The following is a 121,896-nucleotide window of genomic DNA, read 5'->3' as shown; positions in this document are numbered from 1 at the left end:
ATTAAACTAACCACTGGTGGAAAGGAATGGGATTGCTATAGCTGGTTCATGCTATGCAGGATTTACCAGTGAGCTGGGGCAGGGTCTTTGTCAATGGAAAGAATAGGGGAATGGCTGAGGGGGGCACATCCAGCCGGGTCTGCTAGGGTTGGCAAGGAAGTGGGTGACTTGAATATACCCCAATGCCTCTTCTCTCTCTTGGTGCCTCCAGCCAGGCCTGGGGTGAACAGCTGAAGCCATCTGGGTGGTGGCTGTCTTTAAGGAACACTTTAAGGTGGAGGGGACCCCTTCAAATATTTTCTGGTCTTTGGTTTTGGCTGACTGGCCGTTCTCTTGAGGTCACACTCCTGGCATCTCCCTCCTCTGAATCGGCCAGCAAACTGCTGACCCCCTCCAGTTCCGGCTGCACAAGACTTGTACGGTTCCCACTGCCACCAGGATGGTTCAGCTTCCTTGATACTGGCTCCTGCAAGGCCTCCTGCCTGTCTGCCCATGTCTGCTCTCACCCTGCTCGTCTACACTGGGCTGTGGAGGGATATGCTTAAAGGACTTCCTTGCCTGAAAGTGTGTTGCTGAGGCATAAAGGCCGACTCCTTGGCGTGTCACTCGAGGTCTTTTGTGATTGGCCTCACCTCCCGTCCCTGACATCCTCTGGTGCTTTAGCCACCCTGGAAATGGGACCTCCTGCCCCTCCCCCACCTCACATGTCCTGGCCTCTGGGCCTTGCTCCTGATGATCCTCTGGCTGGTCAGTCCCCCCACTCTGTTGACTCTCAGCACTTCTGAGGCATGAGAACCCCTTCTTCAGATGAGGTTTACATTGAGTTGCAATATGAAAAACAAAACAAAAACAATCCTTTATTAGTAAAATTATATTTTATACATTCAAATTTAAAGCATTTGCTCACTATAAAGTTAATCAGCGAGAACAATGACGCTTTCTCGATGAGCACAAACTGAACCGGGGGTGGCTGGCAGCTGCAGCCTCCCATCAGCCTCAGCATCCAGATCACTTCCCTCTTGTGTTCCGCAGCTCAGTGTCAAACCATTGCTGTTTCACAAAGATAAGAACTAGCAAATAGTCAAAGTTTTATGAGTCCTCCATGCAATACTGAGACAGCCTTCAATTAAAGTGAACAAAAGAGTGACTGGAGAATGTAGTTTCAGAGGTGACTCTCACAATATCTAACAACGGGACGGCAGGGGTGGCTTGTTTTCAGCTACAAACACGACAGTCAGACAAGCAGCAGCCAGGGCTTAGAGTAAACACTGAAGCAAACTTTGCCTTATTGCTCAGCACACCAAATGGAGAGCTGAGGGGCTGGGGCTGGGAAATTAAGAACCATCTAAATAATATGGACATTTCTCCCTAAAATCCCAAGAGATTTCATTCAAGCATTTGCGTCTGGTTGTTTTGGGCACTATGCTTTGGGAAATGCTGATTACAATGATAATGATAATTAAAATAATGGCAGCTAAAGAATGTTTACTGGTTCAGTGTCTAACAGGCACTTTGCTCAGCACTCTCTCACTCAATCTTCACACCAACCCTATAAAGTATTTTCTTCCCATTCTGCAAATGAGGAAAATAAGGGTTTAGAAAGGTTATCTTGCCTAAGTAGCAGAGCTGGGACTAGAGCCTAGATCTTGGACCCAATTCATCTAGAAATGTGTCATGACATGCCAACAAGGCCTCCTTGATCCAGGGAAATGTGACAGCTTCTAGTATGTTCAAGTAGGTGGAGCCAGTGCATGGTTCTGTTAAGAGGAAGTTGGGGAAGCTGTAGGGTCTATCCTCAACCATGGCTGCCATCAGCCAGCACAGCCCACTTGAGGGCAACTGCTCCGCCTTTGCAACAAGGAAAAGAATCCAAGATTATGACCCTTCACCAGGGAAAGAATTAGTTCATTTTAACTCAGATTCCCAGATGTGCTCAGAGACCAAGCCTCGAATTGAGAAATGCTACCCCATGCTGGCCACTCAAAGATCCATCCATGTGCCAGGTACTGCGATGGGTACTTGGGGCAGAACTGCAGAGAGACAGACATGGCCGCAGCCCTCACAGAGTCTAACCTACTCAGGGACAGCCACCCCTGGGTTTAAGTGGTCCCCCCTTCATAGTGGCAGAAGCAAGTTTCCACCTGGCTTGTTTCCATGAACCTGCCTCTCCTGCCTAGATTAACAGCTGGAACCTGGGGACAAGGGCTAAGGGTCAGCACAGTCACACAGCTCTGTGACAAAGAAGAGCTGTTACAGTCTAGGATTGTCTCCCTCTGAGAAAATTCTAGGGAATTTTACTGACCACTCCTGCTTAAAAAAGAGACTCGTTCAACATGAAACTCTTGAGAAGTTGTTGAAGAACAACTCCTAAAATGGATTCTTTGAATCCACTGTGCTTCCAGAAGTATAGATGGTAAGTAAAATAACAGATGATTTTCTACGTGTTTAAATGTTGTCACTAAAATATATTTTGGGAGTGGCTGTTTTCTGATTATGCTCAGTTGTGGGCTGAAGCAGGCAGCTCTATCCTTACTCTCCAAACTTGGGAAAGATATTGCAAAGGCTGGGTCAGATAGGGCACTGACAATCAAACGGATGTGCTTTCTCTCTCCTCCACTCCAGAGCCTGGTCTATTGCTGGGTTGGGTGGTCTAGGCCAGTTTTGTTCAGCCAGGGTCAACCTGCAGAAGGTCGTGTGTATTTGAGAGCTGGCCAAGGGCAGCTCGAGTAAGACCAGTCCAGGACACTCTGTACCAACCCCCTGTGGAAGCCCGCGTCGCTGTCGCTGACACAGATGTGACCCAGGGCAGAATTCCACTGTTCGCTGCGGTGAGGCTTGAGTGCCTGGGTTGCAGTGAACTTGCAGTCCACGGCTAGCCCTGTTTTGGGCAATGTCACTGTAGTAGAAGGGTATACTGCATGAGAATAGACAGTCTTTATAAGACTGAAGCCAGAACAGAGCCCAAAGAGAAGTCTTCTTTTAACAACACTGTTTTGAGATGAATCCCCTGCTCAGAAACTAGGTCCAAACTCAGTCTTCCGGGCCTTTGCTCAGCTCTTTCTGTGACCTCACCATCAACTCCACCCATGGGACTGTACCCAAAGGCCCTGCTCTTTGGCAATGCTGTCCTTGAGTCCCCAGCAGTGTGAGGTCCTCCATCCCTTGCACTCCTGCGGCACTCACCCCGTGCTTCTCTTGTGCTGTCACCACACTTGGCCTTGCAGTATCTTGCCCACTCTAGCCAACTGGAGGTCCCTGAGGGTGGACTCTGCACACTCCCCCTTGCAGTGCCCACCACACGCTGCTTTGCACTAGATCATGATGCATGCAACACACATGTCCCGGGGGACTGACAGATGCCTATGGGCTCACTCCATTCCTAAAGCCTCCTTTTCAGACACAACCGGAGGCCCTACAGCAACGCTGACCTCAGTGCTCATTGCCTTCTTCCACCAAATCTGAAGGCGGGGGGATGAGGTCTCGGGGATTCATCCTGGCCACCAGGCAGACATCATAGCTGTCATGCATGAGGACATTGATGGCTACAACATTCCACTGGTTTTCCCATGGGTCCAGCTCCAATATTTCTTTGGAGATAACTTCATGGCGATCTGAAAAACAGCAAAGTAGGAAGACAAAATATCATGGGGGTATTAAATTCAGAGGTCATTATCCTGTATTAAACAACTTGCTCCAAAAGGCATTATGCACCAAAAATTAATTAACAAACAATCAAATAAAGATACTTGAAATGGAAGACACAGTGTTCCTTATAATTAAGAAACTAAGAAAGGCCATGTTACAACTCACATTAAAAAATTATTCAGGACATACTGACAGGGCATACTATTGTCTAAAATTGAAAGGACGTTCCAATACCATGCTAACGATTTATTAATGATGGGAGAAAGGAATGAAATTGTCCTTATTTCTACACCTGTGAGAGGAGGTACAGCCAGAGTAATGTGATCTCGTGCATGTTGTTGACCTCCCTGAGCTTATGTTTCCTTAAATGTAGATGGGATGCCAATACACAGCCAGGGTCCTTGCAGGAGACAGATGGCACACTCAAACTGAGTAATTTGAAGAGAGTTTAGTAAAGGGACTGTTGGAAAGGTGTGGGCAGGGTTTAGGAAGACCCACAAGGGATGGCAGAGTACTCTAGGACTAAGAATAGCAAGGACCATTACCACCCCTGGATCTGAAAGAAAACAATGGGGAGGAATGGATACTAGAACTTGGAGAAGGCAGCTGTCTGGAGAGTGCTGCCTGGCAGGAACAGACTTAGCTAGGGGAAGACGGATGCAGCTGTCCTTGGCAACCCCACAAGGAGGGAACAGGGAGAATAAACACCCTACCCTACCCTCCTTTCACCCAACAATTTCTGCTGTTGCCTCCCACTGGCTGAACCCAACCAGAAGCCAGAGGAGAAAGGAGCCTATGAATGCAGCCCCTACAGGTCAGCCTCAGAGGACACAGAGCACGATAGAGAAGAGAACAAGGTGAGTCGCAAGAGACAAATGGAAGATTTCCAGCTCAGATGTGTATTTCACAATTTTATGATGATTAGAGGAGATAATGTATGTAAAGTGCCTAGTCCTGGCATATAAAAGTCAATATTTGAAAATGGTCTATGTGTGCTTGTAAAGGATGTGTATTTTGCAGTTGTTGGGTGCAGTGTTCCACATATGTTCATTAGGTCGTGTTATTCAACTCTTCTACATATTTATGACTTTTGGGGGCTTGTTCTGTCAGTACTGAGAGAGCTGTGTTAAAATATTCCACTAAGATTATGGATTTGTCTATTTCTTCTTTTAGTTCTGTCAATTTTTAGTGTATACATTTTGAGTTTGTTATTAATATAAATTTTATCATTTATAAATTTATCATTGTAAGTGATCCTCTTACTCTAGAATAAGTTCCATCAGAATTCTTTTGACTAATATTATAAATAGTAAAAAGTATGAATTTAAAAATTATTCTGACAATCTTTGTCCATTTACATTTCACGCAATTACTGATATATTTTGATTTAAATCTACCATCCCATTTGTGGGTTGTCCTTATCTCACTTGTTCTTTCTTTTCTTCTTTGATGCTGACTTTTGGATTGGCTGAGTATTTTTTTTTTTTTTTGTGAGGAAGATCAGCCCTGAGCTAACATCCCATGCCAATTCTCCTCTTTTTATTCTGAGGAAGACTGGCCCTGAGCTAACATCCATGCCCATCTTTCCTTCACTTCATATGGGAGGCCGCCACAGCATGGCTTGACAAGCGGTACGTCAGTGTGCGCTCGGGATCCAAACCTGCGAACCCTGGGCCGCCGCAGCACAGCGTGCGCACTTTGCTTGCGCCACCGGGCACACCCCTGGATTGGCTGAGTATTTTTTATCATTCCATTTATTTCCCTCCACTGATTCAGAAGTTATAAACCCTGTTTCTATTCTTTTGGTGGTTATCCTAGAAAGTAAAACATGCATACCTCAGCTTATCAAGATCTAAAGATAATCAATACCTGAGTCTCCTTTGGAGGCCCTTAGAATAGTTTAATTGTATTTACTTCCTCGCCAATTTATTGGCTATTATTGATGTACATTTTAATTCTATATATTTTTTAACTCCACAAGACATTCTTATTATTGTTTTATACAGTAAATGCTTATTTAGAATAACCCACATATTTACACTTTCATTCTTTCTTGCCTTTTAGACTTTTTATCAGAGATAATTTTCCTTACGCCTTAAGTATATACTTTAGAGGAGGTCTTATGGCAAACTCTTTCAGCTTTTTTCTGTCTGAAAATGTCTTTTTTCACTTGCATCTCCTGAAAGAAATTTCACTCCCAAAACACCAAAAAAATAGTAATTGATGCATTGTATGCTTACTGTGTACTATGTGTACTATGCTCACCTTGCGGCAGCTGCTTTCGAGGCATTATGTTATATCATCTTCATAATAACCCTGTGAGGCAAGTACTATTATTATCCCTTTTTTACAGATTGGGAAAAACTTAGAGAGATTAAATGCCATGCCTACAGGCATACAGTCAGAAGTGGCAGAGCCAGAATATGCAACCAGATCTGATTCTCAAAATCTGTGCTTTAGCGAATGAAGAAGGACATAGTGTAACTGTACTTTCCATAGCTAGTTGATGAGGCCAGGAGCAGAGAGGTTCTGTGGGACCTAGAGCTTATACAATTTTGGTGGCCCTCTTTAAGGAAAATATTACAAGATTACAAATACAAAATTAGGTATGAAAGTGAATATTTATTGTTAGCTTTATTAAGGTATAATTGACAAATAAAAATTGTATATATTTAGGGTGTACAATGTGATGATTTGATATATGTATATATTGTGAAATGATTACCACAATCAAGCTAATTAACACATCCATCACCTCATATAGTTATCTTTGTGTGTGTGTGTGGTGAGAATACTTAAGATCTTCTCTCTTAGCAAATTTCAAGTGTACAATACAGCATCATTAGATCTATGCTGTACCTTAGATCCCCAGAACTTATTTGTCTTATAACTGAAAGTTTGGAGACTTTGACCAACATCTTCTCATTTCCCTTACCCCCAAGTCCCTGGCAACCACCTTCCTACTCTCTGCTTCTGTGAGTTTACTATTTTAGATTCTGCATATAAGTGAGATCATACAGTATTTGTTTTTCTGTGTCTGGATTATTTCACTCAGCATAATATCCTCCAGATTCATTTTTGTTGTGGCAAATGACAGTATTTCCTTCTTTTTTATGGCTGAATAATATTCCATTGTGTGTGTGTGTATATATATATATATACACACACACAGGCATATATAGGAGATACTGCAGGTTCAGTTCCAGACCACGACAATAGAGTGAATATCACAATAAAGTGAGTCACATGAATTTTTTGGTTTCCTAGTGCATATAAAAGTTATGTTTACACTATATTGTAGTCTACTAAGTGTGCAATAACAGTATGTCTAAAAACACAATGTACGTACCTTAATTAAAAAATACTTTATTGCTAAAAAATGCTAACCATCATCTGAGCCTTCAGTCATAATCTTTTTGCTGGTGGAGGGTCTTCCCCTTGATGTCGATGGCTGCTGACTGATCAGGATGGTGGTTGCTAGATGTTGGGGTGGCTCTGGCAATTTCTTAAAATAAGACAAGTTTGCTGCATTGATTGAATCTTCTTTTCACGAGCAATTTCTCTGCAGCATGTGATGCTGTTGGATAGAATTTTACCCACAGTAGGACTCCTTTCAAAATTGGAGTCAGTCCCTCAAACCCTGCTGCTGCTTTATCAACTAAGTTCATGTGATATTCTAAATCCTTTGTTGTCATTTCAACGATCTTCACAGCATCTTCACCAGGAGTAGATTCCATCTCAAGAAACCCCTTTCTTCACTCATCCATAAGAAGCACCTCCTCATCCCATAAAGTTTGATCCTGAGATTGCAGCCATTCAGTCACATCTTCAGGCTCCTCTTCTAATTCCAGTTCTCTTGCTGTTTCCACCACATCTGCAGTTATTTCCTCCACTGAAGACTTGAACCCCTCAAAGTCATCCATGAGGGTTGGAATCAACTTCTTCCAAACTCCTGTTAATGCTGATATTTTGACCTCTTCCCATGAATCACAAATGTTAATAACATCTAGAATGGTGAATACTTTCCAGAAAGTTTTCAATTTACTTTGCCCAGATCCATTGGAGGAATCATTATCTATGGCAGCTACAGCCTTACAAAATCTATTTCTTAAATAATGAGACTTTAAAGTTGAAATTACTCCTTGATCCTGGCTGCAGAATGGATATCTTATTAACAGGCAGGAAAACAACATTAATCTCATTATGCATCTCCATCAGAGATCTTGGGTGACCAAGTGCACTGTCAATGAGCAGTAATATTTTTAAAAGAATTTTTTTTTTTTTTCTGAGAAGTAGGTCTCAACAGTGGGCTTAAAATGTTCAGTAACCCATGTTGTAAACAGATGTGCTGTCATCCAGGCTTTGTCATTCCATTTATAGAGCACAGGCAGAGTAGATTTAGCATAATTCTTAAAGGCCCTGGGACTTTTGGAATGGTAAATGAGCATTATAGCCAGCCCTGGTTGTCTAGGGGTTAAATTTCGGCACTCTCACTGCCATGGCCTGGGTTTGTTTCCCAGTCAGGGAACCACAGCACCCATCTGTTCATTATCATATTGTGGCAGCTGTGTGTTGCTGTGATACTGAAAGCTGTGCCACCAGTATTTCAAATACCAGCAGGGTTGTCCATGGTGGACAGGTTTCAGTGGAGCTTCCAGACTAGATAGACCAGGAAGAAGGATCTGGCCACCCACTTCTGGAAAAATTGCCTATGAAAACCCTGTGAGTAGCAGTGGAGCATTGTCTGATACAGCACTAGAAGATGAGAGGATGGTGCAAAAAAGACCAGGCATGGTTCCACTTTGCTGCACACAGGGTCACTAGGAGTCAGAATCAACTTGCGGGTGCTAACAAAAAAAAAGTGAGCATTGGCTTCACCTTAAGGTGACCAGCTGCATTAGCTCCTAACAAGAGAGTCAGCCTGTCCTTTGAAGCTTTGAAGCCAGGCACTGACTTCTCTCTAGCTATGAAAGTCGCAGATGGCATCTTCTTCCAATATAAGGCTATTTTGTCTATATTGCAAATCTGTTGTTTAGTGTAGTCACCTTCATTGATTATCTTACTTAGATCTGGATGATTTGCTGCAGCTTCTACATCAGCGCTTGCTGCTTCCCCTTGCGCTTTTATGTTGTGGACACAGCTTCTTTCCTTAAACCTCATGAACCAACTTCTGCTGGCTTCAAACTTCTCTTCTGCAGCTTCCTCGCCTCTCTCAGCCTTCATAGAATTGAAGAGAGTTAGGGCCTTGCTCTGGAGTAGGCTTTGGCTCAAGGGAATGTTGTGGTTGGTTTGATCTTCTATCCAGACCACTAAAACTTTCTCCATTTCAGCAATAAGGCTGTTTCACTTTATTATCATTCATGTGTTCGCTGGAGTAGCACTTTTAATTTCCTTCTAGAGCTTTTCCTTTGCATTCACAACTTACCTAACTGGTGCAAGAGGCCCAGCTCTCAGCCTATCTCGGCTTTTGACCTGCCTTCCTCACTAGCTGAATCATTTCTAGGTTTTAATTTAAGGAAAGAGATGTGCATCTCTTCCTTCCTTGAACACTTAGAGGCCATTGTAGGGTTATTAATTGGCCTAATTTCAATATTGTTGTGTCCCAAGGAGAGGGAGAGAGAAGGGGGAACAGCTGGTCAGTGGAGCAGTCAGAACACACACTACATTTATCTTATATGAGCATGGTTTGTGGTGCCCCAAAACAATACAATAGTAACATCAAAGATCACTGATCATGAATCACCATAACAAATATAATAATAATGAAAAAGTTTGAAATATTACGAGAATTACCAAAATGTGACACAGAGACCTGAAGTGAGCAAACGCTGTTGGAAAAATGGCTGATAGTCTTGCTTGACACAGGGTTGCCGCGAACCTTCAATTTGTAAAAAATGAAATATCTGCAAAGTGCAATAATGCGAGGTTTGCCTGTACACCACACTTTCTTTATACCAGCTCTGTCCAACAGAACTTTCTGTGATGAAGGAGATGTTCTATAATCCATGCTGTCCAATACAGTAACAACTAAACACATGTGGTATTGAGTAATTTGAAATGTAGCTAGTGATACTGAGGAACTGATTTTTAAGTTTTATTTAATTGCAATTAGCTTAAATTAAAATTTAAATAGACACAAAGCTCTAAATCTCTTTTCGCGTTAGGTTTTTTTTTTTTTTTTTTTGTGAGGAAGACCAGCCCTGAGCTAACATCCATGCCAATCCTCCTCTTTTTGCTGCGGAAGATTGGCCCTGGGCTACCATCCATGCCCATCTTCCTCCACTTTATATGGGACACAGCCACAGCATGGCTTGACAAGCGGTGCGTCAGTGCGCACCCGGGATCCGAACCTGCGAACCCTGGGCCCCAAAGCGGAGCACGCACTTACCTGCTGCACCACTGGGCTGGGCCCCTGCTTTAGTTTTTTATCTCTTTGCTCTGTCAATTTCTGAGAAAGGTGTCTTAAAGTCCATTTGTAGATTTATCCATTTATCTTATGATTTGTAATAGTTTCTGTTTTATATATTTCAAAGTTGTGCTGTTAAATGCAAAAGGGGTCATGCCTGTTGTATCAGAGTTCTTGGTGGCACAACAGAAACCAGTTTTGGCTGGCTTGAGCAAAATGGGGATTTATTGGAAGGAAGGTAGCTCACCAGACTGAGGAAAGCTGGAGGCTTGGCAGTAGGCCCAATCAGGCCAGAGTGCTACCTCCACTCCTACACACTGCTGGCTGCTGTGGCTGGGGGAAGCTACTGCTGGAAACACTACCATTCCCTTCAGAATCCTGGGAGTGAGAGGTTGATTGGCCCAACCCTGGGACTGTCAGAGGGGAAGATGAGGAAAGCTCCCACTTCCAGCCTCCCAGTGGTAGCAGGGCACTGCATCCTAACAGTAAAGGGAGACGGCTTGGACAACAGGTGGCTAAAAACATCACAGATGTCCAGTACAGCTGTTCTGGCTTCTTCTTTTTTTTTTGGCTTAGCCAACAGACATTTATTTCTCATAGTTCTGGAGGCTGAGAAGTCTGAGATTAGGGTGCTAGCGTGGTCAAGTCCTAGCGAAGGCCCTCTTCAGGGTTTGCAGATGGCTGCCTTCTTTCTGTATCCTCACATGGCAGAGAGAGGAAGCTCTGGTGTCTCTTCCTGTTCTTATAAGGGCACTAATCCCATCACGGGGGGCTCCACTCTCATGAAGTCATCTGAACTTAATTACTTTCCAAAAATTCCACCTCCTAATACCATCCCATTGGAGGTTAGGGCTTCAACATAAGAATGTTGGGGAGACACAAACATATAGTCCATAACACAAGAGTATAATGAACTTGTAATACTATTACTCAACTTCAACCATTATTAACTCATGGCCAATTTTGTTCCCACCTTGTCCTCAGCCATCTCCCCATGCCCCAAGCTCTGCAGATTATTTTGAAATAAACCTCAGACATCCTATCATTACACCTGTATTTCAATATGTATCTTTTTTTTAAAACTTTTTGTTTATTGCAGTAACATTGGTTTGTAACGTTGTATAAATTTCAGGTGTACATCATTATACTTCTATTTCTGCACAGATTACATCATGTTCACCACCCAAATACTAATTACAACCCATCACCACACACATGTGCCGAATTATCCCTTTCCCCCTCCTCCCTCCCCCCTTCCCCTCTGGTAACCACCAATCCAATCTCTGTCTCTATGTGTTTGTTTATTGTTGTTATTATCTACTACTTAATGAAGGAAATCATATGGTATTTGACCTTCTCTCTCTGACTTATTTCACTTTGCATAATACCCTCAATGTCCATCCATGTTGTCACAAATGGCTGGATTTCATCGTTTCTTATGGCTGAGTAGTATTCCATTGTGTATATATACCACATCTTCTTTATCCATTCGTCCCTTGATGGGCACTTAGGTTGCGTCCAAGTCTTGGCTATTGTGAATAACGCTGCAGTGAACACAGGGGTGCATGTATCTTCATGCACTGGTGTTTTCAAGTTCTTTGGATAAATACCCAGCAGTGGAATAGCTGGATCATATGGTAGTTCTATCCTTGATTTTTTGAGGAATCTCCATACTGTTTTCCATAGTGGCTGCACCAGTTTGCACTCCCACCAGCAGTGTATGAGAGTTCCCTTCTCTCCACATCCTCTCCAACACATGTTGTTTCCTGTCTTGTTAATTATAGCCATTCTGACAGGTGTGAGGTGATATCTCGTAGTTTTGATTTGCATTTCCCTGATAGTTAATGATTTTGAACATCTTTTCATGTGTCTGTTGGCCATGTGTATATGTTCTTTGGAGAAATGTCTGTTCAGGTCTTTTGCCCATTTTTTAATTGGGTTGGTAGTTTTTTTGTTGCCGAGATGCATGGGTTCTTTATATATTTTGGAGATTAAGCCCTTATCAGATGTATGGTTTGCAAATATCTTCTCCCAATTGTTAGGTTGTCTTTTCGTTTTGTTGATGGTTTCCTTTGCTGTGCAGAAGCTTTTTAGTTTGATGTAGTCCCATTTGTTTATTTTTTCTATTGTTTCTCTTGCCCGGTCAGTCATGGTGCTTGAAAATATGTTGCTAAGACCGATGTCAAAGAGCATACTGCCTATGTTTTCTTCTAGAAGTTTCATAGTTTCAGGTCTTACATTCAAGTCTTTAATCCATTTGGAGTTAATTTTTGTGTATGGTGTAGGGTAAGGGTCTACTTCATTTTTTTGCATGTGGCTATCCAGTTTTCCCAACACCTTTGTTGAAGAGACTTTCTTTTCTCCATTGTATGTTCTTGGCTCCTTTGTGTAAGATTAGCTGACCATAGATGTGTGGGTTTATTTCTGGGCTTTCGATTCTATTCCATTGATCTGTGTGTCTGTTTTTGTGCCAGTACCATGCTGTTTTGGTTACTATAGCTTTGTAGTATATTTTGAAATCAGGGAGTGTGATACCTCCAGCTTTGTTCTTTTTTCTCAGGATTCCTTTAGCTATTCGGAGTCTTTTGTTGTTCCATATAAATTTTAGGATTCTTTGTTCTATTTCTGTGAAAAGTGTTGTTGGAACTTTGATAGGGATTGCATTGAATCTATAGATGGCTTTAGGAAGTATGGACATCTTAACTATGTTAATTCTTCCAATCCAAGAGCATGGAATATCTTTCCATTACTTGTGTCTTCTTCAATTTCTTTCAGCAATGTTTTATAGTTTTTGGTATACAGATCTTTCACCTCTTTGGTTAAGTTTATTCCTAGGTATGTTATTCTTTTTGTTGCAATTGTAAATGGGATGGTATTCTTAATTTCTCTTTCTGCTACTTCATTGTTAGTGTATAGAACTGCAACAGACTTTGTATGTTGATTTTGTATCCTGCAACTTTACCGTATTCGTTTATTACTTCTAAAAGTTTTCTGGTGGATTCTTTAGGGTTTTCTATACATAAAATCATGTCATCTGCCAATAGTGACAGTTTCACTTCTTCCTTTCCAATTTGGATCCCTTTTATTTCTTTCTCTTGCCTGATTGCTCTGGCTAGGACTTCCAGTACTATGTTAAATAGGAGTGGTGACAGTGGGCATCCTTGTCTGGTTCCTGTTCTTAGAGGGATAGGTTTCAGTTTTTCACCATTGAGGATGATATTAGCTGTGGGTTTCTCATATATGGCCTTTATTATGTTGAGGTACTTTCCTTCTATACCCATTTTATTCAGAGTTTTTATCATAAATGGATGCTGTATCTTGTCAAATGCTTTCTCTGCATCTATTGAGATGATGATGTGATTTTTATTCTTCATTTTATTAATGTGGTGTATTACATTGATTGATTTGTGAATGTTGAACCATCCCGGCATACCTGGAATAAATCCCACTTGATCGTGGTGTATAATCTTTTTAACATATTGTTGTATGTGATTTGCTAGTATTTTGTTGAGGATTTTTGCATCGATGTTCATCAGTGATATTGGCCTGTTATTTTCTTTTTTTTGTGTTGTCCTTGTCTGGTTTTGGTATCAGGGTAATGTCGGCTTCGTAGAATGAGTTAGGGAGCTTCCCTCCCCCTCAATTTTTTGGAAGAGTTTGAGAAGGATAGGTATTAAGTCTTCTTTGAATGTTTGGTAGAATTCACCAGGGAAGCCGTCTGGTCCTGGACTTTTATTTTGGGGGAGGTTTTTTTTTTGTAATTTTATTTATTTATTTTTTCCCCCAAAGCCCCAGTAGATGGTTGTTTTGTCATAGCTGCACATCCTGCCAGTCGCTTATGTGGGACGCGGCCTCAGCCTGGTTGGAGAAGCGGTGCGTCGGTGCACGCCCGGGATCCAAACCCGGGCCGCCAGCAGTGGAGCGCGCGCACTCAACTGCTAAGCCATGGTGTCGGCCCCTTTGGGGAGGTTTTTGATTACTGTTTCGATCTCCTTACTGGTGATTGGTCTATCCAAATTCTCTACTTCTTCTTGATCCAGTTTTGGAAGGTTGTATGATTCTAAGAATTTATCCATTTCTTCCAGATTGTCAAATTGGTTAGCATATAGCTTTTCATAGTATTCTCTTATAATCTTTTGTATTTCTGAGGTGTCTGTTGTAATTTCTCCTCTTTCATTTCTATTTTACTTATTTGTGCCTTCTCTCTTTTTTTCTTGGTGAGTCTAGCTAACAGTTTGTCAATTTTGTATATCTTTTCAAAGAACCAGCTCTTGGTTTTATTAATATTTTCTACTGTTTTTTTGGTCTCTATTTCATTTATTTCTGCTCTGATTTTTATTATTTCCCTTCTTCTACTGATTTTGGGCTTTGTTTGTTCTTCTTTTTCCAATTCCTTTAGGTGCATTGTTAGATTGTTTATTTGAGATTTTTCTTGTTTGTTGAGATAGGCCTGTATTGCTATAAACTTCCCTCTTAGAACCGCTTAGAACCATATCCCATAAATTCTGGCATGTCGTATTTTCATTTTCATTTGTCTCCAGATATTTTTTGATTTCTTCTTTGATTTCTTCGTTGACCCAGTCGTTGTTCAGTAGCATTTTGTTTAATCTCCACATATTTGTGGCTTTTCTGATTTTCTTCCTATAGTTGATTTCTAGTTTCATACCGTTGTGGTCAGAAAAGATGCTTGGTATTATTTCAATCTTCTTAAATTTATGGAGACTTGTTTTGTGGCCTAATATGTGATCAGTCCTGGAGAACGTTCCAAGTGCATTTGAAAAGAATGTGTATTCTTTGGTTTTTGGATGGAATGCTCTGTATATATCTACTAGGTCCATCTGTTCTAGTGTGTCATTTAAGGCCAATGTTTCCTTATTGATCTTCTGTTTGGATGATCTATCCGTCGGTGTGAGTGGAGTGTTAAAGTCCCCTACTATTATTGTGTTACTGTCTATTTCTCTTTTTATGTCTGTTAATAATTGCTTTATATATTTAGGTGCACCTACATTGGGTGCGTAGATATTTACAAGTGTTATATCCTCTTGTTGGATCGTTCCTTTGATCATTATGTAATGCCCTTCTTTGTCTCTTTTTACAGTTTTTGTTTTAAAGTCTATTTTGTCTGATATGAGTACTGCTACCCCAGCTTTCTTTTCATTGCCATTTGCGTGGAGTATCCTTTTCCATCCCTTCACTTTCAGTTTGTGAGTGTCTTTAGGTCTGAAGTGTGTCTCTTGTATGCAGCATATATATGGATCTTGTTGTTTTATCCAATCAGCCACCCTATGTCTTTTAATTGGAGCATTTAGTCCATTGACGTTTAAGGCAGCTATTGATAAGTATGTACTTACTGCCATCTTTTAACTTTTTTCCCTCAGTGTTTTAGTAGTCCTTCTCTGTTCCTTTCTTCTTCTATACAGAATTGATGGTCTCTTTAGTTTGACCTCTTTCTGAAAGCTCTACTCTTTAACTCCCCTCCTCCCTCATTTTATGTTTTTGATGTCATATCTAACCTCTTTTTTGTGCATTTGTATCCATTACCCTCTTATCATGGAAATAGATAATTTTTCCTATTTGTGGTCTTCTCTTTTCCCTTTAAATCAGTCCCTTTAACATTTCTTGTAGCACTGGTTTCTTGGTGACAAACTCCTTTAATTTTTGCTTGTCTGGGAAATTTTTGATCTCTCCTTCCATTTTGAATGATAACCTTGCTGGGTAGAGTATTCTTGGCTGTAAGTTTTTTCCTTTTAGCACTTTAAATATATTGTGCCACTCTCTTCTAGCCTGCAAGTTTTCTGCTGAGAAGTCAGCTGATAGCCTTATGGGGTTTCCTTTGTATGTAACTTGTCTTTCTCTGGCAGCTTTTAGGATTCTCTCTTTATTCTTAATTCTGGACATTTTGATTATGACGTGTCTTGGTGTGGGCCTCCTTGGGTTTATCTTGTTTGGGGCGCTCTGTGCTTCCTGTACCTGGATGTCTGTTTCCTTCCTTAGGTTAGGGAAGTTTTCATCTATTATTTCTTGAAATAGATTCTCTGCCCCTTTGTCTCGCTCTTCTCCTCCCGGCACACCTATAACATGGATGTTAGTGCGCTTGATGTCCCAGAGGTCCCTTAGACTGTCCTCACTCTTTTTAATTCTTTTCTCTTCTACCTGTTCAGCTTGGGTAATTTCTTCTAGTCTTTCTTCCAGCTCGCAGATCCATTCTTCTGTATCCTCTACTCTGCTTTTGAGTCCCTCTAGTGAATTTTTCATTTCCAGTATTGTATTCTTCATTTCTGATTGGTTCTTTTTTATATCTTCCATTTCTGTGTTGACATTCTCACTGAGTTCCTCTATTCTTCTCCCCAGATCAGTGAGCATCCTTAACACTCTTTGTTTGAACTCTCTGTCGGGTAGATTGCTCATTTCTGTTTCACTTAGTTCCTTTTCTGGGGTTTTGTCCTGTTCCCTCACTTGGACTGTATTCCTTTGCCTCCTCATTTTGCCTCTTTCCCTGTGCTTGTGTCTACGTTTTAGGTAGGTCAGCTACGTCTCCTGCTCTTGGATAGGTGACCTTATGTAAGTGATGCCTTAGGAGGCCTGCAGTGTGCTTCCCTCAGTTCTCAATGTTCTAGGGGTGACCCCTATGTGGGCTACATGTGTCCTTCTGTTATGGCCTGTTTGCTCTCCCTGTAGGGACCCAGGGAGGCCGAGTTATGCTCCTGGCCAGCTATTGTAATGCTCAGCTGCTTGTAGTTGTTGTGGGCCCTTCAGTCTCTTTATCAGGTGTGGGGAACCCCAGCACAGTTGGCTGCAATTTCTAATACCACATTTGTGTTGCAGTATTTCTTTTAAGTGAGCAGGCCCCCAGCGTGGCAGATTGTTAGGCTCAGGGGCTTATAATTGTTATAAGCCTCCAGCCTTTAGGTCTCTTGTCAGCTCTCTGAGGATTGCAGCTGGGTGGAGCTTGCCTCAGGCACGGGAGCACCCAATTGTTTCAGGCTTGGGAAGGTGGGGCAAACCCCCATGTGGGTCTTTGAGAAGCACAAGTCTTCTGTAGCTGACAAGCCCTGCCGCCCACAGGTCCACACACACAGCCAACACAGTCCTGCCCCATGTGTGCGCCCTGACCTCCAGAAGCGGACCCAGTCTCTCCACTCCGGGAGCCCCACACACTCCACCCACTCCTTGTGCACGCCCTGCCCCACTGAAGTCGGCTCAGTTGCCAGGCTGCAGAGAATCCAGTCACCAATCTATGCAGGCTCACAAGTTGCCTGAGGGCTTGTTGTTGGGTGGGGCCAGTCTTTAGGGTGGGCTGCCCGCCCTGGCTGAGCTGGATTAAATCAATGCTCTAGTGGTGGGGCAGACCCTGGGCTAGCAGGCCTCAGGGAGAACTCCAATGGCATCTCTGTCAGCATGCCCACACCAGGCCACAACAATGGCTGCCGTCAATGTCCCAGTCCCTGGAGAGGTCTCACCTCTCACTGAGATGCACTCAGGGCCTATTAGGTGAGTCTCTTTTCACCAAAGCACTGTGCACCTTTCTTTCTGGTGATTTTAGGTTGCTTTCTGAAATGGGTGAGTTTGCGTGTGGGCCCTTTAAGAGCCAGTTTTAATTTCTTTGTGAACCAGCTTTTCTGGGGGTGCTCCCCAATGTTTTAGTAGCAGGCAAAGTCAGATATTATGCTACTCGCCTCGATTGTGCTGGGTCCACAAAATGCCCACAGTGGGGGCGCTCCCTGGCTCGGGGCCCGGCTCCTCCAGGGAGGGTGCATACCTGTGGGCTGCTCCCGGGCGGCTGTGAGGCACTGGGGCTTGTGAAGGCGGCGTTTTTCCTCTCCAGAAGGGAGTTTCTGCCTCTTCTACCTCAATTTGGATTGTCCTTTGTTGCAGGAGTTCCTCTTATCCAGTTTTCAGTTCTGTCTCAGTGGTAATTTTTCCACGATTAGTTGTAAATTGGCTGTGTCAGTGGGAGGAGGTGAGTTCAGAGTCTGTCTATGCCGCCATCTTGACTTCCTCCAATATGTATCTCTTTTAAAAGAGATATTAAGGTACTTCCTTTGAAAAAACATAACCCCAAGACCAACACCACCGCCCCCACCAAATTTAATAGTGATTCCTTAACATTATCCAATATCCAGTCAGCATTCACATTTCCCAGAATGTTTTTTTATTGTGATATGTTAATTTGTCTCTTTAGTCTCTATTAATCTGACGATTCCTCTTTCAGAATTTTCTTTTCATTGCCTTTTTTTTTTTTTTTAAAAGAAACTAAGGTGTTTGTCCTGTAGAGATTCCCATAATCTGGTTTTGCTGCTCGCATCCTCATGAGGTTGTTTTAACATGTCGCTTTCTTTGCTGTATTTCCTGTAAATTGTTAGCTGGATGCAAAACCTTAACTGGATTCAGGTTTGACTTTTTGGCAAGGGTATTTCAAAGGTGCTGTGCACTTCATCAGGAGTTAAATAAGGCCTGGTTGGCTTTCTGTCCATAACCTTTTTTAAAAATTTTATTGAGGTCACATTGGTTTATAACATTATATAAATTTCAGGCATACATCATTATATTTCCGCTTCTATATAGACTGCGTTGTCTTCACCATCAAAAGTCTAGTTTCCATCTGTCACAATACATATGTGCCCCTTTACCCCTTTCGCCCTCCCCACACCCCTTTCCCCTTTGGTAATCACCAATCTGTTCTCCATATCTATGTGTTTGTTTGTTTGTTTATCTCGCACATGAGTGAAATCATATGGTATTTGTCTTTCTCTGTCTGACTTATTTCGCTTAGCATAATACCCTCAAGGTACATCCATGTTGTCACAAACGGCAAAATTTCATCTTTTCTTATGAGTAGTATTCCATTGTGTATATATACCACATCTTCCTTATCCATTCATCCCTTGATGGGCACTTAGGTTGTTTCCAAGTCTTGGCTATTATGAATAACGCTGCAATGAACACAGGGGTGTATGTATCTTTTCAAATTAGTGTTTTCATGTTCTTTGGATAAACACCCAGCAGTGGAATAGCTGGATCGTATGGTAGATCTATCCTTAATTTTTTGAGGAATCTCCATACTGTTTTCCATAGTGGCTGTACCAGTTTGCATTCCCAGCAGCAGCGTATGAGGGTTCCCTTGTTCTGGCTTCTTGCTTGTTCTGCCTATCGAGGTGAAGTAGCCTTCTCCTTCCTATTTTCTGCCATTGTCTTGGAATGTGTCTTTTACCATTGCCACAGCTGGGTTTTTGGTTTTGTTTTGTTTTAGCCGGATGAAGGCTTACAGTGTCCTTATTCAAATTAATGCAGGCTGGGGCCTTTTAAAATTTAAGTAGACAGAGTTTTCTTCATTAATTTTTTTTGTGTGTGTGTGAGGAAAACCAGCCCTGAGCTAACATCCGATGACAATCTTCCTCTTTTTGCTGAGGAAGATAGGTCCTGGGCTAACATCCATGCCCACTTTCCTCTACTTTATATGGGACGCCACCACAGCACGGCTTGACAAGTGGTGCTTTGGTGCACACCTGGGATCCGAACCCTGGGCCGCTGCAGCGGAGTGCGCGCACTTAACCGCTGTGCCACTAGGCGGCCCCCTCTTCATTAATTTTGCTTCCTTTCACTCATTTCAGTGTTTATTGGGGAGATAATTTCATGCATATTGCCATCTTTCCTAGAAATCTCTTATTTTAATTACATGGAATGATAACTACCGCATTAGTGGCAAAGAAGTAAAGAAGATAATCAGCAAGCTTTCTTGACTGTGAAAGAGAAAGTGTACAAGATCCCAGACCTTTTGTGTGACGCAGAGACTTGAACTCTCAGGAAGAATGCACCCTAGTCCAAGCTCCCGCCCAGAGTCGTCTGAAAGCACTGCATATCCTTGTGGGGCATTCTGGGTGTCATCTTAAGTTTCTACCCTACAGAGCTCATAATGCAAGGAAACAATGGTGGCATTTGTATCTACCTATTTACGTAGTTTGGGTTCTTGAAATATTATCATACGAACAAGGAAAAAGAAATCTGGAAGTTGAACTCAATGTCAGCTCTTTTCAATTCTGTTAATTTTCTAAAAATAGACACACTTAATGCAACAGCATCTTAATTATTAAAGGAGTCAGCATCCTGCCACCTCCAATAGTAAGCAATTTAAAACATTATTTTATATGAAGTAAATAAAAAATTCACATGATTTTTTGAGGTAAATAATGAGATGTCAAAGAAATTTCATGTGTATGGTAGATTGACTTGGGCTGTATCCCTATGCGTTTTTGGGAGTGCTCTCTGTTGTTGGAGGTTCTTGAGTGGAAAAATTTGAGAAGCACCATATTAGCCTAAATTTCATCCTTGAATTCAATCAGACTATCAGAAAGCTGAAAACTTAGGATATTTTTTAGGCCCCTGTAGAGTTTTTTTTTTCTGACTTGCGCTTTGATGAAATGTTAACTTGCCATTTTATTTATTATAGGAATATTATTGAGGACATTTCCCACCACCGCATATGAGGCTAAGGGGAGAAACATCTCCCATGCATAAAAGATGAGCACCTTCTAAGCAGTGGTTTGTTCTTTCCTTCAGGACACTGCAAATCTCTAACATGGCATGCCTTCCTTTTTGCTCTGGTCTCTAGTCAGATCAGATATAAACTGTGGTCTATTTATAGCCAGTGCATAAGAGCTTTGGGCAACTTGACCCCTGTGTTGCTTGATTTTATTTTTCTATCTTTATTTTCCCTTCATCCCATTTCCTGATCTATTTTAATTTCTATCTTATTGTGTTGTACGCATCTCTATAAGCCATGTCAAATTCAATTTCATTTTGAATGAGTATGTGAATAGATAATAAATCATAAAATGAGTAACTGACGCAGGCTAAGTTGGCTTGTCCTCAGGTGACGGGTGTTATTGACCCTCTCTAGTGGTGAAGGAGCCACCAGTCAGTGAAAGGGGTAATTTAGCTGCCCTGACTCAAGCAGAAAGAAGAGGGTCATGAGTGTCACAAATAGGCATGACTAGCAGATGATTGCTTCGGCTAGTGGAGGAGGCCAATGGTCCATTCAAGTGGGCAAAAAAGAAAAATTAATGGCTGAATATATGTAGTTGCCTATCTGCAAATGAGGTGGGGGGAGCAACAATTCTTTATAGTCCTCTAGAGTATATCAGCATAATTATAATGTTGAACAGTAACATTCTTTCTCTGTCTATAAATCCAATTAGTTAATCAAAAATTTTATATTTGCCACCAAATTGAAGGAAGTTTAGGTAAATCCACTTTTGATCAAGGGATAATTGGCATCCCATGTAATTGATTGTAAACAAACTCCTACTAAGTATTCTGGGTTTATTTAAAAGAAATATAGAATGTGTTTTATGCTTAAAGTTACATGTAAGAGCTAAAATAGAAAATGGTTCTTTCAAGAAAATTATTTTTTTGATTTTCTTAAGAGAAAGATGTCTTTTTTTTTTATTTTTTAAATGAGATTAAGCTTTCTCTAAGCACAAGTGTAAGGTCTATGAGATTAGGTCTATCAGAAATTATCTGATAAAGACCATTATATTTAATGTAAATATTGATATGTTTGGATTTAGGTCTACTATTTTACTATTTCTTTTATTTTTGTTCCTCTATTTCCCCTTTCCTTATTCTTTTTTGGATTATTTGAATATTTTTAATATCCCATTTTAATTTATCTTGAGCTTTTAACTACACTTCTTTGTATTTATTTTCTTAGTAATTGTTCTGAGGATTACAATGTACATACTTAACTTTTAACTACTTTGAATTAATACTTTATCACTTCAAGTGGAATGTACGTACCTACCTTACCATCATATAGTCTCTCGCTCTGTCCCCTTCATGTTGTAATTGTCACCAAAGGGGAGATGATCCCCTCTGTGTAACATTAAGATACACTGAAAAACTATCAGACAATGTTAAAATTTTTGCTCTCAACTGTCACACATATTCTAAAGAACTGATGAGGAGAAAAATAGTCCATTATATTTATCTAAGTATTTACCATTTCTGTTTCTCTTCCTTGATTCCTGAGGTTCCAAGTTTTTCTATGGTGTCATTTGCCTTCCATTTGAAAAATTTTCTTTAAGTTTCTTTTTTAGAGCAGGTCTGCTGGCAATAAATTCTCTTAGGTTTTCTCCATCTGAGAATGTTATCATAATTTTGCCCTCAATCGCGAAGGATATTTTTACTAGATATATAATTCCAGATAGCTCTTTTCTTTTAGTGCTTAAAAATTTTGTTCCATTGCCTTCTGGCCTCTGTGGTTTGAGAAATCAACAGTTATTCTAATAATTTTTCCTTCAGATGTTATCTGTTGTTTTTCTCTGGCTCCTTCAAGATTTTTTATCTTTACTTTTTAGAAGTTTGATTATGATGTGTCTGGGTGTGGATTTTTTCAAGTTTATCCTGTTTTTAGTTTGCTGAGTTTCCTGAATCTGAAGGTTTATATCTTTGCTAAATTTGGCAAAATTTCAGCCATTATTTTTTCAAATATTTTTTCTTTACTCACATTCCTTCTCTTTTCCTTCTGGGATCTAATGACATTAATATTAGACATTTTAGTATTGTCTATAGATCCCTGAGGCTCTGTTTACTTTTTTCAATCTTTTTCTCTTTCTTATTCAGATTGGATGGATAATTTCTATTTGTATATCCTCAAGGGCACTCACTTCTTCTTGTCATCTCCACAGTGCTATTGAGCCATTCAGTAATTCTTTTGTTATTTTAGTTTTCAGTTCTAAAATTTCCATTTGGCTCTTTTTTTTTTTTTTTAATACTTTCTATTTCTCTACTGAGATTTTCTGTCTTTTCATATCTTTCAAAAGTGTTCATGCTTATTTTTTGGAGCACCACTATAATAACTGCTTTAAAGTATCTATATAGCTATTTCAAAATCTGTGCCATCTCAGGGTTGGTATCTGTTGATTGTCTTGTCTTCTTCCTTGTGAGATGTTGATATTTTCTTGGTTCTTGGTACGTCCAGTAATTTTGAATTATATACTAGTCATTTTGAATACCATATTATATGATTCTGGGTCTTGTTTAAATCCTATGAAAAATGTTGATTTTTTTCAAAGCAGAAAACTGACCCAGTTAGGTAGGCCACAAATCCCTACCTACCTTCTGTGGGCTGTTTCTAATGTCAGTTCAGTTTTCAAAGCCCTTGCAGTGCTATTTGGATCTGCTCCATGTGTGCATCACAAAGTGGCCAGGCTGGGATCAAGCAGTGGTTTACCTTTCAGGTCAGTTCTCAAAGACTTTGGTATATTGTTTAGGGCTAAATCATCCATGTGCAGCTTGAGTGTGAGCCCAGGAGTTCATATGCAACTTTATGGGCTCACTTTCTTGCGCTCGCTCCTGTCTACAATCTTTCTGATACTTTTCTGATCCTAGGAATTCCCTTATTCTCCTTCCTGGTCTTCTGGCTAAAAAGCTGAGGCTTTAGAGTGTGTTCTGCTGCACACTTTCCACAAACGTGTACGCCTCCAGGGCTAAGTGGCCAGTGGATTGAGAGAGAAAAGCAACGGGGACTTTCCTCATACTCCTTTTGGGACCAAAGTTCCCCTGGTCAAGAGAGAAGGGCCAGCCCAACCCCTGCTGCTATCACCTGGGATTGCCTGAGGGCTAGGGTGGGAGAGAATGGAAAAAGAAAAAAAACTTTCCCCTACTCTCTCTGACCCAAGGGGTCCTCTTTCTTGATGCTTGAAACAGAAATAGAGGGTTTGTCTTGGAGCTCTTTCTGTCTACAGTTGGTGTGAAGTTCCAGGTTTCAGGCTGCCTTTCAGTCCAGGTCAGGAAATATTGAGGGAGAAAAAACGGGAAACTTATCATTGATTTGGTGGTACTTCCAGTTCTGGTTTCCTTCCCCAGTCTTCCCACTACTATTTACTTTTCAGAGTTCTCAGATAGCTGTTTCATGCATTCCGTCCAGGGGTTTTATTTGCATTCAGTGGGAGAGACAGGGTGAAAGGTGCTACTCCATCTTGACTGGAACCCAGTATTCCAGTCTGTTAAAATCAGGAGGATGGCCCTAGTTTTTGGTCCAAAGATATGCTGGGATGCTGCCTTAGCAAAAAATAAAGAATAGAGTTCCTATGATACATACATACAATGGAACACTATACAGCTATAAAAATGAACACAGAAGATGTCTGATCTGGAATGATTTCCGGGAGATATTGCTAAGTGAAAAAAATAAAATGCATGGTTTTAAAGGATCTCCTTACACATTGCCTATTAGTTGCAAAGGAAAAATAGTAACTATATAGTGGTGAAATTAGACAATATCTTGACCAGGTAAATAAAATTAACATTGCCAGGGAGGGGCAGATTGCCTTGATTTGCCTCTAGACGTGATACCCTGCAAAGGACATAATAGCAGTTATGTGATATTCTAGCCAGGACTGTATAACTTGAATTTAATCACAAGGAAACATCAGATGGGCCTCAAAAGAGGAATATTTTATTTAAGAGGGGGGAAGATTGTATTATTTTAAAACGTCAATGTTATAAAAGGCAAAAAATGCTTGTAGAAATATTCCAGATTTAAGGAAACTAAAGAGAATGTCAACAAAGTACAATACATTATCTGAGACTGGTATGGAAAGAAAAAAAATGCTATAAAGGACATTATTAGGTCAACTGACAAAATTAGAATACTAAGAGTGAATAAATATAAGTATGGAATCAATGTAAAATTCCTAAAATTGTGAGTTATACTGCGGTTATGTAAGAGAATATTCTTATTCTACACACTTAGGTATTTAGGAGGAAAGAGTATGATGTATCCAACTTTACTTGCATATGGTTAGAACAGAATTATGTATCTGTCTGTCTGTATGAATGTATATACACATATAGCTAGATAGATTGAGTGACTGAGGAAATGTCAAATAAAGCAAACAGGGCAAAATGTTAACAATAGGTGAATCTATGTATTCACTATACTATTTTTATTTTTGCAACTTTTCTGTAAGTTTGAAATTATTTCCAAATAAAAAAAGAACAGATATCCCCTAAATTCTATTCTCTCATGACCACTGTGATGTCAATCAATATTGGAAATAGCAGTAACCAATCTCAGGCCTTTTCTGCTGCCTGAAGTCCAGCCAGTAGCAGACTTCTTCAGCCTTTCCTAGTTTGCTGGTGATTGGAGAGAGAATTCTATTTAATGCTTACAAATCAATGTCAGTCCTCAAATTTGAAAAAACTTACAAAACGTATAGATCTGTACGTCAGCTTAGCACAGAGCACGGAGGCTGAGTTCCTATTCTTGGATGCGTTCTAGAACAAAGAATGCAAAACCAGTGATTACATGGTAGGAAGACGCTGGTGGAAGATGAGACAATGACAGTTGGCTAAAACCACCACAAGCTGAATCTGTTCAGATATATCTTTTTAGTTAAAAGTAATAAACTTTCATTGTTTAAAGGTGGGTGGTTAAGATGGCGTAGAAGACTGTCAGTAATATCACTGACATAGCTGTCAGCCATGGCCCCTGTGTGATCACTGTTCCAGAACATGCTGATTACATCCACCTGCTACTCTTTGCCTGAGGATTTTCTCTCACCTCAAGAGGGGCAAATCGAGAGTGCCTAGAAATAAGTTGGAGGATAAATACCTCAGATTCCTCACCCTCTGGGTGGGAAAAACTCTGAGGCATGATCCATAGAGTCTCCCCGAGTTTTCCAAAGGGATTGAGCCCCAGTGGCCCACAGCAGTAACCTGCCAGTTAATACTCCCTTATGGCTCCCTTCCTTTTCTATCTCATTCTCTTCTCCCTCCTAGTGCCTCTGGGACTATTTACACTCAAATCCTGTTTCAGCGTCTGCTTCTGGGGGAGCTCAACCTAAGACAGATGATTACTTTTATTTATTGGAAACTTAATTGGAAAATGAAGCCAAATGGTGCGGAGGGGAAAGAATAGGTCCAACGGTGTGGCACAGGGAACTAGTCCCTTAGCAGTCAGGACATGAACTGATGCAGTGAGGCCACAGAATTTCAGGATGGCATTTTAGCTTCTCACTCTCTAGTGGCAGGTGGTCCTATCAGTTGTACGATATTACCTTCCTGATGGCCCACACATGAACTGATCTACAGTCTATTGCTCTAGCATCTAGAAGAGCAGTGCTGTAAGACCAGAGTGGCAGAGCAGGGTGAAATTGGTGGCTATTGAGCCATCTTGCCCTGTATCATGGAGGGTCCCTGAGAAGAACACAGATGGAAGAGAAAGAAAAGAATAAGGTACACTTGGGATGCGAAGCAGTAGAACACTCATAGGCCTCTCACAACAAGAGCTTTAGAACCCATCATTTTTCCTTCTTTGCCTTGGTGGCTAGGAAGCTGAGCTAAATTTTGGAAGTTTTCTTAGCTTAGGTTTTCTGATAAAATTACCCCCTCTATTTACTACTAAGCATGTTTTTAGTTTTATTGTATCTATGCTTATTCTAGAAATTGTCTCCCTTCTTTTTGGAAACAGATGTGGGATATATGATACCTACAGTATAAATATATAGAATATTTAAAGTTGAAAATAAAAGTAGCAACTTTCCTTGAGGATATCACAATTTCAGTACAATTTCACCAGGAAGGACGAAAATACCAAGTGTAAAACAGACAAATTCAACCATACTATATTTCTTTCTGTAGTCAATAGTTCTAGGGTAAAACAAAAGCTGATAGTGTAGTGGCCACCATAGCTAGTGGCCACTAAAACTTTGTTTCTTTCTCAACTTTTTATTTTGAGAAATTTTAAACAGACAAGTTGAAAGAATAGTACATGAATACCTGTAGATTCTACCTCTAGATTCAGTAATAGTTGACATTTTTCCATATTTGCTTTACCGCCCCCCCATGTATACACATACACACACATACTTTTTTTTCTGAAACTCTTAAAAATTAATTGCAGACATACACTTCACCCGTAAATACTTAGCATGCTTTTTCTATGAATAAAAATATTCCTTTACATAATTACAATACAATTATCATACCTAAGAAAAAACAACATTAATTCCATAACATTGAATAATATCCTGTTCATATTCTCATTTCCCCAGTTGACCCCAAAGTGTCTTACGTAATTGTTCTTTTCAAACCAGAATACAATAAATGCTCACATATTATATCTGGTTTTTATGTGTCTTTTGTCCTTTTTCATTTCATATAGCACTATCTTGTTTTTTTTTTTCCCCCCATGACAACGTTTTAAAGAGTCTGGGCTAGTTTTCTTGTTGAATGTCCCACATTCTGAATTTATCTATTTATTTCCTCATCGGGTCATTTACATTGTTCCTCTCCCTCGTATTTCCTATAAACTGGAAGTCTAGAGGCTTGATTAGATACAAGTTAAGTATTTTGGCTGTGCGGGAGGCAAGAACACTTCTAACTGTATTACACAGAAAGAAAATACTATAAAATTATCCCATTATTAATGATGATTATTTGGTCACAATGGTGGCCATACAGTTTTGCCACTGTAAAAGTATTTATTTTTTTCTCATTGTAATTAGTACTAGTATTGTGATTAATATTGGGTAATACTTTGGCACCATGTGAATATCCTGTTCTTCATAACCTTTCAACCATTGCTTTTAGCATTATTGATGATTTTGCCTGAACCAATTACTATATTAACAGGTTACAAAATGATGATTCTATCATTCCTTCTACACTTATTAGCTGGCTTTTTCTTTTTTTTTTTTTGTGAGGAAGATCAGCCCTGAGCTAATATCCATGCCAATCCTTCTCTTTTTGCTGAGGAAGACTGTCCCTGGGCTAACATCTGTGCCCATCTTCCTCTACTTTATATGGGACGGTACCACAGTATGGCCTGACAAGCGGTGCATCGGGGTGTGCCTGGGATCCGAACCCGGGCTGCCAGCAGCAGAGCACGCGCACTTAACCACTATGCCACAGGGCCGGCCCCTAGCTGGCTTTTTATTCAATGTTCTTCAATCACCTATAATCAATTCTGATTTTTGATGTTTAAATTATTCCAAATTTGGCCAGTGGCTGCCCTTTAAGGCTGGCTTCTCTGTCTTTTGATATGACTCCCTTAAGTCTTTGACAGCTCACTTGCTTTCTGGTATAACAAGCTATCCTAAGCTCACCTTGTAGTTTCTGTGCTCTAAACCAGGAATCAGCTATCTCTCTACGGAGCATAGCCACATTCTAAGCAGCTGGCTGAAACGTTATCCCACTAATGTAGCAACTTCCTATTTTGCCCTCGTTTAGCTCCTTCAGGGCCGGGACTGCATATGTTTATATCTGAATCTGTGGGGCTCATTACCTAGAAGGCATTCAATAAAGGTTTGTTGAATAAATGAAAACCAACAGACATCAGCCAGGCAGTGGTTCTCAATCCTGACTGCATATTAGAATAATCTGAAGAGCTTCTAGAAAAGATTGATGCCCAGGTCCCATACCCAAATATTCTGCTTTAATTTGTCTGGCATGGAGAGACAGTTTAGCCTACTGGTTAAAAATATACACTTTGGGGCCAGACTATCTGGGTTTGAATCCCAGATTCAACATTTACCCTCTGTGTGACCTCTTCAGGTGGCCTCAGTTTCTCTGTCTATAAAATAAAGGTAATAACAGCATCTATTTCACAGGCTGTTGTGAAAATCAAATAGACACATGGAAAGTGCTTAGAACAGCCCCCAACAGAGTCAACATGAGGTAACTGTTAGCTGTCAATTTTATTCTCTATTTGTTAGTCAGATAATTTATTTTTTGAAATACTTCCCAATGCATTTTGTCTTTTTGATAATTCAGGTTTGTCCTCTGTAGCCTTTCCACCATTAAGACTGGGCCATAGGCTTACTAGAGAAGACAGAGTAGTGGTTTGAGGGAAATTCTTGAGGATAGGGGAGGCAGAGAGCTTCTCCAGTCCTGAGTGGAGCAAGGACAGTTTTGGAGGGAATGAGACTAAGGTCAAAACATTTCCCGAGTTCCCTAGAAGTTAGCCAAGGGTGAAAACATCTCAGATGGGTTGAGTGGGGCTGAAAGCAGAAGGGACTATGACTGGTCTCGGGGGGAAATCTCTGCCCAGAGCCCTGGCCTGTGCAAAGCTGGAATGGAGACACAGCAGGCCTTCCTGCTTCCTCAGCATGCTCATGGTTGTCCAGTGTTACCCTGGAGGAAGGGAAGAGGAGCTGCAGGTTGCACATAAGTGTGTGTGCCAACTGGCTGCTGTAGGGGCTGGGGGAGGGGACCCTGCACCAGAGATTTAGGGGGAAACAGACTAAAGAGCCAGTAGCTAGAACAAAAGCCAAAGTGGGGCTTTGTCAGCAGGGAGCCAGCTGAGCCCTCTGGGAGCAACCCCTCCTTGTGGGATATGCAAGAATCCTGGGGGCATCTCCCAGCTAGAAAACAGGGGAGTGGGTCTTCTGTATTCAGTTAATTACAGTTATCAGCAAGGTGCCTGCTGTCTAAGCCCACATGGTCCCTTGAAAGGCAGGACTTCTGTGTGCCAAGCATGGGCACAGGAATCTTTTGCAAGTTCCTAAGGCCACAATGTTTTCATCTCTTGGAAGCTCTTATGAGCAGAGAATAGGTTCCTGCCACTAGGTGTCATCTGCCACCACTGTCTTCTCTCTGTCTCTGGAAAACTAAATTTCTGTCCCTGAAATGAGCCATTTCTGCCTCTTCCACTCAAAGAACCAGCTTCCATGCACTCTCCCTACGGGCAATTCAGTTTAATTCTCCCTATTAGTGTCAAACACAAAGGCTGATTACTTTGAGGGCAGAGAAGCGGCAGAGCTCTGACTTTTTTTCTTTAATAACAGCTTTATTGAGACATAATCCATATACCATAAAATTCATCTTTTAAGAGTGTATAATTCAGCGGTTTTTAGTATATTCACAGAGTTGCACAACCATTACCACCATCTAATTTCAGAACATTTTAGTCACCTCAAAAAGAAAATCTGTACCCATTAGCAGTCACTTCCCATTCACACTTCCCCTTGCCCCCGACAACCACAAATCTACTTTCTGTCTCTATGTATTTGCCTTTTCTGGATATTTCATATAAATGGGATCATATGGGGTCTTTTGTGACTGTCTTCTTTTACTTAGCATGTTTTCAAGGCTCATTTGTGTGTAGCATGTATTAGTACTTCATTCCTATTTATTGCTGAATAATATTCTGTTGTATGAATGCAACATATTTTATTGTTTTATTTATCCATTCATTAGTTGATAGACACTTGGGTTGTTTCTACTTTTTGGCTGTTACAAATACTGCTGTTATGAACATTCATGTACAAGTTTTTGTGTGGGCATATATTTTCAATCCTCTCGGGTATATACCTAGGAAAGTGGAATTGCTGGGTCATATGTTTAGCCTTTTGAGGAACTGCCAGACAGTTTCCCAAAGCAGCTGCACCATTTCATATTCTAACCAGCAGTGTATGAGGGTTCCAATTTCTCCAATCCTTCTCAACACTTGCTATTTATTTTTTTGATTATAGTCATCCTAATGGGTGTAAAGCGTTACCTCATTATGGTTTTGATTTGCATTTCCCTGATGGCTAATGATGCTGAGCACATAGCCATTTGTTTATATTCATTGAGGAAATGTCTATTTAGGTCTTTTGTCAATTTTTTTAAAAAATGGGTATTTTTCTTTTTATTATTGAGTTGTAAGACTTCTTAATACATTCTAGATACAAGTCTCTTATCAGTCACGTGATTTGCAAATATTTTCTCCCATACTGTGGGCTGTCTTTTCGTCTTCTTGATGGTGCCCTGTGAGGCACAAAAGTCTTTAATTTTGATGTACATTTTATCTATTTTTTTCTTTTTTGTTTGTGATTTAGCTATATCTAAGAAATCATTGCCTAATTCAGGATGACAAAGATTTATGCCTAGGTTTTCTTCTAAGAGCTTTATAGTTTTAGCTCTTATGTTTAGGTTTCTGATCCATTTTGAATTCATTGTCCTACATGTGTGAAGTAGAGAGCCAACCTCATTCATCTGCATGTGGATACCCAATTATTCCTGCATCATTTGTTTGAAAAGGGATTCTTTCCTCATTGAATTGTTTTGGTACCCTTGTTGAAATCAATTGATCATAAATATAAGGGATTATTTCTGAACTGTCAAGTATATTCCATTGATCTATATGTCTATTATTATACCAGTACCACACAGTCTTGATTATTATAGCTTTGAAGTAAGTTTTGAAATTAGGAAGTATGAGTCTTCTAACTTTGTTCTTCTTTTACAAGATTGTTTTGAATATTCTGGGTCTCTAACATTTCCGTATAAATTTTAGGATCAGCTTGTCAATTTTTGCGTGCAATGTCTTACCGTTTATTTAGGTTTTCAATTTCTTTTAGTGATGTTTTGTAGTTTTCAGTGTACAAGTCCTGCACATTGTTTTTGTCAAATTTATTCCTATTTTATTCTTTTTGATACTATTATAAAAGGAACTGTTTTCTTAATTTCATTTTCAGATTGCTCATTGCTAGTGTATAGAAATTCAGTTTTTTTTGGTATATTGATCTTGTGTAATGCAATCTTGCTGAACTCATTTAATAGCTCTAATAGCTTTTTTTGTGGATTCCCCAGGATTTTCTAAATAAAAGATCACGTCATACGCAATTACTTATTCCTTTCCAATCTGGATACCTTTTATTTCTTTTTCTTTCCTAACTGCCCTGATTAGAACCTCCAATATGATGTTAAATAGAAGTAGCAAGAGTAGACATTTTTGTCTTGCTCCTGATTTTAGGGGTAAGTTTTGTCTTTTGTCTGTCAGCTATGGATTTTTCATAGATGTCCTTTATCAGATTAAGTTCCCTTCTCTTTCTAGTTTATCTAGTTTGTATCCTGGAAGGGTGTTGAAGTTTGTCAAATTCTTTTTTTGCATCTATTGAGATGATCAATCTGTTTTTGTCCCTTATTCTACTAACATGGTATATTACATTGATTCATTTTCACATTGTGAACACACTCTGCATTCCTGGGATAAATCCAGCGTGGTCGTGGTGCATAATTCTTTTTGTATGTTGCTGGATTCAGTTTGCTAATATTTTGTTGAGGATTTTTGTATCTATATTCATAAGGGATATTGCCCTGTAGTTTTCTTGCAATGTCTTTGTCTAGTTTTGTTATCAGGGAAATACTGGCCTCATAGAAGGAGTTGGGAAATGTTTCCTCATTTTCTATATTTTGTAAGTTTGTGACGGATTAGTGTTATGACCTTTTTGGAAACTTAATGTTGGCATCCGCACTCTGTACTGGAGGTGGAGAAGAGAGGTTTTGTTTTTTTCCTGGTGAGTCCCGGGACTCTGTCAAGAACTATGAAGAGTCAGAGATTTTACAAGGGAGCTTGCTACAGTTTCATGGACATTTCATAGACGGCATGAAACTCCTAGGTCAGAGATGGACAGTGTCACTTATAGCAATAGTAGCAGCCAGTGTTTTAGCATTTTAAAAATGTCAGTTATTTGAGCCCCAATTCCCACAGAGCAAGATGAAGAGTGCCAGGTGACACCTATATAATCAGTGGCTTGCTTTATAGGAGAGGAACCCTGAGCTTAGGGAACCTGAAGGTTTTATAATGGCCAGCAGGCATGTCTGCCCTTTGCTGTGGAGGGAGACACTATCCCCATCCTCTAAGGCTGTCTGCTATAGGAACATGCTTAAAAAGATAGTCCAGCACAAAGACAGTCAAGTGTCTCTGCTCACAAGACATGCAGAAATGCATGAGACCCATGGAAAATTATCTCCCAACAGACTTACCTGTTAATATTTTCCTTAATACTACCCTTATTATTCCTCTACTATATGTACTATATTTATATATTTTAAATTTAGTTTCAGTTTATCAGTTATACATGCACATGGTTTAAAGAGTTAAACAGCTTTACAAGGCTTATTCCTTAAAAACAGTTGTCTTCTACCCTACTCCTCATTACTGCTCCTGTTTCAACTCTGGCTGATTCTTCTGACATTGAGCACCATAATAACATTTTTTATACTATAGTCATGCATCACTTAATGACTTCATGGGGATATGTTTTGAGAAATGTGTTGTTAGGCAATTCATCTTTGTGTGAACATCATGGAGTGTACTTACACAAACCTAGATGGTATAGCCTACTACACACCTAGGCTATATGGTACTAATCTTATGGGACCACTGTCATATATGTGGTCCATTATTGATTGAAACAGTCATTATGCGGCACATGACTTATACCGCACTTCTTGATTTCTCAGATGAAGGCATTAACTCTTGATGCACTGTGGAAAATGTGGTCATAGCTTTCTTTCACATCCCCACCATATCTGTCTACTTTCTGTTTCCCATTTTTCCAGTACAGTTAAGGCATAATTTTGGTTAGTTCAATATTTAATATTTATATTATTAGACATTATTATTATAAATTCTATTCACAGATGAACCATAGAGCATACTTTTCCTTTCCTGTGCAACTTCTTGTTTTCTTTCAAGTTAATTGTTTTATTTTTGTTAGTTTTCATTGCTCTTCTCCAAATGTTTAAACGTCTAAATCTTTCAAAACATTAAGATTTATCAGTTTTTTCTTCTGGAAGTCATCTCCCCAGAGCCTTTTGACCAGCTCCATTCTGTACTGGTAGCTTTTTAGATCTGCTGTACAAGATGTCATTCTTGAATCTTGCCTCAATATCCTTCTGGAGCTCTCCTATTCCCTCTACTGTGTTTAATCCTGTTTCCTGGATCACATGTCTGCTCTTTCTTGGTTTAAATGTTCATTTTTGGTGAAGCATATCGTAATAAAAGGGCACATAGGAGATGACTTTTTGAAACATTGCATCTCTGAAAATGTGCCCTCACACTTAATTAATAGTTCAGCAGGCATAGAAGTGTAGGTAGAAAATAATTTTCCCATAGAATTTTTGAAGGCATTTGCTTAATTTTCTTCTAGCTTCCAATGTCATGGTTCAGAGATCTGATACCATTCTAACTCTTGTCACTATCTATGAAACTATTTTTTTCTCTCTAGAAGCTTTTAGGATCTTTTATTTGTTCCCAGTGTTCTGTGATGTCACAATGATGTGCTTTAGTTTGGGTCTGTTTTCATCTACTGTGCTGGGCACTCAGTGTATCCTTTCAATCTGGTGACTTCGGTTCTGGGAAAATTTCTTAATTTATTTCATGGATGATTTATTTCCCTTCCATTTTCTCTGTTCTTTATTACTGGAACTCCTATTATTCAAACATTGGACCTCCTGGACTTAATTTCTCTTTCTCTCATTTTCCATCTAATTGCTTTTAGCTCTACTTTCTGAGAAGTTTCTTCCACTATACACTCCAAATTTATTTAATTTCTGCTACCATATTTTTAACTTCCAAGAACTCTTTTAAATATCCTTTTCCTGTTCCATTGATGCAATATTTTCTCTCATCTCTCAGACAATACTTCTTCTCCTGGCATAGTCTCTGTTTCCTCCAGGTTGCTTTTCTTCGTTTGTTTGTTCTGATTTCTGTCTTTTATATACACGGTTTCATCATATGTCTGATGATCCTCAGATGTTTGCTCATCTTTAAGAGTGAGATACCGTGGAAGCTTTTCTGTGAAGTTCTCTACAGAGTGATTTGGCTTTGCCTTATTTTTGGGCTGGTGAGATCCCCAAAGAAGAATCTTCCAGTCTCTTGCCTGGAGGGTATGGCTGCCCACATTCTGGGAGCCAGGAAGAAAGCTGGTTATATCAATATTCAGCATGCAATTCTTCACTTAATCTCTGCTTTTAGTACTGGATGCATGACCTCAACTTTGGCCTTTGTTGGGGGTGGAGGAGGGGCTTTATCTCACTATTGAGAATAGGGCAGATTTGGGGAGTTCCTGTCTTTCAACTAATCTTCATGTTTTCAGTGTCACCTTCATTCCCTCTTCCAGAGTTACCTGTTGCCAATTCCTGAGACTATCTGGGGTCCTGTGGTACAAATTGGTTTTTTGGTTTGTTTTCTTTTCCTGTTGCCAGTTTAAGATTGGACTTGCTCAGGTCTAGTTAGTTACTACTCATTCATCTGCTTTCTTGCTTCCAAAATTTTGTTGCTGTTATCCTCCCTCTTCTTCTCTTTATCTGACTGTGTTTATTTCATTTACTATCATTTTAGTGAGGCGTGAGGAGAAAATAGAGATGTTCCACCTACTATTTTAACCAAAATCAAATTACTATATTTATTACATGTTACTGTATCTGATTTCCCATCAAATGTTGAACATCTCAAAACTGTATCCCAAATGCCTGCAAACAATATGTTTCAATACATTTTTATTGAATTAAAAGAGATTAATTTCTTGACTGTGGTTTTCTGAATAAATAAATGGGATGAGTTGATTTGTATCACACAAGGAGAGAAAATTCAGTGCCTGTTTTTAGGTCTGATGCTGAGATCTCTAGTTCATAATGGGCATGATATTATACAATTGTTCTATTCTTCATAACACCCCAGTGACGACTCATTCAGCTAATCCCAGACAATCTACCATCTTAGAACCATATAATTAAAATGGACTTTGAGAGAACATATAGTAAATCTCTTTTCCTCTGGCTGAAAGCATTATTAGTCCATTATTGTCCTAAGAAAAGAGGTTGGCTCATAGTACAAGTTTAGACATGTTTGAAAAACTAGAGGATATCAATTTGCTAACTCAATATTATACAAAGAAATATGAGATAAAGAAACAAGACAAAACAGAATATCTTCTAGATCCTTAGACACCAATTACCACCTATCCCTCTGGAGGCCCTGAGGCTACCTTGTGCATTCTCTGCCCTGTTCTTCTGGTCTAAAGAAAGCCAAAAGCCAGAGGATGGAGACGAGGGGATGTGATCCGCAGTGGGAGGAGAGCCCTGGTGGATGAGTGGGTCCAGCACCTGCGAGCTCTCTCCTAACCCCTTACACACAGAGCTTGACCAAGGGGGTACTTATTAGATCTCCTTGCTATGTCATTCTTGCTACTATGATAGATTACTACCTTTACACAAGCATGTGATGTTTAATATAAAATATACTAGAACAGTTTTTTAAAAACCTCTCTGAAAAGTCATCTGAAGAAAAAATAGAGAAAGAAAAATGAAAGCTTTTTATTATGGGAATTTTCAAGCATATACAAAAGTAGTAAAATAAAGCTCCATGTAACCATTATCCAGCTTCAACAATGACCATTTTACCAATGGTAAAATCAACAATCAACATTTTACCAATGTTGTAAAATCTATTCTTGCCCCTCCATTTCCTCCGTTCACTTTTTAAAAAATATTTGCTGGAGTAGATTAAAGCAAATTTCAGACAGCATATCATTTTCATCCAAACAATCTCTAATTGTTAAGAACATTTTTTGTTTTTTCTTTCTCTTTTATATAAAACTACAATGCCATTATTGTCATAACCTAACAAAATTAATAATTCCTTAATATTATCTAATATTCCAGTCCATATTAAAATTTCTCAAATCCTGGGATAATCATCTGAAAAATATCTTTTTACAGAAGATTTGTTTGAATCAGGAGCCAAATAAGGCCCACTCATTGTATCTGGTTCATATATTTCCTAAGTCTCTTTTAATTTGTACTGAAAACTTTGTTCTTTAACTTACATATAATTATGTACTTTAAAAATGAAAGTAGGCTTATAAAAACCTTTTCTTTGCTGCAATGTCAGCTTTATTTTAACCTGGCACACTTCCAAAATTTTAAGTGCTCTTGAGGCATGTTTTTCATGGATATGTACTGGTCTAGTGCTTCTATTAGTGAGGTTAGAATTAAGGTTAGTCATTTTCAATATAACTGCCTCCTGCCTTATTTACTGATGCAACTAATCAAATTTTGGAGACAGTAGCTTTTTAGATTTGTGCATATTTAAAAATGTCCCTGTTACATTAAAAAATTATAAATCTATATTGTAGATTGCAATGATGTTACAATTAGGTATATGGAAATTAAGTTCAGTAATAACTATATCCATTGTGTTTTATTTTAGAAATGTTTTCAAGCAATCTATTTCAAGTGGCAGTAGTGGAGAAGGAATCAGAGAGTCTTCTGAGGGCAAAATCTCTTGATCAATACAGGCGGAGATAAAACCCAATGCTTCTGGTCATCATTCTACTTCCACCCGTTCTTCACATTTTTAACTCTCTCCTTCAGTCCTATAATCAGGCATTAGCCTTCCCTCTCTCTTTTCTTCTCTTCTCATATTCAACTAATATTTATCGAGTGTCTTCTATGTGCCAGACACATTATAAACTAGGTATTTAACTCTTACAATAGCCTGTGGAGGTAATACTTCCTTTTTCTAGACGTGAAAACTCAAGTTCAGAGGTTTGGTGTGTTGCTCAAGGTCACTGAACTCTCAAAACCATGCTTTTGACAGTGGTCACACTGATCTCAAGATTATTCTTTGGTGGTTGAGTCAGTTAAGGGAGGTCAAAATCAATATCAAAGGAGGTTACAAATGTTTACAACTGGATCAGTACCTGCTCCATGGAATCCCCCGCAGACATATAGCTTCCCATCCACTGCTCCTGCATTGGTAGAATTCGTTCGAAGTGAGAGCAGGGGACTTGGCATAGGTGGGCCCTCTCTCCAAAAGTCCCCATCAGGGTTATAGATTTCCACCACATCAAGGCACTTTCGAACTTGGCCCTTGTCTCGACCTACACAGCCAATTCCACCTACAGAGAATGATACACAGAAATGAGATGACCAAGAACTGAAACTTCACTGTGGATAGCACCCACTTCCGGCTATGGTTTGAATCACAGGTTCATGGGCCTTTGACTTCTCTTCCTTGCCTGGTGCTACTTCTAAGATAATTTCTAAGCAATAGTGATATCTTCTATGTACTCCATAGCCAAATTTAATATTATTTTTATTCAGTGTTCCATCTGCTTGTGCTTATGCATGAGGCTGATTCCAATGAAGGCTTTATATTCTACTACATGCAACGCTGGTTCACACAATGAGCATCCCCTTTAGAATAAGCATTTCAGGTTTGAATGTGAGGATAACTTGCCTCTGACATCTGCTTTCCTGTTGATCATTAACAATGATTTCACTGATCTGGCTAGTTAGGGATGTGTCCTTTCCATTCCTCATCATTGCAAGCCTGTCTCTCCCTCTCTCCTTAAGTTGCATGAATTTTTCCCCATTAGGAAGGGCCATTATTTGGTAAATTTCAGGTTTGGGGTCAAAGGAAGGCCCCAAACCCAAAAGCCCAGTGCATCTTCCAGTTTTGAATGATACAGTTCATTCAACGGATATTCATTGATTGCCTATTATATGCAAGGCAATGTGCTAACTGATAAGGAGTTTAGAAAGATGAATAAGGCATGTTTCTTGCCGTTAAGAAATTAATGGGGTGGAAAGGGCCGTGTATGCAAACGAATAGAGGACATCATGACAGGTACCTTAAAAGAGACACAAATTAGACTCACAAGTCCAGAGACTGTAACAAGAAATGGAAATGTCTTTTACATAATTATGACTTTAAGTACAACCCTCCATAAGAAAAGTAATTGTGTAAGAATTTCCAATCCACTGTAATTAGAAATACAAGTTTGTAGGCGATCTTTTTTGTTCTCTCCCCTGAAGTCCCACAATGAAAGGTCTGAAACGTCAGGGCCATATTTCCTGACCTGAAGGATGGCTCCTGAGACTTAGGTGAATTCCCTGGTAGGAGAGACACTCCTGTACGTGCAGATACTCCTTTCACTGGTGACCTCATTCACTGCAGACCCAACCTGATGACCCTGATCTACATGACCAATCAAAAAGACTTTAAAGTGCTGGCCTCAGGCTAAACCAGCTCTCCTTCCCGTAGAGAGGGTCCTAGAAGAGTCATCGCACTTGTGGGGTGTTGACGGTGCTTGGCTATGTTGTTTATAGCAATGACAAAACCAAAACTAAGAACTGCTCTGATCTCATGGCATTTACCAAATGTATCACTTACTGAGAAATCAATCACATACCGTCTCAAAGCATTTCTTCTTTCACTGTCATTTAAGACCTTTACCCATCATTGCACTAGTCAGACGGCGTTGTCATCATCACTCATTTTTCAATCACTTCAGTACTGCATTCCCAGTACCTAGCACAGTGCCTGACGAATGTGTGTCTGGAATGAATGAATGAGAAATTTAACTTTTCCTAAGCTTTCTCTGTCTGTCCAAGTGAATGTATTGTAAGCTTATTGAGAGCAAAGACCATTTTTTACACATCTATTTCACAGTGCCTGGCACACAGTACTCAATGAATCCAAGAAGATTGACAGGAACTGCTTAATTTCTCCATGGTTGGGACTTCTGCCAGGCATAAGAGGTGATGGAAGAGGGCTTTGGAGGAAGTTTTTTTTTTCTCCTTGCTGATGGAGACTGGCCTGTTTCCTGTCTCAGTCTGAATCCAGGAACTAAGGCTATAAACTCAGGAAGCTCTTAACTGCTTTCTCTCTTATCTGACTGGGTAAATAATTTAGTCCATTACAGTGCCAAGTCTGAGCTGCAGCGTTTCCAAGGAGGGGACACACTGGCCTCGGTTAACTGCACAGCTCTGCTGTGCATGGGCCCTCTTTCAAAGTGGCGCTGTGGTAGCTAGAGGTTTCTTAGTCCAACAAAAAGTGGAATTTCCTATTTGTGGGGCAAGAGGGCCTTAAAGAAGAGGATTTATCTGTAGCAATTGAACCTGGCAACCACCCATCAGGTAAGAATGAGATGATATAGTTACCTGTTCTGCAAGACCCAGAAGAGATGTTACTAGGCTGGTTCATATTACAACCACTTTAGAAGACCAGTGGAAGCAAACAGGTTAAATGCAAGTCACTGGGAGTCTGGCTGGGGCACATCAAGAAACCAACATCCTCAACGTAACTCAGAAATCTCACATAAAAGCCCATAGAAAAGCTTCCCCAACATAATGCATATAAAGAATGGGTTTTATTCTCTTGGTTTTTGGAATAATTAGAGTACTTGTCATTTTCGTTTCTCTGTTACTAAGTGTGTTTAATTATAATGTTCATCTCTTACTCTACAAAACTAACCTTTTAAATACGTGCCCTTTCTATTTGGTTGGCAGAGAGTTCACACACTCCACTCGAGGGTGACGTGGGTTTACAGGGCGCTCTGTCTTTGTTTCTGACCATTAACACCTGAACACATTTTCTGTCTCACTTGGATGTAATTCTACCATCAAGTACACTTTCAGCATCACTCTATTAACAGCAGACTTAATGAGCTTAAACCGAAGGTGAATCCTGATTAGATAAATAATCAAATAAAAGCATGATCTTTATTCATAAGTCAACAGCAGCAATACAAGAGAACTCTTTTGATGAGAGAACTCCTAGGGTAGGATCAGCACATCTTTAGAATTTCAATGAGATACCTCCGTATCTTTAATTTATATGCTATCAGAACCTCTGAGCCTGACGTTTCTTTATTCAAAAACAGACAAATGAATAGAAATTATCTTTGTGAGTCATTCCCAAGGGGACCTCAAATGCAAAATATACCTTAGGTTTTTTTGGTTGTTGGTGGGGAGAAAATTAGACAAGAGGATAATGCTTCCCTCTCCTCTTTTTCGTTTCTACAAAGATGAAGACCTACTCTTCTTGTGTTTGGCTATTATAGATTCTTTCCTTTCTGTGGGGTGCGGGAGGAAACCTCTCCCCATGCAAAGCCTGGCAGGGAGCTGGCTGAGGGCAGAGAGGGAGTGGTAATTCTCTAACATTCTCCAAGGACTTGCCATGCTGTCCATGGTGCCTTAACTACAATGGTGCTGGCTTCAAATGCCCTTCTGCCTGCTGGGCTGCCTTCAGGTGGCAGGCTTACTCTATTCTCCCCTTACTCTATTCTCCCCCTAAAAGAAAAGGGGGATTCTGTAATTGTTCTGGCAAGCTCCCAAAGTTGCTTGCATTGCTTAACAAGCTTTAGTAAATAGATCCACTGTTGTAGGCTCCTATGTGTCACTGAAAAAGCGTGCAGGCTTTTGGAAACAGACAGATCCTGGTCGTATGCCTGTGTTACCACTTACTAATTGGACAACTTTGGTCAATAAAATTCTCTAAGTCTCAATTTTCTCATCTGTAAGTTAAGGACAATAAGACCAATTTCACAGTTGTTGCAAAGATTAAATTATTGGATAACTATGTAAAGGAGGAACTCACATTTGCTGTATACCTATTCACAAGTATTACTATAGGAATTTTATTTATTCTCATGTACTGCATGTAAACAAAATGGCTAGCATGTAGTAGCTACTCAATAATGCTCATTCTTTCTCTTTCATGTTCTAGGATGTTGTGTAAGTAAACCAGTGTTTACTGAAGTTGCTTAAATCTTATGTTTGCTTACTCTCAATTTAATTATTTGCTATGTCTATTCTATAATTGATGGCTTACTGACTATGTAGTGAAATCTCTCTTAAAAGGTTCTTTCAAGGTTGGATAGAGATAATCAGAAAGTTAAAGGGCTGAGAAATAAGCTGAGCCTTCCTCTGAGCCTTCAGGTGGGGAGAAAAGCTCCCTGACATGATTTAGAGTAACTCATTTGGTCTAAAACATTTCAGAGAGGTAGAAACTGTCAGGTGACGTCATAAAAGCTAGAAAAAGATTTTGTAATCCATAGGCTTCCAGGAGTGAAGCTGGTCTACACAGTTGAGCGGATGGGCTACTTTCTGACTTGCATGTCAAATACAATCTATTCATTGCTAATATAATACTTGTGACAATTTCATTCTCACTCGAGTTGTCTGCTCTCTGATTTTTTTCTACTCTCATTTTAGAGTTCCAGATTTGGAGCCTAAGACCCTAGAAGACATGAACCTAGCTTCTTGTCCCTGTCTTAGTCTAACACAGGGGTCTCTTGGGTATTTTCAGAAAAAAGTCCTTCAGGACAGGGTTGAAAGCAGGCTTACCTGCCTTTTACAAAATTCTGGGTTAGGCCAGGTAATGCTAATCTATAGTGTGTCTTGGGCTCACATAACATAGGCTGATAGTCCTCATTTCTATTAAGGACATTCTCTTCACCTGCTAACCCTTCATTGTCCTTTGCCAGTTTTTTCTTGCCAAGCTAAGAAAACACAATCATCCGTGTGCATTTTGTTTGCTCCTCAAACAGATTACCATTAAAATCAAAGAAAAGAGCTGAAAGGGAAGACCAAGTTCCATTTGTTAGAGCTTGACTTTGCTTGATTTTATAGGGAAAATCAAGTGTTTGAAATGTATTACAACTTCCAAGTGGAAATGTAGATAGTTGAATAGAAAGTTCTGGTACTGAGCTCTGGGTGCCAAATAAATTGCAATTACAAAATTGCTATCCCATCTGATTCTGAATAATCCCTGGGCTTTATGTCTCAACCTAGCATTGGGACTCAGTGGATTTCAATGTGCGAGTCAAGCCTAGGTCTTACCCCATCAAACCCTGGGCCTGTCTTTTCCTTGTTTCTTCCCCATCCCTCTTCAAGAGCTTGTCCTGCAGGTCCTAGCAGGTCTGAAGGCTGAGCATATAAAGGGAGAACAAAGGGAGAGCTTTGGAACAGTGGGTAGGAACAAGCTTAGCCAATGACCTCTCAATGTCACAACAGGTTCTGAGGTGACAAGGCTCAGCCTCAGATGAGTATCACCACTGTCCTCCTTGATTTAGCACCCTCCATATCTCATCAGTCATACAATTCTGTTGATTGTACCTTTTCAACACTTCTCAGATCTATCCCTTCCTCTAAAGCTATACAAAGCTTTGATGACCCAGCCACCACCCAATTCTTCACATTCCTCGCCCTTCCCATCTCCCTCCCACATTCCACAGCACCTTATGCTCCAGGCACACTCAGCTACTTGCAGTTCCCCAAAGAGGCAAGATTATTTATCTCTATGCCTTTCCTTAGGCTGCTCTCTGCCTAGAACAGCCTCTCTTCCTTCTCCTCCTCCTCAACTTGACAAACTCCTACTCTTCTTTCAAGGCTCAGATCAATAGTCATCCTCTTAAGAAATCTTTCATGTCTCTCTACATAGAACTGGCCATTCCTTCCTTTGGGCTTCCACTGTCCTCGAACATAAATCAAGATTCCTAGGTTCCAAGCATAATGTCTTTCTTCTAAAGGATGCTTGACAACATTTGTTGAATAACTATTAAAGAAAAAAGATTACGGGCCAGTCTTGGTGGCCTAGTGGTTGAGTTCGGTGCGCTCTGCTTCAGTGGCCCAGGTTCAGTTCCCAAGCGTGGACCTACACCTCTCGTCAGTGGCCATGCTGTGGCAGTGGCTCACATACAAAACAGAGGAAAATCGGCAACAGATGTTAGCTCAGGGTGAATCTTCCTGAGCAAAAAAAGAGGGAGATTGGAAACAGATCTTAGCTCAGGGTGAATCTTCCTCAGCAAAAAAAAAAAAAGAAGAAAAAGAAAAAAGATCATAAGTCTTTGGCATATTCATCTTGTGTGTAAATAAAATGATTTACAGAAAGTGATAATTTGTGCTCACTTCCATATTTATCCAAGAACTGGTAGAGGAAGGGAGTGATTAAAAAAAGTGATCACATATATGAGTTAGGATAAACTAATTGAAGATAATACATTTTACTTAAAATGATAGGATTTTTTGATAATTGATATTTTCCTCCATTCAAGCATCAAAATTTTCCTGTTTCAACTCTTTATGATGTTTTAAAACATATATTACATTATTCCCTGCCTTAGTGAATTGAATATACCAAATATAATTTAACATTTTCTTAAGGATTCAGGAGTAGCAATATGATCTGTTCTCATAATATGCCATAGATAAAGATGGTTCTATATTTTAGGCTGCATGAAGACATACCTAAGATTTGCTTTCTTGAACAAATCCTTGCTATTGGTGTGGCTTTTTGCAATTTACCTCTTTTTCATAAAAGCAAAGCATAGAATGTGTAGTTGCACAACTCTTTGGCTGTGTAACACTATGCTTTTTTTGCAAACATACACAACTAAATCAGAGGCCAAGACAACATTCTCCTAAGATATTTCTCATCTACTCTTAGTAACATTATCAGCACTGTTCATCAGGGGCTTTCACATTGTAGAGGCTTCCAAACATTCTCTGATTTCAAAAATACTTTAAGCTTCTAATTAATTTTAAGCAATTTATAAGTATATTTTGGACATCCACTTCATGCTTGTACTAGGTGTCACAGAAAACAAGTTTAAGAATTTTTTGCTGTTTTACTTATTTTTTTTTTTTGGTGAGGAGGACTAGCCCTGAGCTAACATCCGATGCCAATCCTCCCCTTTTTTCTTGAGGAAGAGTGGCCCTGAGCCAACATCCGTGCCCATCTTCTTCCACCCGACATGGGACGCCGCCACAGCATGGCTTACGAAGCGGTGTGTTGGTGCGCGCCCGGGATCCGAACCCGTGAACCCTGGGCAGCTGAAGCGGGGTGCTCACACTTAACCACTTGCGCCACCGGGCCGGCCCTTTGTTGTTGTTCTTAAGACATAGTCTACTGGGAAATCAAAGGCAGATACGAAACCATTTACAATGCAGCATTACAATTATACACTGATTGAATGAAGTGCAATTCTAATTGTTACAATGAAATGTGAAACTGCCAACTCTCTGTGAACTTCTAGGATATCAATGATAAAATTTACCACATAGCTAAGTGGCAATTTGGGAGCCGTAGGCAAATTTTGGTCTCTTAGAGCACTTATTTCTAGGGTCCCCATTAAGAGTGGCAGATAATCAGTGCCTTCATATAATTAGCTGGAAGTACATTTCATGGATACTTACAGAAAAAACATGGTGAGTCATTTACTCCAGTTCAAAGCCACTTCAGCTGCTGAATCTCTAAATCCAAGTCTTTTCTCAGCAAAAGGAGGCACTAGGAATACCGTCTGACTTCTTTGGCCGTTGTAAAAGCATATTTCTTTCTTTATTCAGCATGAGCTTAAGAAATGTGTATCTAAGCTAAGAACACTCTTGGAATTAGATTAGAACATACCTGCCAGCCTACTCTGATAACTTATGAATGCCAGGATACTTTGACCAAATAACCTTACCCATCTTCCCAGAATGCTCGAATACACAATGCTGTCCAGGGGAAGAGACATCGTCTCATTCATCTCTGTATCTCTTGTAAAAGTCAGCCCAGAGCCTGGCTTATGTAACATATGCTTAGTAAATATTCTGAGCATATGATACCTCCATTAACATGATATTATCTTTTCCCTTTCCCCACTATATCTGTATTTCTCAATGTGCAGTCATATGATTATTCACAGCAGAACTGTCTGTATGCTTCCTAAAATTCAGATTCCTAGGTCCCACTTTAGACCCACTAACTCAGAATTTGCCAGGGGAGAAGGCCAGAAATCTGCCATTTTAATAAACAACCTAGGTAATTTGAGAAACACTTATATTTTTTAAAAATTGCTTAGAATTTTATCAAAAGAAAGAAAAAGGCAAAATCTTACCACATTGAAACTTGGTCCTCTCATAAAATAATTGACCTCTAAAGTGATCTTTGAAATGCATTTACTATAGTAACTGGAACCTTCTGTGTAATTTTCCCTTCATCACCCTCAATGGCACTCCAGCTGAGAGTCAGACTCACACAAGGCTGCTGTTTCAGAAAGCCAGTGAGGCACAGAATGGTCTCCTGGAGAAAACAACACCGATAGTTTGGGACATTAGCTGTGTGGGAAGACTTATTATTAGCTGGGTCCCCAGACAAGCAAATGAAAAGTCTCTACTTTACAAAATTCTCCACGAGACCTGTAACTCTGATTATTTTTGTGGCTTTTTACATAATGGAAGAATAGGACAGGCTACAGAGAAGAGAAAAGTCAATTCAGTAAACTGATATTTACTAAGCATCTATCACATAAGCCAGGCCCTGGGCTGGCTCTTAGAAGAGACACAGACATGAATAAGGCAGGGTCTCTTTCCCTAGATAGTCTGAGCATAGTGTGATGAGGGCAATGACAGGTAGAGTAGCTTGCTGTAGAGAACCAGTGCAATTAATTCTCACCAAGGGGTCACACAAACCACCAAGAGGAGGTAGCATTTTTGCCAGACCGTAAAGGATGTGTAGGAGTTAGCTAAACAGAGGAGGAGGCATTAAAAGCAGAGGGAAGAGTAAACAAAGGCACAGAAGGGAGGCGAGTTTAGGAAATGACCCTCAGTCCCTGTGGCTGGAGTTCACCTTTTGTGGGGCTGGGAGGGAAGAGGCTGGAAAAGATGAGACTGCAATGGCAGGCTGGGGCCAGTTTGCGAAAGGTCTAAACATTTCCATATATAGATTCTGGTGCTCACTTTCTATATTTGATTTTTCCTGACCCATCAAGCTGAAGCAACTTCTGAATACAATTTGACTTTTTAAGAACATTTGATGGAAATCCAAAGTATATTTGTGAATATACATTGTCATTTCAGAAGCAAGCATAATATATTTAAAAGCACAACTAATAGTATTAGATCTAAAATGCTTCCTGGTTTATCTCACAAAAACTTTTTTCAATGAGAGAACCCCTGGTACCATATTTAAATCAGTATTTTATAATCGAGGCACTCAACAAGTGCTCACAACTAGGTTTTAATGAGGTGGAGCTGAGAAGGTTCTATCTTTTTCAAAACTTTACCAATAGGAGTCTGCATTTAATTCATTTCCTACTTTATTATTCATAAAAGTAGGATTTAAAACCTTGAAAACAAGGAGTTAACATTTTCTCATAGCAATAGGAAATATTAACCTAATATATTTTAGGTCATATATTTATAATAATAAATATTAACCTATATATCTTTTTTTTAAATAATTTTATTTATTTATTTATTTTCCCCCCAAAGCCCCAGTAGATAGTTGTATGTCATAGCTGCACACCCTTCTAGTTGCTGTATGTGGGACGTGGCCTCAGCATGGCCAGAGAAGCGGTGCGTCGGTGCGCGCCCGGGATCCGAACCCGGGCCACCACCAGCAGAGCGTGCGCACTTAACCGCTAAGCCACGGGGCCGGCCCTATATATCTTTTTAAAGAACATTTTTTAGAAGGTTAGGACATATTCTGGATTAAAGCAGCTTAAGCATCTCTTATAATGAGCTTTCACAGTACAAATGACAAAAGATTTTTCTTAAAAAATAAAGCATCTTAAAATGCATGGCCTTAAACAGCACCCTTCCATTTGATCTTCTTGCAGAGGATTTCAATCAGTTCTGTCATTAAGTACTCAGCACCTCTCTTTCCTAACAAAAATGGTTACATTCCCAAGAAAGCCCTCAGAAAAAGAGTCAAAATGAAAATCAGCCAGTTTTAAATACCTAGGTTTTCAATAAGAGTATCATTTACTCATAAGGTTTAGATAGACTATTTAAATTATTTTAACCTTTCAGGCAGTTATCCAACAGAAGAGCCAATTATAGTGAGGTAAAGCTGATAAAATACACCGACAACTGCATCAACAATGGAGTCACTTAAGCAAACAATCTAGCCATATACTTTTCTGTTAAGAAGAAAATTTTTAGATTTCTAGGAAAACTATCCAGTATCTGACCAACTGCCCTTTGGCTAGTTTGCCATAATTCCACAAGCTGTTTTCTTCTAAATTCAAATTATTCATGGTATCTGTGATGACATGCTTTTCAAAGACAAGCATTTCCACAATAAAAATTTAGCACAGATTTTGACTGAGGCCAGTATTCTAAAATCTTTACAACTCAAATCAAACCTCCAGGGTCAGCATTAGCCACAATGTCCAGTAGTTTAATGTTTTCATCTTTAGTTCCTGTAAGAAGAATACATTTTGGATAATATTCTCAGAGTTGCTCATATGAAAATGTGTACCTACTCCATATGGAAAAGCCAGTTGTCTGAATGTGTAGTACGTCATTGGTGTATATTTGAAATGGGAAGAAATGAAGAAAGTAGAAAGAAGCAGTCCTTTGACTCCAAATGCATGAGGAAAGAGTCAACCCAGCACAATGATGCCTCGTCAGTTAGGCCATGTGGCCAGCACAGAGACATGTCAGGGGAGAAGCTAGAATATTCCAGGCTACTGAAGACAAGAGAAGAATAGGGCTGAGCATTATTAGGGCACTGAAGTATAATTGGACCTCTTGCCACTTATTACAAGTAAAAATAATAACAATTACTATACTACCATTTATTGAACAATATGCCAGGCACAGTACCCATCATTTGACATAATACTCTCTCTTAAGCTTCACAACTGTATGAGATGATAATGTATTATCATCCTCATGTTATGAATGAAGAAAACAGACTCACACAAGTTAAGCAACTTGCTCAAAATCATATGGTGTTAATAAGTTAAAGAGATAGGATTTGTATGCAGAAGGACCTTAACTTTATTTGAGGTAAAGAAGATGCCTGGGAAATCTTTGCACAGATGGGATTAACTCAGATTTATAAAAATATAATAAGGTAAATGCAAGGGACATTAATCAAATGAGCTAGATTATCCCTCATGTCTAAATCACTCCTCATGGTAGTTAGATGCTTAGGGCTTTCAGGCCCCTAAGGTTCCAGCTAACCTGTTACAGTAACCTCTCATTTGAAAGGAAGCCAGACTTCAAGCGACAGCCCAGAACACAAATGCAAACCCTGAACAAAGTAAAAAAAAGTGAGTAACAGTGCTGTGAAAGAGACCTTGAATTTTATTCTGAAAAACTGGAGACATTGTTAAAAACACACGGCCTAATGGCCTAATTGTATGTACAATCTGTATGTATGCACAATTGTCTGCATGTACAATCTTGTATATACAACTGTATGAACAATATGTATGTACAACTGTTTGTAGAATCTTGTATGTACAATATGGTGATGGCAACGAAAAGTGAAGAAATGGTAACTGAGCAGTGGAAACAAAAGGAAGAGCCATCAGAACATAGCAGTTGGTGGCCTCCTAGCTCAAGGAGCAGTCTTACATAATTCAACACCCAATCTACAGTACTTACAGAGGAGCACAATTTTTGATGCTCATAATGATTGAGTTATTTTTAAAAGTTACTTTAATTTAGAAATGGGACAGATTTGTATTTGAATCCTGGGTTTAATCACACTATTTGTGTGATAAAAATAAACAAAGAACTTACTATTGTAGGATATTATGAGAACTGAGATAGTATGTGTGAAGCATCTAGCATTTAGTAGTTCTTTGACAAATATTACTTTCCCTCAAAGAAATTTTTCATGAGGCAGAGAAGAGTATGATAAAATATTTTTTTCTAGTTAAAAATGTTATCAGATTCTGGCACTTAAAGGTGCTAGCATCAATTATTTGGAAAATGTAACTATAAATTTTTTCATTTTCCATTTTCAGAAAAACAGTTTTTGCATTACTCAGAACTCAGACTGTCATAGTGGATTATCTACTTACTTAAAGGTATGTTTTACCCCATAAGTAAAATGATAGACTTTTTGTGGACAGGGGTCTTGTCAATGTAATTATCCACCTAGTGCTAGATAAGTAATAGTAACACAAAGATTCAAAATTGTAAACACAATAAAGGTGAATCAATAGGAGACTTTAAAAATAGACTTTAGGAAACTTGCAGACAATTTTCTGGGGAACACCCAATAGCTAAGGTAAAGTAAACCTTGTCTTCTCTTTTTGTAAATGGACTCAAACCTGAAATAGGAGTCTCAGAAAAAATAAATTGGAATGGAAAATTGCTGATTTAGAAGATCTCTAACATGGGCTGAACATTTTCAAAGAGCTTTAGAAAGTAAACATAATTGCACACACACCTGTTAGGGATCTTAAACTGAGGTTCTCCAGATAATCCCCAGAAGCAGTTGGTCCATGGAAAATCCTTGGACTGAGAAGACAGCTGTCTAAAGCAAGCACTCTGCCTAAGCCATGAGAACAAGATTCTACTAAACCCACTGTCACACTCTGCTCTGCGTACTTTTATTCTTTATCCCTTGGTCATGTTTTTTCTCTTTATTGGCTTACTAAGGGCGATACTTATCCTAACTTTCTAATTTGGCTCTCCCGAACTATTGCTTGTGTAGCTAATTTGAAGTATGGTATAGACATACATTATGCTAACATTACCGATAATGATAAAATACAAAAATTAAAAAAATGTCCTTGCACTGAGATGGGGGGATAAAAATCTTCTTGGGACATAATAGTGACTGTTCATCATGAAACCTAAAGACCGTATACCTACAGCTCCAATAAGTCTGATCATATCTCTAAGGCAGCTCCTGGGTTCTTTTTTCCTGTGTGGGAATCAGGCTCTTTGATGCCAATCCAGGACAGGACCAATTGTTCTATCAGACTATTAGTTAGACCATTCGAGTGTATGACTCTCCAATACCCTCAGGAGGCTATGTCTTCTTATAAAGAGTCTGAAGGGATAAAACCCTTCCGGAGCAGAATAAATGAACACTGGTGGGACAGATACCCGAGGATAACAATCCCACCCATAGGTGCTATTCAACTCAGGTGATCCTCAAAAATCTTTCCCTATAGAAAATAGGAAACTAACTAGTTAAAATTCCTTTGCCCAAATAGTCATGGAAATTAGCCTAACCTTGGATTTTTCTATTGCTAACCAAAGAGAGTCTGTGTTATCGCTAACACTTCATTTTGTACCTGGATTAACACCACAGATGAAGCAGAACAATTTCTATCTACACAAAAAGAAAAGGAAAACTGACTATTAAGGAGAACTCAGGGAGTTGCTGGGACTTGTTTTCATGGTCAGACCTGGAAAAATCTACATCGTGCCATTAGAATGTCCTCCAATCCCTTCTTGTAATACTTTGTTATATTTGTATATTGAGCAGCTTGATTTGTTTATCCAGAGTCTTAAATCTACATAGCCACTGTCCTAACAAATTTTCAATAAATGGTTTAAAGACAAAAACAGGATGACCTCATGCTGATCGACATACAAACTGAAAATCAGACCCACAAATAAAACCTTGTCTTCAAGAAGAATCAACAACAGTGGAGAACATCTGGGCAACGCATGATGGTCTTTCCTGTTGCTTTGGAGATGGAAGACTAAAAGGGGAGAGTGAGAATATATAAAAGTTCTGTACTCCTAGGGAAAGACTAATTGTTCTATAGCCACGGGAACAAATCAACATCAGAACTGGTTTTCAATTTGGTTAATCAGTCAATGACAACTTACTTCAGTGAACATGCCTCTGGAACCAGTCAGTCAGATGGAGCCTCACACTGTGAAAGGCAGCCAACCAGCAGCTGACACTCCACTGAATCCTCTGCTAAGGCTGATTTGACCCACTCCTGCCTCTGTAAAGAATACAAACCACACTTCTAAGGTTGACAACCCCCCACTCCCACCTTTGTAATAACGCTAATCCAAAATAAACTCCTGCCCATGATCCCATTTATCAGTCAGCTTTGCTCAATGAGAATATCTCTGACCAGCTCACCATTCTTGCACCTAAGTATGCAATAAGTTCAGCTTTTTTGATTTCAGATACTGAGTGGTAGTCTCATCCTTTAATGGTAATCAATAACCAACATTTAATTGAGAAACAGATTAAATTAATATTCACTCATGAAGTGAAGATATTAAAGCATTAAAGAAACTCAACCTAATCTTTCCCTACCATGTTTTAACTTATATTGTTCCTCGAGCCAAGTATATCTTTCCCCTTTTTCTTCATTTGACTAATTCCTACCTATAGAGCAAGTTAGTTGACCTTCCACTATGTCCCCATAGGTGTGCACTTAACTGTATGCACAATTGATCTCTCTATATCTTGTCCTAGTCCATGAGTTCCTTCTGGGCATAGAGTGTGTCTTTCATTTCTAGGTCCTCAGAACCAGCCCAGAGTCTGACATATCATATGCCCCAACAAGTATATGTTGAATCAAATTACAGTATGATAAGAAAATAGAATATCTCTCCAATGAAAATTATTAGTCTGACACCAATGTTACTCAATTGAACTTTGCCTGTTGTTTAAAAAGGCTTACTTTTCACTGAATTATTTCTCCCCTCAATTCTGAAAGGTCAAACTTTGCTCGTTTTCATTCATCTAGCTCCTAAGAACTGTTTTCATTCATAAGTCTCTTGATGTTTCTTCCTTCCTATTAGCCCTGGGCCCTTGCTACCTCCTTCTTCCCACTTTCCTCACTGTAATAATTTTGAATTTCTATACCATATTTTCTTTCCCTAGTATGTGTGTTTCCCCCCACCCTTTTCCATCTCTCTTAGCTCATGTTTTGTAATTTTAATATTTTTAATTTTATTTTATTGTGGTAAGAACACTTAACATGAGATCTACCCTCTTAAAATTTTAAGTGTATAGTACAGTATTGTTGACTATAGGTACAATGTTGTACAGTAGCTCTCTAGAACTTACTTATCTTGCTTAACTGAAACTTTATGCCCAATGATTAGTAACTCCCCATTTCCACCTTCCCCCAGACCCTGGCAACCACTATTCCACTCTTTGATTCTATGAATTTGACTATTTTAGATACCTCAGAAAAGTGAAATCAGGCAGTATTTGTCTTTCTGTGACTGGCTTATTTCACTTAGCATAATATCCTCAAGATTCATCCATGTTCTTGCATCTTACAGAATTTCCTTCTGTTTTTAAAAGGTGATTAGTATTCTATCGTATGTATATTCCACATTTTCTTTATCCATTCATCTGTCAGTGGACACTGGGTTATTTCCACATCTTACCTATTGTGAATAGTGCTTCAATGAACATGGGAATGCTAATATCTCTTTGAGGTCCTAATTTCAGATTTTTGGATAAATACGCAGAGGTTGGATTGCTGGATCATATGATATTTCTATTTTTAATTTTTTGAGGAACCTCTGTACTATATTCCATAGTGATTGCACTATTTTGAATTCCCACTAACAGCATGCAAGGGTTCTAAGTTCTCCATATCTTCGCCAACACTTATCCACATGCAAAAAAGTTAAATTGGACCGTTATCTTACACCGTACACAAAACCAACTAAAAATGGGTTAAAGACTTAAATATAAGACCTGAAACTGTAAAATTACTAGAAGAACTCTTAGGAGAAAAGCTTCCTGATATTGGTCTTGGCAATGATTTCATGGATATGACATAAAAAGCACAGACAACAAAATCAAAAAGAAACAAATGGGACTACATCAAACTAAAAGCTTCTGCACAGCAAAGGAAATAATTGACAGAGTGAAAAGGCAATCTATGGAATGGGAGGAAATATGTGCAAACTATACATCTTACAAGGGGTTTGTAATTTTAATTTTTATGCATATTGCAAATATTACTATATCAAGTTCAGATAACAAACAAAATTTTAAAACTACAAAAGTAATGGAAATCACATTACATTCTTACCCTAACCCAATGGGTCAAACTATAAAGCCAATTCTTAAATTCTCATGCTAAGAGGGAGCAAAGAAAGAATAGATAATAAAATTCACATTTTATCCAAGCCATAATTTAGCTATTGCCCTGGCAAACCATTTATAAAAGCTATTAAGTCAGAGGGCAAAATTAGCTAATTTGATTTTCAGTTCCTTTCCTTTCTCTGGCTTACCATCTGGCTTACACTTCAATAGTATAGTAACTAAAATGCAGATACTAGAAAGAAGCAAAGAACTCACTTGCTTTACTCGCTAAAGAGTGAGAATTTCTTAAAGACGCAGCTAGAACTTTAACTTCAAATGTTTATCCATTCTGTTTCTCAACTTGGAATTTGTGACAAGGACCTACAGATCCTGTTAATTCAGGACTTTCAGATGAGATGTCATGACCTTGGCTTGGGTATGTGAGTTTGTGCTTTACCCTACTCTTCCAGTTATGGAAAAACTTCACAAAATGCATATGCTTACACAGTGGTGAACAAGTTTGCCTAAGTCAGCCCCCGTGGAAAGGGTCTAGCTAATGATCTTCGGTAAGAGATAAGGAAATACTGAAACCTGGAAGCCAAAATCTTGAAGGCAGAGAGTGCAGGGCCAGCATCGTCCAATATATAACTCAGTGGGGTTACTGCCCCCACTCTCAGCTGACTCAAGGTAAAGACAGAACTGGGTATTTCCCTAAGGGCCTCTGTTAACCACTTAGGGTGGCTACTGAAGCAGCCTTAGTGGAATGGCAGGATAAAAATCAGTAACCTTGATGTAAGGAAGGAATACAGTGGTAGAAAGTAAGCTTTGTTGTCAGATGACTAGTTCTGATTACTGTTATGCCACTTAACTATAAATTTGAATAAGGTACTTACCCTGAGATTTTGTTCTTTCCCCTTATAAAATTGTGAAACAAACATAGCATATACAAAAAGGATTGTGTCTAAAAAGATGAAGTGTGTATAAAACCCATGTATAGCAATCATTCTTCCATTTCTTGGTAAGATGTAGTAGGTCACAGTAGGCTAATGATCCTAATGCAACTAGAAAAAATGGATAAGTTGAAAAAATCATATTCATATTTTTAAAGATATTTGAGAGGTGTGGAAACAATAAGGACTAGATGAACTAAAATTCCAGAGGGGAAAGAGTTCTTCCTGGGCCATTTTCTGCCCTTGGGATATTTGCTAATTCTGGACCAAGGCTAAGAATTGGATTTGACTCAGACGGAGGGACTCTAGTGAGGGAAAGAGAAACCAGGGGAGATTTTGGCAGTTGTCTGGGGCTGGTGTGACAGATAGGAAACCAGAGGTTATGCAAAGAGGAACCTCAAACACATGGCCAATTTTCTACTCAAAAATACTGATTATAGAGGCAATCTGAGATTCTGGGACAAATACTTCTAACAGCCAGAGGGAAATCTCCCAGAGTTACATGGTATATAGGAGACGAAATCTGGCTAACGTGAGGAGCCCTGCCACAAATGAGAGGACTCCCTCTTGAGAAATTGTCAGGTTTTGAAGCTGTTCAGGGAGGCTAAAGAGCTAAGCTAAAAATATCTGAAGGGAAGAACTGAATCCCCATAGTCTTTCAGAATAGAGGAGACAGAGATCCACGAAGCTTTCACTCTTGTATCCAAGGAACAGGGACAAACCATAGGTGGATTGAGTGTTACTAAGGCTGCAACTCAGCCCTGGCCCAGCTCAATCCCTGATTAGACTGAGGTGACCAGTCCTTTTCTCTGTCTTACCAATGAAAGGCAGAACCTTCATTGGTAGAGAATAGAATTGGGAGCCTCTTTGATTCTTTTCCATTGTTCAGCATACAATAAAAAATTACCAGACATGTGAATAGGGAGGGAAAGAGGACTGATAAAAGAAAAAAAAAACAAAAACACAATAGAAGCAAACTCATGAATTACCCAAATATTGGAAGTAGCAAATAAAATAACTGGTTAATAAGATAAAGAAAATAGAGGAAAAGATGGACAAAAGGGATGAGAAAATTAAAGAAACTCACCAAAGAATTGAAATCTATGAAAGATAAGCAAGTGGACATTCTAGAACCAAAATTCATAGTATCTAAAAATAAGAACTCATAGGATAGGTTAACAGCAGTCAGGACAGAGTAGAAGACAGAATAAATGAACCTGAAGATATCTCAATAAAAAATATACAATCTGAAGTATAGGAGAAAAACGTATGGAAGAAGAATCTAGATAAGATCATAAGACACATATAGCACAAGTCAAAAGGTCTAACATACAGCTAACTGGAGCCTCACAAAAGGAAGGAAGGGAGAAAATAAAATAGAAGCAATATTGAAAAAGATAATGGCTGAAAATTTCCCCCAAACTGATGAAAACATCAATCCATAAATTCCAAAAGCTCAGTGAATCCCAAGCACTATAAAAACAAAGAAATCACACTTAGGCAGATCACAGTGAAACTGCTGAAAACAAAGATGGAGAGAAAATTTTAAAGGAAGCCAGGAAAAAAGGACACATTACCTTCAAAGGAACCACCATGAGAATGACATTTGCTTTTTTTTTTGTGAGGAAGATCAGCCCTGAGCTAACATCCGTGCTAATCCTCCTCTTTTTGCTGAGGAAGACTGGCTCTGAGCTAACATCTATTGCCAACCCTCCTCATTTTTTTCTTTTCCCCCAAAGCCCCAGTAGATAGTTGTATGTCATAGTTGCACATCCTTCTAGTTGCTGTATGTGGGACGCAGCCTCAGGATGGCCAGAGAAGCAGTGTGTCAGTGCGCGCCTGGGATCCGAATCCCGGCCGCCAGTAGCGGAGCGCGCACGCTTAACCGCTAAGCCACGGGGCCGGCCCGGGAATGACATTTGCTTTTTAAACAGAAACTATGAAAGCTAGATGCAACAGGACTGACATATTTAAAGTGCTGAAATAAAAAATATACTGCTAACCTAGAATTCTATAACCAGCAAAAAATATGCTTCAAAATGAAGGCAAAATAAAGACATTTGCAGACAATCAAAAGCCAAGAGAATAGATGTTAGCTCAGAGCCGGTCTTCCTCAGCAAAAAAAGGAGGATTAGCATGGATGTTAGCGCAGGGCTGATCTTCCTCACACACACACACACAAAAAGCCAAGAGAATTCATTACCAGCAGACCTGCACTATCAGAAATTTTAAAGAAAATTCTTTGGACTGAAGATAATTTCTTTTTATGGGAAGGTTGGAAGCCTACAATGTCAGGAAGAAATAAAGAGCACAGGACATGGCAAATTTGTGAATAAATATAAAAGGTTGTTTATACAACAATAGCAACAATAACCACAAAATAAGGATATGTAAAATATATGACAACAAAAGTACAATGAAGGGATGAAGTTAAACTGTTGTCAGGTTCTTATATTGTTTGAGAAGTGGTAAAAGTATTAACTTACAGTAGACTGTAATGGCAAGAAAGCATATTAAAATCCCCAGGGCAACTACTGAAAAATTACAGGAATGTATAATTTTTTTAATGGAATAAAAATAATTATTCACAAGAAGAAAGGAAAAGAGGAATAAAGAAACAAAAAACAGATAAGACATAAAAACAAGTTGAAAGATGATTAACTTAAATCCAACTACATTAGTAATTACATGAAATGTATGTGGTCTAAAAGACACACTTGAAATATACCTTATAGTTTTGCCCTTCAGATTTAGGTCTTGATCAATCTAGAATATAATGTAATTTTTGTGAATAGTAGGAGGTAGTGTTATAATTTCATTTTTCGCCATACAGATACCCAATTGTCTCAGCACCATTTATTGGCAAGTTCAACATTTCTCTGCTGATCTTCGATACCACGTCTATGATGTCGTGTCCATATATATGGGGATTTGTTCTGGGGTTTCTGTTCTGTCTCACTGGAATATTTGCCTATCCCTATGCAAGTGTTACACTGCTCTAAGTATTACAGCTGTATAATATGCGTGAATATTTGATACAGGATGCCATCCCACCTTATTTTTCTTGAAGCTATCTTAGCTATTATTATCCTTTACACTTTAACGTTTTACAATCAGCCTGTCAAGTTAAAAAAAAACTTCAAAGTTTGAGGCTGCCCTGCATTCTGGAAAGAATTAACATATTTACAAGATTGAGCCTTTCTGTCCATGAGCATCATGTATTTTTTTTCATGTATTTAGGAGTTCTTTAATGTCTTCAATAAAGTCTTAAAATTTTCTCCGAAAAGCTGTTGTATCACTTTTGTTAGGTTTATTCCTGAATACTTGCTACTTTTATGCTATTGTAAATGATATATTTTCCTGATTTTAATTTGCATTTCCCTAATGACTAACGATGTTGAACATTTTATCGTGTTATTTGCCATCCTTATATCCTCTTTGAGTAAAGTGTTCATGTATTTTGCCTACTTTTTGTTGTTGCTGAGTTTTGAGAATTCTTTATATATTCTGGACAAAAGTTCTTTGCCAGATATGTGATTTACAAATATTTTCCTAGTATACAGTTTATCTTCATTTTCTTAACAGTGTCTTTCACAGAGCAAAAGTTTTTAATTGTGATGAAGTCCAGTATATCAATATTTTCTTTCATAGATTGAGGTTTTGGTGCCATGTCTAAGAACCCTTTGCCTAGCTCAAGGTCATTTAGATTTTCTTCTATGTTCTCTACGGAAATTTTAAATTCTTATATTTTACATTTATATCTGTGATCCATTTTGAGTTAATTTTTGCATAAAGTGTGAGATTTAGGCTGAGGTGTTTTTTTTGTTCGTTTTTTTCTTATGTATGACTAGTTGTTCCAATTGTCTTGGTCGTACTTATGAGATTTTAATTTATAGAGGTGACTGAGTGATGACATGGAGAGGTCAATGCCACTGAAAGAATTTATTAGTTACAATTCCTGAGAGGAGGGGGCACTCCATGCCACACAGGGCCACATGGGAGAAGTACCAAGGTCAGTCAGAAGGCAGAAGAAGCAAAGGGAAAGCATGGGTACAAGCCTTTATTACTACATGGCAGGAAGTTGTTAGGTGGGGATGTCCCCTATTTGGCAGGAAGAGAAACAGAGATGTTGAGAATTGTGGTTGGCAATTTGTAATATGATTTCAAGTGCCCACAAAAGCCAGAATGTAGGAGAGATGTAAACAATTTTGGCAGTTTGGCCCTGTGATCAATGGATGCTAAATCTTCAATCACAAAAATCTGTAAAAGTTGTTTAGAACACCAATGATATTTGTTGAAAGACTATCTTTTCTCCTTGAATTTCTTTTGCATCTTTGTCAAAAATCAATTGACCACACTTGTGTGGGTCTATCTTTTGGACTCTGTATTCTGTTCCATTGATCTATATATCTATCTTTGTGCCAATGCCCCACTATCTTGATTATTTTGGCTTTATAGAAAATCTTAAAATCACATAGTGTGATTCTTGCAAATTTATTCTTTTTCAAAATTGTTTTAGCTACTCTAGTTTCTTTGCCTTTCCGTATAAATTTTAGATCAGATTGTCTAGATCTACAAAAAAATTCCAGCATTTTGATCGGTATTGCATTAAATTTATAGACCAATTTGGGGAGAATTGACATTTTTACTAGTTTGAGTCTTCCAATCCTCTTTTATTTCATCAGCATTTTTAAATTTCAGCATACAGGTCCTGTACATGTTTTGTTAGATTTATATCTAAGTATTTCATTTTCTTTGAAGCAATTGTAAGTAGTTTAAAAAATTTTTGTTTTCCAATTGTACTTTGCTAGTGCATAGTGCACAGTGCTAGTGCATAAGATTGACTTTCTGTATATTTTGCCCACACTAAACTCATTTATTAGTTCTAAGAATTTAAAAAATAGATCTTTTGAGATTTTCTACATAGATGATCATGTCATTTGAAAACAGGAACTGTTTTATTTCTTCCTTTCAATCTACCTGATTTTTATTTCTTTTTCTTTCTGTATTGCATTAAGACTTCCAGTATGATGTTGAATAGTAGTTGTGAGTGGACATCCTTACCTTATTCATAAACTTAGAGGGAAAGCATACAATTTTTCTATGAAGAAAAATGTTAACTGTAGCTTTTTCACAGGTGCCCTGTATCAGGTTGAGAGGTTGAAGAAGTTCCCTTCTCTTCCTAGTTTGCTGAGAGTTTTTAATCATGAATGGATGCTATATTTTTTCAAATGATTTTTTTGCATCAATTTATGTGTTCATATGGTTTTTCTTCTGTATACTGTTAATATGGTAGATTACATTGATTAATTACTGAATACTGAACCAACCTTGCATTCCCAGGACAAAATGTATATTTGGTCATGGTGTGTTATTCTTTTTATATATTGCTGGATTAAACTTGCTAATATTTTGCTGAGGATTTTCATGTTAATGTTCATGAGGGATATTGGCCTGTAATTTTCTTTTTCTGTACCAACTTTGGTTTCATATCAGGTAATGCTGTCTCATAAAATGAGTTGGTAAGTATTCCCTCCTCTTCTGTGTTCTAAAAGAAGTTGTGGAATTGGTGTTATTTCTTTCTTAAATGTTTTATTGAATTTACCAGTGAAATCATCTGGGCCTGGAGATTTATTTTTTGGAGTGTTTTAAATGAAGAATTCTACGTATTGAATAGTTTGGGCTTATCAATTTCATCTTGGGTGGCTTTAAGTAGTTTGTAGTTGTCAAGGAATTGGTTCATTTCCTCGAAATTGTCAAATTTATGTGTGTAGCACAAATTCATTGTTTGTAGCACTGCTCTATTACCCTTTTAATACCTTCAGAGATTGTAGTGATATGTCCTTTTTCATTCCTGATATTGGTAGTTTGTACCTTATTTCTCTTTTTATTTGTCACTCTTGCTAGAAGTTTATCAATTGTATTGATCTTTTCAAAGAAACAGCTTTGGTTTCATTGATTTTCTCTATTATTTTTAGCTTTCAATTTCATTGTTTTCTTCTCATCTTTATTTTTTCCTTCCTTCTGCTTGATTTGGGTTTATGTTGCTCTTCTTTTTCTAGTTTCTTAAGGTGAGTTCTTAGATTATAGGTTTGAGGCCTTTCCTCTTTTTTAATATAAGCACTTAATGCTATAAGTTAACTTCTAAGCACTACTTTAGCCATACTCCATAAATTTTAATATATTGTCTTTTCATTTTCATTCAACATATTTTCTAATTTCTCTTGAGACTTCCTCTTTGACCTGTGGATTATTTAGAAGTGTGTTGTGCAATTTCCAAGTGTTTGGAGACCTTCCTGTTATCCTTATGTTATTGATTTCCAGTTTAATTTCACCATGGTCAAAGAACATTGTACGATTTCACTTCTTTTAAATTTGTTAAGGTTTGTTTTATGACTCAGGATATGTTCTATTTTGGTGACTGTTCCATGTGCACTTAAGTGTTCATGTGATCTTTTTGGATAAGTGGTCAATAAATATCAATTAGATCCAGTTGGTTGAGGGTGATGGTGTTGTTCTTCTACATACTTGCTGATTTTCTGACTACTGGTTCTATTATAGGAGGAGGAGTGTTGAAATCTTCAACTATAATTATGGATTTGTCTATTTCACCTTTCAGTTCTGTCAGTTTTTCCTTCATGTATTTTGAAGCTCTGTTGTTAGGTGCATACACATTTGTTATCCCTTCTTGGTAAATCAATCATTTTATCATCGTGTTAATGTTCTTCTTTATCCCTAGTAATTTTCTTTGCACTGAAGTCTATTTTGTCTAATATTAACATAGTCACTCTAACTTTCTTTTGATTAATGTTTGCATCATATATCTCTTCCATCCTTTTACTCTGAAACTACCTGCATCATTATAGTTGTGGGTTTCTTGTAGACAGCATATTGTTAGGTTATTCTATTTTTAATTCATTCTGACAATTTCTGTCTTCAAATTGGTATCATTAAACCACTTGCATTTAAGATATTTATTCTTATGGCTGGAATAAGGTCTACCATTTTATTGCTTGTATTCTGTTTATTCCCCCTGCTCTTTTTTGTTTCTTTTCTTTTTTTTTGGTTCCTCTTTTTTTCCTTTTCTACTCTCTTTTGGATTTGAACATTTCTCAATTTTCCATCTTAATGTGTTTATTGTGATTTGACCACATCTCTTTGAATATAGTTTTTCTAATGGTTGGTCTTGGGATTAAAAAATACATACTTAACATTTCATAGTCTACTTGGAATCAATATTTTACCACTGTAATTGGAATGTAGAAACCTTACCACCTTATAGGTCCCTTTCCCTTCCCCTCTTTATGCTATATAAATATATATCTCATGTGCTACATGTACATACATTAAAAAAACCATCAGAAAATATAATAATTTTTACTTTCAATCATCACACATATTCTAAAGAACTCAAAAGGAGAAGAACATTCTATTATATTTACTCAGATATTTACCATTTCCATTGGTCCTGTTTCATTCCTGATGTTCAGAGTTTTCTTCTGCCATCATTTCCCTCTGTCTGAAGAACTTCCTTTAGCAATTCTTTTAGAATAGATCTACTGGCTATGCATTTGCATGCATTTTAGTTTTCTTTCATCTTTGAGTGTACTTATTTAACCTCCATTTCTGAAGGATATTTTCATGGGATATAGAATTCTATGTTGACAGTTCTTTTAACACTTAAAAAGTGTTTTCCCATTGCCTTCTTGCTCCTGTGGTTTTTAACGAGCAAACATCATCCTTTCATGTGCTTACCAGACAGCTATATATCCTCTTAGGTGAAATGTCTACTAAAATCTTTTGCCCATTTTAAATTAGATTGTCTTTTTATAGTTGAGTTGTAAAAATTATTTGTATTCTGTATACAAATCCTTTATCAGATATATGATTTGCAAATATTTTCTTCCAGTCTCTTGCTTGTTTTTTCATTTTTCTTAATGTTTCTCTTTGAAGAAAAAAGATTTCTAATTTTAATGGAGTCCAATTGAACACTTTCTCTTTTATGGATCATGCTTTTGGTGTCATATATTTGCTTAATCCAAGGTCACAAAAATTTTCTCCTATGTTTTCCTAGGTCTAGGATCCATGTTGAGGTTTTTGTTTGGTTGTTTGTTTTTTGCTATGGTGTGAGGTAATGGGCTAAGCTCATAGGTTTGCATACAGATACCTAATTGTCGTGGTATCTGTTAAAAAGTTCATCTTTCCCCACTGAATTGCCTGGCACCTTTGTCAAAGATCAACTGACTATAAATGTAAAGATTCATTACTAGACTCTCATTTCTGTTCCACTGATATATCTGCCTGTCTTTAGGCAAATACCACTATATCTTAATTATTGTAGCTCTATAGTAGGTTTTAAAAATGGGTTAACTAAGTCCTTAAATTTTCTTCTTTTTCAAAATTGTTTTGGCTATTCTATGTACCCCGTATTTCCACATAATTTTAGGATCAGCTTGTCAATATTAAAAAACAATGCTGGGATATTATAGGGATTGTGTTGAATCTGTAGATCAATTGGGGGAAAATTACTATCTTAACAATACTGAGTCTTCAAATACATAAACAAGAAATATATCTCTATTTATTTGGATCTTCTTTAACTCTCTTGGGAGTGTTTTATAGTTTTCTGTGTATGACTCACACTTTTTTGATCAAATTTATTCAGATGTATCTTATTCTTATTTTCTCAATTTCATTTCTGGAATGTTCATTGCTAGCATATACAAATACAATTAATTTTTGTATATTGATTTTGTATCTTGTGACCTTGGCTAAAATTAATTACTAGTTCTAGTAGTCTTTTTTTTTGGTAGCTTCCTTAGGATTTTCTACGCATGGGATTATATGATCTGTGAATACTTTTTAATGCTTCCTTTCCAATCAGTATGCCTTTAATTTCTTTTTCTTGCCTTGTTGCATGGGCTAGAACCTCTGGTTCATTGTTAGATAGGAGTAGCAACAGCAGGCATCTGTCCCTTGTTCCTGATCTTAGGAAGAAAGATCTTTCACCACTAAGTATCATGTTAGCTGTAGATTTTTCATGGATACCTTTTAAGAAGTTGAAAAAATTCCCTTCTATTCCTAATTTGTTGAGAATTTTTATCATGAATCAGGGTTGGATTTTGTCAAATGCTTTTTCTAAATCTATTGAGGTGATCATTTGGTTTTTGCCTTTATTAACATGGTATATTACATTAATTGAGTTTTGGACATTAAACCAACTTTACATTCCTGCATTCCTGGGATAAATCCCACTTGGCCACAGTATATAATCATTTTTTTATGGTGCTAGATTCAGTTTGCTAATTGTTTCTTAAGGATTTTTGAATCTACGGTAATGAGGGATATTGATCTGTAGTTTTCATTGAATCTAAAATATTTTATTTCCTTTGTGGTTTCTTTTTTGACCCAAAGGTTATTTAGAAGTGTGTTGTTTAATTTCTATATATTTGAAGATTTCCTAAAATTTTTCCTTTCACTGATTTATAATTTAATTCTGTTGTGGTCAGAAAATATACTTTGAATAACTTCAATTTTTTGAATCTATTGAGACTTGTTCTATGGCCTGGCATATGATTTAGTCTGGAGAATGTTCCAAGTACACTTGAAAAGAATGTGTATTTGCTGATGTTATGTGTGTGTACTATAAATGTCAGGTGGATAAAGTTGGTTGATAGTGCTGTTTAAGTCTTCCATAACTTTGCTTATTTTCTGTCTGGTTATTCTATTAAGTACTGATAATGGGATAGAAATCTCCAATGGTGATTCTCTATTTCTCATTTCAGTTTTTGCCTCATGAACTTTAGGGCTCTGTTGTTGGGTATAATACATTTATAATTGATTTATATTCCTGATGTATTGGCCATTTTATTATTATGAAATTTCTCTCTACCTGTAGTAATAGTTCTTGTCTTAAAGTCTATTTCTCTGATAATATTGTAGCACCTTCAACTCTGTTAAAGTTACTATTTGCATAGTATGTCTTCTTCTATAAAATGATAGTAAAACTTTCCATTTATTTATTTGAATATAAAGTGTTTCTCTTATAGACAGTATATAATTTGGTCTTATTTTATTTAGTTTGAAAATCTGTCTTTTGAGGAAATTGTTTGGTCTATTCTAATTTAATGTAATTTTTGATTTGGTTGGATTTACATCTGCTATCTTGCTATTTGTTTTCTATGTCTCATAGAAATTCCTCTGGTTCTCCTTTACTGCCTTCTATTGTGCTTAACATTTTTAAAGTGTACCATTTTAATTCCTTTAATTTTTAAACTATTTAAAATTTTTTCTTAGCAGTTGCTCCAGAAATTCCATATGTATGTTACTTTATCACAATCTAATTCAGGCTAATACTGGCTTAATTTCATTAAAATATAGCAACTTTGTTACAATATATCTCTATTTTCTCCACCTCTGCTTTCTGATATTGTTATATATATCCACATATGTAATAAATCCAACAATATAGTTCCATAATTATTGCTTTATATGCTCTTATATCATTTAAAGAAATTACGAGAACAAAAAAGAAAAGCATTTATACAGCCTTTTATATTTACCTACATATTTACCATTTCTGATGCTTTTCATTTCTTCCTGTGGATTCAAGTTAGTGTCTGGTATATTTCCTTTTAATCTGAAGGATTTTAGTATTTCTTTAGTATTCCTTGCAAGTCTGCTGGCCACAAATTAGGTCAGTCTTTACTTATCTGGGAATATCTTTGTTTTACCTTCATTTTTTAAGGACAGTTTTGTTGGACATAGAATTCTTGGTTGAGTTTCTTTTTCTTGCTTTTTTTTATTGAGTTCACCTTGGTTTCTAACATTATATAAATTCCAGGTGTACATCATTATATTTTGACTTCGGTATAGACTACATTGTGTTCACTACCAAAAGTCTAGTTACCATCCCTTACCAGACACATGTGCCCTTTTACTCCTTTCACTCTCCCCAGCCCCCTCCTAACCATCAATCTGTTCTCCATATTTATGGGTTTGTTTATCTTCCACATATGAGTGAAGTCATATGGTAATTGTCTTTCTCTTTCTAACTTATTTCACTTAGCATAATACCCTCAAGGTCCATATGTTGTTGCAATGGCAAGATTTTGTCTTTTTTTATGGCTAAGTAGTATTCTGTATATATAGCACCTCTTCTGTATCCATTCATCCGTTGATGGGCACTTAGGCTGCTTCCAGGTCTTGCCTATCATAAATAATGCTGCGATGAACATAGGGGTGCAAATATTTTTTTGAATTAGTGATTTCATGTTCTTTGGATAAATACCCAGAGGTGGAATAGCTGGATCACATGGTATTTCTACTTTTACTTTTTGAGGACTCTCTATACTATTTTCCATAGTGGCTGCCCAATTTACATTCCCACCAGCTGTGTACAAGGGTTCTTTTTTCTCCATGTCTTCTCCAACACTTATTTCTTATCTTTTTAATAATAGCCATTCTGATGAGTTTGAGGTGATATCTCGTTGTAGTTTTGATTTGCATTTCACTAATTAGTGATGTTGAACATCTTTTCATGTGCCTGTTGGCCATCCGTATATCTTCTTTGGAAAAATGTCTGTTCATATCCTCTGCCCATTTTTTGATTGGGTTGTTCATTTCTTCATTGTTGAGTTGTATGAGTTCTATATATATTTTGGAAATTAATCCCTTGTCAGATATATGATTTGCAAATATCCTCTCCCAATTGGTAGGTTGTCTTTTCATTTTGTTGATGGTTTCCTTTGCTGTACAGATGCTTTTTAGTTTTATGTAGTTTGTTTATTTTTTCTTTTGTTTCCCTTGCCTGAGGAGACATGATATTCAAAAAGATACTGCTAAGACTGATGTCAAGGAGCATACTGCCTATGTTTTCTTCTAGGGATTTTATGGTTTCAGGTCTTATATTCAAGTCTTTAACCCATTTTGAGTTAATTTTTGTGTACGGTGTAAGATAATGATCTACTTCATTCTTCTGCATGTGGTTATCCAGTTTCCCCAACACTATTTATTGAAGAGACTTTCCTTTCTCCATGGTATGTTCTTGGCTTCTTTGTGGAAAATTAGCTGTCCATAGATGTGTGGTTTTACTTCTGCACTCTCAATTCTGTTCCATTGATCTGTGTGTCTGTTCTTCTGCCAGTACAATGCTGTTTTGATGACTATAGCTTTGTAGTATATTTTGATATCAGGGGGTGTGATACTTTCAGCTTTGTCCTTGTATTCTCAGGATTGCTTTGGCTATTCAGGGTCTTTTGTTGTTCCATATAAATTTTAGGGTTCTTGGTTCTATTTCTGTGAAAAATGTTGGGATTCTGATTGGGATTGCATTGAATCTGTAGATTGCTTTAGGTTATATGGACATTTTAGCTATGTTTATTCTTCCAACCCATGAGCATGGAATATCTTTCCATTTCTTTATGTTGTCTTTAAATCAAAGACATTTCAATAATGTCTTATAGTTTTCAGTGTATAGGTCTTTCACCTCTTTGGTTAAATTTATTCCTAGGTATTTTATTCTTTTTGTTGCAATTGTAAATGTGATTGTTTTCTTCTCTTTCTGCTAGTTCGTTATTAGTGTATAGAAATGCAACTGATTTTTGTGTGTTGATTTTGTACCCTACAACTTTGCTGTATTTTTTGATTATTTCTAGTAATTTTTTGGTAGATTCCTTAGGGTTCTCTATATAGAGAATCATGTCATCCACAAATAATGAGAGTTTTACTTCTTCCTTTCCAATTTGGGTACCTTTTATTTCTTTTTCTTGCCTAATTGCTCTGGCTAGGACTTCCAATAGTATGTTGAATAAGAGTATGTGAGTGGGCATCCTTGTCTTCTTCATGTTCTCAGAGGAAAGGCTTTCAGTTTTTCACTGTTGAGTATGATGTTGGCTGTGGGTCTGTCATATATGGCCTTTATTATGTTGAGGTTATTTCCTTCTATACTCATTTTATTGAGAGTTTTTGTCATAAATGGATGTTGGATCTTGTCAAATGCTTTCTCTGCATCTATTGAGATGATCATGTGATTCTTGTTCTTCATTTTTTTAATGTGGTGTATCACATTGATTGATTTGCAGATGTTGAACCATCCCTGCATTCCTGGAATAAATCCCACTTGATTGTGGTGTATGATCCTTTTAATGTATTGTTGTATTTGATTTGCTAAATTTTGTTGAGGACTTTTGGATCTATGTTCATCAGCAATATTGGGCTGTAATTTTCCTTTTTTGTGTTGTCTTTGTCTGGTTTTGGTATCAGGGTTATGTTGGCCGTGTAAAATGAGTTTGGAAGTGTCCCCTACTCTTCAATTCTCTGTAAGAGTTTGAGAAGGATAAGTACCAAATCTTTGAATGTTTGGTAGAATTCACCAGAGAAGCCATCTGGTCCTGGATTTTTGTTTTTTGGGAGGTTTTTGATTACTCTTTCAGTCTCTTGTGGTTGGTCTATTCAGATTCTCTGTTTCTTCTTGGTTCAGTTTTGGGGGGTTGTATGATTCTAAGAATTTATCCATTTCTTCTAGGTTATCCAATTTATTGGTGTATAGCTTTTCATAGTATTCTCTTATAATCCTTTGTATTTCTATGGTGTCTATTGTAGTTTCTCCTCTTTCATTTCTGATTTTATTTGAGTCTTCTCTCTTTTTTTCTTATTGAGTCTGGCTAAGGGTTTGTCAGTTTTGTTTATCTTTTCAAAGAACCAGCTCTTAGTTTCATTGATCGTTTCTATCGTGTTTTTAGTCTCTATTTCGTTTATTTCTGCTCTGATTTTTATTATTGTCTTCCTTCTACTGACTTTGGGCTTTGTTCTTTTTCTAGTTCTTTTAGGTGTAGTGTCAGATTGTTTATTTGATATTTTCCTTGTTTCTTGAGGTAGGCCTATATTGCTATAAATTTCCCTCTTAGTACCATTTTGCTGCATTCTATAGGGGTTGGTATGTTGCGTTTTCATTTTTATTTGTTTTCAGGTATTTTTTGATCTCTCCTTTGATTTCTTCATTGATCCGATAGTTGTTCAGTAGCATGTTCTTTAGTCTCCACATATTTGTGACTGCCCCAGGTTTCTTCTTGTAGTTGATTTCTAGTTTCATACCATTGTGGTCAGAAAATATGCTTGATATGATTTTAATCTTCTTAAATTTATTGAGAATTTTTTGTTTCTCAATGTATGGTCTATCTTTGAGAATGTTCAATGTGCACTTGAGAAGAATGTGTATTCTTCTACTTTTGGATGGAATGTTCTATATAAATCTATTAAGTCCATCTGATCTAGTGTTTCCTCTAATGCCAATATTTCCTTGTTACTCTGTCTGGGTGATCTATCCATTGATGTTAGTGGGGTATTAAAGTCCCCCACTATTATTGTGTTGCTGTCAATTTCTCCCTTTAGGTCTGTTAATAGTTGCTTTATATACTGTGGTGCTCCTATGTTAGGTGCATGTATATTAATAAATGTTATGTCTTCTTGGTGGAATGTCCCCTTTATCATTATATAATGCCCATCTTTGTCTCTTGTTATCTTTTTTGTCTTAAAGTCTGTTTTGTCTGATATAAGTATAGCTACACCAGCTTTCTTTTGTTTGCCATTTGCTTGGAGTTTCACCTTCTATCCCTTCACTCTGAGCCTATATTTGTCTGAGATGGGTCTCCTGGAGGCAGCGTATTGTTGGGTCTTGTTTTTTAATCTATCCAGCCACTCTGTGTCTTTTGATTGGTGAATTCAATCCATTTATATTTAGGATGATTATTGACATATGAGGGCTTAATACTGCCATTTTATCCTGTTTTTTGGTTGTTCTGTGTTTCTGTTAAACGTTTTCTTTTTCCTTGTGTTTCTGTCTGCTTTTTCAGTTTGTTGATCTACTATGATGTGTTTCTGTTTCGTCTTTTTCATGTTTTGCAACTCTGCTCTGATTTTTTGTTTTGTGGTTACCATGAGGTTTGTATAAAAGATCTCATAGACGAGATAGTCCTTTTTCTGCTGATAGCCACTTATCTCCATTTGCTTATGCAGGTTCCATCTTTTTCCTATTCCCTTCTATGTTTTTCTTGTTACAAATTATTTTTGTATTGTAAGTTTGTTACCAAATTGAAGTGGTTATAGTTATTTTTAATGCTTTCTTTTCCTTTAGCCTTTATTGTTTACTACCCTATTCTGATATAGAGTTGCAATTTTCTGATTCTGTCTATTTATCACCTTACTCAAAGTTTTGTGTACCTTTGCCTTTTTGTTTCAGGTAGGAGGGCTCCTTTCAACATTTCTTGTAAGGCAGGTCTAGTGGTGATGAACTCCTTCAGCTTTTGTTTGTCTGGGAAAGCCTTTATTTCCCATTCATATCTAAAAGATAACTTTGCTGGATAGAATATTGTGGCTGATAGTTTTTATCTTTCAATATTTTGAATATTGAATATATATGTATATATATGAATATATGAAAAAAATATATAGTTTTTGTCTTTCAGTATTTTGAATATATCATTCCACTCTCTCCTAACCTGTAGAGTTTCTACTGAGAAATGCGCTGATAGCCTAATAGGGGTTCCTTTCTAAGTTATTTTCATCTCCCTGACTGCCCTTAATATTCTTTGTCATTGACTTCTGATAGTTTTAATATAATGTGCCTTGGAGAAGGTCTTTTTGCATTGAGATAATTAGGTGTTCTACTAACTTCATATACTTGTATACCCGGTTCCTTATCCAATTTGGGAAGTTCTCAGCTATTATTTCTTTAAATAAGCTCTCTGCTCCTTTCTCCCTCTCTTCTCCTTCTACGATACCCATTATCCTTATGTTGCTTTTCCTAATTGAGTCAGATATTTCTCATAGAACTTCTCCATTAAAAAAAACCTTAGTTCTCTCTCCTCTTCTACCTGAATCATTCTAGATTTCTATCTTCAAGCTTGCTAATTCTCTATTCCATATGGTGTGCTCTATTTTCAATGCTTTCTACTTTATTCTTCATCTCATTTATTGTGCTCTTCAGCTCCAGAATTTGTTTTTTTTTTTAAAGTTTTAATTTCTTTGGTGAAGTACTCCTTCTAATAATTTTATTCCTGAGCATATTGAATTGCCTGAGTTTTCCTGTAGCTCACTGAGTTTCTTCATGACAGCTATTTTGAATTCTCTGTCAGTTGGATCACAATCTTCTGTGACTTCAATTTTGTTTTCTGAAGAGTTGTCATTTTCTTTTTGTGCTACCATGTGACTATAGTTCTTCATAGTGCTTGATGAGTTGTTCCACTGCCAGCACATTTGTGGTAGCAAACACCTTTTTTATTTCAGTGAGACTTTGTTTACTTTGATTCTGAGCTGCTTCTGGCTGTATTTGAGTCTGTGCTTTCCACCTTCCACGCCTTGGTCAAAGGTGGTGTCAATGCTCTCATTGTGTTGCTTGTGCCCCCAAGGTTGCTTGTGCCTTGCTACTTATGATGTCATTGCAGTTACAGGCACTGCCACTGGGGTCACTGGGCTGCAAGTACCTCTGCCGCTTCTGGGGTTGCCTGGGTTGTGTGTTCCCCCACTGTGGTGGTGGGGGGAGGGAAAGCAGGGTGGGATTTGGGGTCATGGGCATCTCTGCTACATCCAGGTTTGTTGGGTCTGCAGGCACTGCTGCTACATGTGGGGGGAGGTGGTGGTGAAGATGTGGATGTCTCTGCAGCTGGGGGGGAGCAGAGTCATAGGTTCTGCTATCACTGTTACCTGGCTCTCCACAGGCTCTCTGCAGAGTCAGGCACTGCTGCTCCTGGGTTATCTGGGGTGCCAGCAACGCCACTGCCAGGGACACCAGGTTTGTGGGTGTTGCTGTCACTGTTGGGTGGGCCAGGGTCATGAGTGATATCGCCATCACCACAGGGGGAGGGATATCTGGGTTGCAAGCACTGCCAGAGTTCCAGATGCCTCTGGTCTCTGGCACCTGCCCAGTTCCTGGAACCTCAGGTCACAGGCACCACCATCACTGCCAGGGGCCTGGGTTGTGGGCACCACTGCAGTTCCTGAAGCCTCAGGTCATAGGTACCAGGTGCCACTGCTGGGGGAGGGGTAGGGACTGAGCTGCAAGTGCCACTGTGGCTCCTACACTCTCTAGTCTCACGCACCAGCATGATTCCTGGAATATCAGATCACAGCACTGCTGCTGCTGCCAGGGGTACTACAGTCTTGGATGCAATCCCCGTGCTCGAAGGGCAGGCATTGGAAGCGACCCACTGGGGGATGGGGAGGGGGCCGGGTCACAGTCACCACTGTGTTTCCTGAAGCCTCATGTCATGTTCACCACCTGCCACTCCTGAGGGAGGAGTAGGAGCTGAGCCATGAGTGCTGCTGCAGGTCTTGCAGCCTCTGGTCTCTGGCACTGGTGCATTTCAGAACCTCAGGGCACGGGCACTGCCACCACTGCTGGGGGTATTGTGGTCTTGGATGCAGCCCCTGCTGCTGGAAGGGCCAGCACCAGAGGTGCTGCCTCTGGGGGAGAGGGAGGGGTCTGGGTTACAGGCATCACTGCAGTTCTCAGAGCCTCTGGTTGCAGGCCCACAGTAATTCCTGATGCCTCCAGGAGGGCTGGCTGCCTGGCTTCCAAGGTCTCTGTTCATGGATGTTACCTCAGTTCCCGGGGCCTCTGGCATGGCCGCAGTTCCTGGAACCTCCAGTCTCAGGAGCTGCCCCCACTGCTCCCCTGGTTCCACCACGTCCAGGAGGTCCACTCCACCCACCTTCAGATATATAGATGTACGGATCTCTCTGGTGTTCTGCTGTGCTGTGCAGACAGTCCTTTGTTGGTCTATGGATATTGTACTGATTATAACTTAGAGGGGAGAGACAAAGGGAACAACTCACTCTGCCATGATGCTGATGTCACCTTGAATTTATTTTCTTGCAGCACTTTGAATATGTTATTCCAGTGCCTTCTTGCCTCCACCGTTTCTGATAAGTCACCTGTTGAGCATATTGTTGTTCCCCTCTATAAAATGTGTCATTTTTCTTGCTGCTTTTAAGACTCTTCTGTCTTTCAATAGTTTGTCCATGATGTGTTTAGTTAAGGATCTCTGTGAATTATCTTACTGGGAGTTTGATGAGCTTCTTGGATCTGTAGATTAATGTTTTTCCATCAAGTTTGAGAAGTTTTTGACCATTATTTATTTGAAAAAAATTTTCCTGCTCCTTTCTCTCTCCTCCTTTTGGAATTCCCATTATACCTATGCTGTAGGCTTGAATGTTATTCCACATGTCTCTGAGGCTCTGCTAATTTTTCCTCAATTTTTTCCCATCTTTTCTTCAGATTATGTAATTTCTATTGCTCTATCTCAAGTTGACTGATTCTTTCTTTCGACATCTCAAATCTGCTCTTGAGCTCATTTAGTACATTTTTCATTTGAGTTTTTATACTTTACAACTTTAGAATTTCCATTTGGTTCTTTTACATAACTTCTATTTCCTTTTTGACATCGTTGTCATCATATTTTTCTTTAATTCTTTAAAAATGGTTTTTGCTAATTCTTTGAACATATATTGAATAGCTACTTTGAAGCCTATGCCTGCTATATCCAACATTTGGGCCCACTCAGAGACAGTTTTTATTGAATGCTCTCCTCCCACTCCCACCTGTTTCTTTTCCTTTGTATATGTTGTAAATTTTTGTTAGTAACTAGACATTTAAAATACTACATCATAGCAACTTTTGACTCTGATTTTATTTTTTTCCCCTGAGGGTATTTTTTTTTCTGCTTTGCATCATTGTCGCTGTTGGATTTAATCTGCCCTTCTCTGTGGTTTGCCACTGTCTCTATTCAATTTTTGAAAATTCTCGTTTTCATTTTTTAGCCTAGGGGTTACTCTTATTTCTTCATTATTTAGTGGCTAGTCAATGACTAGCTGTTTGTACTCAAACACCAAGAAGGCTTCCACCCTCTCTTTGTGGGTCTGTGTGGGTTGGGGAATGCATTCAAAGTTCAGGTAGTTTTCAAGTCTACCATGACTTTTACTTTGTGCCTGGTCCTCTCAGATCTCCTTTGTACATGTGCTCAGCCACCCAGTCACCCAGGAATGTGTGAAGAGCTTGTACCCTTTTGGGGGCTGCATGTTTGTGCAGCTTCCCTAGTCCCCAGGGATGTGTGGAAAATTTATCAAGCCCCTCTATGACTCTCATTTTCAGGATTTCCCTGGAAGATCCCTGTTAAACTTCTAGCTAGTTCTCTTGTCTGCTGCTGTCCCAACCAGGACTAAAAGCTATGGCTAGGAAACAGCTGCAGGCTTTTCCCATTTGCCACTGTGAGTATGGGTTTTCCACCCTCCACTCCCAAATATGTCAGCCAATCCCCTCTGGCAAACAAAGATGCTAATTTTCATAGCTAGCCCCACTCTGGTAGAACTACCAGGCTAAATGGGGAATAGGGGCAGCCTCAGAGAAGAATGCCACAGACTGCCTGAAGACTTACTTCAAGTTCAGCAGTTTTGAAAAGTTAAGCTCTTCTCAATTTGTTTGTCTTTGGTTGATTTCTAGAGATCTGAAATGGTTGTTTTTGACAAATCTGTCTGGTTTTATATTTGCTTTTTGGGGAAAGGACATCGACCCATTCACTTCTCCATAGCTGGAAGCCTACCGCTTTCACTTAGCTTTTGGCCTGCTAAATTCTTACTGCCATGACAGATCTTAGAAGACTTTCAGGAGATTTAAAAAACATTTTACCCAATATTTTTTGGTATTTTCAGGGGGAGGATCAGTCCAGATATCTAGTCAGCCATAAAGAGGAGAGTTAATACTGTGTCAGTTTTCATTTATGACCATTAAATGAAATTCTTTATGCAAAGAATTCAGCAAAGTATCTGTAACATAAAGGGGCTCAAAAAAAGTAGTTATAACAACATCTGAACACTTATATTGTAGAAATTTTACATACATTATTTTAATCTTAACTCCAAGAGGTAGGTATTCCAATTTTGGTATTAGCCAAAAAAGGATTTACCAGACCAAGGACATACAGGTAGTAAATGGTGGAGCCAGGATTTCAATCCAGATCTACTCAATTCCAAAGGTGGTACCTTCCCCACTTTACCATACTGCTTCCATGGTGAAAGAGATTTCAGTGGCTGCTCTTTTGAGGTACCCTGTAGCCTATCTAAGAGACAGTAAGGAATTAAATCCATTATAGGTATTAAGAAGAGGGCTTATTGTTATACTAACTGACAGTGACCCCAATTACAGAGGGGCACATATAGATTCCCAAAAGCAGAGCTTTTGCTAAGACAATTAACAAATGACTGTAAGGTACCTGTGTGAGTGATTGAAACTGATAAGGTTTTAGGGTTCTATACGGTATTTGCCCAAATTCCAACTATGCATACAATGAACAATTAAATCTGAACTAAGACTACCACAAAAATACCTAAACAACTGAACTTCATTCCATTTCAATGCTTATAAATACATTTTGGAATTAAGTAGAATTGGGGACATTGACTCTTTTGGATTAAATCTTACAAGATGGTAGAATTTGAGTCATTATGAATCTGGTCAGTTCTGAATATCCAGAAACCAGATTCTAAGCTACTTCATCAGCCTTCCTAAATGGTCTCTCCACTCCCAGTTTCTTCTCACCTGTGATCTGTTCTTTATATTCTCACCTCACCAATATTGCCCAAACATTCTTTAATCATGTTGCTTCTGTGTAGTTTCTCACTATTTACTATTATTCTCTTAATTCTTCATCCATAGGCCTTTATAATTTGACTCCCAGTTTACCTATGCAACTTTGTCTCTCACAACTCTCGGACCCTGGTGGGCTCATTTACTCACTCTCCTTTCATCTTTCACTCTTACCACCTTCATTCTCACCTCCAAACCTCTGCTTGTGCCATTCTCCCCACTTACTCTTCCCTGCCTCTCCAAACTACCTTCTTTCCTGGAGCATACTCTTTTCTCTATTTCACCCACCCAAATCTTACAGGTTCTTTAAAATCTACCTCCTTTCATTCATTCAGTGGATATTTGTTCATGCCATGAAGTGTAATATCCAAAGGGTGTCTCTAAGATGCCTTTCCCCATATAATTTACCAAAAAGACATTATCATTTTTATTCCACATCTAGACTAGTTGTGGCTCCACACTAGTGGGAAATCTCTTTTTTATTCAATTGATACATCACTTTTATCCCACCCTTGACTACCTCCAACTTGAATATAATTAGCACATCAGCCCTTCACTCCCCTGAGTTATACATCTATCCTAGGCAATCTATCCTAGTTTAGATATTGTCTTTTCTGGGCCTATGACACAGCATATGGTCATAACAGAGTAACAAATGTACATTCAGAGGAAAAACTTAATTATAATTACAAGTGAGTCTCATAACTGAGGTATCATAATGTTGCATAATGTTCTTGTACTTAAAATCATAAAACTATTAATATTTGAGTACATTAATTATTTTGCTTCATGCTATGCAGGCAGCCAAGAGATAATGGCTTCTCTTTAGTAAAAGACAACAACAACAAAAAAAACTATTCAAATGCTAGGTTTGCTTTCAGCCCATATTTCATGTTTTTTCTTTGCCATCTCTTTGCTAGCCATCATCTTCCCCATGTTTTTGCCAGTTAGCCACCAATGCTAATGGGATAAAATAAAGAATATTCGCATACTTGTCATTTTACCAGTCCAGTAAGCCTCCTTATCTCACCCTCATTCTTTCCCATACTCACAGGAAAGTGATAGGGAGGGAGGGAGGGGAGGTGAAAGAAAATGATGTTAAGGAGATGGAATGTGCTTGGAAGAGCAAAGGACTTAATAAAAGAGGAAAAAAACAAGGAGTGAAAAAGGATAGGGGAATATAAGGGATGTTCTAGAATTTTTTACCCACTCTTGTGCAAATGAACCAATCTTTCACCAATCCCTACTAGCTGGTACAAGACCACATATATTCAAGAAATTTTTTAAAAACGCCTTCAGATAAATATTATTTGATAACACCTCTATAGAAATTTGGTGGGTGAGGTAAAACAAGGAGGATTGCCATAATCTGTAGCATTGTCTTACCTATAGTGGCTTTCTCTTCTATCAGCATAATCACAGTTGGTTGCAAAAGCCCACATTTCACTGAGTAAATGTGGCCAAAGGCTTATTCTCATTTCAAAATATTTTACTTGGTAGTATATAAAAGGATGTATCACTACTATTCTTGCATTCCAAGGGACTTGAAAATTCCATAAAACAATTTTGTTTTCAGTAAGTTAGTGGACTTTCATTTAATCTTATCTGACTGTGCTCTAGAAAACAAGAAACAAAAGAAAAATTTTGGCTAGTTATGTGTACATTTGAACTAGGACGCAAGAGGAATGGAGAATATTTCATTTTTACTGAGGCAAACTTCTGAGAAAAATAAAGGTAGTTATACTCTTTTAGCAATCTGATTCCTCTTACCCAAAACATATAGCTCACTGTTGACTACAGCTGTACTGAATCGGTACTTAGAGTACTTCATGGGTGCTCGCTCTGTCCACTGATCTTGATTGGGGTCATACTGCAACAGTTTGTTGCTTAATCGATCAGGTTCTTCATCAGGAAGATCCATCTGTATAAAATATGACAGCCAATGTAATAACATACCACTTGGCGATCTTTGTGAGCATAAGAATGCAATTAATCAAAGCAGACAGCCAAGGAGGTAAACAGAGGTTAACTGTAGTGACTCATACAAACACACCAAATCCCTTGACTTGCGGGTATAAGTACACTGTCAATATCAGAAGAATCTATATTCTGTAATAATGGGGCTAAGGTGTTGTGTTACAGCAAACAATCTGTGATCTTAACAATGAGACAATATAGCGTTTTTTAAAAAATGAAGCAACTACAAAGCCTTAAAAATGAAACCAAGTTTTCTTGAACAGCATTTAAAGTGTAATTGTACTTTACCAAACTTTATAGTGGTAGATTTTAATAATATTTGAGAAACTAATTTTAATAATTTATAAGGTATTTTTCTTTATAATATTTTTCTAATCCAAATGGAACAAAATTACAAAAACATTTTAGTGTTTTAGTAATTAGAGTATTTTTACACCATAATTATGACCTATATAGGAATGGTCTGAATTTAATTTTCAAGATATATGGATTAATATAAATTACTTGCAGTTATTTTTATATATTTTATTTATATATATTTTTAATGACTAGAGACAGTACAAATCGAATGACTGTTTATTCTTACACAGATGTATGTGGCTTCTCCTACTAATAAACTTCAGGTGAAGTATTGTTTTTTTCCTACAATGTGTCAGAAACTTCTATGACTTCAGGCTAAGGATGCTTACATGTCTTTTGTTTTTGTTTTGGATGTAGGTGTTCAACACAAATAATTGCCATACTTACGAAAGTTGTATGCAATTAATTTTAGTTAAGTACTTTAAATACATTGACAGTTACGATTACTATGTTGCAATCACAACTCACATCATCTTGCAATTTAATATATTGTATTAGGTACAGACTAGCAAAAGCTTTCGTTATACAATAAATATTCACATGTCATCTGTTTAAAGACACTATAAATTAACAAATATTGACTTTATTGTTTTAATTTTCCATCTAATTTAAGTATTTAATCTCTATTTTAGTGAAACAAAAGCTTCTAAGTTGTTTTTGGAGCTTATTCATGAAAAATTAAGAATGTAATGGATAGTTCTGAAAAAGTTTAATTACAAATAATTTATCAGGTTTCAGATACTAGCTGTGATTAAGTCAGTACTACTTTTTGATACATAGCACAAATTAAAAAATGTATTAAATGTGAAGTTTAAGTTTTAAAAACAGGTAGATATGCTATACAAACAGGTATCATATGCTATGATATGCTATAAGCTTAGGAAATGAATGCAAAAAGCATCAGTCGTACGAAGCAAACCTAGAGAAATAAGAAATCATACAGGCAAAAATAAATTTACTTTACGTCATGGGGACAGGCAATGAGCTACTAAGATTAATTTTTATTAGAAAGACTGGATGGCCAGGGTAGAAGGCAGCTGGAGTGATACTAGTGTGAGAGCTCCAAGGCATTGGGAGGGACACCCAAAGAGAAAAGAAAGGGCCACTGTGGTCACACACTACTGATTTCAATTTGGCTGGCTATCACTTTGCTGGGCTTCAATACAAACAGTATTCTGGTTTCTTTATCTGCTGATGCCCAGCAAAAAGATAAAGTGTTTAAAATCACAACATATTTTTGTGGAAATGATTGTGCCATGACAGGATGAGTATTCTGGCTTCGTACTTAGAGTAAGAATTCAAAATGTGGAAAAGACCTAAGAGCTATTTGCCTCAGGTCACATAGCTATTAAGCAGACAGAAGTGGGATGAGGATCCAGCTTCTCTGCCTCCTACTTAGATGCTCCCTACAAATAATCCATCAGCATAAACATCTTTCATAATTAGCAAGAACGGGAAGGATTATGGAGAATATAGCATGAATACTGAATGAAGTCATGTCTATGAATAACACACTTTAAAATTCATTCTCCTAAACTGCTTTAACACTTTAAAATCTTAAGTTTAATGTTCTATAAAACAAATGGCATTTTACCAAAATGTAAGAAGCCATACTCTTTTAACATTTAACAACTACAACATTTTTCAACATAGCAGCCAGACTCAGCATAGCCATGCTAATTAGGTATACAGGAAATTTCTTAACCTGAGGGGTCCATCCTCCAATCACATAAAGTTTATTATTCACTGTTACTACAGCATGACACGCCAATTGTAGTGGAAGGGGAGACACCCTTTTCCAGTTGTCCCGTTCAACAGAGTACTTATCAACACAGTTTGTAATAAGGTACTGGTTTTTAATTTTCATCTGTCCTCCTATAACATAGAGGTCATTACGGACACTGCCCAGAGCATAGAGCTCTCGAAATTCAGTTGTGCATAACTTTTCCCAAAACTGGTTTCCTCTAACATGATACCTGTAAATTAACAGAGAGAGAACCGAGGATTAGCATGAAAACATGAAACAACGTTATCTAAGAAACACATTTAAGTTTCTTTTCCAACTAAAAACAAGATAGTTTGGTTCTTCTAATTGGAGAGGAAAAACTATTAATATAAGATACTGACACAGGTTTGTGCTTTTTTTTTTTTTGGCAAAGACTGATGAACAAAATATAATGTGCACAGAAACAATTAACCACACCTACCTGCAGAGTTTTAGAAAAAATAACATATTGAAAAAGTATAGAATATCCAGGACTAGCCTTCATTTCCTAATTCTGGGAAAGAAAATCAAGAACAAATAGAAAAGCCTTTCAGCAAATCATCTGTAATTTTACCAGAGGATAAGAATAAGTAAAAATAAAGAAAAATACAAAAATGTCTTATTCTGTGAACCAGAAGCCTCACTTTAATACTACATTAAAGAAATCGGTTTTAGAGCAGAGAATCTGAAAATATCTCAATTTAGAGATTTATAATGGGATGATGTATGATATGTAGAATTTTAAGGATTGTTCGTATAGTTCTAACTGGCTTAGAACAGAGTCAAGAGCACCTGTAGGTATATAAAAACCCACCTGTAGGAGTCTGATGGGCATTGAACAACTATCTTAATCCTCTAGGTATGGTCATTTAAGTAATTTCTTCCATGAATAATTATGTTGGTCTGAGAAGAATCTTGGGAGGTAGGGATACTTAGACATATGGTCTCTCAATACCTAGTAGAGTCCAACACATTAACTGATTATCTACGTGTGCATGTATCTGTGTGTGTATGGCATTAGGCATTAAATATATGATTTTGTGGCTAACTCTGTCTTGCCTCTGGATAATGGTAAGTCTATTTTCTCCAATCATGATTTGGGACACAGTCTAAGGACAAAAGTACTTATGGAGGGAGTGGGATAAAATATGTGAAATTAGATCTGTTGTGGAAAATCCAGAAAGTATATACCTGGGATTTAAAACTAAAACAAAACAAAACAAACAACAAAAACTAGGAAAATATGGAAAATAAGAAAAAAAACGTTGTTCTGTTTGGAAACAAATGAAGAAATTATAATGTGTGTGTTCTATACAGAGTACAATTTTTAAGTACAGACTACTTACTTTGCATCAAATATTTAACAGTTAATAATATTATAGGAGTTTTTCCCAGTTGTTCTAGGCCAACTCTTATATTCACACCAAGAGATAACCTTTTACTTTAGGCTTGACATAGAAGTAGGAAGATTATGTTCCTTTCCTAGAGGCCACATCTGACTTGTCACAAATTGAATGCAGAAATTTACCAAACCTTATGATAGCTGTCTTCTATGTAATTCCAGGTAGAAAAAAGCCCCTAGAATCACAGGTGATATTTTTCACCACTATTTTTTGTTGTACTGGATTTTAGAAGAGAAAGGAGAATTAGGTGTCTACAGGTGGGGGATACTGAAGTAAAGCCAATGGATGAATATATAAATAGAACTAAAAATGGGTTTTGGTTTTCTAAGACATGGTTTAAGAAAATAGGCCAAGAACGAAATACATCCCATGAAGGCTGGGAAGTGTACGTTTGCTGCGCAACTTGCTAATCTGATTTTTGCCTTAACATTTTGAACTGAAAATGAGGAGAGAAAATGCCCAGATAAAACTATAGAGCTTTTTAAGAATAATGGATATGACATAAAAAAGAAAATAATAGTGACAAAAGCATTCAACATTCATAGAGGTTGATAGTTAAAGACATTTATGTCCTCAGCTGTTTGTATACCAAAGTATGAGAGATAGTTAAAAGAGATGGAAAAGTATATCTTTTTTAAAAGAAATGACCTACCAGAGTACTAGTCTACTTCCTTTTTTAAGTCAAGAAGAAATATATCTACATGGAAATTTATATACAGTAGAGGCAAACTTAAGAGCATCTAGGCAAAGATAAAAGGGATAAGAAACAGAAATAATTTAGTACAAATGTATCACAAGATGATAATTTCTCACATATATCACAAAACTGACACTAAAGTGACCTTCAATAGTGCTATAAGATTTTAACTATCCAGACATCTGCTGGAAGTCTCATTTAAGTCCAAAACAATGCTTCTGATAATTTCATTCTCTGCCCTGCTGAAAATTTTATTATTGAAGGAAATGAGAAGGGCAACTGACACTTTTACCCTAATTCTGACCAATGTGGAGGAGCTGGCTGGTGATGGGAACCTGGTTTAATTCAAGATAGACAAGAAGGGAAACATGGGGTATATAGTTAGACATATGCCATAATAAAGGGAAGTAGCCTTTCCAAAATTTTTAGAGGAAAGATGTTTGAGGATCAAAACAGAAAGATACTTTGACAGGATTGGATATTTATTAAAAATAAATTCTGGAGTGACATCAGCATCACGGCAGAGTGCATTGTTCCCTTTGTCTCTCACCTCTAAGTTATAACCAAATGGATATCCATTGACCAACAGAGGAATCCCTACACAGCACAACAGAATGATTAAGAAATCCGCACATCTATACATATGAAGGTAGGTGGACTAGACCCTTGGGAAGTAGTGGAAGTAGGGGAGCAGCCCCTTCTCCCTCCCCTGGAAGCAGCAATCCAGAGTGTGGATCCTCATGCAATGGCCTGCACGACTGTAAGTGAAGGCGAGGACAGCCCAGCCTGCACAATGGTTTGTGGAATGGCAGCGGTGGCAGTAGTCTGACCTGCACAACTGTAAGCAGACAAGGCAGGAGCAGAAAAAACAGCCCCTGCCCCTGCCCCCAGCAGTGGCAAGTGGAACCTGCAACCAGAAGCATCAGGAACCACAGCAGAACTAGTGACCTAGCCTCCAGTGGTGGCACCCTGACACCAGCTCCACCAGCAGCAGTGGCTGCATACAAGTCCCAGGGTCCATGAGCCCCTGCCAGAGACAGCAACACCAAGGAACCCAGTATCTCTAGCAGTGGTACACCCAGCACTGGCAGACAACCTGGGAATAGCAGCATAGGTGAGGCATGGGACGGCAGCATCCAAACCTGCAGAGAGCCAGCGGAGGAACACGAGACCCAGACAATCCCGGAAGCAGTAGAAGTGCTCGCAGCCTGGTGACCCCAGTGGCATCACCTGAGACTCAGCAACATCATAAGCAGCAAAGCACCAGCAACCCCAGAGGCACAAGAGGCACAAGGAGGGCAATGACAATACTTCTGGCAGAGGCAGTAGAGGGTGAAAAGCGCAGGCTCTCAAATACAATCAGAAGCAGCTCAGAAACAAAGTAACTAAAGCCATACCCAAATAAGAAAAAGTGATTACTACCACAAACAAACTAGGAGAGGATCAATTCATCAAATACCATGAAGAACTACAGTATTACTGCATAACAGAAGGAAAATTGGCTCAGGAATAAAATTAATGAACATGAAGAATACTTTACTGAAGACATCGAAGACCTAAAAAATCCCTAACAGAAATTCTGGATCTGAAGAACACAATCAATGAGATGAAACATAAGGTAGAAAGCATTAAAAATAGAACAGACCTCGAGAGTGACGTCAGCATCATGGCGGAGTGAGCGTCCCCGTGAATTCTTCCCCCACAAGATACAATAAAAGCAACAGCCACAGACCAACAACGGAATCCCAGACAGTGAAAAGCTAGAGCAGAGGGATCCACACTGCCGCACATCTGAGAGCGGAACGTGCTGGGGCCCCGGAGGAAGCGGGGAGAGGTAAGGAGAACTCCGCTCCCTCCCCATCAGATCAGCGATCCGGTCCGCGCGGCTCCCAGAGAGGGGGGAGGGGCGGCCCTCGGCGGGAAACTGTAGCTCTTCGGGCTCTCTCAGCCAGTGGGAAACTCCCGCACAGAGGGCTCAGAGGAGCCACAGGGCTACCATCAACATCTGAGCACCCCAGAGAGCGGATAAAGAGGGGCAAACGAGAAGCCTCCCACGTCAGGGACCCAGAGGGCAAAAGAGAGAGCTCCCCCCTCCCCGCAACCCGGAGTCTGCAGCTCGACCAGATCTAGCGGTCCGAGGCAGACCTGAACAAACTGGACTGGACCCGTGGATCGCAGTGGGGAAAAGAAAACAAAACAAAACAAAACAAAACTGCAGATCGCAGCAGAAAAACTGGGGCAGAGTGCAGGGGGCTTAGACCACACAGCCCTTTACCACCAGACAGTGGTGGCAGGTGGAAATTGCAACCAGAGACTTCCAGGATGAGGAAAATCAAAACCAACACAGGAACCACAATGCAAAAATATATGAAATCACCAGACCAGAAACAAAATGACAAGCACCCAGAAATCAACCCCGAAGACACAGAAATCCATAAACTAAATGACAGAGATTTCAAAATAGCTATCATAAAAACACTCAACGAAATACGAGACAACACAGACAAACAATTAAATGAGATTAGGAGTTTCTTCACAAAAGAGATTGAAATCATAAAGAAAAACCTATCAGTGCTGATGGAGATGAAGAACACAATGGAGAAGATAAAGGAGAATCTGGAATCTTTAAAGAACAGAGCTGACAATATGGAGGAAAGAATTAGTACTTTAGAGGATAGGAATACAGATATACTCCAGATGGAAGAAGAGAGAGAACTAAGACTACAAAGAAATGAAGAAAGACTCCGAGAAATATCTGACTCTATTAGAAAATGTAACATAAGAATTATAGGTATTCCTGAGGGAGAGGAGAGGGAAAGAGGAACAGAGAGCCTATTCAAGGAAATAATAGCTGAAAATTTCCCAAATCTGGGGAAGGAGCAGGAAATACCAGTAAGCGAAGCCAACAGGACGCCTATATATATTAACAGACAAAGGCCTTCACCACGACACCTAGTGGTAAGGCTAGCCAGGGTCAACGACAAAGAAACAATATTAAGGGCAGCTAGACAAAAACAAAAAATAACGTACAAAGGAACTCCCATCAGGCTCTCAGCGGATTTCTCAACAGAAACTTTTCAGGCTAGAAGAGACTGGAATGATATATTCAAAATACTAAAAGACAAAAACTTTCAGCCAAGAATACTCTATCCAGCAAAAATATCCTTCAAATATGATGGAGAAATAGTAACTCTCCCAGATAAACAAAAGCTAAGGGAGTTCATGGCCATGAGACCCCCACTACAAGAAATACTCAAGAAGGCCCTCAGGCCTGAAAACAAGAAGAGAAAGGGAACACAAAGCTTGGAGTAAGGAGAAAAGTAGGTAGACAAAATCAGAGAAATAGTAGATCTTTACCGGAATAGGTTAGCAACCACTTAAATACTAAACTCAAAGATCAAAGGAAGAAATTCACCAAAAATAAATTTAACCTCATCACTGTAAACACACAGCCACAACACAAGATAGAATAAGGTATAACAAGAGCAACTTAGAAGGGGAAGAGGAAAGTGACTGAATTGACTTAGTATAAGGAAATAGGAGGCTATCAGATAATGGACTATCTCATACAGAAGATTTTTTGCCCAAACCTCAAGGTAACCACTAAACAAATAATCAAATTAAAACCACATATGATAAACAAAGAGAAAACTAGAAGAATCATAAAACAGAACAACCAAACTGAATTGGCAGTCCAAAACAAATGGGACAAGAAACAAAGGAAATGCAAAAGAACCAGAAAATAAGTGACAAAACAGCAAAATTCAGCCCTCATATTTCAATAATTACCCTAAATGTAAATGGATTGAACTCTCCAATCAAAAGATACAGAGTGGCAGGATGGATTAAAAAGCAAGACCCAACAATATGCTGCCTTCAGGAACCACATCTTAGCACTAAAGACAAGCACAGGCTCAGAGTGAAAGGATGGAAGACAATACTCCAAGCTAATGGCAAACAAAAGAAAGCAGGTGTTGCAATACTCATATCAGACAAAGTAGACTTCAAGATAAAACATGTTAAGAAAGACAAAGAAGGGAAATATATAATGATAAAAGGGACACTCCATCAAGAAGACATATCACTTATAAATATATATGCACCCAACATAGGAGCACCAATGTACATAAAACAACTATTAACAAACCTAAAAGGAGAAATCAACAACAACACAATAATAGTAGGGGATCTTAACACCCCACTTACAGCAATGGATAGATCATCCAGACAAAAAGTTAATAAAGAAATATTAGACTTAAATGAAAAACTGGACGAGATGGACCTAGTAGACATATACAGAGCACTCCACCCAAAAACAGCTGACTACACATTCTTCTCAAGCGCGCATGGAACATTCTCTAGGATAGACCATATGTTGGGAAACAAAGCAAGCCTCAATAAATTTAAGAAGATTGAAATCATAACAAGCATCTTTTCAGACCATAAGGCTATGAAACTGGAAATGAACCAGGAAAAAAAAACTGGGAAAGTGACAAAAATGTGGAGATTAAACAACATGCTACTGAACAACCAATGGATCATTGATGAAATTAAAGGAGAAATCAAAAACTATCTGGAAACAAACGAAAATGATAACATGCCATATCAAACCATATGGGATGCAGCAAAAGCGGTCCTGAGAGGGAAACTCATAGCGATACAAGCCCACCTTAACAAACAAGAAAAAGCCCTAATAGGCAACCTTAAATTACACCTAACAGAACTAGAAAAAGAAGAACAAACAAAGCCCAAAGCCAGCAGAAGGAGAGAAATAATAAAAATCAGAGCAGAAATAAATGATATTGAGACCAAAAAAACAGTAGAAAGGATTAATGAAACAAAGAGTTGGTTCTTCGAGAAGATAAGCAAAATAGACAAACCCTTAGCCAGGCTAACTAAGAAAAAAAGAGAAAAGGCTCAAGTAAATAAAATTAGAAATGAAAGAGGAGAAATTACAACGGATACCATGGAAATACAGATGATTATAAGAGAATACTATGAGAAATTATATGCCAACAAATTGGACAATCTAGAAGAAATGGATAAATTCTTAGACTTATACAACCTCCCAAAATTGAACCAAGAAGAAATGGAGAATCTGAATAGACCAATCACAAGTAAAGAGATTGAAATAGTAATCAAAAACCTCCCAAAAAATAAAAGTCCAGGACCAGATGGCTTCTCCAGTGAATTTTACCAAACATTCAAAGAAGATTTAATACCCATCCTCCTCAAACTATTCCAAAAAATAGAGGAAGATGGAACACTTCCTGAATCATTCTATGAGGCCAGCATCACCCTGATACCAAAACCAGACAAAGACAATACAAAGAAAGAAAATTACAGGCCAATATCGCTGATGAACATTGATGCAAAAATCCTCAACAAAATATTGGCAAACCGAATACAACAATATATTAAAAAGATCATACACCATGATCAAGTGGGATTTATACCAGAGACGCAGGGATGGTTCAACATCCGCAAATCAATCAACGTGATACATCACATCAACAAAACAAAGAATAAAAACCACATGATCGTCTCAATAGACGCAGAGAAGGCATTTGACAAGATACAACATCCATTTATGATAAAAACTCTCAATAAAATGGGAATAGAAGGAAAGTACCTCAACATAATAAAGGCCATATATGACAAACCCACAGCTAACATCATACTCAACGGGGAAAGACTGAAAGCCATTCCTCTGAGAACAGGAACGAGGCAGGGCTGCCCACTCTCACCACTCCTGTTCAACATAGTACTGGAGGTTTTGGCCAGAGCAATTAGGCAAGAAAAAGGAATAAAAGGAATCCAAATAGGTAACGAAGAAGTGAAACTCTCACTATTTGCAGATGACATGATTGTATATATAGAAAACCCTAAAGAATCTGTTGGAAAACTGTTAGAAACAATCAACAACTACAGCAAAGTTGCAGGGTACAAAATCAATCTACAAAAATCAGTTGCATTTCTATATGCTAATAATGAACTAACAGAAAGAGAGCTCAAAAAGATAATACCATTTACAATTGCATCAAAAAGAATAAAATACCTAGGAATAAATCTTACCAAGGAGGTGAAGGACCTATACAATGAGAACTACAAGACATTATTGACGGAAATCCACGATGACATAAAGAAATGGAAAGATATCCCATGCACGTGGATTGGAAGAATAAACATAGTTAAAATGTCTATATTACCTAAAGCAATCTACAGATTCAATGCAATCCCAATCAGAATCCCAATGACATTCTTCACAGAAATAGAAAAAAGAATACTAAAATTTATATGGGGCAACAAAAGACCCCGAATAGCTAAAGAAATCCTAAAGAAAAAGAACAAAGCAGGAGGCATCACAATCCCTGACTTCAAAACATACTACAAAGCAATAGTAATCAAAACAGCATGGTACTGGCACAAAAACAGACACACAGATCAATGGAACAGAATTGAAAGCCCAGAAATAAAACCACACATATACGGACAGCTAATTTTCGACAAAGGTGCTAAGAACATGCAATGGAGAAAGGAAAGTCTCTTCAATAAATGGTGTTGGGAAAACTGGACAGCCACATGCAAAAGAATGAAAGTGGACCATGTGCTATCGCCATTCACAAAAATTAACTCAAAATGGATCAAAGACCTGAAGGTGAGACCTGAAACTATAAAACTCATAGAAGAAAATATAGGCAACACACTATTTGACATTGGTTTTAAAGGAATCTTTTCGGATGACATGCCTACCCAGACTAGGGAAACTAAAGAAAAAATAATCAAGTGGGACTTTATCAGACTAAAGAGCTTTTATAAGACAAATGAAACCAGAATCAAGATGAACAAACAACCAACCAGCTGGGAGAGAATATTTGCAAAACATACATCTGACAAGGGGTTGATCTCCATAATATATAAAGAACTCACACAATTAAACAACAAAAAAACAAACAACCCGATCAAAAAATGGGCAGAGGAAATGAACAGACACTTCTCCAAGGAAGATATACAGTTGGCCAATAGGCACATGAAAAGATGCTCAACATCACTAATCATCAGGGAAATGCAAATCAAAACAACACTAAGATACCACCTCACGCCCGTTAGAATGGCTATAATCACCAAGACAAAAAACAACAAATGTTGGAGAGGATGTGGAGAAACAGGAACCCTCATACGCAGCTGGTGGGAATGCAAATTGGTGCAGCCTCTATGGAAAACGGTATGGAGATTCCTCAAAGAATTAAAAATAGAGATGCCCTATGATCCAGCCATCCCACTACTGGGAATCTATCCAACGCACCTGAAATCAACAATCCAAAGAGGCTTATGCACCCCTATGTTCATTGCAGCATTATTCACCATAGCCAAGAAGTGGAAGCAACCTAAGTGTCCCTCGATTGACGATTGGATTAAGAAAATGTGGTATATATATACAATGGAATACTACTCAGCCATAAAAAAAGACAAAATCGTCCCATTTGCAACAACATGGATGGGCCTGGAGCGTATTATGTTAAGTGAAATAAGCCAGAAAGAGAAAGACAAACACTGTATGATCTCACTCATATGTGGAATATAAACCAACACATGGACAGAGAAAACTGGACTGTGGTTACCCGGGAAGTGGGGGTGGGGGGTGGGCACAAGGGGTGAAGGGAGTCATATATGGGGTGATGGACAAACAAAAATGTACAACCCAAAATTTCACAATGTTATTAACCATTAAAACATCAATAAAAAAAAAATTAAAATAATTTTTTAAAAATTTCAAAAAAAAAAAAAAATAGAACAGACCTCATTGAGGAGAGCCTTAGTGAGCTCGAAGATAGAAATCTAGAGATTATTCAGGTGGAAGAGGAGAGAGAACTAAGAATTTTAAAAAATGAAGAAATTCTTCAAGAAATATCCAACTCAATTAGGAAAAATAACATAAGGATTATAGGTATCCCAGAGGGAGAAGGGAGGGAGAAAGGAGCAGAGCATTCATTCAAAGAAATAATAGCTGAGAACATCCCAAACCTGGGGAAGGAACTGGACATGCAAGTACATTAAGCTAACAGAACTCCTAATTACCTCAATGCAAAAAGACCTTCTCCAAGGCATATAATATTAAAACTACCAAAAGTCAACAACAAAGAAAAAATATTAAGGGCAGTCAGAGAGAAGAAAATAACCTACAAAGGAACCCCCATCAGGCTTTCAGATTTCTCAGTAGAAACTCTACAGGTTAGGAGAGAGTGGAATAACATATTCAAAATACTGAATGACAAAAACTATCAGCCAAGAATACTCTATCCAGCAAAACTATCCTTCAAATAGGATGGAGAAATAAAGGCTTTCCCAGACAAACAAAAGCTGAGGGAGTTCACTGCCACTAGACCTGCCTTACAAGAAATGTTGAAGGGAGCCCTCCTACCTGAAAAAAAAAAAAAAGGCAAAGGTTTACAAAGCTTGGAGGAAGGAGATAGACAAAATCAGAAAATTGCAGCTCTATATCAGAATAAGTTAGCAAACACTTAATGTAACATAAAAGATAAAGGGAAAGAAAGCATCGAAAATAACTATAACTACTCCAATTTGGTCACAAACTCAGAACATAAAAGAAAATAATTTGTGACAATAAAAACATAGACAGGGAAGAGGAAAGGGATGGAAGCCGCATAGGCTAATGGAGATAAAAGGCTATCAAAAAAAGGACTATCTCATCTATGAGATCTTTTATACAAACCTCATGGTAACCATAAAAAAAAGTCAGAGCAGAGTCACAAATCATAAATAAGGAGAAAACTAACAAAAAACATCACAGAAAACCACCAAACTGAAATGGCAGACAGAAATACAAAGAAAAAGAAATAATGGAAATATACAACAGAAAACAAAAGACAAAATGGCAGTATGAAGTCCTCATATATCAATAATCACTCTAAATGTAAATGGATTAAATTCACCAATCAAAAGATAAGGAGGGGCTAGATGGATTAAAAAACAATACCCAACAATATGCTGCCTCCAGGAAACCCAACACAGCTCTCAAGACAAACATAGGCTCAGAGTGAAGGGATGGAAGGCAATACTCCAAGCAAATGGCAAGCAAAAGAAAGTAGGTGTAGCCCACTAGACAAAGCAGACTTGAAGATAAAAAAAAAAACAAGAGACAAACATGTGCATTATATAATGATAAAAAGGACATTTTACTAAGAATATATAACACTTATTAACATATATGCACCTAATACAGGAGCACCAAAGTATATAAAGCAACTATTAACAGTCCTAAAGGAAGAAATTGACAGCAACACAATAATAGTAAGGGACATTAACATCCCACTTACATCAATGGGTAGATCATCCAGACAGAAAGCCAACAAGGAAACAGTGGCCTTAGATGAAACACTAGACCAGATGGACTTAATAGATATATCTGTGTCTCTGTGTCTGTGTCTGTGTGTATATAGAACATTCCATCCAAAAACAGAAGAATACACATGGAACGTTCTCAAAGAAGGACCATATGTTGAGAAACAAAACAAGTCTCAATAAATTTAAGAAGATTAAAATCATGTCAAGCATATTTTCTGACCACAATGGTATGAAACTAGAAATCAACTACAAGAAGAAACCTGGGAAAGTCATAAATATGTGGAGACTAAATATGCTACTGAACAACTATCAGATCAATGAAAAAATCAAAGGAGAAATAAAAAAATACCTGGAGACAAATAAATATGAAAACACAACATACCAAAACCTATGGGATGCAGCAAAATGGTACTAAAAGGGAAATTTATAGCAATATAGGCCTACCTCAAGAAACAAGAAAAATATCAAGTAAACAATCTGACACTACACCTAAAAGAACTAGAAAAAGAACAAACAAAGCCCAAAGTCAGTAGAAGGAAGGAAATAATAAAAATCAGAGCAGAAATAAATGAAATAGAGACTAAAAAAATGATAGAAAAGATCAATGAAACTAAGAGCTGGTTCTTTGAAAAGATAAACAAAACTGACAAACCCTTAGCCAGACTCAATAAGAAAAAAAGAGAGACGACTCAAATAAATAAAATTAGAAATGAAAGAGGAGAAACTACAATAGACACCATAGAAATACAAAGGATTATAAGAGAATACTATGAAAAGCTATAACACCAACAAATTGGATAACCCAGAAGAAATTGTTAAATTCTTAGACTCATACAACCTCCCAAAACTGAACTAAGAAGAAACAGAGCATCTGAATAGACCAGTCACAAGCAAAGATATTGAAAGAGTAATCAAAAACCTCCCAAAAAACAAAAATCCAGGACCAGACAGCTTCTCTGGTGAATTCTAACAAACACTCAAAGATTTAATTCCTATCCTTCTCAAATTATTCTAAAAAATTGACGAAGATAGGATGTTTCCTAACAAATTTACATGGCCAACATAACCCTGATACCAAAACCAGGCAAGAACAACACAAAAAAGGAAAATTACAGCCCAATCTTGCTAATGAACATAGATGCAAAAATCCTCAACAAAATATTAGCAAATCAAATACAACAATACATTACAAGGATCATACACCACAATCAAGTGGGATTTATTCCAGGGATGGTTTGATATCTGCAAATCAATCAATGTGACACACCACATTAACAAACTGAAGAATAAAAATTAATATGATCATCTCAATAGATGCAGAGGAAGATTCTGACAAGATCTAACATCCATTTATACAAAAACTCTCAATAAAATGGGTACAGAAGGAAAGCACCTCGACATAATAAAGGCCGTATACAACAAACCCACAGTCAACATCATAGTCAATGGTGAAAAATTGAAAGCCATTCCTCTGAGAACAGGAACAACACAAAGGTGCCCATTCTTGCCAATCTTATTCAACATAGTACTGGAAGTTTTAGTCAGAGCAATTGGCAACAAGAAGAAATAAAAAGTATCCAAATTGGAAAGGAAGAAGTAAAACTCTCATTATTTGTGGACGACATGATTCTCTACACAGAGAACCCTAAGGAATCTACCAAAAAACTACTAGAAATAATCAACAAACACAGCAAAGTTGTAGGGTACAAAATAAACATACAAAAATCAGTTGCATTTCTATCCACTAATAACGAACTAGCAGAAAGAGAAGTCAAGAATACAATCCCATTTACAACTGCAACAAAAAGAATAAAATACCTAGGAATAAATTTAACCAAAGAGGTGAAAGACCTATACACTGAAAACTATAAGACATTACTGAAAGAAATCAAAGACAACATAAAGAAATGGAAAGATAGTCCATGCTCATAGACTAGAAGAGTAAACATAGCTAAAATATCCATATTACCTAAAGCAATCTACATATTCAATGCAATCCCAATCAGAATCCCAATGACATTCTTCACAGAAATAGAACAAAGAATCCTAAAATTTATATGGAACAACAAAAGACTCCAAGTAGCCAAAGTAATTCTGAGAAAAAAGAACAAAGCTGGAGGTATCACACTCTCTGAATTCAAATTATAGTACAAAGCTAGAGTAATCAAAACAGCATGGCACTGGCACAAAAACAGATACACAGATCAACGGAACAGAATGGAGAGCCCAGAAATAAAACCACCCATCTATGGACAGCTAATCTTTGACAAAGGAGCCAACAATATGCAATGGAAAAAGGTAAGTCTCTTCAATAAATGGTGCTGGGAAAACTGGACAGCCACATGCAAAAGAACGAAAGTAGACCATTATCTTATACCATATACAAAAATTAACTCAAAATGGATTAAAGACTTGAAGCTAAGACCTGAAAACATATAACTCTTAAAAGAAAATATAGGCAGTACACTTTTTGATACGAGTCTTAGCAGTATCTTTTCAAATATCATGTCTACTCTGGCAAGGGAAACAAAAGAAAAAATAAACAAATGGGACTACATCCAATTAAAAAGCTTCTATACAGCATAGGAAATCATCAACAAAACCAAAACACAACCCACGAACTGGGAGAAGACATTTGCAAATCATATATCTGACAAGAGGTTAATTTCCAAAATACATAAACAACTCATACAACTCAACAACAAAAATATGACAACCAATCTAAAAATGGGCAGAGGATATGAACAGATATTTTTCCAAAGAAGATATACAGATGACCAACAGGCACATGAAAAGATGTTCAACATCACTAATTATTAGGGAAATCCAAATCAAAACTACAATGAGAGAGAAGTCAAGATGGCGGCATAAGCAGACTCTGAACTCACCTCCTCCCACTGACACAGCCAATTTACAACTACTCGTGGAACTTCAGTTCTCTCTCTTACCCCTGAGAGAGAACTGAAAACTGGATAAGAGGAACTCCTGCAACAAACGACAATCCTAATTGAGGTGTGAGAGGCAGAAACTCCCTTCTGGAGAGAAAAAAACACCACCTTCACAAGCCGCAGCACTTCACGGCCGCCCGGGAGCAGCCCAAAGGTATGCAGCCCTCCCTGGAGGAGCAGGGCCCTGAGCCGGGGAATGCTCCCACTGTGGGCATTTTGTGGACCCACCACAATGGAGACCAGTGGCATAATATCTGACTTTGCCAACTACTACAACACTGGGGGTACCCCCCAGAAAAGCTGGTTCACAAAGAAATTAAAACCGGCTCTTAAAGGGCCCATGTGCAAACTCACCCGTTTCAAAAGCAACCTAAAATGACGAGAAAGAAAGGTGCATAGTGCTTTGGTGAAAGGAGACTCACCTGATAGGCTCTGAGTATCTTGGTGAAAGGTGAGACCTCTCCAGGGACTGGGACATTGGCAGCGGCCATTGTTGTGGCCTGGTGTGGGCGTGCTGACACAGACACCATTGGAGTTCTCCCTGGGGCCTGCTAGTCCAGGGTCTGCCCCACCCACTAGAACACCGATTTAATCCAGCTCAGCCAGGGCAGGCAGCCCACCCTAGAGACTGGCCCCACCCAACAACAAGTCCTCAGGCAACTTGTGAGCCTGCATAGATTGGTGACTGGATTCTCTGCAGCCTGGCAACTGAGCCGACTTCAGTGGGGCAGGGCATGCACAAGGAGCGGGTGGAGAGTGTGGGGCAGTGGTAGAGTGTGTGGGGATCCCGCCGTGGAGAGACTGGGTCCACTTCAGGAGGTCAGGGCACACACACGGGGCAGGACTGTGTTGACTGTGTGTGTGGACCTGTGGGCTGCAGGGCTTGTCAGCTGCAGACGACTTGTGCTTCTCAAAGACCCACATAGGGGGTTTGCCCCACCTTCCAAAGCCTGAAACAATTGGGAGCTCCCGTGCCTGAGGTCAGCTCCACCCAGCTGCAATCCTCAGAGAGCTGACAAGAGACCTAAAGGCTGGAGGCTTATAGCATTTGTAAGCCCCTGAGCCTAACAACCTGCCACGCTGGGGGCCTACTCACTTAAAAGAAATACTGCAACACAAGTGTGGTATTAGAACTTGCAGCCAACTGTGCTGGGGCTCCCCACACCCTATAAAGAGACTGAAGGGACCACAACAAATACAAGCAGCTGAGCATTAAAACAGCTGGCCAGGAGCCTAACTCGGCCTCCTTGGGCGCCTACAGAGAGAGCAAACAGGCCACAAGAGAAGGACACACGTAGTCCACATAGGGGTCACCCCTGGAACACTGAGAACTGAGGGAAGCACACTGCAGGCCTCCTATGGCATCACTTATATAAGGTCACCTATCCAAGAGCAGGAGATGTAGCTAACCTACCTAATACGTAGACACAAGCACAGGAAAAGAGGCAAAATGAGGAGGCAAAGGAACATATTCCAAGTAAGGGAACAGGACAAAACCCCAGAAAAGGAACTAAGTGAAACAGAAATGAGCAATCTACCCAACAGAGAGTTCAAACAAAGAGTGTTAAGGATGCTCACTGATCTGGGGAGAAGAATGGATAAACTCACTGGGAACATCAACAAAGAAATGGAAGATATAAAAAGGAACCAATCAGAAATGAAGAATACGATACTGGAAATGAAAAATTCACTAGAGGGACTCAAAAGCAGAGTAGAGGATACAGAAGAATGGATCTGCGAGCTGGACGAAAGACTAGAAGAAATTACCCAAGCTGAACAGGTAAAAGAGAAAAGAATTAAAAAGAGTGAGGACAGTCTAAGGGACCTCTGGGACAACATCAAGCCCACTAGCATCCGTGTTAGGTGTCCCAGAAGGAGAAGAGCAAGACAAAGGGGTAGAGAATCTATTTCAAGAAATAACAGATGAAAACTTCCCTAACCTAAGGGAGGAAACAGACATCCAGGTCCAGAAAGCACAGAGAGCACCCAACAAGACTAACCCAAAGAGGCCCACACCAAGACACATCATAATCAAAATGTCCAGAATTAAAGATAGAGAGAGAATCCTAAAAGCTGCAAGAGAAAGACAAGTTACACACAAAGGAAACCCCATAAGGCTATCAGTTGACTTCTCAGCAGAAACCTTACAGGTTAGAAGAGAGTGGCAAGATATATTTAAAGTGCTAAAAGGAAAAAACTTACAGCCAAGAATACTCTACCCAGCAAGGTTATCATTCAGAAAGGAAAGAGAGAGAAAAAGTTTCCCAGACAAGCAAAAATTAAAGGAGTTTGTCACCAAGAAACCAGTACTACAAGAAAGGCTAAACAGACTTATTTAAGGGGAAAAGAGAAGACAAAAAGAGGAAAAATTATCTATTTCCATGATAAGAGGGTAATAGATACAAATGCACAAAAAAGAGATTAGATATGATATCAAAAACATAAAATAAGGGAAGAGGGGAGTTAAAGAGTAGAGCTTTCAGACAGCGGTCAAACTAAAGAGACCATCAATTCTGTATAGAAGGAGAAAGGAACAGAGAAGGACTACTAAAACACTGAGGAAAAAAAGTTAAAAAATGGCAGTAAGTACATACTTATCAATAGCCACTTTAAACGTCAATGGACTAAATGCTCCAATTAAAAGGCATAGGGTGGCTGACTGGATAAAACACAAAGACCCATATATATGCTGCATACAATAAACACACTTCAGACCTTAAGACACTGACAAACTGAAAGTGAAGGGATGGAAAAAGATACTCCACGCAAATGGCAATGAAAAGAAAGCTGGGGTAGCAATACTCATATCAGACAACATAGACTTTAAAACAAAAACTGTAAAAAGAGACAAAGAAGAGCATTACATAATGATCAAGGGAACGATCCAACAAGAGGATATAACATTTGTAAATATCTACACACACAATGTAGGAACACCTAAATATATAAAGCAATTATTAACAGACATAAAAAGAGAAATAGACAGTAACACAATAATAGTTAGGGGCTTGAACACTCCACTTACACCGACAGATAGATCATCCAAACAGAACAATAAGGAAACATTGGCCTTAAATGACACACTAGAACAGATGGACCTAGTAGATATATACAGAGCATTCCATCCAAAAACCGAAGAATACACGTTCTTTTCAAACGCACATGGAACATTCTCCAGGATTGATCACATATTAGGCCACAAAACAAGTCTCCATAAATTTAAGAAGATTGAAATAATACCAAGCATCTTTTCTGACCACAATGGTATGAAACTAGAAATCAACTATAGGAAGAAAATCAGAAAAGCCACAAATACGTGGAGATTAAACAAAATGCTACTGAATAACGATTGGGTCAACGAAGAAATCAAAGAAGAAATCAAAAAATACCTGGAGACAAATGAAAATGAAAATACGACATGCCAGAATTTATGGGATACAGCAAAAGCGGTTCTAAGAGGGAAGTGTATAGCAATACAGGCCTATTTCAACAAACAAGAAAAATCTCAAACAATCTAACAATGCACCTAAAGGAACTGGAAAAAGAAGAACAAACAAAGCCCAAAATCAGTAGAAGAAGGGAAATAATAAAAATCAGAGCAGAAATAAATGAAATAGAGACTAAAAAAACAATAGAAAAAAATAAAACCAAGAGCTGGTTCTTTGAAAAGATAAACAAAATTAACAAACCTTTAGCTAGACTCACCAAGAAAAAAAGAGAGAAGGCTCAAATAAGTAAAATCAGAAATGAAAGAGGAGAAATTACAACAGACACCTCAGAAATACAAAAGATTATAAGAGAATACTATGAAAAGCTATCTGCCAACCAATTCGACAATCTGGAAGAAATGGATAAATTCTTAGAATCATACAACCTTCCAAAACAGGATCAAGAAGAAGTAGAGAATTTGAATAGACCAATCACCAGTAAAGAGATCGAAACAGTAATCAAAAATCTCCCCAAAAATAAAAGTCCAGGACCAGATGGCTTCCCTGGTGAATTCTACCAAACATTCAAAGAAGACTTAATATCTATCCTTCTCAAACTCTTCCAAAAAATTGAGGAGGGGGGGAAGCTCCCTAACTCATTCTACAAAGCCGACATTACCCTGATACCAAAACCAGACAAGGACAACACACACAAAAAAAATTACAGGCCAATATCACTGATGAACATCCATGCAAAAATCCTCAATACTAGCAAATCGCATATAACAATACATTAAAAACATTATACACCATGATCAAGTGAGATTTATTTCAGGTATGCAGGGATGCTTCAACATTGGCAAATCAATCAACGTAATACACCACATTAATAAAATGAAGAATAAAAATCACATGATCATCTCAATAGATGCAGAGGAAGCATTTGACAAGATACAGCATCCATTTATGATAAAAACTCTGAAAAAAATGGGTATCAGAAGGAAAGTACCTCAACATAATAAAGGCCATATATGACAAACTCACAGCTAATATCATCCTCAATGGTGAAAAACTGAAACCTATCCCTCTATGAACAGGAACCAGACAAGGATGCCCACTGTCACCACTCCTATTTAACATAGTACCGGAAGTCCTAGCCAGAGCAATCAGGCAAAAGAAAGAAATAAAAGGGATCCAAATGGGAAAGGAAGAAGTAAAACTCTCACCATTTGCAGATGACATGATTTTATATATAGAAAACCCTAAAGATTCCACCAGAAAACTTTTAGAATTAATAAACCAATATAGTAAAGTTGCAGGATACAAAATCAACATACAAAAATCTGTCGCATTTCTATACACTAACAACAAAGTATCAGAAAGAGAAATTAAGAATACAATCCCATTTACAATTGCAACAAAAAGAATAAAATACCTAGGAATAAACTTAACCAAAGAGGTGAAAGATCTGTACACCGAAAACTATAAAACATTACTGAAAGAAATTGAAGACGACACAAAGAAATGGAAAGATATTCCGTGCTCTTGGATTGGAAGAATTAACATAGTTAAGATGTCCATACTCCCTAAAGCAATCCATAGTTTCAATGCAATCCCTATCAAAGTTCCAGCAACATTTTTCACAGAAATAGAAAAAAGAATACTAAAATTTATATGGAACAACAAAAGACCCCGAATAGCTAAAGGAATCCTGAGAAAAAAGAACAAAGCTGGAGGTATCACACTCCCTGATTTCAAAATATACTACAAAGCTATAGTAACCAAAACAGCATGGTACTGGCACAAAAACAGAAACACAGATCAATGGAATAGTATTGAAAGCCCAGAAATAAACCCACACATCTATGGACAGCTAATCTTCCACAAAGGAGCCAAGAACATACAATGGAGAAAAGAAAGTCTCTTCAACAAATGGTGTTGGGAAAACTGGATAGCCACATGCAAAAGAATGAAAGTAGACCCTTACCTTACACTATACACAAAAATTAACTCCAAATGGATTAAAGACTTGAATGTAAGACCTGCAACTATGAAACTTCTAGAAAAAAACATAGGCAGTACGCTCTTCGACATCGGTCTTAGCAACATATTTTCAAGCACCATGTCTGACCGGGTAAGAGAAACAATAGAAAAAATAAACAAATGGGACTACATCAAACTTTTGCAAACCATATATCTGATAAGGGGTTAATCTCCAAAATATATAAAGAACTCATGCACCTCAACAACAAAAAAACTAACCACCCAATTAAAAATTGGGCCAAAGACCTGAACAGACATTTCTCCAAAGAAGGTATACAGATGGCCAACAGGCACATGAAAAGATGTTCAACATCATTAACTATCAGGGAAATGCAAATCAAAACTACAATGAGATATCACCTCACGCCCGTCAGAATGGCTATAATTAACAAGACAGGAAACAAGTGTTGGAGAGGATGTGGAGAGAAGGGAACTCTCATACACTGCTGGTGGGAGTGCAAACTGGTGCAGCCACTATGGAAAACAGTATGGAGTTTCCTCAAAAAATTAAGGATAGAACTACCATATGATCCAGCTATTCCACTGCTGGGTATTTATCCAAAGAACTTGAAAACACCAATGCCTAAAGATACATGCACCCCTGTGTTCACTGCAGCGTTACTGACAATAGCCAAGATTTGGAAGCAACCTAAGCGCCCATTAAGGGATGAATGGATACAGAAGATGTGGTATATATATACACAATAGAATACTATTCAGCCATCAGAAACACTGAAATCCAGCCATTTGTGACAACATGGATGGACATTGAGGGCATTATGCAAAGTGAAATAAGTCAGAGGAAGAAGGTCAAATACTGTATGATCTCCCTTATTAAGTAGTAGATAATAACAACAACAAACAAACACATAGAGACAGAGATTGGATTGGTGGTTACCAGAGGGGAAGAGGGGAGGGAGGGGGGCAAAAGGGATAATTCGGCACATGTGTGCGGTGATGGGTTGTAATTAGTATTTGGGTGGTGAACATGATGTAATCTATGCAGAAATAGACGTATAATGATGTACACCTGAAATTTACACAATGTTATAAACCAATGTTACTGTAATAAACAAAAAATAATAAATAATTTAAAAAAAAAGAACTATGACTTCCTAAAAACGTAGACACTTTCCTTCTAGGATAATAAAGTTATAATGGTACTTTAAAATAATTAATTAATTAAAAAAACTACAATGAGATATCACCTCACACTCATCAGAATGGCTATAATTAACAAGACAAGAAATAACAAGTGTTGGAGAGGGTGTGGAGAAAACAGAACCCTCATACATTGCTGGTGGGAATGCAAACTGGTGCAGCCACAATGGAAAACAATATGGTGATTTCGCAAAAAATAAAAATAGGAATACCATATGATCCAGCTATTCCACTACTTGGTATTTATCCAAAGAACATGAAATCACTAATTCAAAAAGATATATGCACCCCTATGTATCGCAGCATCATTCACAATAGTCAAGATATGGAAACAACCGAAGTGCCCATCAATGGATGAATGGATAAAGAAGATGTGGTATATATATACAATGGAATACTACTCAGCCATAAAAAAACCAAAATCATGACCTTTGCGACAACTTGGATGGACCTTGTGGGTATTATGCTAAGTGAAATAAGTTAGACAGAGAAAGACAAATACTGTATGATTTCACCCATATGTGGAAGATAAACACATAAATAAGGAGAATAGATTAGCAGTTACCAGAGAAGTGGGTGGGAGGAGGGTGAAGGGATAAAGGGGCACATAGATATAGCGATGGATAAAAACTACACTATTGGTGGTGAACGTGATGCAGTCTATATAGAAATTGAAATATAATAATGTACACCTGAAATTTATATGTTATAAGCCAATAAGACCTCAGTAAAACAATTAAAAAAATAAATTCTGATGACAGAATTGTGGACTATCTTCGTAAGGAAAAAAAAGAGCTATCTAAAGAAACTGAGGTACCTTTACAAGAGGCTCTAAGATGGAAAGAAGGGTACCTAACCAAGAGCAAGTATAAAACAAGTGGCATGGACCTGTAAGAACCGTGTCAGGAAAGTCAAAGCTTCCTCTTCCTTCAGGATCTGATATCCTGGTTCTGTAGTCTATACCTGATAATTCTGAAGAAGGCTGCTCCTGCTGCTCAGCGATATGCTCTGCTACCATGGGCCTAGGGCCAGGTCACTCATCCAGAGCTCTGCATTCCCTCCCTTAGGGGGAATGAGACACTAGGGGAGATGAGACATGTCTTCAAGGTATGAATGTGTAAAAGGGACAGGATATAGCTTGAAACAGATAATGGAATGCTAAGAGATGACAGAAAAATAGTAGACCTCTTACTCCTTTCTTTGTCCCAACTTCACGGTCAAGAAGAATTACTTCCTGACTGAAAAGTCTGAACAAACCCTGGTAGGAGGGAACTGAGAGGGGAAGGATATTGAAGGAGAACTTTACTATCTAGTCTCTATTCTATGTGCATATTTCTTATTTACCAAGCTAGATTTAAGAGCTGTTACTCACTGAATACTTGCTGAATAAACAGTAAACAAATGTATGTGTCCTCACATACAAGACCTAGATGATATGCTACTTCTTAGCAGACACTCTCGTTCCTCTTAAAATTCTAGGATTGAAGTATTCTTAGGCTGCAAACATTTTATACTATTGGAGGTTTAGGAAAAATCCACAAATCAAGGATAGAGAATGAAAACTGACAGATAATTAGCAATTTTTGGCCAAGAAAAAAATTACTTATTACTACTCTGAATTATGAACTAAAAAAAATCAGTTCAAAGGAGTCACCATTCATAAACTTTTCTTCCTGTTAAAAGTTATATCAACCTCTTCAAAAACAAAGCAATTACACCCTATCATATGGATAAATAATGAAAGCTAAGAGTGAAAATACACAATGGAATCATAACATACATACATTTAACTTATGCAAATTCAACTACATGTTCTTATAAATAAAGAGAAAAATAATTCTAAAATGTGGGTGATTTCATTATGAATTTTATATATACATAAAATATGTAATTACAGGGTAATTTTCACTATATGTAACTTAAAACGTGATCATTCTTTCAGCAGTACTTTCTTCTATTGTTGCTCACATCAAAGCCAGATAACTGAAACAAATTTACAAACATGTTGCTAGATACAAACCTATAGATTTCAACATTCTTGTTCTTTTGTCTAGAGATCTTAGAGGCACTTGCTTCTCCAGCCACAATTATAGTGTTGTTTTCCATGACAACACCAGTATACACATTTCCTAAACCCTCCCCATACTTGGGAGATGAGATGAAATAGGTCTTCTGTAATGCAGGATCATAACAAAAACTGGCATCCCCATAGTTCCTGTATCTTGACCTGATTCCTGAAGAATTGTTGCCAATGCAAAGCAAAAGACTAGTAGTCTCCATGCCATAACGAAGATTTAGAGAGTGCTTTTGGGGTGTCTTGATGGCTTTGAATGCATTTTGAATTATGTCAATGCAACCTGCATCACATAGAAGCATTGTGTTCCTTTTTAGGGCTTGTCTTAAAAAAGAAGGATTTATAAGTTCCAATCTGACTTGCTTCAAAAGCTCAACAAGATGCTCTGTGCGCAGTTGTTGATTATGATTTACCCATTTCAGAACTAAGTCCAGAATGCTCTCCTCTCTGGATATGTTAAGGTCATCTGATTTAATTAGTGTCAGAAATTGGTGTACTTCAATTTCTAGTATTTCGTCATGTAAGCTCACCTCAGCAAAGTGCTGATATAAATATTTCTTCGACTTATCAGATAAATCTTCAGCTCCAATCTGCTTTGCAAAATAATAGATACCTACACAGTTCGAGGCATCCATATGGTCCATCATATATTTCTGACACACACTGAAGACTTCTTCCATCTGCATAAAATAGGCAGCCATAGCTACAGTTTGTACATTGGCATTACTGATCTCCAAAGCCGCATTGTACATGTAATTTAATATTACTGACACACTTTCTGCTGTGATGTCATAAAGTATGACTTCCCGTTGAGTACATTCAAGTAGTCCACAGGTGAACATAGCTTTGAAATAAGGACTAAATGCAGCCAGGACCAGTCTGTGGCAGGGAAATTTCTCCCCTTCTGCTATGAGTACTACATCAATCATTTCTGCTAATTCTTTCATGTTCTTAATTTTATTCAGTAAATTCCAGCTATGTTGATATTTTTCTTTTGCCTCAATATTGCACTCCATGACACACTCTTCAATGTTTCAAAGTAAGTCTTTAAATTTAGCTTGATTCTTGAGGGGCTATTTGCATGTCTGATTACTCACAAAGCAACAGAGATGTAACATTCCTGAGGGGAAAAAAAAGAAGCAGTTTTCTTCTAAGAAAAAAATTCTATATAATTTAACTATGCAGCATTAGTTCTAAGAAGTATTTATAAATAAATATTATTCATTCCAAACAGAGGAGTTTAAGACCACTACTTTTGTATCTAAAAATAATGTCATTGATTGTATAAACAGTAAATTATTAACCACTAACAATATTTTCCTAATCAGCAGCAGAGATTTTTCGAGAAAGGCCAGAAAGTCCTCCCTCCCAAGATGAATGAAGAGAGAAGTGATAAGATGGGCACATTTTGCAATTCCATTTCCAGTTACCAAATACAACTGACCCACAGGCAGAGGGTACAGGGTCATTAGGCACCATTCTTTCTGAAGAGATGCAACATCACCAAAAAGGTTATGTGCACCTCTCCAAAAAATGCACCCAAATGTTAGGCCAATCCACAAAATCCCGACGGGTGCATGTAGGATGCATGAAGAAAAAAAGTCTATTAAAATTCTGCTCAAACTTTGCTATGGGGCAAATAATTCAAACAGTGCTTTGGAAAGCCCAACCAAATGTCTGCTGATCTGAGAATTCACAGTACTTGAAACTTACAACTAAACCATTGTAAACTTAAAAAATGCACAAAAGCCATCCCATTTCTCTATCCTCCCTCCTTGCTCAGCTTCTCTTTGTTCCCTATTTCATAGTGGCAGAGACTGAATCACTTCTTGCCTTAAAAAGCAATAGTCTAATTAGAAGTCTTTTTAAGCTAGTTGTCACATCTTCCCCTTCCCCAGGGGAATGAACACAAGATGTTTCAAGGAAGTTAATTAGCTGTTTTGATTTAAAGGAGGACAGTCCTAGAGTCAGAAACCTTAATGTGAGAAGCAGATCTCAAGTTTCTGTCACCCTTTCTAGTTCTTACTTGGCTATAAGTTGCATACAATAATAATAAATGTTGATGGTAGAAAAGTCAGGACCAGGAGTTAAGAAAGGAGGGGAGGTGACAATTTCAGCAAGGTGAAAGCAAAATTTGTCAGCTGTAAAGGTTATACATTTTCTAAATTTCTGTAATCCTGTAAAGGATTAGAAATCTCATGTTCTCAATGAAACATGGCACTTTTTTCAGTATTGAATTAAAGTTCATTTCAGGAAATAAGTGTTCAGCATGATAGGAATGTTTAATTATATAATGGCAACTATAAAAATCACTGCACAGAAGAGTGTGGAATTATAATAACTAGTCAATCTTAGAATCTGAATACTTGAAATGGGAATAAAACCCTCCTTGCCAGATTTCCTGGCATTAACGGTTCAGGGTTTTTGTTTTGTTTTTTTCCAGTGAGGAAGATTAGCCCTGAACTAAAATCTGTTGTCAATCCTCCTCTTTTTGCTGAGGAAGACTGGCCCTGGGCTAACATCCATGCTCATCTTCCTCTACTTTATATGCGGGACGCCTGCCACAGCATCGCTTGATAAGCAGTGTGTAGGTCCGCGCCCCGGATCCGAACCTGCGAACCCTGAGCTGCTGAAGTGGAGTGCACAAACTTAACCACTATGCCACCGGGCCAGCCCCTCAGTTTTATTTTAATAAAAGCTTAAGGCTTTGAGAGGGCTTGCAGGTTAAAGTAAACCTTTGCTTTTTGCTTTTACTAGTTTTAGATTTTTACAAAGAGAATCCAATTATGGACAATTAAGAGGTCATTATATATTCTGAACTCTCCTACAATACATTATGGTCAGACCAAATCATATTATGTATGTAGGCTTCTTTATACATAAACATATCAATCAACTTATAAATGACAGCTGTTACTTTGAACTGAAAAGCATAAAAGCCTTCTTATAAGGAAATAAATATTAAAAAATTCCTACTATTCAATTTGTACTGATATACAAGAATCCCTCAGAGGATACCAATACTCACAGTGCTAAAAGGCCAAGTGCAGCTTCCAGACAGGATAACTAGATCTAACACTCTGCAGGTAGTTCAGACTCATTAGTTCCTAAAGTGTTGATCATGATGTTGCCAGGACAGAAATGAGATGCTGGGGACCCAAATGTTACGACCACAACCTTAGGATTTCATACCTTTAAGGCAGAAACCAAACTACCCTTGTTGAGCTTTTTCGCATAGGGCTATTTTAATAAAAACACAAGTGGCGTTAGTTTTAAAGAGAGATTAAAAATGGAATAACTAGTACATTATGTGCTTGTTTTCTTTATAATCACGTTATAGGTAATATCTTATAAACAACGCTATAGTGGACAATGTTGCATTTCCCCTAGTATCCAACTGCCTTCTCTTAGTACCTTTGGGGTGGGGTTGACTCCCATCCCCCTCACCACTGTGACTGGTTCAGGGATGGGTGTGAGACCTGAAACTAGCCTAATCAGAGCGAAGCTCAGGTCCCTGGTTCAGTGGTTGGGGTGTCCATAGATGGGAGGTCTGGAACTGTGGCAGCCATGTCCCCATAAGCTAGCATGAGGACAAAGCCAATACAGGGAAGAAGGCAGAAAATCCACAGCAATGGAGTTTGAAACATGCCTTATATCTATATTTTTCAGTTTTGAGAAATGAACCATCCCTTTATTATTTAAGCTAGTTTGAACTGGGATTGCTGTTCTTTGCACTGAAGAGTCCTTACTAGTATAAGTGGCATATGCAAAAATATTGAAAAAAGATTACCTATGGTAACCATAATTATATGTTATATAAAATTTTACTTTTGTTATACTCATATTTTCTATTATTACACTATCAGGTAAAAGAACCATAGAAACCTCTACTTATCCTCATTTCTCCTTGATAGAAGGCAACGATCACTAAGTCACTCTTCTGAGTTTACTTCTATTCATTTAATGGCCACAACATTTTATAGGTGCAGGAACTGAATGTTGAACCCAGTTCTGTCTGACTCCAAAGTCTGCACTCTTAACCTCTCCCTCTTGTGCAAGGGTCAGCAAACTAGGGCCAGAGAACACATACTGTAGGCTTGTAGGTCATATGGTCTCTTCTGTAACAACTCAACTCTGTCATTGTAGCACAAAAGCAGCCATAAATGAGCGTGACTGTGTGCCAATAAAACGTTTATGGAGGGGGCCAGCCCGGTGGCATAGTTGTTAAGTTCGTGCACTCTGCTTCGGAGGCCTGGGGTTCACAGGTTTGGATCCTGGGTGGGGACCTACGCACCGCTTATCAAGCCATGCTGTGGCAGGCCTCCCACGTGTAAAGTAGAGGAAGATGGGCATGCACGTTAGCCCAGGGCCAATCTTCCTCAGCAAAAAGAGGATTGGCAACAGATGTTAGCCTAGGGCTAATCTTCCTCACCAAAAACAAAACAAAACAAAAAAATGTTTTATGGATACTGAAACTTGAATTTCATATATTTTCACGTCACAAAATATTATTCTTCTTTGGACTTTTAAAAGCCATTTAAAATTATAAAATTCATTCTTACCTCATAGGGTATACAAAAAGAGGCAACAAGTCACTGACTCCTGCTCTACTGTTATAAATAAATCCACTTTCTAGATTATGAGTAGGACAATATCCTATCTGGGTGCCTGCTCCACTTCTCTGCTTAAATCCAGCTGAAGAATTTTGGGAAAGGGAAATGGTCAGATTCCTATTTAAAAAGATCATCTGGTTGTCTCCAGGGGTCACAAATATAAATCAATTTTTTGAATAAATACTTTATTTGGATGCAGCTTCTCTGCCCCAAACATTGACTTCAACAACAAAAAAATACTTTTAAAACGGAAATAACTGTTTCAAACATTGTGAAGAAACATTTACGAATTTTTTAAATGGGCACAGAGATTTTTTAAATATCCCTTCCTTCCAAGGGCCTTTCCTACAACTCCTCAAAACTACTCTGATTGTTATAAAATCAGACCAAATGAATTGACTGATGAAAATTCTGAAAATAACCTGGGCAGTTAAATTAGCACCACACTTCAAAAAACATTCTCGGCATTGTTTCTTGTACGCGTAAGGTGTAGAGAAGAAATTGGCATTGCAGACAGGGCTTTAAAGTGAGATAGCCCTGGCTTTGAATTTCAGTTTAGCCTCTTGCTGTAATCTTGAGATTATTTAACCTTTCTAAACCTTGGTTTCTTTATCTGGAGAATGGGGATAATGTATATAATTAAAGTAGTCAGATTAGTCCTTGGCATCCAAGTGCTCAACAAATGGAAATTATTGTTAGTTTACAGTGATGTAGCATAGTGTAGCTCAGAAGCTAGAAATGTGGTCTTTGGCTTGAGTTACTGAGGCCTGGGTTTGAATCCTTGCTGTACCATCTAGTAACGTGAGCAAGTTTCTTAGCCTCTTTCAGTTTTCTCACCTGGGATTAGTTTTGAGAATTATATAAGAATAGTTGGGAGAATTAAATAAGGCCATGCATATACAATATGTAATGTGCTTGGTAAAGCTGAAGCAGGATACACCTGTACAAATAATTTTCAAATAACAACAATGTTTGGGGACATAGACAAACTGCTTGTGGGTAGAGACACAGTTCATAAATAAAGGGAGCTGACAGCAACTTTTTCTTGTAATGAGGGCATAGGGGGCATTCTCCTTTCATCAGCAAAACAAAGCTGCATAAATGTCCTCAACCATAGCAATGGGAAGTTATTCTCTGCTCCAATTTATAGAAGACTGAACTGGTGCATTCATATTAATAGTCCCCGTAATAATGGAGAAAAAATGAGTAGCAAAGATAAATATAAATCACAAGAATAAAGCCTCATTACTTTGCAAATCAAAAATGCAATTATACTCCTATCCATTACACTTAGCTTTGAGAAATGGACTGCTATAGATTTTAATGTGGCATAAGAATGCTAATTTACTTAAACTGTCGGTTTTGCTTTTACAATATTTAATTTTATAATCTTTATATTATCTTTAAAGTTGCTACTTTTTTTTTTTTGATGAGGAAGATTGTCCCTGAGCTAACATCTGTGCCAATCGTCCTCTATTTTGTACATGGGATGGCACCACAGCATGGCTTGATGAGCAGTGTGTAGGTTCACACCTGAGATCCAAACCCACGAACCCATGAACCCCAGGCCGCCAAAGCGGAGCATGCAAACTTAACCACTACGCCACTGGGCCAGAGCCCAAAGTTGCTACTTTTTCTAAGTAATGACTGATACATGACCATGCCTTCTTTTCTATGAAAAGTCTCCATGTTTTGAAGTTAAAATTAGTTTGAATTCATAGCAGCACTGTTTGAAATAGCAAAAATTGGAAAAAACCTAAATACCCATTAACAGGAGAACAGACAGACCGTAGTATATTCATTCAAGAGAATATTGTACAGCATAAAAAAATGAACTAGAATTACATGTATCAACATGGATGAATCTGACAAACATAATAATGTGTGAAAAAGACTGTGGAAGAATAGATGCTGCATACCATTGATATCATTTTAAAATACGCAAAATGATATTACATATTCCACTACAGCAAATGTAGATGATATATTCCGACAAAGTAAATATAAACAACTGATGAATCTGGTAAAAAGTATATGGGAGTTTTTTGTACTATTCTTAGAACTTTTCTGTGTTTGAAATTATATCAAAATAAAAAGTTTAAAAAATTATATATTCGTTAAGGATACATACAACTATAGTGGTATATAAGGAAATGAAAGGTAAATATCAACACCAAATTCAGAAAAGTGGTTGTCTTCAGGAGGTGTGGAAGGAGGTGGATCCAACTGGGGAAGGGTGACAAGGAGTTTCAACTGCATAACTAATGTCTAACTTCACCGGCTGTACGGCAGGTACCCAACACATACTTTGTTATTCTTTATGCGTTTTCGCATGTCTTAAATATTGCATAAAACTAAGTTTAAAATAAAAAATTGTATTATTAGAGTAACTTACAGCTTTTGAAAATCTAAGCCACATTGCACACCATGTCTGTGCATATTATATATATGTAGAGAGAGAGGATACATAGACACATTATGAATTTTCTTTTTAACTGTCAAGGTGTAGGCAGCACAATTTATGAGCGATTGGAAAATACAAAGGCTTACAACAAGTCTGAATGACAACTGCTTTGAAAACTTGTGGCTGAAGCCTTCCCTCCTCCTTAATTTCCTGGCATCAGCCTGTATGAGGGGGAAGGGCAGAAACAATTCCTTCCTACTCCTGCTTTGTGATGGGAAAAGAGGTTACTAGATTCCTGAATTGGTATGTATTTTTTCCCCATAGAAATGTTCAATATGGCAAGTAGGTTATAATATTATATGATAAGAGTTGATCAACATAAAGCCTTGAACTTTATTGATGAAAAAAGTGAAGACCTGAGAAATGACTTGGACAGGGTCCTGAATTCCAGTCTGTTAAAACTCCATTCAACAGACTCTGGTTGGCAAGCCAAGGAATGTCAACATTATGATATCAGAAAATGACGTTCCAATTCCAATGTATCATGTTTAGAATCACCACCCCACATTAAAAAAATTATCCTGAGCCTATTTTCACCAACACTAGCCCTCATCAGGCACTATGAGGCCCTTCACATCATGCACCTCCCAACCTTTCCTGCCTCGTCTCCTGACTTTCCTTCCTCATATTTTTTAATCTTTAATACTACTGAACCACTAACAATTCTAATGCATACAGGCCTTTACACATGTTGTTCTCTATGTCTGGAATATCCTTCTTCCTCTGCCCCCTGAAAAAATGTAACTGGCTCTTCAAAATTCAGCTCAAACATCACTTTCTCAATGAGCCTTCCCTGCCCTTCTCTTGTATCTTGAACACAGTGGTTGTTGTACTGCTGTTACTGCAATTTACTTATGCATATGCCTGCCTCCCCTTTCTGTGATGAGCACATCGAGAGCAGGGGACTCGTGACTTAATCATTTCTGTATTCTTAAAAATCTGTCTGTGATGACACCTGGCACATACGAGTTACTCAATACGGTTTGTGCAATTAAATGAATGATTTGCTTAGTTCTAAATTAGAAGTTCATGAAAACCTTTTTTTTTCTTTTAGGTTATATATATGTTAATAATCCACTATCTTGAAGATTTTTTTTCTACATAAAAAATCGTGCTTGATGCTGCAAGTTGCTATCCCTTTGTCCAAGTCAGATAAAGCACCCAGAATCATTAACTTGATTTCCTTGCCTAAAGCTTAATGCATTGTGACACCTACTTCTGATTGCTACCCTCAAAATTAATTCGCAGTCACCACGTGCTCTCAGAAACTTGGCCCCCATTCTTAGAGAACAACTGAAGCCATGGTACTGGCTTCACTTATGCTCACAAACTGGCTGCTCACACTTTTTTTTAATTAGTTGTCAACATGTAAAGCTGAACCATTTCAGCACCTACTGAAAAAAATGGGAGATATAGCAGCAGTGGGCCCTTAATTCCCATGGCGACAACGCGTGCAGGACCTGAGGAGCCAGTTGCCCCTGTCGGGGGAAGAGGGAGGATCTCCCTCTGCCCTTTCCCTTAAGGTTCTTCTGGCTGGCCAAATAATCAACAAGACAGGTTAGCAGGAGAAAATAATACCAAGTTTAATAACATGTATACATGGGAGAAAGCAGGGACACTGCGTTTCTCAACACAATAGCAGAAATTCTCGTCTTAAATATCATTTTCAGCCAATAACAAAGGAGGATTTTGGGGGTAGGGGGAGTCAGTTACAGGAGATTACCACTAAAGCACTGTAAACAAGGGTAAGGTTATTATGCAGATTTAAGACCTCACCTTCCACATTGATAAGTTTCTAGAAATGAGGTCATCCCCCCTCTTCCCGAGACAGAGAGGGAGATACCTTTACAAATGGAGATTTCCCTTATAAATGTAAATGTCTGTCTGGCAACTCCTCGCAGGGCCATCCAAAGAATGTGGCCAGAGACAGAATTTCTGATAAGATGGGCTTGTTGGTGCCTTTCCTATTGTAACATCTATTTTACATTATATTACAGCCATCAGATGGAAGATCTGTTCCAGGAAGGAGCCACCATGTCAAATTCTTTAGGCAGTTAGTGGGGGAGGTCAAATGTCCTTCAGAGAAAACAATCAAGGTAAAGAGATATATTTCAGGGTGGCCAAATTTTGATCTCCCACAGTCCCGCCTTTGAAACTAAAAGTTTCACAGTCCTTTTGAAACTTAAAGAAGTTTCATAGTCCAGAAGCTGAGTTGGTAGATTGTTTCATCTCACTGAACACATTTCTTAGTCCTGATAATAGATCAGTTCAATTAAGTTCCTTTTGGAAGGTGGTGATGCAGGTGGGCTCTCAAGGTCACGCCTATATTGTGGAAGCAAGCAATCAAGTATTTAATAGAAGCATTTTTATAAAAGAAAAACAAGGTTAATGGTTAGAGTAAGTTGTAAAGCAGTTTTTGAGTTCAGAGGACAGCCAGTGAAGAAGAATTTTAGATGTCAGCGTCAAAGCATCTTTTGCAGTTTAAAATGTCTCGGATGGTGTCGTCAGGTCATCTCAAGTTTATATCAAGTCCATCAGCTTCAGTTTGTAAGGCTTCAGGAAAAAGGGCAGGTTCAGTTTTCAGTGATTTCAAATGAAAATGATGGAAAAAATCAAAAACGTTAGTTTGGATATCTGTAGCCAGATATTTCAGGAGACTAGAAGAAATCAGGATCCAGTCTAGTCAACAGATATAAAACAAAAACCTCAAAAGACAACAAAACTAGGATCTAATATCCACAAATGTATACTATAGTTTTTACTGAAATATAATTTTTCTCTCTAAAATCACCCTCATTTTTATTAAGATAGCCAAATTAAAACTAACTAGTTTGCAAAATAAGTCTAGATCCAATAGAGTTGGCCCAATTATTTACATAAGTACAGCAAGAATAGCAATTGATCACATAGGCTCTTTTAAACCTGCTTTGCTGGAACTTTTATAAGGAATCTCAGATTGAACTTGAAAGGTCTCTCGAGGCCAGGAAAGCCAAGCCAAGGATTTTATCATCAGACGTTGCCTGCAATACCTACAGATTTGGGTGAATTCCTCTCTTCCGAGGTTCCCCCAAAATATTTTGAGGTTCCTTGTACCTGCCAGATAAGTGACATTCTTTACTTATCCTGGTAAGTGCTGCTTGGAACATAAAGGTACCAGGCCAATATTTCCACGTGGCTTTATTCCATAAAGTCCAATCTTCATTCCTCAAAAGCTGTATGGTTATATCGCATATATGATGTTCCAGTCACAGCCTTGGTAATATAACCAGTGTTTCCAATTGTGTCCTGTTATAAGGAGAACAGATTCTTATTGAACTTATGCAAATAACTATATTGCCATGAAAAACAACAATATTTACTCACTAAGAGTTTCCAAATCCTGGAGGGATCAGATAGAGAGAAAAAGATAAATATTTTAATTTTACTTACAAAAATATCATTTACTAAATTGCTGTAAGTCATAGCTATCTCGGGAGAAAAGAGAAAAAGTTTTCCTTAAATCTGAAAAAACAAAACATTAAAAATTCAGCAATACTTCAAATGAAAAATCATAAAAATTATAAGCATCCTTGTCAGTTTATTCAGTCCTGTGTAATCCATTCTTGATCCCACTCTTTTTGTTAGTGGCTTCATGAAGTCATCAGTTTCTGTAATTTCTAACCAGTTCAGTTTTATGATCAGAAAGTTTGTCAGAAACTTGTATTCTAGAGTAAGTGTTAAAGTCCTTTTCATGAACTTCTCTGAAGATGAAACATATTTTGCAAAAGCATTAGTGCAAAGAAATGTCTGTAAACAACAAGACCTCAAAATGGCAATTGACAAGGAAATTTGGTTAATTTTGTGACATACAACACTTTAAAATAATAATAACCAGAATTATGACTGATAACCAGGACAGATCAGAATTTCAGTAATGTTATACAATTTTAAAACACCTATGTCAATAACATTTGCCCACATAATAGCACCTAAGCAGGCTTATCATCACTTGTCTGACAATGCTTTCCATGTAATTGAACATATTGAATAAGCCTAATAAGTCTAGTATCTTTCCCCTTATAGGAAGAGAGCAAATTTCTTTGAGAAGTTCCAGGGCCCTTTGAAAATTCTCAAAGAAATAAAAGTTAAAAAAAAGACTTTAAGATATGAATTTTGGGGGAGCTTGTCAAAAATATAAACAGTCAAAGCAAACATAGCATTAACAGTCCAAAAGCCTTAATAGAGAGACCTCAGTCTTTTGAACGTAGGAAATTATTTTAACAGTTTTTTTTTTTCTGTCTTTTAGGTAGACTTACTCAAAGGGAAAGAAAAATCTTTTATAACCTCTTTATCAAGTTTAAGCAAATTATCCTTTTATGAGAAATTTCAATTTTGCACCAGCTTACTTCTGCTATTAAAACTCATTTACTTAATTAAATTCATTTCAATCTTAGCCAACTTGACCATGCATAAAACTCCTTTTCCAGAATTCTTCTTCCACAAACCTTCTATAACTTTCCTTTTACATTCAGAATTTGTCCCATGTCTTTCTTTTCCCTCCTAGTACTTGAGGACAAATTTATCTTTCTTAACCAAACAAAATATTTCCATTCTTTGTACCTTTATACATCTTACTTTCCTTGTACAGACATATTTTTCTTAATTTTCAATCACATATACTAATTAGAAATTTTAACCTTTAGAAACCTTAATTTGTGAGTAAAAACTAAGTAAACCATTATAAACTTTCTTTTACATTAGTATCTTGTGGCTTGGAAAATTTATAAACACTTCATAACTTCTAGAAACATGTTACTTTATAGTATAATCTTTTAATAAAACACATGTTTATCAATAGACCCAAAACATCTTTTAGTTTTCCTGTAATGAAAAGCCAAAAGTAGACAAACGTACATTTAGCAATCAATGTCTAATATCTTATGTTATTTGGAAATGATGATACTCAGTGAATTTTTATCATAAAACTTAGCAAAACTCTCGAGTTTTAAGTCACCAAAGAGTTTGGAAGCTGTAACCAACATAACACATAATTATTGTTTAAAGTTCATCCAACATTTATCTTTATCACAACTATTTAGTTACTTATTCCCAATAATTATTTAGATTGCCTACAAGACTTCATAAGACTTGAGATAAAATTAGCCATCATTTAAATTACTATTTTTGTTAACCAGTTCTGTAATAGAAATAACATCGGTTTTTTTCCTACAAAATTTCATGCAATTTTCATCACTTCTTATACCTTTAAACATAGTTATCATTAAGATTTTTATCAATAGGTCTTGGTCTTCTAACTTTGGACAAGAGAAGCATTCCCAGTCAGACATTTTAAAACATACTCAGGCAAAGTTGATGTAACCTCTTTGTATAAAATTAGCTCAAACATTCCAACCTTTATAATCTTATCAACACTTACACTTTTACATGTTCTCAATTTAATTGTAACCTGAGTCAAGGTCTTAAGACTAGTCAAATTTTTTTCCTTCCTTTTTCTGGCCTTAATTCTTAGGTACCAATTAAGCAATTATGTGAGAGCTCTCAAAACATTTTTTTTTCCCCCCAATTTAGAAGTTTTTCCAATTCAAAGGATCCGTCGTCTGGCCATTGACGAGTAGGATCTTCATTTGTATATTTATTCCAATAGTGACTCGAACCAATAAGCCTTTTTAAGGAAAGACCTGGAGGTAACTTTCCACGCTTAGACTAAATCTTTACCATGGACGCAAGAGGCGTCCCTGGTGAGGGCACAGATGATGTAGCCCCCGTGATCCACAGAATTCACTCCCAAAGATATTCAGAGACAGTAAAGACCTTCGTTGCACAGGCGGTAAGGATGTATTTTTCCAGCACTAACAAGCAACGAAGGTAAAGACGACAAAAGCCCTTATGGACTGGGCCTTTTATGACAAACTCCCCTGAGAACTTGGCACAGCTGGACAAAGAGACAGTTCGGAACCCCAGTCTACTCGACTGGCCACCAAGGTGCACCCCGGTAAATGCACCTTCCGTATGGTGGAGACCAAGGAGAATATTCTCACTGGTCACAAAGCCAAGTTTTCTCAGGACACAGAACAAGACAGAGATTATTCTGGGAGGAAAAGGGATCAAGATCAAAACCAAGAGTACTCTACCAAATTTAAACCAAGAGTCACTAAAAGCCCAAGAAACTAGTTTCCCAAATATTTTCTCCTGCCAATCTAAATTTAGAAAGAGAAAAAAATTCTCACCATTTCCTTCCGCCGGGCTCCGCAGATAGAGATTCCGGGAGGCTGACGTGGTAAGAAATCTTACCTTTTGCCGGCTTTCGTCAGGCGTTCCCGTATCTCATCATCTGCAGTAGTCCAGGGAGAAGGCAGGTCTTCCAACCAGAGAAGGCAACTTACCAGCCAGTGCTTCTCCTGGCTGGCTCGCCAAAACTGTCGGGGGAAGAGGGAGGATCTCCCTCTGCCCTTTCCCTTAAGGTTCTTCTGGCTGGCCAAATAATCAACAAGACAGGTTAGCAGGAGAAAATAATACCAAGTTTAATAACATGTATACATGGGAGAAAGCAGGGACACTGCGTTTCTCAACACAATAGCAGAAATTCTCGTCTTAAATATCATTTTCAGCCAATAACAAAGGAGGATTTTGGGGGTGGGGGAGTCAGTTACAGGAGATTACCACTAAAGCACTGTAAACAAGGGTAAGGTTATTATGCAGATTTAAGACCTCACCTTCCACATTGATAAGTTTCTAGAAATGAGGTCATCCCCCCTCTTCCCAAGACAGAGAGGGAGATACCTTTACAAATGGAGATTTCCCTTATAAATGTAAATGTCTGTCTGGCAACTCCTTGCAGGGCCATCCAAAGAATGTGGCCAGAGACAGAATTTCTGATAAGATGGGCTTGTTGGTGCCTTTCCTATTGTAACATCTATTTTACATTATATTACAGCCATCAGATGGAAGATCTGTTCCAGGAAGGAGCCACCATGTCAAATTCTTTAGGCAGTTAGTGGGGGAGGTCAAATGTCCTTCAGAGAAAACAATCAAGGTAAAGAGATATATTTCAGGGTGGCCAAATTTTGATCTCCCACACCCCTCTCAGATGGCACATCTACTCTCCCATTCCCCAGCTCCCAGTATCCCCTCTAGAGACATGAGTGTCAGTCATCATTTATAACCCTTCTGATGCTACTGCTTTTTTCACCCCTGCCCCTTCAGGTATCACCTATAGCCATTTAAGTTTGTGACCCCTGGTTTTTACCATTACATCCTTATATCCTATTTTGTTTCAGCATCCCCATCTTCCGCAAACACTGGTAGAAAATGGCTCAGAGCACCTGCACCACCCTAAATGCAGTGAGTCCCCCACTAGTATGGAAAAATACCTGATCCGTTTAATAGTAATTCATCCCACACACTGGGCGTTTAGTAACGGCCAGGCGTAGGGATGATAAAGCTAAATAAGTTTCCTTTTCTCTCTCCTTTGAGGAATTCACAAAGTTTTGCATTCTCACCATGCGTTATTCAAAGTGCTTTAATATGCATTACAGCTCATTAGTTCCTCTTAAGAATCACGTGGGGGGAATTGCAGAGCGATTATATTTCTTGCTTTAAAGTTAAGCGAGTTGCCCCGGGACACATTCGATGCTTACTGAAGCTTTTCAAAGTGCCAGGCACTACTCAAGGTTGCAGGAAGACACCCAGGAACAGAAGGACAGAAGTGCCCCTACCTTTCCGAAGCTTCCAGTCTGGGGAGGGCGGGAACGATAACCTAGCGGGATAATTCAGAGAACGGAACACTGCGAATGCTGCGAAACCGAAGAACGCGCCCGCCAGGAGGCAAGAGATCCCGGCTGGGCAGAGACGGTCTGAGGGGTCGACGGCTGGGCGGAGCCCGGACGGCCCGAGCCCGCCGCACGGCGACCTGAGGGAAGCGCAGAGGAACCGGCAAGGGAACAGGGCCCGGACGCTGCCCCAGCCCCGCCCGCGGCCTTGCGCCATTACCTGGCCCTGGAACTAAGACAGGCTTTCGACGGGGCCCACGTTTCCTCTGTTACGGAGCTGCCCCCGGCCTGAGGCACTCGCTCCGCTGGGGCCGCCCGCAATGGCGCCGCGACCTGCCGGGGGCCTTCGGGACGCTCCCGGGGCGGAGGGCGCGGGGCCAGGCGGGCCGGGAGGGGCGGCCGGCGGGCCCGACTGAGCACACTGCCAAATATGGGCCTGTGCCGGTCGCGCGATATAAATAGACGGCGCCGGGAGGGCGGGGGAGCCAGAGCGCTGGCAGCTCCGCCGCCGAGGCGACAGGTGCTCGCCCTCCGCGCCTCGGGCGGCAGCCGGACACCACGCCGCCACAGCGCCGGCGGCCTCTCTGCGCCTGCGCAGGGCCTTCCCGCGCTTGTTCCAGACGGCGACTGTCTAGCCAGAGGACCGCTCTGCGCCTGCGCGAGTCTTCCCGCGACGCCCCGCGTGCGCGGCGGCTGCGCTAGGCCAGGAGCGGGCGAGGATACATTTTCTAAGAGTATCTTAAATGAGGCTTTTAAAAATCACAAATCTTGCCGTTTAATCTTTTTAAAAAATGCAAAACGACCAAAAAACCCTATATGTGGTCTCAGTGAATGTGGCCCGGGGAGTAAGCTTGCCAGGTAAAATACCGGATGTCCCGTTAAATGTCAATTTCAGTAAACAGCCAGTATTTTTTTTAGTATAGTGTGTCGCAAATATGGCATGGTCAATTCGCATTTAACTGGGTGTGGGTCTTTTGTTGTTGTTGTTGTTTGCTTTGGGTGCTGTATTTTTATTTGCTACATTGGGCACCTCTACCTGGGAGCTATCGCTGGTGGCCTTGTCCCTCGGAGTGAGAAGATTCCTAGAAGACTGAGAAAGGACAGGTTAGCTCTTCTCAGGTTTGGGGTGGTGCAGGGATGGGGAATGTTTCTTTGAGGGAAGTGTCACAGAATATCTGCTATGTAGATAAAGCAGTAGTATCAGGTCAGCTAGTTTAAACAAAACAAAACATTTGTTTTTGTGTTGGCATTTATTATTTTATACGAATTTATTCTCTTCCAGGTCTGAAGGTCAGCAGTCCAAGATGGGTCTCATTGGGCTAAAATCAAGGCATCAGCAGGGCAGTGTTCCTTTCTGGAGGGTGTAGGAGAGAATATTTCCTTGCCCTTTCCAGCTTCTATTAACTGTCCCCATTCTCCAGCTCATGGCCCCTTCTTCCATCTTCGAAACCAGAGACATCCAGCAGAGTCTTTTTCACATTGCATCACTTTGATGCTAACTCTTCTGCTTCCCTCTTCAACTTCTTAAAACTTGTGGTAAACTATATATGTTGACCTTAAACAGACAGCCAGTTATTTCTCAGCAAAAATGGGGTTTAAGCGGGATCAACAAAGAATTGCAATTTGGGGTCTGCAACCATGGTGAGTCATGTGCAAGTCCTGAGCAACAGAGGGAGGGGAAACTCCTTTATAGAGGATAAGAGCAGATGACAGGGAGGGTTATTGTAAACAGAGAGTGTATGAGAGAGGACTGGGAGGTCCAAGCATACTGACTTTTCACTGGCTGAGCTGTTGCTGGGCAGGAAGAGGAGGTCGTCTTCTTGTTGGGCTCTGCCAGCATTGTAGTGCATGAGAACTCCCCCTTCTGGCCTCCTGACTTCATTTTAAATGAGGTGTCTGTTAATTTTCACATTTTACCCTTTTGATTGAGATCTTTCTCGAAAAGCATCACTGATTAAGAGTCAGGTTTTTCTGGTTTTATTGGCATTTTGTCCCTCAAAGCCAGGAAGGACTTTTCCTGGGTGTCGTGTCCCATGTTGGAGGGAAAGTGCACAGATTGGAAACCTATTGAGGTCACGTTCGAGTAACAAGGAGGGGTAGAAGGGAGAACTCTCAGGTGTTTTTCTTTTCTAAAGTCCATATATTATCAAGATCATAGGTGTTGGAGATTATCTGAAGTTTATGTCATCATCAAAGGTTTGGCATGCAAACTTCCAACAGGCCTGGTCTGGACGTCTTGGGAAAACTGTCCCATCAGATGTCATCTGCTTAAATTCCAGGAAATCTTTAGTTTTAGGTCACCAGATGATGTGCAGGTCCAGTCAGGGTTTGGTGCTTTCTTTAGGTGTGTCACATGAATCCAAGAGTCTATTTCCTGGAGTTTGGTGGCACAAGGGTTAGTTAACAGTACCTGATAGGGGCCTTACCAGCAAAGTTGCAGAGAGTCCTTCTGGAGGTGTCTTTTCCAATAGACAAAATCTCCAGGTTGCAAAGTGTGATGTTTAAAATCTTTGTCTCCCTGGAGTGCACTGTGAAGAGATTGCTTTACCAAACCATGATTGCTTTTAATAAAAGCAATTAGGCCCTTGCAGTATTGGAGTATGTCTCCTTTAATCAGCTGTGGGTCAAAAGAAGCAGGAACCAAGTCTCTTGGGCATCCTGTGACTGTCTCAAAGGGTGAGAGTTTATGAGTTCCAAAAGGGGGTGGATCTGAGATTTAGAGGACCAATGGCAATGCTTTTGGCCAAGGTATTTGGAGAGTCTGTACAAATTTTGCAAATTAAGTTTTAATAATGCTGTTAATGGGTTCAACTGAACCAGAGGATTGAGGTTAGTAAGTGCAGTGAAATTGTTGTAAAACCAGCCAAACAGTGCAGACTTGTCGAAGTACCTGAGCGGTAAAATGGGTTCTTTGATCACTATGAAGTTTGAGGGAAGTTCCCCAGGTAGGGATAATCTTTTCTAAAAGGATGTTAGCCACAGAAAAGGCAGTAGCCTATCTGCAAGGAAAGGCTTCAGTCCAGTGAGAAAACATAGAGACCATGAATAAAACATATTTATATTCATGAGATGGTGAAATTGTATGAAATCCATTTGCCCAACTTTGAATGGTCCATTAGGCAGCTTAAAATGTCCAGGAGCAGTATAAACAGGCTTCCCTGGGTTGTATTTTGGACAAGTGGAACAAGTGAGGTAGGCACTTTTTGCGGACTTGTTAATATTTCCCCACCAATATTGATTCATGAATGCTATCATTTTGTCAGTAGACCAATGGTTAATTGCACGTACAGTGGTTAGGAGTGAGTGGGAATTTTGGAGTCTCCGGTAGAACTGGGTTGTTATTTGGTCCAAACTAGATCCTTTCGCTTTTTATCAAACCAACAATTGTTGAATTTCCACTCATGTTTTTCCTTCTCTGAGACCAGTTGTTGGGCTTCTGTAGTCAGTTTTTCTAAGTTATCATTTGGGGAAACACCGCTTTGAACTGTGACGGAAGCGTGGCTGCTGTTGGTTCCTTTAAGGGTAGCATTCCTTGCAGAAGTATCAGCAAAGTGATTTCCCTTAGCTTCCAGAGAGTCAAGTTTAGAATGCCCCAGAATCTTAATAAAAGCTAAAGCAGCAGGTGAAGTATAGCATCCAGTAATTCCTGAACATAGGGGCCATTTTAAATTTTATTTCCCCTGAAAGTAAGGAAGCCACGTTGATTCCACAACATTCCAAAATCATGAGCAACTCTGAAAGCATCTCTACTATCAGTATAAATGTTGGCAGTTTTGCCCTTGGCTAAAGTACAAACTGGTATAAGAACGTATAATTCAGCCTGTTGGGCTGAAGTAGCCATAGGTAAAGGTGCTGCCTCAATGATATCAGAAGGAGTTGCAATAGCGTAGCTAGCACAATATTTTCCGTTGTCATTTTTTATATAAGAACCATCAGTGAGCCATAGAAGGTGCCGTTAACCAAAGGAGTTTCATGCAGATCATCATGAGGGGTCAGGAGGTGATCCATAAGCGTTAAGCACTTGTGAAGGATTTTGTTGGTAATGGGGGGGAGAAGAGTGATAGGGTTAAGGTTATTACGATATAAAACAGTTATGTGAGGAGCAGTTAACAAAGGGATTTCATAGGAGGTGAGGCAGCTGACTGAAAAATGTTGAGTGTGATGAGAATTCAGGAGCGCTTCTACTGCATGAGGTACAAAAATGGTTAAAGGGGATCCCACAGTGATTTTCTCCATGGCCTTAACCAAAAGGGGAGTGGCAGTAATGGTTCTAAGGCAAGAGGGTATCTCCGTGCCACAGAGTCCAGTTGCTGGCTGTAGCGATGGTGGTCCCTGTGTTTTTGGGCGAGTACCCCAAGGGCATTCCCTCCTTTTCATATACAAAAAGGAAAAATAGAATCTGATAATTGGGATGTCCAAGGGCAGTTGGGTTCATCAAACTCTCCTTTAAGGCCCTAAAGGCTATATCATCCAGTTCTTCCCATAAAATTGGGTCAAGTTTGTTGTTCTTTAGTAAAACATACACAAGATTGACCATAAGAGAGAAGTTTGGAATCCAATTTCTGCAATAACCAACTAGTCTGAGAAAACTTTGCAGCTGGCACTTAATTTTGGGTTTTGGGAAACTTAGGACACCATGAAACCTGTCTCAATTTAGGTGTAGCCCTTGTTCTGATTTCAGATGCTCTAAACATTGAACCTGGGTTTGGGCAAACTTTGGAGACCTTATGTCTCTTTAAGGCTCAAAGCTTTAGCAAGCAGATGCTGTCTTCCTGTGAGGAAGCTTGGGAGGCAGAACAAAGAAGCAAATCATCCACATGTTGCAACAAAGTAGAACCCCTAGAGAACTTTATATCATCCAGATCAGC

At 38.4% G+C, this 121,896-nt stretch overlaps 1 protein-coding gene across 1 annotated transcript; it reads right to left on the bottom strand.

Moving 5' to 3' along the window:
• Positions 1-1,103: 1,103 nt before the first annotated feature.
• Positions 1,104-117,533, bottom strand: KBTBD12 (kelch repeat and BTB domain containing 12). The gene is made up of 6 exons (XM_058566906.1): positions 117,249-117,533; positions 102,129-103,302; positions 79,003-79,273; positions 76,731-76,881; positions 37,531-37,728; positions 1,104-3,611 (listed from the first exon to the last, which is right to left on the bottom strand). The coding sequence occupies exons 2-6, from the start codon at positions 103,196-103,198 to the stop codon at positions 3,430-3,432; spliced, it is 1,872 nt and encodes a 623-aa protein (XP_058422889.1). The 5' UTR covers positions 103,199-103,302; positions 117,249-117,533; the 3' UTR covers positions 1,104-3,429.
• Between the last annotated feature and the right edge of the window lie 4,363 nt (positions 117,534-121,896).

Source organism: Diceros bicornis, chromosome 2, assembly GCF_020826845.1.
Source record: "Diceros bicornis minor isolate mBicDic1 chromosome 2, mDicBic1.mat.cur, whole genome shotgun sequence".
In the NCBI taxonomy this organism is placed as follows: Eukaryota; Metazoa; Chordata; class Mammalia; order Perissodactyla; family Rhinocerotidae; genus Diceros; species Diceros bicornis.
This window is presented reverse-complemented; position numbering and strand designations above follow the sequence as displayed.

Bases quoted from the DNA above. Each gene is read 5' to 3' on its own strand.
- KBTBD12 (XM_058566906.1), bottom strand. From the start codon at position 103,198: ATGGAGTGCAATATTGAGGCAAAAGAAAAATATCAACATAGCTGGAAT. The intron at 79,274-102,128 runs GTTTGTATCTAG...GTTAATTTACAG, and splicing joins AAGAATGTTGAAATCTATAG to GTATCATGTTAGAGGAAACC. The intron at 76,882-79,002 runs GTTAAGAAATTT...TATTTTATACAG, and splicing joins TTGGAGGATGGACCCCTCAG to ATGGATCTTCCTGATGAAGA.